Source organism: Lissotriton vulgaris, chromosome 5, assembly GCF_964263255.1.
Source record: "Lissotriton vulgaris chromosome 5, aLisVul1.2, whole genome shotgun sequence".
Lineage (NCBI taxonomy): Eukaryota > Metazoa > Chordata > Amphibia > Caudata > Salamandridae > Lissotriton > Lissotriton vulgaris.
Window position 1 is genome coordinate 863,185,168 of NC_141693.1, and position 144,179 is coordinate 863,329,346.

Consider the following 144,179-nt stretch of genomic DNA (forward strand, 5'->3'; position numbering starts at 1 on the left):
TTAAGAACTATTTACAAAAAATTATATGTACAAAAGTGAAAAGAGTGCTCAAATGTATTCACAGTGTAAATAAACCACCTAAAAAGATTTTTTTAACCAATGATTATTTAAAAGACTGCATTGTTCAAAAACATAAACAACCAATCTAAAAACAGTAGTAGGACTGCAGATCACCAAAATTGAGTGCATTATTGTATATTTCATAATGTTCAAATCATATGTACTTCAATATCCTGTACACTATGAAATGATAGCTGGAACCTCCATTAATGAGTTTGAATGACCTGACTGCAGTGTGTGTGTGATTGATCAACAATTCTACAACAAATTGTGCAGATCCTCTGTCGCATTCAACCCGTTGGGTTGTTTGCTGTCGAGCTTAATGATGTAACGCGTTTCCATTCGGCGTAGTAGTTTGTTGCGGTCGCCACCGCGTCTGAGTGGGGCAACAGCGTCAATTACATAATATGTAAGACAAGACAGATCCCTGTTATGTCTGATGTTAAAATGACGCACCACTGGGTAAATCCCATCGTGGTTAACAATGGCACGAAGGTGCTGCAGTATCCTGACATGCACCTGAGCACCGGTACTGCCCACATAGCGCAGACCGCAGGTGCATGTCAGGACGTAAACCGCAAATTCCGTTCGGCAGTTGTAGTTGCCACGAATAGGTGTTTCTGTATTGGAGAATGGAGTGCTGTAATGGATGATGTTCTGCCCAAATTTACATGCTCGACATGAGAAAGATTTGTGGAAGCCTTTACCTCCAAACCATTCATTAGCTCTGGGTAGTTCAGGGCTGGTTTTGACCAGCTTGCTGTGCATACTGAATGCACGCCTGAATGTAACCACTGGTCTGTCTGAAGTCATTTTTTTTTTGTTAAACAATTTTTATTGCAGAGTCAATCACAGTGTACTGACTGAGTGCAGGATCCCTGAGTGCAGAGTCGTACCCCCATCACATCCCAGTTGCCACTTACACAGCCATTCAGCCCACATCCCGGAGGTCGGGCGGCGCCACTCTTTTACAGTTTACACTCTTGACTGGGTTGTCTGCTGCAGTCGAAATATGGGGCCCTCTGCCCTCTGCTTTTGTATTTTCGCCCCGCTCCCGCTATTGTTCGTCAGAGTTCGTACATGTCACGCTACAGGATCCCAGGATGTTTCCCTTCCCCTCCCTCCCCCCTCCCCCCCTAGTGTCTAGATCTGTGCCTGGCGCCAGGATACGTGCCTATGCTGTGGGCCTAAGGATCTTTGTGTTTCTGTAATGCGTGTGTGTCCGGTGTTGGTGCCGGGGTCACAACTACCCCCACTGGAGTCTCCTGCCCCTCCGCTTCCTCGTCTCCTTCTTCATCCACTGCACCATCCCTCAACGCCTGCACTAGTATTTCCCATGCCATTGCTGTGTCCTGTGCTTTCTCGTCTGAGCTGCGGCGGGCCAGTTGATATCTGATCGTACTCTCCGCCGTTGCCCACTTCAAGAATTCATTCAGCCACCTCCGGTGTGTTGGCCCTACCTTCGACTTCCAACCTCTGGTCAGCTCTCTCTTTGCGATAATTAGACCCATGTCGATGAATTTGCTAGATAGTTTGTTCTTACGCGTGTGAGGGAACCAGTGTAAGATAGTGACCGCAATATCATACTGCAGTTCCCTGTCTGCCACTTCATTCAGGTTGTCACCTATGTCCCTCCAATATTCTTGTAAGCGGGGGCAGCCCCTCAGCATATGTACTAGGTCTGCTCCTAACTGGTTACATCTGGGGCATGCTGCGTCCTCTGCGCCAAAGTACGCTGCTATTTTACTCGGGGTGAGGTAGGGCCTGTGGAGGATATAGAGGTGTATTAGTTGGAAACACGCGTTTCTGGTGCTCTTCCTAGCTCTCAGCACTAGTTGGGACCACGTCGTGTCTGGGATGTCTAACTGTAGGTCTGCTTCCCATTTATGTTTCAGCGATGTAAGTGGTTGTAGGGTGTCTGTGTGCATTCTGGAATAAAGGCATGTGACTGCCTTAAACGTTCCTGCCGCCATCATGGTGTATTGACATGCCAGTGTCGTTGTGGGTTCCATCAGTCCCTCCCCCAAGTGCGCCTGTATGGCCCTCACCACCGCCGCATGCATTAAGTAATCTCCCCTCGGAAGGTCGTATCTTTCCTGCAGTGTCTGGAACGGGGCCAATACCCCGTCATCATAAAGATCCCCCACCACCTGTAGCCCTGCATCTTCCCATAGACTTAGCCTCGACCAGTCTCCGCCGTGTGGGAGAGCTGTCACCATGCCCAGCGGGATCTCAGGTGCATACGGGTGCCCGGGTCCAATTCGCTTTTGCGTGCGATTCCAACACAATTGCATTGTTCATTCTTCTAGGGACAGCCCTCCGAGCCTCCATTTTTGCTGCATGGTAATATATGCCAGTATGTGGCGGGGGTGCCGTCTTCCCTCTCCTGTTCTGGACCGTGGTAGACCCTCGCAACTTCCTGTGTAAAGAACTGTAATTGGGCCGCCAGGTAGTAGAGCTCGAAGTCTGGGACCGCCAGGCCGCCCTCATCCTTCGGGCGGGTCAGCGTCGTCAAAGCAATTCTACGCCTGCCTGTCCCCCATAAAAAGGACACAATCATTGATCTCAACCGTCTGAAGATCGCTCCAGGTATCCACACAGGGAGGGTCCGGAAAAAGTACAATAGTCGCGGTAGGGCTATCATTTTTAGGAGTGAGACCCGGCCCGCCAGTGAGAGGGGCAGGGTGGCCCAGAAGGTCATACTGCCCTGCAACGCGTGGATACAGCGACCTATATTACCGTCAAGTAGGTCCGCGGGCTTGTGATACATGTACACTCCTAGGTAGCTCAGACAGCTAGGCTCCCATCTAATCTCTGGGTTGGTTAAGGGGCGCTCCTCCTCCTTCCTCAGCGGGAAGAGACAGGTTTTCCTCCAATTAACCCGCAGTCCTGATATTTTGCCGAAGCGCTCTAACAGCCTCTTTGCGCCGTCCACAGCTCCCTCAGCATCTTCTAAGAAGAGGAGTAGGTCGTCTGCGTACAGGGAGATGAAGTGGTGGGTCCCTCTGATTCCCAACCCGTTGCAATGCGTCCTCCGCCTAGCTATCGTCGCCAGAGGCTCCACTGCGAGCGCAAACAGCAGGGGAGAAAGTGCACATCCCTGCCTTGTTCCCCGATGCACCTCATAATGGTCCGACACTAAGGGTCCGACCTTCACCCTAGCTTTCGCCGAAGCGTAAAGCACCTTCGTCCACCTGATATATCCCTCACCCAGGCCAAAGCCCTGCATCACTCTATATAGGTATTCCCATTCCAGGGTGTCGAAGGCCTTTTCTATGTCAACCGCCAATACCATGGGGGCTCTCGCTCCCGGCGGTGGGTCATCCACTAGTCTGAGCATCCTCCGGATATTGTGGGTCGTGTTCCTAGTGGGTATGAAACCTGATTGATCTTTATGAATCAGGTCTTGCATATGGGGTAGTAGCCTGGCGGCCAGCACTGTGCTCAACATTTTGTAGTCTGTCGTCAACATTGACAACGGCCTATAGGATGCGGGGTCTGTGCTTTCCCTTCGTGGTTTTAATAAAGGTATCATAATGGCTTCGCGCATTGACTGGGGAAGTCTGCCCTTTTCCTTGGCTTCATTATATATCACTTGTAACTTCTGGGTCAGCTGATCTATTTATTTCCCGCAAAATTCTATGGGTAATCCATCGATCCCCGGCGTTTTGCTACGCGCCATTCGCTTTATTGCCCCTCTTATTTCTGCCAAGTCTATCGGGCCACCTAGTAAAGTAGCCTGTTCTGGTTCTAACTGTGGTATCTGCAGGTCGCTCAGGAAAGCCTCTATTGCCTCACCCTGGTCCCCCAATTAGCTCCTATATAACCTCTCGTAATATGTACGAAAGCAGGCCAAAATTGCAGGTTGTGTTTGAAGCGTGTTGCCTCCGCTTGCCTTTAGGGTCAGTATCGGTTGAGTGCTCCTATTGGGGTTCGCTAGCCAGGCCAAGAGTGTTCCAGTTTTGTCCCCCTCAGCAAGGGTCTTTGATAGGTATGCTTTGTAGTCGAAGCTACGAAGGCGCTCTACTTCCGCAGCCACTGCTTCACGCGCCTCACTCACTCTCCCCTGCAACTCAGGGCGGCCAGGGCGTTCCTGTTCTGCCTCTCTCAATTTACGCTCAGCCTGGTCTAAGTCCTCTACCAATGATCTGCGCGCCCCTGCAAATTTCCCTATGCAGTGCCCGCGCACTACCACTTTAAACGCATCCCATTCCACTGCCCTGGATGAAGCGGTACCCTAGTTCTCTGTGAAGTAATTAGCGATCCGATTTTCTAGGTCTTCGCGGAAGGGTGGGTCATCCAGCGTGTCTGGGCGAAGCCGCCACGTCGGAATCTTTGACGGTGTGTTCATCCAATCCAGGGTTAGGAGGATAGGGTTGTGGTCAGATATTGTGCGTGTCAAGTATTCAGTTCGGTCCACTGCCGGGAGCATTGTTTGGGAACAAAGGAAGGTATCAAGACAGACATGGAGGTTGTGTATGCTAGAGTAGAACGAGTAGTCTCGCTCCATCGGATTTTGTGTGCGCCAGCTGTCTGCTAGGTCCCATTTCCCCTGCCATTCTGTTCTGCACCTCGCCAACCTGTGTACTGGGGAGGTATGTAGCGGAGGGTGTGATCTGTCTAGTGTTGTATCTTCTATGGAGTTGAAGTCCCCCCCCATCAGCATATTACCTGTAAAGTAGGTGGCCAGTACTCTGGAGAGCCTCGCAAAATAGGCTGCCTGATCTACATTTGGCACGTAGATGCTACTAAGCACAATGTGTCGACCTCTAAGTAGCCCTTTAACCGCTACAAATCTCCCCTCAGGGTCTTCCGTATGCCTAGTGACCTGAAAAGGGACTCCCGCTCTCACCCAGATCAACACTCCCCTAGCAAAAGCAGAGTACGTGGTGTAAAACAGGTGGACCCTCCATCTACGCTGTAGCGCCACACCCTCCTTTCTCGTTAAGTGGGTCTCTTGTAGGAATGCTATTTGCACTCCTCTACGGACAAAGTAAGAGTGGATTTTGTGTCTCCTCGCCATTGTGGTTAGACCCTGCACGTTCCAGGACACACATTTTATTGAGCCCGCATTAGCCATTGTCCCAACTTGTGCGGTGTAAGTCAATAACAGGTTGCAGCCAGACACCAGATATCACACCGTCCCCGCCCATCCCCAACATTCCCCAACCTACACCTCGAGTTGCCCCAACTTCTCCAGGTCCCCCCTCCCCCAGAACAGGACCCAACAGCAGAAGAGTCGCTCCCATCCAAACCATTGAGCGAACGCGCTCTCAACTGTCCCTAGTCCGTAGTCTGTACCACGGAGGCCTTATGGGCCCTGGGGTGCGTGTGCTAGCTACTAAAACCCTTCCAGTGTTGTCCCCATATCCCGCCCCACAGTACTCATTATGACTCACGGTATGCCAGTCTTACAGTGGCCTGCTCGAACAGTCCGTGAAGGCTACACCATTAGTTTCCAACCTTGTCAGGTACTGTGGTCAGGATTCAGCATTCGACGATTTCTCCTGAGGTTTGTGGCGTGACCTTCGGGCCCCTGGCGCCGCCCAGCTCCGATAGCTCAGTGTCCGAGCTCGTTCTTTGGCCCTCCGAGCCCGATTCCCTCGCCGATTGGACCAGCACCGATCCCGACACTTCCTTTACTGCCTGCAGCGCTGCTCTTCGTTCACCCTCTGTTTGGGAGGTCAACGGTTTTCTGGACCCCTGTCTGCGCCCGCGGAGCCTCCGTGAGTGCCTGACTGTATGTTTCTGGCGTTCCTCCTCGGCCCTGTATCGAGCTCCATCCGTGCCCGCTTTGTAAGTGTCCCACCAGGCCCATGCCTCCGCCGAAGTTGTGAAGAACAGCGCCTTTTCGTCTACCACTACTCGGAGTTTGGCCGGGAACAGCAGCGAGTACTGTAAGCCTTCTGTGCGCAGTTCTTTTTTGATAGAGAGGAATGAGGCACGCAGTTTTTGGGTCTCGAACGTGTAGTCCGGGAATAGCGTAACCTTGCTATTGTCCACTTGGAATGGGCCTGTGTCCCTGGCCCGCTGCAAAAGCCAATCCCTGTCTTTGTAGTGAAGCAATTTGATGACCACTGGGCGAGGTGGTAGGCCCGGTTTCGGGGGTCGGGACGGAACTCGGTGCGCCCGCTCTAGAGTGAAGACGGGGGAAAGGAAAGACCCTCCGGGGCCACCACAGTCTTTAGCCAGCCGTGCAGGTAGCCCACCATGTCTGTGCCCTCTTTTTTTTCGGGAAGACCCACCAGGCGCACGTTGTTCCTCCGACTGCGGTTTTCAGCATCCTCCGCCCTCCTTTCCAGGGCTTGTATCCGCTCTATCGCTTCCGTGAGCTTCCCATCCATTGACTTATGCTCTGGTACGATGTCTTTTAGGGCGTCTTCCGCATCCTTGACCCTATCCGTTAACTTTGCGTGGTCAGCCCGCAGGAGCCCCAGTCCGGTCGATACCTGCACAATGTCTTGGTGTAGGGCATCCTTTGTGGCCGCAATAGCTGCTAGGATCCGGTCCTGCATCTGTTGCAGATCCGTGGTGGTCTGTGAAGCATTGTCCGGCGGTTCTGTGGTTGGGCTCCCATCCCCTTTTACGCTCCTGGGCTTTTCCATCTCGCTCCCGCGATGTAGATCCAGGCCCCCAGAAATGGTCGATCGTTGTCGTGCTCCCTGCAGCAAGCAATCCGGCATGCACGAATTTGGGGGAGGTCAGGTCAAGTCCTCTTCCCGGGTACTCCACTCCGCGTGGTCAATCAGTCCTCCCCGTCTCCATAGGCCCCGGTGTCATGAGGGTTGGTCTCGCCACTCGGTACTCTCCGCTTTCCACTCCGGCGGCACCCGCCAAAGGAATGTTGTCTGCAGCCGACTCACGGCTCCCGGCGCACAGCCAGCGCAGTGTCGCACGTTCACCTATCCGGGCTCAATTCCGTCCCGGCCTCAGCTCGCGGGGGGAGTCTACGATCAATCTTGTGGAGGCTGCTGGGCTTCCTCAGCCGCTCCACCCCCTCAGGCCCCAATCCGGCCGCTGCAAAGGTCCAGCTACCTTCTCCACGCCCCTCGCAGCGGGCCGGGCCCTCAGGGCTCCAGGATTGCACAATTGCACGTGCCCTTTCCACCCCCCCCCCCAGGGGCCAGTCACTGCAGAGCCTCACCGTCCGGGGCCGGCAGGCGAACCCTCCGGTTGCCCCACGATGCGTGCAGGGGTGATGGAGTCCAGTGCCGAGGCGACGATATTCCGCCCACCAACAGAGCGGGCCCTTCCCTGGTTCGCCTGTGCCCCGGGCCCCACGCCAGTCACTCCGGGCTCGGGGGTCAGTAATGTAGGTGTTGGTCCCCGTTACCCTCTGCTAGCTCCTCACAGGCCCACCTCCTCCGTGCAGTAATATGGCAGGGGCAGAGCAGCATCCACCGAAACACCAGGCCCCGGAGCCGGGGCGTAAATTTAACGTCCCCTAGGGCTTGTGGGGACTCATTCAGCCTCCCGTTTGGCTCACATAAAGGTCCAGGCCAGTGGAGCGGCAGTCGGGCCCAGCACTCTCCCGAGGCCCCCTCCGAACTGTTTCCCTCTTCCAACCGGGCCTCGGGGAAGGGCTGCGCCCGCAGGGATAGCAGGCCGCCAAGCCGGGGTATAAATTATCCTTCTCCCGGGCGGGGCGGAGCTTCGTCGGAGCCGCTCCCGAGTTCCCCGCTGGTCTCACCGAGATCGGGCCCTGCCGGTGTGCCAGACGGTCTTAGCTGCCCCCCGGCCACCAGGTACCTCAGTTCTCCGCTCTGCTGGGCGCCGGGGGTGGGTCCGCCGCTACTCTCCGGCAGCCGCTGTGTAGGGTGCCGCCATCTTGCGCACTGGAGTCTCGGGAACCTGACGGCAAGGTGCGCTCGCTGCGGGAGATTCCTTGGTTCGCCACCCGAACCGGAGCAGGCCTGGGTGTCGTAATCGGGATCGACCCGATTTCACGGGGATCCCGGGTCGTAGACAGGATTCTTCGGCGGATCTTAGGGCAGAGGGTCGGGAGCCTCGCTAGGCTGCGACCGTCCGCATCGGCTGCTAGCCACGCCCCCGGTCTGTCTGAAGTCATGTCGCGTAAAACACCATCAGTCTTAAGTACTGCTCAGTGTTTGCTGACAATAGACTTGATTTGGCGGTGTTGCCTACTGTATGTTGTTATTAGTCTGGTCGTGTCTGCACTGGCATTGACGTCGAGGTTTGGGTGCTAGCAAAGAGACTCTTGACCTTTCTCTGCTCTTTTCTAGTGCGTTGGATAGGCAGCTTTTACTATACCCCCTTGCCTGGAGTCTAGCCTTCATCACAACTGCACCTTCCTCAAACTTGTCCTGTGTGTTGCAAATTCTTTTTAAACGCAACAATTCGCCCAGAGGAATACTAGTTATGACGTGTTTGGGGAGACCACTACTGGCATGTAAAATACTATTACCAGCAGTGGGTTTCCTGTGTAGGGATGTACCAATCATAGCACCATTGATGTTGATGCAAACATCAAGAAATTCAGCAGATGTAGTGCTGATGTTGGATGTGAAAAATAAATTAGAATGGTTGGTATTAAGCGCATTGACAAATAGTTGTGCACTGTTTGTATCACCCTCCCATACACAAAAAACATCGTCAATAAAACGCATCCAGTGCTTGATGTGCTCAAAACCAGGGACGCCAATCAGGTCCTGCTCCTCCCACAGCCCCACGTGCAAGCACGCGTAGCTGGGGGAGAAGCAGGATCCCATGGCAACACCGCGTATCTGTCTCCAAATGTCTTTACCAAACAAAAAATTATTGTTATTGAGGCACCATTGCACCAAGTCACATATCATTTTGTTATGACTATAATATGCACAGGATTTACGTCCCAAGAAATGTCTGATCGCCTCTATACCTTGCGTATGCTCAATGCAGGTGTACAGTGACTCAATATCTAAAGTGATGATACACCAGTTTTCTTGCCACTGTATGTACTATATTCCAATCCAATATTTCTTTATTTCAGTCGTATAGACCATAAAAGATACAATACAAGACACAGTAAACATACATTTTAAAAACATAATTCATACAGTTCTTTGATTTAATTTCCCACCTAATCAAGGCGAAGGAGGTTAAAACCAGATCATAGCAGTGTCCACACATTAGAGGTTTTTTTTCTTCCTAATCAGCCAAACTGCCCTTAGAAATTTGGCTATTGCAAACACAATATGACCAAGAGTGCTGGTTTTCATGACTCTATATGCCTGTGAGTAATTTCTAAACCCCAAATTTCTGCAGAGAGGCGCTATCCAATATTTTCTAGATCTGTGGTAGGCAGGGCAGACAAACATAATATGGAGTTTGTCTTCCTCATGTGTGTTGCAGCATGGACACATTTTGTCACCACCCTTGATCCATTTATGAGTGAATTTTCTAGTGGGCAGTGTACCTAACCTCCATTGTACAAACAGTTTCCTCGCGAGGATGGGAAAAATAAAATCCATAAAACTTTCAAATACATAGGAATTTTTGGATTCCAGGAACCGATCTGTAAGAGTGCCGCTGTTTTGTGCATTCAGCAAGAGTAATAGTCTATTGTCTTTATACATTCGGACCAGGCTTTTACGTGAAACCCTTCGGCAGCCCTGTTCGGGGTCCTCCCATAGCTCGGATAAGTTCATGGAGTGCAGTTCTTTTTTTTACAAAAGCGAGCCAAGGGATTTTGTTGCTTTGGTTCAGGTTCATGACATGGATAAGGTCCTACCTGTAATGATGCAGTTCATTAGTAGACCATAGCCTATGCCAGAACCTCACCGGCCCATGTCTAATCTCAGTGGCAGGAGTGGTGTGCCTCGAGGGAGAGCCAGAAGGCGTCTAAGAAAGTTATTTTCCCACTCTTGCCAGTTCTTGGCCTGCTTTGTGCCCCCATAATTCACTCCCATATGTAGCGGCTGCCTTAGCTTTGGTTTGGTACATTTCAAGTGCCGGACTGATGGGCTTATAAGTTGAAGTATTTGCCACCTTCAGGATTGCACCCGATAACTGAGACAATTTGAGCTGTGATCTTACTATCTGGGGGTCCCATGATAGATTTTCCTGCAGTGTTACACCCAGATACATAAAGGTGGTTACCCTCTCAAGACTGGCAGTACCCAAGGTGGGATTAGGTCTGGCTTTTTTTGGTGGATTAAATATCATGAATTTGGTCTTTTCTGTGTTTATCTCTAGACCATGTTGTCTGCAGAAAAGACCAAATCCATCCAGAATCCTCTGGATCCCCATCGGGGATTTGGAGAGCAGGAGGGTGTCGTCGGCAAACATGATTGCCGGAACCCGCCTGCCAGCCAGACGTGGGGCGTCATTGTCCTTAACGTTTTCTAGGTGGGATATAACATTATTAATAAAGAGACAAAACAGGGTCGGTGCCAGGACGCAACCCTGCCTCACCCCTCTATGGACAGGGAACCTTGATGACAGGCTACCATCCCTCCCACACCTAACCTGCGCATAGTTGTTATCGTGTAGCCTAATTATAATGCTGAGTATCTGAGCGGGTACCCCTAACTTTTTCAAGACCTCCCACAGTTTCTTACGTGGGACTAGGTCAAATGCTGACTTCAGGTCCACGAACACCATGTACAGCCTCCCCCCCCTCTATCCTTACCGTCTTCCAGTAAAGCAGGACGAGGCGGAAAATCTGATCCATGGTGGACGTATTTTTCCTGAAGCCAGCCTGGAGGGGACTCAGGATATCATTGGCCTCCACCCAGTCTAACAAGTGGTTCAGGATGAGGCGCGCGAATAGCTTTTGGGGGACATCTATAAGGCTGATCGGCCTGTAGTTGGCCGGGAGCAGAGGAGAACCCTTCTTGTATATGGGTACAATCTCTGCCCCCAGCCAAGAACAGGGGATCGCCATACCTCCTAGGATGGCATTAAAAAGAATAAGGAGGTACGGGCCCCAGATTTCAGGATGGTGTCTGAAGAGATCCCCCGGTAGTCTATCTAATCCAGGGGCCTTTCCCGCCGCTAATCGCTCCATTACGATCACCACCTCACCTAGGGTGAATTCCAGGCCCGTTTCCGAGGAAGCAGAGACCTCAAGCGCCACACCATCGGACAGTAAGGTAGTATCTTGATAGAGTGTCCCGAAGTGGGCCTCCCAGACAGAGGAGGCAATATTAGGCTCCACTGCTGATTTGAGTTCCCCTGTCCCAGTATTCACCAGGGCCCAGAATTTCCTAGAGTCTTTGGCGTCTAAGGCGCCAGATAAATCATGCCAACGGTCCCAATCCCACTCAACCCTTGCATTATTCATTGCCACTTTGTAATCCCTCCTGAGTTCTGCAACCTTACCCTTATTGGAACCATCTTTTATGGTAGCAATTGACTCAGACTTGATCTTCCTACAGGAAGAGTTATACCAGGTCGGGGTTCGTGTTTTTTTCCTACGTAGCGGTACCACTGGATAGAAAACCTCGGCGAGACCACTCACAAGTTCCGCGTGAATTTGAGCTAGTTTCTTATTGTAATCAATGGGTCTCGGTTGATCTATAAGATCATCCACTTCCTTGAACCTGGGGAGTGCTATTTCGTATAACTTATTTAAGCCATCTTCTGTATTTAGCAACTTTCCCCATTTTACACGACGCCTATTTGTGGTGAGAACCAGGTTCCCGGGGTCGTCACCAGTAGAAGAAGTAGAAGACCCGTCTACAGGTGCGGGGTGTTGCATCTCCAGTAGGAGGGCATTGTGGTCGCTATCTATTCTGGGTACCACCCTGAAATCCTGGACTTTGGGCCACATGCTAATATCTATAAAAATATAGTCTAGCCTTGACTCATGGTCTTTTCTGTTAAAAGTGCACAGTGAGGGGGCATCGGACGGGGTACGCCCATTGCATGCCCTTATTGCGAAATTCAAAGTGAGGGACATAATCTGTACTGCCAACGGGGACCAGGTTTTGGGGTGGGGGGGATGAAGATGGTGGAACTCCCCAGTAATCGTCCTCGGTGGTGAGAGCGCCCTCCTTTAATCCTTCTAGGGGTTCAAAATGGCAATTGAAGTCCCCACCCATCACTATCTTGTAGTCGCCTGGCAGTTGTCCCAAAAAGGATGATAAGTCATCTAGAGTGGATGATTCCTTGGCCACAGCAACTGGGCGCGAGTAAACGTTGATAATTGCCCATGTTGTTGTGCCGGGCCATCTGAGCAGCACACACTGGACGTCCTGCGAAAACGTAGCCATATTTTCCGCCTGACACCCAATATGACTTGCTACCCAGATCGCCAAGCCACCCGAGGGCCTCCCCATGCCATTCCACTTAGCCGGAATTTCAAAGATTTCATACCCCGTTCTGCTCTGGGGTTCCCTCGCCCATGTCTCCTGAAAGAGGCAGACATCACTGCCATCTATCAGGAGATCCCAATCTGCTGTATCCATCTTATTTGTAATCCCCGCCACATTCCAAGAGAGGACCCTCATACCTAGACTGCGTGGTGGTCCTGCCCCGTCAGATGTAGTTGATGCAGTGGACTATGGAAGGGTCAGGATTTTCCGGGACAATTAGGGCAACTGGTGTGGGGGGTGGGACACACACGGCTACCGATGTCAAATTGTTGCCCGTCAAACCTTTAGGTGAATTCTGTACTTGGCCCCTAGTACTTCCAGGTGATACCCTTCTCCCCTTGGGGGAATCCTGCAACCAGGTGGTAATCTTGCAAGCCGCTCTCGCCTCCCCCCTACCTGCATACCCGTTGACAGTTTTTTCCGGGACCTGTTGGGTAGCACCCTTTTGTGGTCAGTCTACCTGGTCAAGGCAGGAAAATTAATTCGGGTGGATGAAATTACCATGAATGGGGAATGCATTGTGCTTAGGCCTATATCGTGAGCCATCCACTGCAAAGCCGACTCTAGTCCAGCCCTCTTCCCTCCTCATAGCTGAGTTGCATGCATTTGGATAAAAATGTGAAAGAGACACCAGTTCAATAGAGGTATTACCAGCACTGCCAAGCCAGTTGCAAATATATGGGGCAACCTGCAGACTTTTAAAACTGACGATTATACAATCCCCCACACTATTCTTAGAGGTAAACCCAATCCATGGGACCCTTCTAACCATCAGAACGTCTCCTTTTAAATTGGGTGGGAGTGGTTTATGGATGTTTAGCCAACTGATTACCTTGTTGCGCAGGGAGTCCTGCGGTTCCATTGCGCCACCGGTAAGCTCTGGTACTCCCACCATGATCGCAGTATAAGCTACTGCCTCAGGGGGCAAATTAACTGTCCTGCGCCTGGTGTTAGGGCTAGTAGGACGGCCAGTTTGCCCATTGACTGGTCTCTCCTGTCTCGGTTGCTGAGACGGGGCAGGTTGTTTTGACCTTCTGGGAGCAGGTACCGGGGGCCTCATCGTTTGGGATGTTGATGGGACCGGTTGGGGGACAGATGCAGTGTTGTTACTAGAGGCTTCCCCCGACTGAGCTAGTGGAGCATTTGGGACCTGGGTAGTTTTTACGGGGGCCAGAAGACTGATCCTAGCACTATCCCTAGGGGCCCTATGTGCATTTGCGCCCAACCCAGGGTCAGCACCATTGTTCGTGTAGATGTTTTCTATGGTCATCAATCTGGCCTCTATGGAGTCCAATTTAACAGACAAAGGATTCAGAAGATTTCTAAAAATGTCCGTAAGTGAGCTAATGAGCAAATCTGTGGTGTTAGAGGGGGCCCCACCGAAAATAAATGGTCCAGTACACACCGGTAGGGATGAGGCTAGTGGGGGGCTGGGAAGTTCCGTCCTATTCCTCGGGGATGTAGCCCCAGGCGAGGCCACAATATCTATGTTATCTTGAGTGGGCGTTATTAAATCAACTTTAGCCCTTTTGGCGCCTTTTGGCTTCCTTGACCTCTTCCTTTTGGACGGATGGTCCCCTCTACTGCTTACATGTTCTGTTGGAGCTACATCCGGTGCCCCCTCCTGCGTCTCTATTTCTACACAATCAGCGTTAGGGGAGGGTTCTACAACCCCAGAGAGGCGTAATGAGTCTCAATCCCTATGTGAAGTTGAGGGTGTCCTCAGTTGTTGTAGGACTGACTCAATAGTCTGATCAATGCTGTCCATAAGCGACAGATGGGTGGCATCAAGCAATAATGGTGTACTAGCATTAATTGAGGAACCCGGAGAAGCCAGCGACAGGTTATCTATACCCTCCTCAGATTGACTTTCTAGCAGTTAGTCCTTTATTGACCACAGCGTTAACCTTGGTGAGAAATGTTTCCATAGTGCCAGTAAACTGTTGGGCAGCCTTGCTTCTGGATACTCTGGTGGCCATGTTATATGGGGCGACTGGAGGACGAGAACCACAACCAAGAGGAGAAGAGTGGTGAGAGAGGCAGGGCGTCAGAGGGATGGCCCGGTCCGGTCTATTCCTGCCTCTAACGGCCTAAAACGGCCCACCCTTTGCCCGGCGCCCGCCCGCGCGCGTCCCGCGATGCGCGTCTGTGGGCGTGATGATATAGATGCTCAGGGTAAGGGGGCGTGGCCAGCCGGGGAGTCTCCAGGTGCGGCGTCTCAGGCAGCCGCTTGGAAACCTGGGACTCGCAGTCCCGCTCGGCCGCTGCTGACAAAGTCTCTGCCCTTCAAAGCCCCTCCGCAGCCTTCCTCCGTAAAGGGACACACAATCCTGGATCCTGCTGCCTCGAGCGGCACCCGTGAGCCGCGGTTTTGACCGCCCAGGGCAAGGGGGCGTGGCCAGCCGGGAAGAGTCTCCAGGTGCGGCGTCTCAGGCAGCCGCTTGGAAACCTGGGACTCGCAGTCCCGCTCAGCCGCTGCTGACAAAGTCTCTGCCCTTCAATGCCCCTCCGCAGCCTTCCTCCGTAAAGGGACACACAATCCTGGATCCTGCTGCCTCGAGCGGCACCCGCGAGTCGCGGTTTTGACTGCCCAGGGCAAGGGGGCGTGGCCAGCCGGGAAGAGTCTCCAGGTGCGGAGTCTCAGGCAGCCGCTTGGAAACCTGGGACTCGCAGTCCCGCTCGGCCGCTGCTGACAAAGTCTCTGCCCTTCAAAGCCCCTCCGCAGCCTTCCTCCGTAAAGGGACACACAATCCTGGATCCTGCTGCCTCGAGCGGCTCCCGCAAAGCGGGGGCCGCGAGTCGGGGTTTTGACCGCCCAGGGCAAGGGGGCATGGCCAGCCGGGAAGAGTCTCCAGGTGCGGCGTCTCAGGCAGCCGCTTGGAAACCTGGGACTCGCAGTCCCGCCCGGCCACTGCTGACAAGGTCTCTGCCCTTCAAAGCCCCTCCACAGCCTTCCTCCGTAAAGGGACACACAATCCCAGATCCTGCTGCCTCGAGCAACACCCGCGGGACTATATTCATATATAGGGTGTGTTGGATCATTAGGTTCTCCAGGCTAGCGCATGTATAGCACACTCATCTGCATGCATTCCATTGCTTATTTCAGCCTGAAGGATCTGCAAAATATCTTTCTGGGGTGCGTCTATTGTCCCACACCCATAAAGGCAGGAAACTTGGTCACTTAATACCAGCAGCCAATTTGTGCCAGTAGCTGCAGGTGGTAGGCCACACCACTCATTTGAGGCACACGTCTTTTTTTTTCACCAGTTTGATCCAGAGCAAGGTAGAAAAAAAGCAGAAAATGAAAAAAAGTAAAAAGATAAGAAAACAGTAACACAGGGATAAAAAAGAACTTTGAAGAGTGAGGTAGACAGAAGTGTAGGGAGGTGGAAGTAGTAGGCGTGATTCCTAGAGTAAAAGTTTGGACTCCTGCACTTTCAAATTCGACCTGAGGAATTGCTTAATAGTCGGTCCTACATGCACTTCTCACCTTATCTATAGGCAGAGCGAGACCGGCTTCAACTTCATATATCCTATAAAAAATCATTTGTTCACAGCAATAAGGCTCAATGTATTCCCTTATCTATAGGTAGAACGAGGCACCAGCTTCTGTTTCATACGTCTTTATTAAAATACTTTGTTCAGGGCAGTAAAGCTCGGTGTATTACCGCTATTCCTTTTTAGTTACGTAGCGAAAAAGCTCCACGTCTCGAAGGGCGCCCATAAGGTGAAAAGTGCATGTAGGACCGACTATTAAGCAGTTCCTCAGGTCGCGCTCACAGTGTACCTCCCTCACGTCTCATTGGCTGGAGCTGGGCTAAGAATATTATTAATGAAAAACATCGAACATAAGGACCGACTGCCGAGCGATACCCGTTTGTTTTTAATATGATGTCACTCACACATCGGAAATAAGAGCTGGGCAAGATCAAAAGACAATCTGGGTGCATCCCCCATCCCCCGGGCACTGAAACTGAAGTCCTTGCAATGAAGGTTTCCTTATTCAATCAAATATTTTGACATAGAAAAAGTTCTTTGTCCATCAAAAAAATTTTTTATTAGAATTGTTGCATCACAATTCAGTTGAATCCATTTCCAAATGTACTGTACTTCAATTCCCGGAATACATTAGATCATTCATATGGCTCTTATTCATCCTGTGCGATCAACTCAAATCTTGAGTTCAAGATCAAAAGACACCAGATAAGAGTGGTCCTATTGACAAGGATATACAGAAAGAACGGTTCACCTAAGGGAATATCACCTTAATAATATAGGCTATGAATTTGAGAGATAGAATATATGTTGTCCTGAAGAAGCTGGTCTTATGCAGGTTGGGTACCACAGAAACGAGTCAATGCTGGTTTTTAAGAGGTTACATCCAATGAACGAATAGCATCGATTATAAAGAAATTAAACATTGTCAATACTGTTAATGATTCAGATGGAATACCCTTAGACAACGAATAATTTTTATATCTGTTCCTATTTCTCTCTGATGTTTTTAATAATATTTTGTAATTGTCTGGTATAAGTTTAAAAAAAATAAAGTAATGTACATTCTGATGTTTTCATTCAATACAAAAATGATATAGATAAATACATCCCCTTGGTGTTTCTTTTCAGTACTGGTGACATTTTATGGTTTGATTTGATTCGCAAAAAGCAGTGGATATTGAAATGCCAAGACTGTTTTTTTTTTTTTATTGATGATTGTACCTAGCTCTTGGCTAGAAAGTGGTCACACTCGTATTTGTACACTTCGTCTCCCAGTCCAACACACGTTTCCAAGCTTTGTACCACAAATTCCACCAGAAGAGATCATTTCTGCACTACCCTAATCTGGTCTTATATTTCTGCACGTTAGAGGTCCAAGCCCACAAATACCTGTAAAGCGGGAGTTCTGAGAGAGCATTAAATGATCCGTGTGCAAGGGTTCACTCTTGCATTGACCAGCCAGGCCCAGGGATACTTAAATTAAGATTATATATAAAAAAATGGAATTTAGAATATTTTACACCTTGTCAAAATCAGTAGTTTTCAGCTATATTTTTCCGCAACCTGGAATTTCGAGGACATAAACAAAGATGAAAGCACGTCAGGAGAGGACCAGGTTCGCAATGAAGACAAGTGAGGAGTTACTAACAAAATATTGTTTATTATTGAAAATAAGCACCAGACAACACGTGTTATTAAGTCACTTTGAAGGTTAAAGGTCTCCTTGTGCATCCGTGTACAGTAAAACATGGATAAAAATGTGCACTCTGTAAAATGGTGATACAGCAGTATTCTTACACCTCATGCTGCCCAAACAAAATTAAACCTATTTACTTCATAGAATCATTAATTGGTCTCATACAAATACGTAATTAGCAGACATGAGACTGAAACTGGTATACTGCAATGGTCTTATCTCCTGCTGCCGAGAGGAGGGAATGTGGGAGGCGTTGCTCTGAATTTGCAAAAACATACTTCAATGAACATACAGATTTATATTTTACAATCCACTCAAACTTTGAAAATGCAGCACGAATAGAATGCCCACTTGCACCATCAATAATGGTGAACACTAATTTTAAGATAACCTAAATCATTACTTTTTATCCCTGAGGAGTAGGTCTGTTATCGAATATGCAAATCAACTAAAATAGCTTATCAAATCAGCCGCTTTGGAAAACAGGCCGTGATGAAAGTCAACATGGTGGAAGGGCTGTTTTTTAGGTACAGATCGTCTGTGTATTAGGACCAACAGGCAAAACACAGCAGCCAAGCGGTCATAAGCATGTGTAGCATACGAGTACATGTAGCAAGAGAGGGGCCCATTTGACATTGCTTTAAGCTCCATCTTAAATCAGGTTTATTATCACAAGAAGCCCATAAAATATCCATGCAGGATATCAGATTTAAAATATACTTAATCTCCTAATCTGCCAATGCCAACCAGAGCACGCCACCTGTATGAACCTTTACATTACAGGTATGCAGTTATTTACAAGCATGGCTCCATGTCATGTATGGGCATACGTTGTCAACGCCTACATTACAAAGTTCCAAAAACATTTCTTGCGAAGTTAATATGCTCGGTTCTAAAACGTATATTTTAATGCACAGAGTTCTCAGATTAATTTTAAATTAGCTTCACAGTAATATCAGGATTTTCTTTGTTCAAGTCTGCCCAACTCGAGAGGGATTCACAATGTTTTCAGAAAAAGAGACGTTCTCCAAAAAGAACTCAAAATAGAAGTAATCAGCAGGCGTACATGCTTCTTCTACAATCTGACAGCATGGTAGGAGGTAAAATTGGTTTTACCCGGAGAATAAATACGTATGTATGGTTAAATATATCTTGTCTATCCAGGTAATCATTAATGGCCACAGGTTATATAAAAACAACTACACATTACCACCTCTGTAAAATTTACAAGAAATTCACTGAAAGAAAGAAAAAAACTGAAGTCCCACACGCAGGCACAAGGTGAACATTCTGTGGCAAAGCAGTAGTAGATCCTACGAGAAGGCAAATGGCTCCCAAAACATCTTCACCTTCACAGGAGAGAGGCACATATAATGGGCAAAACTGTGTAAACATTGCAGCATGCTTTCCCTTTCCCACAGAATAATACGATGACCAGTCACCAGAGTGGCATAATAAAGACAGTTCACATCTCACACCTGGCCCACCGACAACCGTACCCCATTCTTCACAGCTTCTAATGTTCTATAAATTACAAGTCCCAAACATCTACAGTCCAGATTCCCTCCAATCACATGGACCGGTCTTGCGACTCTGGCAACTGCCCGCAATCTGCTACGACAATCCTTTTGGAGGTCCTGCCGTTCTTGCTGCCTAAGTTCTCCATTTTCTTTACTACGTTCATGCCATCTTTGACATACCCGAACACAACATGTTTATTGTCCAACCTGTGAGGAAAGAGACAAATGGAAACAGATGAGTCAGGTTAGCGCTCCTTGGATGGCCAGTCTGCTGTGGTAGCACATGAACTACATCTGATGAGACATGCCTTCACTTTAAAAAAAAAAAAAAAATTATGCTAATGCATACACAATCCATATTCATAAACAATTATGACCATTTGTAGAGGTTGCCAATTTACTTGCTATCAACAGCCTCTACACTGAAGGCAATTTCTTTAGGTTGACATTACTGGTGCTTGAACAGGGCCCTCTGAAAAGGGATGGATTGCTGCATTCCCTGTATTGACTGGCAGTGGGCTGTTCGGTCCTTGTTCTGCCATGTGGTGATGTACAGTTTAAAGAGATGGGTATTTTATGCCGGGGAGAAACCCTTCTTCAATAAAGCCGGGTGGCTTTGCAAAGAGCCTTCAGCCTCCATGCCCTCACAAAACAGTGACGACAGCTCAGATTCCTACGCGATACACGCGTAAGGCTGCAAAATGCAGGTCTACTAATGGTAAAGGAATAGAGTGGACAGCTACACAGTTTTTGGGCGATTCAAGACTTACAATGCGACCAACCTACGTACTATCTCCAATTCAGGAGTACTTACCACTCAGTCTCGACTGTGCAGATGAAAAACTGAGACCCGTTGGTGTTTGGGCCAGCATTGGCCATCGAAAGGACACCTACAACAAAAGAAACACCCGTCATACTTATGTGAGCCCCATCACAATTCCTGCAATCTTCGGAGTCAAAATACTGGCAGAAAACATTGTAGAGCATGGTTAAGTGTCTAGGCCCTTACAAACGTTGGCCTCCAGGTAATGTAGACTCGGATGCAAACGAATGTATTAACGGTGGTGGTAACCGTTAGTAGTCAAGAGTTTCCGAAGCAGAATACACACCATAAGTGCCATAAAGCAAGTCAGATAGCCATGTACAACAGTGCCAACTTATTTTAATACAAGAAATCAGTTGTACAGGCCAAATAAATGTGTTTATTTTTAAAAGTGAGCAGCATTTAATTTAGGACAACACACAAATCAGAGAAAGAGGCTAGTAACCGGGGGTCAAGTATGCAGAGATTTGTTTGGGGTGGTGCTTATTTTAGTCGACACCAAACAACTGCCATGTTGGCCTATCAGTGCAGATTCAAAAAGGCACAAAGCAATCACCATGCAGGTCTAATCACTACAGATTGCAAAGAAGCCACTTAAAAGTGCCAACATAATCCTGATCACTGTAGATTTAAAATGAGACTCAAGCTGTCCTCACTAAAGAAAAAATATAAGAGACACACAAAGCAAGAGGTAGGCGAGGCGCCTCCATATACTTACCAGAGCCAGTGTGTTTTAGGATGAAGTTCTCATCTGGAAATCTGCTGCCATAGATGGATTTTCCGCCAGTACCATTGTGGTTGGTGAAGTCCCCACCCTAAAATATACGAAAGGTTTTAATGATAGGATGCATTTCCTTTTCTGTACCTGAGGTGGCAGGTAAAGCCAACAGAATGAGTGTTTTTTTTAACACCTCTGTGAGGCGATTCACTGCAGAAACACATCGTATCTGTCATAGGTGGCTAAAAGCAGGTGCCTATCATTTTTTGGTATTACTCAAGCCTACCACAAATTAAATCTAATCACAGAGATGCACACACCCCAATGTCTAGTTCAGTCTTGCGGATAAATGGTGCATGGGAGCCAGCAAAAGGGAGGATCCAACTAAAAATATTGACCGGAAAAACCCTTCAATAAAACCCATCAGGAATCTAATTCTTTAAAAAATGACAACACTAATAAGGTAAAAAAATGCTAGGCCAATAACAAATGGCACTTGATCCAAACTGTGATAACACATTAAGCACCTCTTTGGATGCCACATCCAGAGAGTTGCTGGATGCCACATCCATAGATTTTTACTACTTGACAATGAAAGGAGGGACCAATATGTTGTAGTCTAACTGAAGCTTTGTGAATGTAATTACCTCTCCTCTGGTTTCGGTCCTCACTGCAACACGTGCTCAGTGTGGATACCATACATTAGAATTGTTGGCACAGATCAGTACTCAAAACACCTCTTTTTGACAAGTGGTTGAAAGGAAAGTTGGCGCGGACATTAAGGAAACCAGTATTTGCAATGCAATAGGTCTCGCATTTGAGAGACCTGGGGATTGGCATTGTGAATGACAATGCCTTTTGTTAACGTGTTTTGCGGTGATGGCAAATTAAAAAAAGCGGCCTCCATTTTTATTTTTATTTATTAAAACATTGGCGCCAGGCCCACCCTCAGATGGGGCACTGGGAGGGCCACGTTTGAGGATTTATAAAAAATACAATTATGAGCAAATGGGCACTGTGCTTCAACATCATGCGCAGTGCCCGTGCATAGTAAATTAAGCGGACGCCATGATCAAGCATGGCGTCTGTGCATATTTAATATTACACTAAATTAACCAAGTGATCAAGCAGGCACCCTTGCAAGAAAACACATTATGCCTGCAATAGGAGAAAATCATTAAAGATTATAGTGCTCACAGACTGTAGATAAAATAGACCCTGTAACACGAAAAGTAAAAAGTTCAGTCCTCATCGGAGATTTCAAATGCAGACATGGCGTACTAAGGTGGGCGGGGGGCTACTAAGCCTATTCATGAATCAAAAGCAGCCACTTAGAAAGGACAGTAACAGGAACCAATTGAAAAAAATGGGCGGAGCTTCAAGTCCATACATGAATACAGCCTGCCTCGCAGAGCAGCTCATGCGCTGCCCAGGCTCGATCTAAAAAGGAGGCCATATAAATTGATTTTCAGATATACTCAGCATAAGTACCACCCCTAAAAATTTACATTTTCTTGCAAATAAGCATGGCAACAATTAAGGTTTTCAATCATAACAGAGTCAGTTTGCTTGTCGAGCACAAAAAAAATGTAAATGCTCAGAGTGATGGTGTTGGGGCATGGATTATTGCGATTGCACTAAAGCGATCACAGCTGTCTAGAGTTTGTCCAAGGAACACCGGAAAACATGGGCCAATGAAGGGAACATCGCAATGGAACTATATGTCCTACACTTTATTGTTGGTGTTTACAACAAATGTGACACTTTCGTGTGTAGGTAAGACTGAGCGTGTTTGTATTGTAGTGACGTAGAGTCAGCATTCTAGTGTTACAGTATGGTGTAACCCACACTGAACACCCACCCACCACAGGCGTCATCAGTCAGATGACCCTGCTAATAAAAGGGGCTGACCGCACGTGCTTATGACCAGTTGTACCACCCCACTACTGTGTCCTGTGTGTCCATTCTTAGCGATGCTGGCCCAGGGCCCTCACATCACCACATGTATAATGCACATTGCATTTATGTCATAAGGGTTAACATTTAAAATAACAAACAAAATGTTATATATTTGCAAAATGAAACTCAATGCAGAATTTCTGAAACATTGTGTTGGTCGGTAGCGCTTCCGACCCACACATTAACCTATCAGGCTACCTAAGAAGGGCATCTCTTGATACTTTGAGATTTCCAGACTATTATTTTAGCGTTTGATGCGACTAGATTAATCGCAGTGCGGTACTCTTTAAATGGCCTTTTGGGGTGAAAAATCTGCTCAGATCTCTTGCAGACCACAGGATTGGTCGAAAAGGGCTGGCGAGTTACTGTATGTACATCAATGACCATGTTCAGCTCACAAGTAAAAATGAGAGCAACTGTGGATGTTTCGATACCCTACTCAAATACTTCTGCGGCACAAACTGCAAATTGCAGCACACTACGCGAGTAGAACGTGCTAACAAAGAACATCTACTACAGACAAGGGGCGAGAGCACAAATTAGCGAAGTCAGGAAAACGAGCGCCATATTTAGTTTTATTGCCTGGGTTTCTATGAAGCTCGCATTCCCAAGGGCAGGTGGCGGACGGATATAGTGCTCTGCGTGCTGTGGTTTACTGTTCCAGCCTAGACACAGTCAATCACCCCCAGCCCAAGTTCTGGTGACGAATTGGGACTAATGAAAGCAATGTAAAGTGAAATCTCTTTTTGACGCTTTTTGCGAAAGTAAAGATTTTGAATACAAGCTTCACTGTTTGAACGAAAATAGGTCTGCCCAAAATGTCAGAGTATGTAGCAGATGAACAATGGTTTAAAGAGCAGTAAGAAGAGTTATTGTTTGATTCCCCTGTGCCGTGCAACTATCAGTTCCTTTTTTTCTCCCGGCATTTGTCGTCCCGAGTGTATTATATAATAAACAGGACTAAAAGGAATGCACGGAAAAAAGGGGCTCTATGCGCTATTCAGGGAACGTCATTGCTTCATCTTACATTCAAATGTTGTACTGTGAAATACTGTACACGGCCATTGACGTACAAGTACTAATTAACTTCAATTATGAATGAGGAGTCGGCCACGTCAATGCCTCGTGCTCTTGGAATGCTCAAGTGTCTCCTCTCTCGCTCCCATAAATGGAGTAGCTGTTTCACCAAAATGACAGGTCTTACAGTTTTAAGTGTGAACTGCAGAACAGGCCTCGCCAATAGATGCTAGTTTGTAGGAGATTAGTGGGAGGCAACAAATATTATCAGGAAACAATTTATACGAATTCTGGCAGAGAGGTGGAATAAATCCTCCCCCCCCCCCCCCCTCCCAGAAAAAGACTAATTTCAACATGCCATCAGGCGTGTTTATACAGGGAGAGGGTTTCAGGGCACGGACAACCTTTCCTGATCAGTTGTTACTATTAAGCAACAAGAGTATGGTGGTTTCGGTCACTGAAAATTAGTACATCAAATGACGTCACATTCTTATTCATAGGCACAGCAATTTGGGGCAAGTACAGATAGAAGAGCCAATCACTGCTCAAACCTTGCAGAGGAACTTTCTGGCTGCATGCGTTCAAAGATTACCCTTTACTGATAATACACTCGAGCCCTGCAACGTTGGTGTATGCAAGCCTTCGTGTGACGTGCATAACAGGGACCCGGTGACACCACATTCCTGCACTATGTGGATATAAATAATGTACTAAAACAGGAGTTCAGACTTTATATGAACCGCTCATTCACCACACAGACTGTCAACCATATAGATGGCAGAGGCCTTGGGTTACATCTAGATCCTTATGGAGTTTCCCTGGACCTACCACACTGGTCGATGCTATACCCAACATGGGAATGGAGCAAAACGCTCTATTGCCATTTTGGGTATAGCATCGACCAAAGATTCCAGTGAGAATGGGGTGGAAGTGTTCTCCAGTGCGGTGCTGGTTCCTCTGGCATTCACTAATTTCTATTTACTACTCCTCCTAGTTCGTTGGTGCGTGATTTTAGCCCGTTGAAGAAAGATACATTAAGATTGCGCTGTTCAGCAATACGGGTAGCTGTAACCAGAGTTCCTTTAATTTGAGCCACAGTCTAAGAGCCACACTACAATAGTGGCGAAAACTTGCCTACAGGATGGCAATTTCCGATGAGCACCCTATGAATACTGTCAGTCACACTGGCTAGCCACTCTTCTGGATAGCATATTGGTTGTTCTTAAACCGACGTCGTCAAGTGGCCTGAGTAACTAGGACTGGATGTTACTACTGGAACAACATCTGATTGTTCCCCAAACACAAGACTGGTGGCTGCGTAATTGATATATTTCTATGATGCGTATTCCTGTAAGTGCACAAAAAGTTGTGGATAACCCACTCAATTTTCATTTTATTCTACTTAGTTGATCTGCAGAACCTTTGGAGTTCTCATGAACGGATACTTTCCCTAGAACATCGAGGTGCTATGTTGCAATAACATATCTCCAGGCTTTTCAGATCAATCTGGATTTCGCAGCCTTGAAAGGTGGCAAATTGACTGTTTTAATCACTTGCAGTAGGCAGTGGAATTCAGGATTTGCACTAGTTTATGGTTTCACATGGTGGAAGAAAGTGTACATACAGATTCAGCTACTAGGGATTCATTATGTTGCTCCATCAGGACTAATAGGTAAGTCAATTGGCCAAAATGCTGACATCCACACCAACAGATGACCATTGGGTGTTATGTCATCTTCCATCAATTCGAGATCAGACTTATATTCTACACCAGTCACATTACACAGCTCGCAACTATTGACAGGTCTCCATGAACATGGTAGCCATACCTGGGAGCCATAGTTTTTGTTATGCTCTAGTGAACTTGGTGTGCCAATTGGACCACTTTGGTCCATAGCACTACAATGTTGTTTCATTTCAGTACATTCAATCCACTGTGACACTTAACTCTGGGCGCCCCCGACAGAGAGCGAACAATACTGCTCGACTGGCTGCATCTTTGGACTGGAGATTGGCTAAAAATGTCTTCCACTGGTTTTCTTTAATAGCTGAGAGGGCTCTCTGTAGAATTCGGGTTCCTTGACCACTACCAAAATAACTACCCAGTCGATCGCATTAGAGCAGGGGACTTGAATACTAGAAACACAGGTTCCTCTGTGTTGCACATAAAAGAGTGGGCTTCATGCATTCAAGCTGAAGATGTTCCAGAAATAAGCAGGTTGTTGATGTCTGGTCTGTAGAGAATTGTGAAGAGGTATTTTTGGATCTACAGTGCCCATTTTTCAAATGTTTACATGGTTGAGATGAGGGACCATAAATGCTCATTCTAGCGTTCAAGTCCTGTCACTAGTTTGAACTCCATTTCCATAAGTACATAAATGAAAATGGACAGAGCCCAATCAGAATACCTAGGTTTCCGTTCAATTCTTGAATAGATTGCTTGCATACACTTCAGTCATCCTAATTGCGTTTTTTGTTGCTGCAACACAGCTTTATTTCCACAAAGCTGGCATCCACCACTAAGTCAGTCCTTATCTTTGAATCAAAGTACTTCCTTACAGCTTCCTTCAGCACTCTTAGTTTCATGGAATACCTAATCAAGCAATAACCATACCCTGGGAACAATTGATGTTAGCTGGTGCAACAGTAGTTACGGGCGCAATGCCAGGATTTATATACCTGCAGTACGTTGCCATGTCCAGAAAACGTTTAAGTTCTGTCACATTCTCCATTTGAGTAGGTCACTGGCCTTCTCCAGGTCTATGCTAACACCACCACTCAAAAAAGTGCATTTTGTCTAAGAAATTCACACTTTACCAGGTCAAGGATCATGCAAAATCCTTGGGTGAGTTGAAGTGTAGCTCTTAGCAGAGACCGATTGTCAACAATTCATGTTTGCACTGATAAGACTATCACACCATCATTCAGAACCAATACTAATATGGAAATTGCTGCTGATATTGGGTTCTAAAAACTTCACCTGTTAATGAAACACACAAACATAGCGATAGACCGGCTTCTCATCTTACAATTCAGCTGGTGATATCCTGCATTCAAATTGCATTTTCAAAATCAGCGCACACCATTTAGGTCAGAGAGTAGATTAATTGCTGTCATGATGGAACCTTACCTCTTAATACTCTGAGGGGGCAAACACAGGTTAATGCAAATTCTTACTGCACATCATTACTTTGGCTTTGTTGTCACCAACATGGCGGATACCCAGGGTATTGGCCAGATAATTTTCTATGACTTCCTGTTTCAACTTGATCAGTTTAGATTATTCTGGGGGCCTCACGTGGAAGCTTATTTGTCTATACTGAGGTCAAATTGGTTTTATTATTGGATCAATAGGAAGTGCTATATTCTTTTGCTATAGACAGCCGAGTACCTCAACGCAGTTGTAGAATTCTTTCAGTGGTTCGATATCCCAGGTGTGTTTACAGATCGGTCAAAAAAGATCAGTTCCAAAACTCAGCAAGGCGTCGGGCCGCCTTCGGTCACAAAGAATCTGACTTGCTCAGATTGGTTATTATGATGCCGTTTGATCACAAATGTTTCTGAAAATTTCAACAGGAGTGCCCTCCTTAAGCATATAGTCTTGCCTTGGTGAAAGTTAAGTGTGGTCTCAGTGTTGTTTATATTGCCTCCTCTCCATGACTTTAATAGACACCGCAAAAATGATCAAAGCAGTTACCTTTAAGCCGCGTGTTGTCACATGAGAGATAATCAGAAAACGAGTGTCCTCTGCTCACCTATCTACAAACCACTGGATCTGCTTGAGATTCTGGACTTCAGGAGGAGCATGTCCACTGCTGATCCTATTAAAGCATCCCAAGGGTTCAATTCATGTCATTTCTTCCCAACATGGCTCTTACTCTTCTGTTTCCATTTCACACATTAGCAAAGTAATTTGAATGTATGCCATTGGAGCAGTCTTTACCATATGCAGAACATGCACTTGCAGCAAGCAGGACCACTACAGGACCACTACAGCCTATTGTAGCCACTTGTCTGTCACTTCTTCGAGTCATATATATTCCAGCTTCACACCCTTCATCTTGGATTTTCTCCTTAATAAATCAACTGCCTGTTTTGATAGGCCGTTGTTGATCACGTTCTTTGATGGCCATATGAGCCAAGGCTCAGTCCATCACTTAAATTCACATGTTTAATGGAATGTCCCAGCATGCCGATTGCTCATGCATCATTCAGGACCCTCTGTCGCAGTACTGACAATGGGTGGCCATGCATCAGTTGCTCCCCTACTTCCTTTACCTTGTTATCTGTACAGTTCGTGCAGGTGGGCACCAAAGCGATCTACTGAATTGCCCTCGTTCTGTTGCCCCTGTGAGAGGACATAACGGTCAGTCAGGATTTATTTGTGGAATAAAGTAGGCTTCTAACCCTGCTACTTCAGCCTCAAAGCTTATGTAATCACCTGTATTTGGTATGCCAAATAATAGCTTGAATATCTTCACAAGCATAATGCAGTAAGAAGGAGCTTTTGATCACAATATGTGTCTCACATGGAGCCTTGAATTAGTTGTTCAACTTCCACATTTTCCATCCGGCGGCAGCAGTGCTCTAAAAATGAAGGGGCTGGTAGTCTGCCCAGAAATGATTATTTGCCCAGGGGCCAATGCTTCAGCTTTGCCTGTGAATTGCTCATATTTAGTACAGCTGTGTTCCACTCACTGGCTTGATCACGGTCACCTACAGTCGGAACTGCAGACGGTGACTGATGAATATTACAGGAGATTTTTTTGGAAAGGATAGGGAGGGATAACCTTTCAGACTGGATGGGAGCCCTGCAGCATATTTCCCATGCAACCTCCCAAAAATGAGATTTCAAACATTTCCTTAAACTAACCTGATCTGGGGAGGCATCCCTGGGTCAGCAGTTTATGGTGCATGTCCCCATGAGAAGAGTAGGTCACTGCAGCAGCAGTCTATCCTGCTCTACTGGAATGTGAGTGTGCCATAGAACGATTCCAGCCAAGTCACTTGGCAGGCCTGTGATATTCCTGTTGGTGGCATGTTGGGGCTGCTGCAGACAGACAGCTTATGTGAGGGAACAGAAAATCTGTCAGCGAAACAGAACATCCATGGAATAGTCCCCTTGGTCTGTGGAGGTTTGCAAATGCTCAGCATGACGGAGAGTCATGCAGCAGGAAAATAACTGCATTCTTGCTGAAGACAGCGAGTGGAATACTAGTGCAGTAATCTCTAAGGCAGCCACGTAAATCACATGTAGACAAGGGTTCAGGATCTGTGCAAGGGTGTAGGAGGATGTGATACCACTGACTCACATAAGACAGACCGGTATTTTTTTGGGAAGGCTAGAACGTCCTGCACACTAAAATTAGGAGGTAAAGAGGACCAGTTTTGCAGTCCATGATACCGGACAAGAAGTAAAGCATATGTTAGGAGTGGAGAGATTAAGAAATTAGTTCACAATGTTTATATAGCGAGGGAAACCGCTACGGGGGAACTGCTTCCGCAAAAAAAGAGGAAGCAGAGAACTGGTTATAGAAAAGGAAGAAGGCTCTCTATTAGAGAAAGAATCAATACAAAGTTTGAGGAAGAGCAGTGGACAAAACAGTGATAGTACAAGAGCAATTGCTAAACAAGTTACCAAAAATACACCATCCGCCCTCAAGATATTACTCCATGGCTATAGCAGGTTTAGGAGATGGCAGTATTTTTCATATGTGTTTTAATTAAGCATTTCTCGAACTTACCCTTTGCATTCATAATGAATAATGTATGCTCAACCACATAGTTCCATCCAGCGAAACTATTTAGAGAACATCAATTTGAAGCATGAAGTGTCACTAGACAGTAATTTGACAAATAAACAACTTTAGACTGATTACATTTATTTACAAATAGGTGATAGACCTAAGAATACGGTAGGCAACATCTAGACTTTAGGTACAGTTGAAGCTTCACAATATTGCCTGTTGAGAGATCATCTACGCTTTCAGTATCCCCAACAAGCGTTGTTGCAATTCCCACCGCAAATTTTTACCTCTAGCTAAGCTGCACTAAAGTGAGACATTTGGAAAGGGAATAGACGTGGATTGAGCAGGACGTAGAAAATTAAGATACCTAATAGACCCAAAATGTTAGAGAGTTCATGCAGTTTTTGAAAAAAATATTTCTGCAAAAAACATAAATAAGCTTTGAAATGATTTGAGATTTTAGAGGGAAACAGAAAATGAATCCTAACAGCAGGTTCCTCTCTCATGACATACATAAAGATCCCTATTAGTTGAAACATAAGAGAAAGAATCAGGTGACGATCCAGTTATTTTTTTTCTTCTTCATTAAAAAGTAGGTCCTAGAGGTTGCCTTACAAGCCTTTTTAGGTGCTTTATTTTTACATTTCCCTCCCTGGCGGAGGTTCAGTAGTAGGAGTTAGAGAAAAGAAAGGACAAACTGAAAAGTTTGGTGTCAAAGGTCCATATGACATTTCTAGCAGTGCATCTCATATTTAGAAAAACATGCATAATCAAAGACATATGGAGGAAGTAGAAGAGCGGATTCAGACCATAAGGAGGGGGAACGGAGCATACTGTTGATAAATAGGAAGGAATCATACCATGTAGTATTATGTGACATCTGGAGGGAGCGGGCACTTGGTACAAAGATGTTATAGTGCCATTCAAAAGAAATGTGGCCATTCAAATGAAATTTGACCAGTTTTCCTGGATAGACTGGTTTGTAATAGCCAGCTCAGCATTAGTTGAATTTGAGGTGGAATCCGTTTTAGATCGTTGGGTAGTCGGTCTCTTGTTCCATACAAAATAACATACCATGGGCAGCAAGCTCAGCTCCTATTGGATCCTGAAGTGGTACACGAAATTAAGACAAATATTTCTTAAATTCAATGTACTCTCAGCTATATGTGGATTTATACAAGGCTTTTGCTGGGAATTTTGATACAAATAACTAAATGTAGATTGTTGGACGAGTAATGTGTTTCATATTTACACGGGGAAGTGAACAACATCTTGAATAGGAGTAAACTATTGAAACCCTCTAGGTCTAGTATGGACAGGACTGAAAAGCATAAGGAGGTATTTGATCCAAAAGCATTGTATTTGGCAGGTAAACAAGGAGGCTACTTTGTGTTTTTGTCCGAGCTTTATAAAAGAAATAGGCATTTTCTAATTGGAATTGGTTCACCGGTCTGTAGTTACCCGAATTCAGCAACTGGCTGAGCTTAATTCATATGTTGCAGCAGAAGTTTATGACGCCATCTTCTGTTAGATAGGAATGGCTTTGGGCCTGGATGCGTTATGAGCCATAGTATATCAAACTATTTGTGAGAAGACTATTCCAATTTGGCAAGATCGGTTGTATTCAACACGTAAAGGGATGTCAGAACTCCAGACTCTTGGGATGAGGCCATAAGCTCATGGATTTTTAAGATCCGAAGAAGTGTGTTATATAGATGAAACTCCTGCTGAACTGCCACTATAAGATTTTTCTGGAATGTTAGGAGATTCAGGAAGGTAGCGGGAAAACTGTTCGAGGTTCAGAAAGGCTTCATGCCACAGTGATGCCTGCATTAGCAACCTCTGCATTTAGGTTTCAGTGACTTTCCAGAGGCCTGTGAGATACTATTAGTGATTTATACCCTGGACATTGCTTATGCATTTGATTTGTTAAACTGGGCCTTCTTATGAATGGTTCTCCAGAATAAGGGTGACCAGACGTCCCGGTTTTCCCCGGACGGTCCCGTTTTTTGAACCGGTGTCATGACACTTTGCAAAAAACAGGACATTTCTTTAATTTGCAGCATAATGCCCGGGTTAAACAGATAAATGTCCCGTTTTTAGGTCTCGACCTCTGCCAATGCGCTTGCGCATTGCAGATGTCGAGACTTATAGAGTTGGATCCACGAAAGCTAAACCAGGCGGATTGCGCCGAGTGCATGTGCCCGCGCACGCGCTATCCATTTGCTCTCCTAGCCGCCTGTCTCGCATCATTGCATCAGACCCACCACAGCAATGCCGAGAGCTTCACTTCAAAGGGATCTGCTCCCCCGCACCCTGCTTCACACTTCAAAGGAATGCGCTCCCGCAATGCCGAGAGCATTTCCCGGCCGCTTTTAATTTAATTTCGCGGCCGCTTTTCATTTAATTTCACAGCCGCTTTTCAGTACCCTGCGTGTCTTTTGCGCTGGTTTATTTAACCCTAGTGTTTTTTTGGCCTCCCATTCAAACAGTCACCACTCCTTAAGTAAAATCTGTTGATCTCTCATGAGGTGTACATTACCCGCTTCAACGTTTTTCCTAACCTTAGCTGTCTGTAAACACGGATGGGCCTCTGCTTTGCAGTGGTGAGCTTCCTTCACCTTACAAGGCCTTCCGTCTAGTTCTTGGTCTATGTACCCCTCCCCTCCTAGCCACAATTTTCCAATTCATTAGTAGAGTTGATTAGGAACCTCCTGAGCATTTAGGATTTTGGTTACTCTATGATGTGGTGTCTCCTTTATTTTTATTGAATGATCTTTTCAAACACTCCTCTGACTTGATGCCCCGCCCCCATTAAAGAAGATGCTTCTATGCTTGCCTTGAAGCTACAACAGTATAAGTCACTCAGCACCACCACAGCACCACTCAGCACCACCCCAGCATCACTAAGGGCCACCCCAGCATCACTAAGGGCCACCCCAGCATCACTCAGCGCCACCCCAGCATCACTCAGCGCCACCCCACCATCACTCAGCGCCACCCCAGCATCACTCAGCGCCACCCCAGCATCACTCAGCGCCACCCCAGCATCACCATATCATCACTCAGCACCACGACATTATCAATCAGCACCACGACATTATCAATCAGCACCAGCAAATTATCCCTCAGCACCACCACAGCACCACTTTGTCTCAATAAAAATACAATAAAATACACTGAACAAAAATCTTCACAAAAGTTTAAGCTATTGCCATTATAAATCATTTATTTAAGTATTAATTATTTAAAAAAATTAAAAGCCATTGTTATTTGTAATCAATACATCTAAGTCACGTAAATACAAAACATGTTGCATTACAATTGCTATAGGTGTCAATTTGCGAAAGTTATAACTATTGGCTTTGTAAATGACAAAGCTATTAATTTAGCTATTTTCAAAACCAACACATAAATATTAAAAAAAATTCATTTACAAGACCAATAGCTCAAACTTTCCCAATACGAGACCTATTGCATTGCAAATGCTTGTTTAAATAGTCTCTTGCTCAGTGCGCCTGCTTTACTTCTCACAGGTGCCGAGACGGGTCTCTATTGGGCTCTCCATTTTTGCCCTCACTGAGAAAAGAAAAAAAAGCTTATTGCTGCAGCACCACCCTTCACTGCTTTTAAAGAGACCTATTATAGTTCTTTCACAGTCTGCCTCTTCATTCCAGAACTGAGGCATTTTCAATGTTATGTACAGCGAAGCCAAAGTTGTTGCTTATTTCTCTCATGCAGCTAACAACCGTTGACAAAGTCAATGGTCCAGGCTTGTTCTAGGTGTGATGTTACTCGTTATATTATTTATCTGGATACAAACACAGAAGCAGCACTTTTTTGGGGCGGGAAGCTATGCTAGTACAGATGTTTTTAGCTTGTATTTTAAGCCACATCTTCAATTACATCGTCCAAGCCCCTTGAGAGACCAGCCCCCCCCCCCCCGTTTTTCATCCCACTTAAAGCCATAGCTACTTCTGTCAGTCCTACTTCTATGACACCAGTCCCGATTTTTTGTTTTGAGAATCTTGTCACCCTATCCAGAATGCCAATGTGGAAAACGACTTTAAGAGTAGTGAATGAGCTTTATAGGTCTCGGTCTCAGTACTCAGAAGAAAAGCGAAGCTGGCCTTGACGGGATTCCAGTCTGGCGCTGGCACAACACTGAATTTCTCCTGCAGGTACTCAACCTACTTAGTTAGCATAATAGTTTGTGAAAAGTTGCCAAACAGGAGCCACTTGGGCAATATCCAATTCATATTCTGGGTGAACCAGGGTGCATAAGCATTATTGCTGAGTCACCATATAAGCTATTTATAAAAACAAGCAACCGCTGTGGGAAGGTGATAATTAACCACAACCTAACCTAACCAGTTTTGTTTTGGCAATGTCATGACTTCACTGTGCATATACTTGCCAGAAAGTGTGTTTACATTATGGTTACGTAGAAACGAGCATACAATGTGATCAACAAACGGACCTTTAGTATCACCCACAAGTTAAGTTTCTTAGCCTGTTTTGCTCGACGCATATCGTATTTGGTCTCCATATTTTCTTGATGACTCAGGTGGAATCAAGTTTTGAATCATTCAGCTACTCTTTGCAACAACTACATCTACTGCGAGGCTTAAAGCAGACCATCACTGTAAAGCCACTGTTGTGGTGTAGAATCAAATAATAAGGGGAACACAAGAAAAAAAAGATGTCTAAAAACGAATACCAACCAACGATATATATATATATATATAAAAATAACGAAAATGTTGCTAGACCCTCCACAATTTGAAAACTACAACAAAAAGAAACCAAAACAAGAAAAGGTGTCAATTTTAGCGGGGGAAATGATCAGGGAATGCTTACATTGGCAAAAAATTAAATCACACATTTCTGGTCACAGAGGCTGGCCACTAGCTTTAGACAATTGGAATCTCGAAATCCCCAGTCCTGAACAACAACCACTTCTTATGCTTCACCTCATGTTTAAATTTTACCTTATCTGATGATGATGCTGGAGTTCTCGGACAAACCACATTACATGCCCGACTGACCATTATAACCACTTAACCGTGGCGCGAATTCCGCTGCGGTTTAAAAGAGTGGGCGGGGCCGCATCAGCCAACGGACAAGCACAGCACTACCGAGGTAGTGCTTGCGGCGGCCGTTTAAGCTGGCCTCTAATATGATTCAATCCGGTGCTGGAGTGGAAGTAAAATAAAATCAAACTTCCTAGCCCGGGCAATCAGCCTGGCTGGGGTATGTAGCGCTGCCTTTGAAGAGTGAGAGATCTTAGCTGGCCCGTCACCAAACTGCATCACCAGAGTCTTGCTAGGAGGGGGCTAAAGCATGTACCACCATCCTAAGCTCACCCGCCAGGAGAAAGCCATGGTCCTTTAGTGTGGAGAAAAACTTTCAATAATCTGAAGGCTTTGTTAAAAAGGTGCTGGGTGTACTAAATCAGTGACAAAAATAAATAGAATTAAAGTCTATCATTATACAAATGAATACAGTGTCCCAGTTAATTCATTAGTGCTGCAGGGGCAATGTAAATGGCGTGGAGGCCAAGATGGATTTCCTGGGGCAAACAAAGGGGGAGGGGGGGTTCCCACAAGGCCAGATTTATATTTCCACCTCTCACAATTTCTGAAAGCAATTTCTAAAAGAGGAGGGGAATCAGCGGAGGATCCAGCTACCTAAATCTGTTCAGATCTGGTACCATGATCAATAGTATCAAAATGCTACAGAGCAATCCAGAGGAACTAACAAACAGGCACCTCTCAACAAGCATGCAGCGGTATCGTACCGCACTCAGAGGATAACAGTTTTTATGCCACTAGTTAGAGAATGTTCTCAGAATATAATTTCTTATATTAGTCCTTATCACTCACTCCCCAACTAATCATGTATCAGGACCTATAAGTTAGGAATTACTCTTCCAATAATATTTCCTACAGATCATGGTCTTTAAGAGTCTCTTTGCAAGTTATGATGAAACCAACAAAGTACAGGGCGAACAATGTTACATCACAATCCAATCAGTTTATTAACAATAATTCATTACCTTCTCCTAATTAATTTCCTGTTCATTTACCGGCTTTTTCTTCCACGTAAAGCCTTGATTTTTTTAGCATCCATTTCGTGGGATGCTCGGTTTAAAACAGTCATCATTTTGGTTGCCAGTGTGCCATCTTTTTTATACCCCCAGTATTTATCTTTGCTGGTGCAGTGCCTCCAACTCCACTTTCACCTAAACTGGAAGCAATGCCACATGTGGATTCAAGAATTCGGTATAAAGTCCCAGATGAAGCCTCTGGCGCTTAATACCGTGCTCCTGATTACATCTGTGAAACGGGTCGCAAGCACATATGTGGTGGCTTTCAGAAACAAACACAATACTTCAGATAAGGGCAAGCAGTGAGGCAAAGAGTGGTAGACATGGGAGCAATTTAGCAATCATGAAATGGTGCTAAAAGAAGATGCTTTGCGTTTTCAGGGCTGCTAGCAGCAGCAATAGCCCCTTTTTGTGCTACTTGTGCACCTTCCCTCTGTGCATTGCTGATGCCGGGAAGACCATTAAGACGACTTTGAACCCATGTGGCGGTCACTCGGGAACCATGGAGAAGACACGTAGACACACACTTCCCTCCTCAATGAAGCAGGTGTTTATTCTGAAATCCTTGGCAAGACAAAAACAAGACTGAGGTGAAGAGGCAAACTTCACAAAACACTGTGTTACTTTTTATAGACATATGTTCTATTACTGCACAGAACAACCTGTGCTGCAGAATTGTTATTAGGAACGTTCATACCCCTAGAATATTTTTTATCTACGGCTCATAAACCATATATTATAAATCAACAAAACTCGAGACTGGTGCACACTATTTGGTAACACAGATCTGATGCCACTGAGCTTCATGTTGTGATGTCATCGTGCCTGCCTTTGTCAAGGAATTCCAAAGAAATACTACTGAGCCCCGATGGGTCAGAAAATTCTGCTAGTGTCACTGACCTACTTTGTGACATCTGCGCTGAGCTGTCAAAGAATTCTGCTATGATGTCACAGAGCCCAGTGTTGTGGTGTTTGAACCCTACATCACTTAATCCTGCTAGGGCACCACAGAGTCCTCAACTGTGACATCACTCAGCTATTTTGTCCTGTAAAGAAGCTCAATCTTGAGACGTTACCCAGTCCTGTTGAGTCACTGACTACCTCTACAGCCACTGAATTCTGCTGTGATGTCACAGATTCCTGCCAGGTCACTGAATCCTAATGAGATGTAACTGAGATGTAGGTTTTAATACCACTGACATGTTCAGTGTGGTGTGACCAAGCCCCGTTGTTCAGCTGAACCCTGCTGTGACATCACAGAGGCCTGTATTGCGGTGTCATTAAGACTATACAGTGGTGTCAGTACACCCTACTGTGTCACTGAATTGTACGTGGATGTCACAAAGCAGAATACATTAAGGCCCTATGCTGTACGTTGTGCGGTCACTGTGCCTTATGTTGTCATTTGACTGTCCCCCACCCCTACATTATGAGGTCTTTGAGCCCCATCGTGTCACTGAGGACCACACAGACATCTTTGATATCTATGAGCCGTCCCAGGTCACTTAGTTCTGGCATGATATCAAGAGGCTTGAGGCAAGAGGCTCCGAATCATGACGTCCCTGAGTTCCGTGGCACTGAAGTGGCATGAGATGGCATGGGCCGCGTACCTCCATTTGGGGTGGCCTGAAAACTAGAGTCCATAAAGGAGTTGCAGCAAGCATTTGCTTGGACCTCTCAGAGGTATTAAACATTGGACACCATCAAATGTTAGTGGGCAGATTAAAGGACACGGGTGTCAAAGGAAGTGTGGTGGACTGGATCAACCCCTCCCTTAAAGGCATGTCAAGCATCATCCCTACCTTGGGCCCTTCTCCGAACCATACGGCATCGAGAGTAGCTCCACAAAGGGCAATGATTTTATTCCTATTCACTCCCAGCAAGCCTTTAGGATACGGATGTCACCCTGGGAAACTAGAAGGGCCACATACTCCTGACCAGGACCTGAAAGTCACAGTGTTCCAGAACATCACATCCAAGATGGCGGACCAGGCTACGCCTGGAAAGGAGGATGCGGTCCCTCCTCCAATAATGTTGTCGTCACAGGGAGCGTGCACAAGGGATGCGACAATGCTCCAGGCGGCTGGGCCTGTCCAGAGCGCACATGCATGGTCTACATGTAAATACACTGGTGCGTCATGAAACTGCATACACCAAAGTAACTGAAATAAAAGCCTGGTCCTCAATTATTCACAAGCAAAGGGCGGCAGCTCCGAGAAGGAAGGGCAGAAAAGAGGGAAAGCGTGAGCTAAAGGGGGCAAGGGTAGTGCATACATGTGACCAGATGGGGGAGAAGGGGGGGGGGGGGAAATGTAAAGTGGCGGTAGTACCACGGGAACCCCTGCTCATAACATGAGCCAGTGGTGAAGAAAGGCAGAAGCCCTGGTCCGGGGGCGGCCAGCTCTGCAGGAATGTTTTTCGATGCAATTCTGCATTCCACAGCCGAAGGCTGCGTGCTCAAAGATGACACAAACTATCGCCAGAGAGAACAACAAGGACAAGCAGATCTCAACCAAACACGGCCTGTTATAAGAAGCATGAGACATACAAACGGAACTGGTCAAAAAATGATATCGGCTTGAAGGAAAAAAGCGTGGTGTTGGAAAGGGGTCAGTGTTTGTTGCAACTTGAGTGCAGTGGCAAAGCTGAATACGGAGGGCGTGAGAGTGTATACAGAAACTAAATTTAACCTGCTACATAGAAACAAAGTAAAGAAACCTGGGAAATGGAAGAGTGGAGGCAAAGCGAGGGGGCAAGGACGGAGAAGGGAGGGAGAGTAGTGAAGAGCAGAGGGAATTGGTAGCCGTGCTGTAGACACCCAGACCTAACAAGAGCGGCCGGGAAACTGAAAGTACGGCCGGCCACCGGCCAGCCATGAATAATTAGGGGAGGAGAAGCCGCAGAGCACACGCTGGGAGAAGCCCTTTGATGTGGTGACGGCCATTAAAAAAATGCAATTAGGAGGGAGGTTGATGCGCATGCTTGTTTGGTCACGTGAACTCAAAGAAAACCGCACGAAAAAACCCTTGGTTTCACGAGTATTTTGAGCACTTGAATTCTCGCCATTTCCCATTCCTTCGGAATGGAAAAGGCGAGACCTAAAAACCTGAAAGGATGGAGAAATGAGTGTGGAAGGCAGAGTTGCCTTGCCTCCAGAGGCACACGAATATCTGCACAAACAGCACCTCTGACCGATCCTGGAAAGGTCTACACTCCATTGCACAGGCATATGGAGTGACCAGGAGCACCCAGAGCCTTTCCAAAAGATAAATAAAGTCTCTGTTCAAAGCTATACGGACTCTGAAGCTGCACCCTCAGGGGATAATGCCCTTCGAGAAACTGAGACTGGGATGGGACCTTTAAGCAATCATCATCAACTTTTAACTATCCTAATGAGAGGAGGGGGGGGGGAATTCGCGCGCATCCAAGATGGGCGCGTGAGCTGAGAGCTCACGAAACCCTCGCCGCCTCCTACATCTATCCTGCCACGGATCCTGTTTTTAACAACGGGTTATTGTAGCTGTAACTCTCCTGATCCACATGGCATTTTTCAAAATTTGGCTCGGACACCGGACACCTGAAATACTCCGTCCTGAAGCCTGAAGGCCTACACCGTGAGAAAACCAGGGACTCGAGCATCCGCAATACCCCGTGGGTAGTTGAACAACAACGGCGGAAAAAAGGAGATCGCTACCCCTGGTCTAATTTCTGTTTCGATTTGCCTGCTCACGTCCGCTGAAAGACGGTTGTCCTTTGATCTTGCCGGTTCATGAGCCAACTTGCTCAATTGCTCCTCGCCGGCGCCCTGCATTTTGATTTTTTGCTGTTTCTCTCCGTGGGGAGCCATTCACACCAGGTCCCAAAAGCCCGTTCGGGGCGCACAGCTCAACATGGCAGGCAAACTTGACAGCGACAAACCGACGACCAAGAACACGTCTCGGGGTGGCATCACTCAATCCACCATTATGGATCGATTTACGCGCCCCAAGGGTTCTCCCAGCGGAACTCGCAAGACTCCGGAGGACCTCGGAGGTGGCCCCCCAGAAACGGAAGAGTTGACGCTGCGAGATGTAATGGGCGGCATAGCGAGCATGAAGTCATCCATGGGCCAACAGTATGAAACCTTGGCTGCCAAGATCGACACAGTGGCTGTTGATGTCAGTTTGCTTAGAGCGGACTTGGCCAAAACCAACGAGAGAGTCAAGTCGCTGGATATCAAAACTGCCAGTCTCACCACCGACGTGTCTGACCTCCAGACCGAGGTCCGGACCTTACGAACCTCGAGTGAACAGTTTGCCCGCCGGCTCGAAGATTTTGAAAGCCGCGCAAGGCGCAACAACGTTCGCATCGTCGGAGTTCCGGAGACTTCAGCTGATCAATCGACGGATCTCCTTGTGGAAGATCGGATTCTAAACCATCTCGCTCCTAAGGGCCTTAGTAACTTTTTTGCGGTGAAGCGTGCCCATAGAGTTCCGGGTGGAAGACGCAAGCAGGGTGCCACACCTAGGCCCATAATTGCTAGGATCTTCAACTTCAGGGACAGGGACGCCATCTTACAGGCCTCGAGGACCAACGGGCCCACTAAATTTGATAATGCATCCATCAGCTTTTACCCCGACTTTACCCAATAGGTGCAGAAACAGAGACTAGGATTTACCGGGGTGAAGCGTAGACTGAGAGACCTGGGCCTGAAGTATGCCATGCTCTTTCCGGCCCGACTACGGATTGAACAGAATGAACGTGTGCTATTTTTTGATATGCCGGAGGTGGTTAGTGACTGGTTGGACACTTTGTCATCGCAACGGGACAGTACGGAGCAATCCAGAGGCGCGGAGGGAGGCCAGAAGGACCAGGAGGAGTGAGGAGACCGGCGTGAGCAACTACCATACCGCGTTGCGGTGGTTCGTCTTATCTTTGGGTCAATTACACTTTCACGATGTAAACCCTGAGGCGGCGGGGGGATGGGACTTTTCCTCCTCCTGGGGGTGTTCCTTTTTCTTCTTGTAGATTAGTTTTCTAGGGTAGGGCGACAGGCACACTGCAAATTGGGGTGGTTTTCTGTACTATCGCAGGGGTGCAGGGAGGTGGGATGTGTGTGTGGGGCTTTTTGGGGGAGGGGGGGTTTCCTTCTTCTGTTTGAATCGTTTTAGAGGCTACGCATTGTTGTACATCTTGATCTGTGTTTCCTTCTCGGGGGTTTGGGGGACCCCGCCAGTGTTTATAGGATGGGGGATAGGGGGTTGAGAGTTTTGAGTTGGAATGTTAATGGCTTGGGGACAGGATAAAGTGGGGGATAGTACTTAAATACTTGAAACGCCACTCCCCTGATATTGTATTATTGCAAGAAACACACTTGGTGGGGAACACGTTTCACGCTATGAATCGGAGGGGCTATCGGTTGGTTGCACATTCGGGGTTCACCTCTGGATCCAGAGGGACTGGTGTTCTGGTTCGAAATTCCCTCCCCTTGAAAGTTGAGGATACTGTCCTGGATGATAGGGGACGGTATGCGGCCATTATTGGTAGGTGGGAGGGGAAGGCGATCTCCATCCTCTCAGTATACGTTCCCCCGGGTTTACAAACCACCACTTTTGCCAACCTGGGAAAACTGGTGTTGGAGCTCCCCGAGGGGGATCTTGGTGGTGGGAGGAGATTTTTAACTCAGTTGTTAGTGGCATGGAAGATCGTAACCCTCCCAGAGCTCTCACGCGATCGCAGTCCTATCTGGGTGGCTTCTTGGACACATTTGGTCTGGTCGATTGCTGGCGGATGTTTCACCCTGGGCAAGCTCAATACACCTTCCACTCTGGGGCACATGGGAGCCTTGCCAGGCTTGATTACATCCTCATGCCTGCGGCACAGGCCGTATCGGTTACAGAGGTCCGACATTTGGCCAGAGGCATCTCGGATCACTCCCCGCTATGGCTACTTATAGATCTCCATCTGGGAGCCGGGGGTCGGATCGCCCCGATCAATCCTTGGCATCTCCGTCTCCCGGAAACCAGGGCTGGTGTGGTTAAGGCTATCGACAATTACTTTGCCGAAAATGTGGGATCGGTGTCCTCGTCTGTGTCCTTGTGGGAGGCTTTCAAAACTGTTATTCGGGCCAGACACTGTCGCTGATTGCCGGTTCTAGGAAACGCCATAATGAGGAGGTTGTGCAACTCTAATCTGAAATCACTGCTTTAGAGGCCGATCTTGAATCCGGGATCACGCAAGATAAGGTGCATGTTTTGAATTTGCAACAGTCTGACTATAAAGCCTTGGTGACGAATGCTGCTAAAGCCATGAGTCGTGAGCAACAGGGTCGTTTGTATGATGTGGGCGACAAGGCAGGGAAATTGATTGCATGGTTGGACAAGAGAGAAAGACTGAATCGAGTGGTGCCGGTTATTGAACGTGTGGATGGTGTGCGTGTGGTAGATCCACTGGAGATCGAGGATGAGTTCGCCTGTCATTTCCGAACGGTGTATGCGCCAGTCTCCGATAGGCCGGAGGACTCCTCGCATCTTTTGCTCAGAGATATCGCATTGCCTAGCTTGTCTGACTCTGATAGAGAGCTTATGGAGGCGGAATTTTCCATCGATGAAGTAGCGCTCGCTATTCGCTCCATTCGCTCGGGGAAAGCTACAGGCCCGAATGGTATACCCATTGAGTTGTACAAGTTGTGTCCGAACTTTATGGCGCCTTATATTTGTTCGATGTTCTTGGAGTCCAGGGAGAGTGGCTCGCTTCCCCGAGATCAGAGATTGGAGTCTATCGTCATAATTCATAAAGAGGGGAAGCCCCGTGAGTGGTGTACCTCTTATAGACCCATCTCGCTTCTTAATGCCGAACCTAAGATCCTGGCGAAATTGATAGCGAATCGATGGATTAAAGTGATTGGGGACCTGATACATCCAGATCAATCTGGCTTTATTCCACCCAGCCAACAATGCGTTGAACCTACGCCGTCTGCACGGCGTTCTTGCGAGGGCGGAGACGTTGCGTGAGCCGGCCATTTTGGTTTCTCTAGACGCCACTATGGCCTTTGATACAGTGGAATGGCCATACTTGTGGGCGGCCCTTGCGAAGTTTGGCTTCGGGCCGGTGTTCATTAGCTGGGTCAGGCTACTCTACGGGGAGCCTCTGGCTCAGGTTGTCGTTAATGGTAGGGTCTCGGCTCCCTTTGTTCTTGGGAGAGGCACGCGACAAGGGTGCCCCCTGTCTCCGCTGCTTTTTGCTTTGGAACCTCTGGCCGCATGGTTGCGGTGGGAACCATCACTTAAGGGTATCAGGTGGGCCCCCCGACTTTGAAGACCGCATATTATTATATACGGACGACATTCTCCTTTATTTTAATTCCCCTCAGAAATCACTGGGGATGCCATTTGATGTCCTCAGCTCTTTTAGTAAGAACTCGGGTCTGGTGATCAACTGGAGTAAATCCAGTGTCTACTCGCTCACTGATGATACACCTCTTGTGCCGCGTAATTGCCAGATACAGATCTTGCACTCCGGCTTCAAGTATTTGGGTATATATATCTCGCGAGACCCTGTCATTAGGTACCAGCGTAATTTGCTCCCCCGCTTCTCCGGTTGAAAGCCAATGTGAAAGCTTGGTGTAGGCTGCCGCTGTGTCTTGTGGGCAGGGCAGCGCTCTTCAAAATGATGTCCCTGCCTAGATTTTTGTATGCACTCCAAAACACTCTTGACCTTGTGCCCTCCAGCTATTTCCATGAGATCGAATGCCTTCAGAGGAAGTTACTGTGGATCGGACGACCCCGAATCGCCCTGGCTCGGCTCACACTGCCTTGGTACGATGGAGGTATAGCGCTGCCTGACATCAGGCGTTACCATTGGGCCTCCCAATTAAGCGCGGTCAATCACGCACTGTTTGGCTCGGTGTCCAACCCGGCCTTCACCATGGATAAATGGTTGCTCCCAGGTGGGAACTTCTACAGGGCACTCTATTCCAGGCGGTCGGATAGGACGTTAACGGGACCCACCAAGGTGGCGGTGCGGATCGGATATAGTGCGAACGCAGCTATGGGCTGGTCAGACTCGAGCGGCTCCACTATATGTCTGAGAGGTTAGGCAATTTATGGACCACCAAAGGCTTTGAGAAATGGGACCTCATCGGTATTAGCAAGGTGGGGGACCTTTGGATTAAGGATAGGGTAAAGACCTTTGATGAGTTGAAAATTGAATATGCACTCAGCGATAGGGAATACTCCGGTACTTACAGGTCCGGCACGCTATTGGTTCGGTCTTCCCGACCGGCACCCTCACCCCTGGAAGACAGAGTGCTTGACGGTCACGTCCCGGATAGTACCATCTCTCTCATATATAAGAAACTGATAAACGACCGGACAGACCTTCTACAACTGCGGGAGGCCTGGACCAGCGATGGACTGAAATTAGATGATGAGGATTGGCAGGCGGCGATATCCTCTCCGTAGGAGGTGGCAATCCCGGCCCGTCTGCGAATGGTGCAACTAAAAATTCTACACCGCGTGTATGTGATAGGCCCCCGATTGTTACATATGGGATGCTCTGTGGATGGACTGTGTAAGCGTGGGTGTGGAATGATGGGTGCCTTCCTCCATATTCTGTGGGAATGCCCCGAGGGAGTATCCTTTTGGAGCCGTGTGCATGACGTCATGAAAGAGGTAACGGGAGTTTCGATTTTGCCTGAGGCCTGTAGGTGTCTGCTGAATGTGTGGGAATCCAACGACTACAATGTGGCTCAGACACAATGGGCCACTTTAGGGAATATGGTCGCCAAAAGTGACATTGCACAACTGTGGGGATCCCCGAGGGCACCCAGTCTGTCCGCCTGGTCAAAGAACATGGATTGGTGCATGTTTCGAGAAAAAACTGTGTACGTCGCACGAGGTAGACCCAAAAAGTGGGGGAGGATATGGAACCAGTGGAATCAGTATCGGAGAGATCTGTACTCCCCCCCCCTTTGTGAATCCACCGGAGGTGCTGCATTCCCCTTAGCCAGATATTCCTTCTCGTCTAGATTTTCGTTAGTGCACTGATTGCTTGCTCATTCCCCCTTCTCCCCCCCCCTTCTTTATAGCTTTCAAGCTTCATCTACTGATACACAAGATCCTTTTAGATGCGGTGCTCCCCCTCCTGGAGGGATCACTCGTGTGTATAATTCCTGTTTTGCCTCGCAGTTAATTGCATTTTTCTTTCCTTTTTACTTTGTTTCCTTTTATAAAACATAAAAAGCAAAAACCTTCTTTCTCCTGTGACCAAAATGCATAGATGTGACATGTTTGCTCAATCGCCGCAGGACCCTCGGGTTGCCGGCTGAAGCGCTGTGTAACTGAATTATCCTATGCACTTGTCAATATTGGTGACAGCCGGCCCTGGCGGTTGTACGCTTGCTACTGTATAATCATAACTGTCAATAAAGGTTTTTTTTTTAAAAACAAACAAAAAAAACTATCCTAATGAGGGCACAAAGCAACAGGAACGGAGTGAAATGATGGAGGTGTTAGTTGGGGTGGGCTCTAGGTCTCTACACTGCGATGGTAATTGCATTTATATAGGGCTTACTACCCCTTGAGAGGCATTGAAGCGATTTACGCTGGGCAGCAGACTGCTCCAGAACCCAAGGGTACTGGTTATTTTCAGTTCTTAGTTTTACATGCTCAGTAAACCACCCTTTGCATGTACTTGTTTCTTTGTGATTGATTACATTAACAGGAGTTAGGTGGGATCCGTGGTATGTCAGTTCGTGCAGATGGTCATAAGATTAGTAGAGGAGTTTGAGAATTTCAGCTATTTTTAGTGTGCAGGGGTATGATGCTGAAAGAAGAAGAGGTTGTGATCTTTGATATGAGTTGTGGGCAGTTTTCAGAGATATAATCATAGAGATTAAGCCAAACATGCAGGTGACTAAAAAGTTGGCAATGTTTCTGAGTAGAATAGGAACCAAGTACAAACGCAGTTGGAATGTAAACAAGCATTGGCAATATATCAGTTTAGCCTATGTCATGAATGAGCTGTTGTCGTCAATCAATGCCCAGAAGGAAAGAGCTCGCCGACAGATAACACAGGAGTATAGATTATCTGGCGCAGTGGCCAGAGCTGCTAATTTGAGAGCTGGGGATCCCAGTTAGAGTCTCGGTGGATCCACACAACATCCTGTGATTCTATGCAAATCACTTAATCGTTCCGGGTGATAAATTGTTATAGAAATATCATGCAATAGTAAACGGCAAAACTTTATAAAAATATTGTTCCACCAAAGCGGATGTTAACAGTATTTCGGCAGCGCGAAACGGATAAGAGAAGTAGACAAGGAACAAGCATTGGTAAATGCAGGAAGATATGCTACGACCAATAGAAATGGAGGAATGGCAAGTGGCATGCACGGGAACCAATGAGAAGCCAGGAAAGAGAGGAGGCAGGATGCAAGTCCCTTTTAAGTTTTGATTAACAATAGACTTCGAGCACAGCGCAAACACTCTACAGGCAAAACCTAAAAAGAGTCTGCTTCTGCTCTCATCATTTTAATTGTGGCAAAGCAATATTGGAGTCCTTGAAATATATGTACCAGATTGAATTTTCCAAGTGACAGAAGTGAGGGACAACTGTATTTAGTCAAACATTTGTCCTCTGCAAATGAAGTAATTCTATTGTTTCTTATAAAGAAAAGCGCTACTGAAGAGAGGTGCAGGTGCTGTCCATTTTGCAGGACAATCTCACAGAGAAACACTGCAACTCTCCAACTTAAAGAATGACACCCCTGACAAGGCATGTCGCACTGTCCAAATAAAAAAAATATAATCACCCTGCTTAGAAGTGCTGGTACGGTCATTCACAGGTAAAGCAACATCTCTGAAATTGGTCGACAACACAGCATGTGCTAGTTACAAAGGCTGCGACGACATAGTGGGTTTTGGAAATGCAGCCTTTACCATGATCCACTAACTCCACCTTATACCCTTGCCCACATCATGTGCTGTTCCTATGGTGATTCTTTCCAGTTTCAGTACAGTACCCCGTAAAGCAGAGGCGAATAATTACGTTAAATAACGCGCATCGATGCACCAATGTTATCGCCTGTGCTCTAAACCGAAAGTAAAGCACCAAAAGAAACAGAATATAGGAAAAATAAATTGACTGGTAGTACAGTTAGCATAATGGGCTCTGACACCCAATAAGCAATGAGCATAATAATCAGAGTCCCAGCAGCCAGCACATGCTCACCTGACACATGAACTGAGGGATAACTCGGTGGAACGTGGACCCTTTGTAGCCAAAGCCTTTCTCGCCCGTGCAAAGTGCCCTAAAGTTCTCTAAAATGAAAAAATAAAGGGATTAATGAGTCTGGAAAGAACACTTATCAAGCATTGCAGAAAATCTAAAGCACGCGCATCAAATTGTAGGAACACCCAAAAAGCATCTCAAGAAAACCTGGGCAGAACTGAAGCACGCTGGTGCACGACTTTACGGTTCAATATAAGCAATCTGTCATATCTTAGCAACAGCAAACATGAGAATCTATAGCAATTCACTTTACAGTGTGTGCCATCAAAAATTAACACTACAGCGAAAAGTGGTCTCCATAATTATTGATTTAATAGCCTCGTGGTTGGCACTGGAGGTCACCACATCATTGCAGGGGGCCGCTTGCTAAAAGAAAAACCTTGGACAGCATCCCAGAGCAAAATAGACATGCACTAAGCACTGTGGCTCTCCCTTACCACAGTTGCCCCCACCTTGTTGGTGTTTGATAAAAAGAATACATCTTAAATATACATTTGAGTCCTGTTCAAAATAGAGGATACACGAATATAAAACACAGTTTGCGTGAGATTTCAGCCTGACAGATCAAAGAATGTGGATAACAGCACTCATTCCACACCTAGGGTGTCAAATTTAATCAGGACTACCGGAGAAGAAGCAGTATATGACCATTTCTCCAGGTTTTAGAGAAGGGTGCATGCTTATCCCAATCTCACTAATCCTTAGTAGACAGGTTTCCAGTTCTAGCCGGCTTTACTTTCCACTTTTTCATCTCCTTCCCAGTCTTGGCCCATCCCACTGCCTTTTTAGGTCTCGCTTTTTGAAGGCATATTGAGGACAATACCAATACTTGGTGTGCTGTTAGTCAGCCCACTGCTTATTGGTTGGCTCGGTCATTCATTTGCTTGCATCTAATTCTAGGATTTTTCTGCTCTACTTAGGCTTGCCCCTATCCTGGAGCATAGCCTCGTTACCATCATTTTAATTGGAGGACTTGTACTGCTCACATTCAGGGAATTACTTTTTTCTTTTGCCTTTAAACAACCCATGAGAGTGCATCTGTTTTCTAACTTTCACCCTCATGTGCTGCTCCCACCCCCCCTTAAACCCCCGCCCTCTGTGGGTTGCTCCACTCCAATTATCCCTGTCCAGCTTTTTTTTTTATTCTACTTTCAATTCATCACCTCCCTCCCATTGTTATGCTCCATTCCCAGCTGATTTTTCCACCCATCTGCTTCTCCATTGCTCCCTCACCCATCATTTTGTTTTTTAAATACAGGACGTTTCTATCTTAAATTACACAAATATTTTTTTTACCACTTTAAGATGGTAGTCCTGCTTCTAATGGTATATAAAAACAAAGAATGACTGCCATGCACTATGCATGTGCACGAGTCAAGGGGACCGCTGTAGAATCATGATAGTTTTCATCAGGCTTTTTTACTGTTGAAGTTCGGCATTAGGAGACAAGTATTTTTTGTTTTTTTGCCAATGTGGAACAGAATCATTAAAAAGCATGGCCAAAGCAAATAGGTGTGCATCGGCAAGGAGAAATGGCAAGACCAAGTGACTGTCCATGCAGGTTATATCTTCCTTCCATTTCAAATTGTTTTTTCCACTCTGTAACAGCAGTTCCTACCTCAAGTTCTGTAGCAGATCTCAGCTGCTCGCATTTGGTACAGGTGTCATGTGGTGGTTTTCCGCCGTCCCGGACGCCACAGGATGCATGCAGGCATCGGGAGACTCACTTCCGGCCGGAAGTGGTGTCCCGGTCTAGTCCTCCACATTCACGTCATCAACAGGCACTTCCGGGGGAACACGCTAAAAATGCGTGAAGCCCGCCGGATTAGTGCTTCTGATACTTCCCTGTAGCTGCGCTTCCGCCTAACAGACGCCGGAGGGGATTTTGAAGACACGGTAACGCTGCCTTTCCAAAAGCGTTACGAGACTGCTTGCCGTTCTAACTATCGGAAGTCAGCCGCGCAGGAGCGCTGCTGATAACTCTACGACGTAGCAGCTGCGAAGGCTAGCAGCTGCTTTCCTGCCTTTTTTGCTTTGGTTCGCAGTGGCGCAGGAGCGCTACTGCCTGTTTGTAATTTGAAGCGCAGGTGCGCTTAACCTTTTCTACACCCTGGTTCCTCAGTTGTTTGGCCCGTAGCGCAGGAGCGCTTTCTTTTTTCATTGAAATTACTCTGCTTTGGTGGTGGCGCAGAGACGCTACTGCTTGGTTCCTACACGCATATAGCGTAGGAGCAACGTACAATTGGGCTGCGCTATAGCGCTTACCCTGGAGTTCTGGTTCATGACTTCTTAGTGCAGAAGCGCCCTTCTTTGAGTTCTTTTTGGTTCTTTGGTGGTCCTGGCGTTTTCCTTGTCACGGATGGAAGGCTCCTGGACGACATTTCACAGACCTCTTCCTTGGGTCAACCTGCACAACAACCAGGGGTGAGTGTCAGAGACAGGGACTCCTGTCTGCATGTGTCTTGTGGGGTGTATTTCAGCACAAACGTAGTCTCAAGTCCTAATCAGACATTCTTGTTCCCTCAGCTGTACCAAGACCCATCTTTACGTCTCTACCACCAAAGCCACTCCCTGTTTCCTTTGGCCCCCTTCCCTGGATCCATCTCATCCTTGTCGGGTATCACTTCCCGCGGGGGTTTGTTGGGGCCAGGGGCGGTGGTTAGTGTCGTCTCTGCGGGATTGCTTCACAAGCCCAGGTGAGTCTTGTGGGGTACCTGACACAGGCGTGCATTACATCCTTTAACGCCCCTCCCTTACATTACTTACTTTGCTCCCTGTTCATTACTTCTGGCCTTTTCCTGCGAGTCGTGAGGATGTCTACAGAGCTCCCTCCCCAATTCAAAATCTAGCTCTGGCTAACCAACCCCATGTCCTCCCACTGGCTCTACTGCAAACTTTACGCCTCTGACGATATTGTGCTAAATCCACCAAAGGGTGCCTATGATGTAAAAAAAATAATAAACTACAAATACGTGAACCAGTTTCCTATCATCTGCCGAGTGCAAAATCTTCAACCAGCCTGCTATTATTAAACACTATGACCTTTTCAAAGAATTACTTCCCTCGAAGCCTGGCTCTTATCAAACGACCTTGTGGAAAGTCTAAGTGCCCATCCACTTTAGTTTGAATTCCTCGACTGGATGCCAACAGAAGTGTGCCAGCCAGCTGCAACCACTTTCCTTGCCTGCAGGAGTATGCAACATCAATCTAAGCCAACTCCAGCCTGCATACATGCCACCAGGCTCACACATGTGGCCCAAGACCTTTCTGCGGACTCTAGCTCTTTCTAAACTTTGCACTCCTTACTGCTCCACTGAGGTGCACCAAAAAAGACTGCTTATCATGAAGACTAGAGTCATGGGATGGTACTAGCTCATCCAGTCTTGTAGCCTGGCCTGCTTGGCCATTCTGCTGGCAGGGGCATCTGACACCGATCTTTAGCTGCTGACTGAAGAATGCCCTCGCCAGTCCTTCAGTGCCTGGGCTGAAATAAGGACACACTCCTTGCATCAACATGGTTCTCATTACAAGTATTGCGAATAGGAGAGATACTAACACGACCTGAAAAACGACATTGCCTCAAAGTGACATACTTGCTGGATGTGGTAAATACCTCCTATTCAGAGTTTACCCTTGAACTGAGTTAACGTGCAGAATCGGTATTTAACCACCGCGAATTCCGCACGTATTGCCTTCGTTTTCTTAGCCCGGGTAGAATGTTAATTACGCTGATGTAATCAGCGCCATTTTTAGAATTTCATGTTAGGCTGGTTATGCAAAATTCCTGAAATTACACCACATTGTGTAATTACGCCACGTAATTAGGGCACAGTTCGCTGCAAAATTGTAGAGTTGAAACACGGGAACAACCAGACCATGAGCAGCTGATGTCTGCTACTGTTTTTTGGTGCAAGATGCGTCTTCGAATCAAAAATGAGGGAAAAGTTGTAGTCCTTGCTAAATCAAGGATTTACAGGTTTGCCTAATTATGTGTAACTGGCGAAATTTCACATAATATTTAAAAAACAAATACTAAATTACACACACCCCAACTTCTTTCAAGGTCTTTTTTCTCAAATTCTTGGTGGTCTGACCTGCCGGACTATATCGGTGGAAAACCACAAGGCTGTGACATTTATCACAGAACTCCTATTTCCAATTCCTATGCAAACTCCAGATGCTCAGAGCTTGTAAACTAGTCCTGCACTTGCAACGAGGGATTAAGACAGCATGCCTACCCCAGAGTTCTCCATTGCCATTATACGGAGTTAAATGCAGGATCATAGGAGAGGACCGCTCTGTACGTTGACTCGGGTCAGATCATGCCCTCCACTTCTTATCACAGTTGCCCTCTTTCCTTGGGCGATGGAGACCCAGGGTTAGTGGTCGCCAGATGCAGAGCTACAACTCTACTACCGAAGTCAAATAAACGTTTTCAACACGATATGCTAACTGCAATGTGCACAAACTAGTAACCTGTATGTGTTCTGGTGCAGCTTTATTAGAGGACATAACATTTTTGCTACTGGACTCCGGTTGGAAATGGAGGAGTGATTCCTTTACTATGCATGGGTGTGCTTGAAATGTCCATGTTCCTGTCACTAGCCCAGTCAGTCAGTATACATGTATATAAAGGTGAGGGATGAGGTGAAGGAAACAAGGAGCTCATGAAATAACTAGAGGATCACCTCGCCCCAGGATTGTCTTTCAAAATCCCTTATCTGGTATTGGTTACACCATTCACTATGCACCTATGCACCTCGGTAGAAATCGATACCCAACCAGGTATGAAACTCACTGTAAATATACTCAGAATTTGGCAGAAATTGACATTGCCCAGAAAATGGCAGTTCACTCAGATGGAGCTACAATGGGTTGGGGGAGGGGGGCATAACTGTTACCCAAGGCAAAGGATTTATTTTCACCCAAAAGTGTATGAGAAAAGTTTCAGTTCTTCTGCTCTTTCCAAATGTCACTAGTAGAACGTTGTTGGCCCTTTTGAAAGCAGGACACCGTGAGGTTTGTTGGCCAGCCAATGTTTAGGGACATAAACGTCCAAAGTTAAGGTGAAAATAATCACTCTTGAAACTAATCGTAATCAGACTCAATAAGTGCACGATTACAGATGGAAAGCAGGCATTTTAGACGCATTATATTTATCACAGTTTAAAAAAGAAAACTATACAGTAACAATCCGGTAACATACACTGTCACAGGAAAACAATTTAATAGTACCAGCAATCCAGACATTTTCTTTATTTACAATGTTAAAAATGAACCCCGCTAATTTCACTACTATGGAAAAACAGAGTGGATTTGGGTTGGTGTGTATACACACACACACACACTGAAAAGCTAGTAGTATCTATTTTTTCCTAGTTAAACTGGTGAAAATCCAGCTAACTGGCTTAATCAGATAAAGTCAATGGCAGAAAGAAATCTAGAGGACACATCTTAAAGTCCCCATCAGAGATCACGCTCAAACAGCTTCCATCTAACACACTGCCTCTTCAGTTACCAAACAATCCTGTTCAAACCGGTTTATATACAAATCTGACCGTTTACAAAGTGTGTCACATCTCAACCTAAAATGAATTTCGAGTCAGTGCAGTATATTGTGCAATGAAATACTTTCATACATTGTGAAAAGATGAACCCTCACGGCCGAAAACTGCGATGTAAAAGTCCTTTAAACTATCTTCAGTGCACATCTAAATTACTGTCCCATGGATATCACTAGAAAAAAATAGAATATCGTCTAAACTTTGTCTCTGCTTTAACTGCAGAATTAAACAGTTATGGGGGATATATACCCATTTCTGAAATCTCCATACAAAATTGCATTGGGTTCCAGAATCAGATAGCTTAAGTGTAAAGGAGGCTTCCAGGATCACCAGGAACGAACAGATGATCACAGATGAGGAGGTTACACGGTACAAGAAAGTGTCCCGGCCATACAACGTCTCCTGCTCCTTTCAAGAAAGCGCATACTCTAGCTACAGCTATAGCTATAGCTTACCACGCTAAATACCAGCCCTAAGAAATCACAACTGCTTGACCCTATGTAACAAAATACCACTTTGATTACACCATAACACACTAGGACTGTACATGGTGCATGACTTTCTAGCAGTTATGTTTCAGTCCGCCTGATGACCACACATTTAAAACAAGACCTGAAACAGTCCATGTTGAAGGAATTTGGACTCCACTGACAGTCTTTTCCTTTCCCTTCAGTGAATTGTTTCTCTTACAACTTATGTGCATTATTTCCATGTGTTTTTCTTTGGATTTTAACACAAATCACTTGTGTTCCGAGTCGTATTGTTTAATGCGTTTGTTTACATGTTGAATAATCTCTTACTACATTAACCTGAACTCAAAATAAAAAAAAAGTGGTGCATAACAATTCTAATCCTGCCCTGGAGCACCCTTCAATCACGTTTATATTCATGGTGGTTTCACACTTGGATAAACATGAGAAATTTGTTTCAATGACTGAATCAAAACCTTTGTTTTAGAGTATTGGGTGCCTCTCCTATTATTGCACACAGACGGTTTGAGATTTAAGGTGTAGTATCGAATGAAGACATGAAAATGACATTGATAAAAGTTACATGAAGCAGAAAGAGGCAACAGACGAATCAATCTTTCAATTTCGGCATCTACTCTGTGTAAAACTCTACAAATATAATGACCACCTCTTACCTGCCGTCTTGGGAACCACATCGGATTTCAGCTGAAAAAGTTAAAAAAAAAAAAAATCTGAATGAGTCTTTTTTTAAACTACTACTGATTCATGAAATCCAAATCGACAGTACCTATACCTCAAACATCTTAAATGAGGGATTCCTTTCAATGATATTCAACCAGCGGGAGGAGGCAGTCTTGTGTATAAATGTTTGGCCAGTTACTTTGAATACGCACCCCGTAGACCTTAAAACATGCTTAAATAAATTGAGAAACCAGACAAGTTTGGACCGGTCAAGGCTGTAGTTTTAATTATTAACCATTAAATAATATAACATTTATAGAGTGCACACCAGAAACTCAATTGTCTTTAGCAGCAGGAAGGGGATATATACCACCCTTCTTGAAATTTAGCTACACAAGGAGAACCATATCTGGGGCACCCTGTTTCGCTCACGTCCGCTAACACCCCCTTCCCGGCACCTTGGTCTCCTATGCTTATGCTGTTATGTAACCTCAGTCCTACCCCACATTCACTGTTCCACCGGTACCCATACTCCAGTACAACGTTACTAGAGCAGCATTCTCCTCCTAACACTCAGCACAAACTGCCCAGTAAGCGCAAGTTCTACCCAACCACTGTGTTTGGAATGACTAATTCTGGCCCCCAATCCAAACCTACCCCGCACTCCGCTGCAAGCTTGCCCCAAGACCGACACGTCCATGCTGACATGTAACAATTGTGATTTTTAGGTTATGATGATTGTCATGCTTTATTAAAACGGAAAAACACCTCAATAAAAAGAGTTGAAAAAAAAATACCAGGACCCAATTCTTGGCATATTTTATTACTTCACAGTTTAAGCTATTTTTGAGGCGCTTACATATGAACCTTCCCCTTTGGGGTTGTCCACTCCTTCCCTGTTGACTTCTCGCATATATGAAGAAGGATAATCACCACCACAGCTTTGAATTACATGCGCTGAATCCGGCTGAATTTGCCTGTGCAGTGCGACACTTGCCTCTAAAGGACTCCTGGGCTCCAAAGGTTCATGAATTCATGAGATTGCTTAAATTTAATCTGGCGATGGTATACCTTGAAGTTTGAGACTGTTGAATTGGCCTACATTTTTATTTGTACTAACAGCAAAGTAAATATTTTTCCAATCCTGTATGGTGAGCAGGTGGTTCAAAAAAAGATCTGTTTTTCCCCCCACAAAAGTTCTGAATAAAGTTATAATGATATTTAAAAATGTAAAAAGATTGATGAAGAGAATGCAGAACAATGTCATACATTTACCCCAGTACAGAGATCTGGGCTTAAATCCATTCTTTTTTGCTCCCCATGCCATTCCAGTTTGAACACAGCCATATGCAAATTAGTCTTGACCCTGTGCCCCATGGGAACAGTCCAGCCCGAACTGCCAAGCCAGGCCCTCCTTGGACTGGAAACAAGCATCCTAGGACCGGTTTCGGGCTTTCACCCCTCATCAGCAAAGATAGCTGGATTCCAGTGGCATGGAGAGCACAGGTCTCAAGTCTGAGCATACCCGTCCCACCCGGGGTGACAAATGCAAAAAGAAAAGTTGATGGACAGAATGCAGAACAAGATCATACATTCACCCCCATACATTTGGGCCTAAATCCATCATTTTTTTGCTCACCATGCCATTCCAGGTTGAACCCAGCCATATGCAAATCACGCTTGAACCTGCGCCCAATGGGAACAGTCAAGCCCAAATAGCAAGGACACAGCAATCCCAAGCAGGTTTCTTTTGGCGAATAGTGGTAATACCCTCCTGAACCCCACAGTTTCAGTCCATACCTTGATCCTATTTGACCCATCAAGCAGTATTACCCTTCCATGTACTTCTCAGGCCAAGATTTGGCCTCTGGAATGGCTATTTTCTAGATGGACCCTTCACTGTACTCTGCTTAGGGGAAAATCTGAATACGTTATCTGCAATTCTGTGGTGCTCAGCTGGCACTTATGGATTCATGGTGCTAAGGTAGCCAAGGCATGCCAATGGAGTTTGCGTCTCTGGATTGCCGTAATCACTGTAGCAAAGTATCATTTTGCCTGGTGTGTACAAAATGGAAAATGTTGTCCAATAAATTCCTTAAGGATCATGTCAAATGGAAGAACTTCTAGTTTGGAGTTTTGAAGGAAACGTTTGAGGGAGAGTGAGAAGAACGTTCTTGCTGACTATCACGACGGTGAGGGGTTGTCATGGTCTGTTTGTTTTGTGAGGTGCATTCAGGTTAGCATCTCCTGGTCACTTAAATGGCTTTGGTACTGTGTTGCGCCCAAGGGGATGTGGGAGCACAGTACAATGTGTTAGTATGAAGGTCTGCAGGTGAGAGGAGCATTCTACCAATGGCGAACAGCGAGGTCAATTAATGATGTGGTGTACAGAATATTTTACAGTGTACATGGTTTGGAATGAAGGATTAGCTGGTTGCTTATTGTACGATTAGAGGGGTGAGAAGTGTTGTTAGGGTGGAATTTATTTTCTTACTAAATCTGTTGCCCTGTTTTGCATGTGGGAGGACCAGTGGGCTGTCTCATGTATTGGGTTTTTACTGTGGCAGATAGTATTTTCAGGCAATGCATATTCCTGTTGTGGTAGTATCACTTTGGCAAGTATGAGTCAGGCTTTCCACACGAGGACGTGCACAGGACTGTAAAGTGTTTTGTTATTGTAGGCACAGGTATGTGAGGTAACACGGTTATACTGTTGTGGTGGCATCACTGTGCAAACTAGAATACTTTGTTGTGCACAAGAACTTTAAAGTGGGCTACATAATGCGTTCCAACATTGCGTGCATGAGTGAGCGAGGAGCATTTTGTATTGTTGGGGTGGGGGTCATCTGGTTGTAATTTGTGTGAATACAGTGCCGCATTAAGGCGTTAAGAAACATGTGCTTAGTTAGTTTGGTGCCTCTGTATTAGGAGGCAGGAGAGGTGCTTTTTGAAAGACATTGATTTATTACATTGATGGCTCTAGTGCGATATGAAGCTGCAGCGTCTAATGTGTGTTTGTGTGTGGGTCTTTTACCAAGCATCTTTATGTGTGTTATGTTCGAGGACAGCACCAAGTTCCCAAGATGCTGCTCGAGTAAATTCCAGGCGGGGGAGAGTCGGATTTAGAATCGTACTTGGACTATATTCTGCTGTATTTAACGAAAATCGAGGCAGCTTTGGCTCAACTAGCCAGGCATCTGTCGGGGGATGTCCACACACCCATATGGCAAAGATCCACCTGCACCAAATTTCTTCACTAGAAGGCTTTCATAAATGACTGAACATATGAATGTGAATTCAGAAACTATTTTTGACTGAGACCATTAATAAGCCAGTTTCCAGCTGACCAAGACTGGAAGGTCAAAAAGACCTAAAGCGACTATCTAGTCTTTAATCTAGCGTACTAACAAAATCCGAACATCTATCTCACCGTTGGACTGCCAACGCTCTCACCAGTTCATTACACGGTTCTGGGCTTTTGACAGCTGGCTTTAGATTTCCATTCCTCCAACCTGGTCGTCATTACCCAATTTCAGAAACCTGTGCTTTACTCCAACTTTTCCTCCAATAAGAGGGGTAGGTAGCAGTATTCAAGAAAAAGATAGGCATCAGCCTTGATACGGACACAGTAATCCTGGTGTAATAGTAAAAGCCATGCTAGAGCTAAACAGGGATGACAGTCTAACAGTGGCCAGAAACAAGCATTGATCTGGCAATGCTACAATATTATCCACCGAGTTCCACCCTTTGCATTTTGAACAAAGCATCATAGCGATAATATGGAATAGGATAATGTAGGAGAGTTGATTTTAATTACATAGCTTAATTAAAAAAAAAAAAACGAACGACAAAAATAAAAAACGGTTGCAAGGTGGGTTCTTCTAGGCATGACATGCCAATGTGTACATGTTTTTTTCAATACTTACGGGTACAATGCAGTGGCAGGTAAATGCACAGTGAATAAACTCTCTGATCACTCCGTCCTCCTCCTGGGACCAACTGGCATGGTTCCCACAGCCCAATTTCAGAAGCGATTACACCTGAGCTAGCGCAGAATGCTGGTGAACTGGAATGATAGTCCACAACAGGCTCGTGGGTTGGGCTGGAGGTTGTTTGGGGTGCTATAAATATGGGTGAACAGCAGTGGTTTTGAAGAGTTATAAACATAGAGTGGTTTGCTCAACAAGATGGGACGCGCCCTGCGTGGATTGGCTCTAATGTGCAACTGCAAGTTTGAATCCAGAATGGGTCTATCAAACTTCGGAGGTCAATAAAATTAACCACCACTGAAGAGTAAAACACATTTAAAGGCTAACACAGAGACACACACTCTACCATGTCACGCCACTCTAGATGGGAGAAGGTTGTGGTGCACAGCCAGCTGCTTCAGTCCATAACCAGCATTAAGACGGTTTTTAACTATGCAAAAACCGATTTCAAACACAGGCAGAAACCATTCCCTCTGTATACACTTGTATTACTCCCTTTCATGCAATGAGAAGAAAAATCTCACGAGCCTTCGTTATAGCGCGGGGATGCCCTCGGGTCACCAGGCGCTCTATAAATCTCAAAATAAATAAATAAAATGCAGGGTTATGCAGCAGTGAATGAGGGTCCCAGAGCGGTTTAATAAAGCAATAAGCAAATTTCTTGCCTGGTAAACTTTAAAGAATTTTCAAAATTACAAACTTATTTGAAACCGAGGCATAGAAAAGTGAAAAAAATCCTGTGCTAGTGGATATGCTGACACAAATGTGACGTTTATGAAAAATGCCTAGCGATCAGACAGTATGTGTCACATCCCTCGAAACCACAAAGCACACGGGTATGATATTTTATAGCTTCTTTATTCTTGCTTCTCCGTGTCTAGCTGGTCCCCTGCACATCTGCTTCCTATCCCTTCTGTCCTGGGATGCCAGTCTCCACACCCTCCTGACCGGATGTGGTGTCCGGTTCCCACAACCCTTTTTGTCCGTTTGCAGGGTCCTAGTGCCCTTCCCCAGGTCACTACATCTCCCCCTTTCGTCACAACAAATGATGTACCAAACAAACCCAGAGATGTAACTAGGTGCATATCTGTCTGGGCACATGCCGGTGTTATTCTGACCATTACATCCCCTCTATTAGTCTTTTGGGCTGTCGACAGACTCTTCTGGGGCCGGCCCCCATCTGTTGTTCTCCTGCTGGTCCCCCACTCTTGTGTGTTTCCAATCAGTCACTCTCCGACCCTTTTTGTTCTGCTGTTTCCTCACCATGGTATTCTTCATACCTCTCCTTCATTTCTTTGAAGTGTGAGCTGTTCCATGTTATCCTCTGATGTTCTGACTCTGCCGTGATCATTGGGCCTTTTACTTTCGTTACTGTCAAATTGGTAGGGTTGCTGTTGCTGATGTTGATGTTGATGACACCTGTCATACTATAGGAAATCGCGAGTACTCATCCACGACTACGAACAGATAAGTGCCGGTGTCTAGCGGCCCGAAGAAATCAGCTGCTAATGTTGTCCACACCGCTCGGCAGTTAGGACATCTGCAATGGTTCATGCCTGGCTGGTGACCCGGTCACTTAGCAGAGGTGGCAAGTTGCAATGGTGCTTTCCACCATGCGGTCCAGGCCAGGGAACCATACTTTTTCCCATAGATGTTTCTTCCTTGCTACTATGCTTCAGTGTGATTCATGAGCCAACCTGACCAGGTGCCGCCTGAGTGAACTTGGTATCACTATTCTTGTCCCTCGTATCAGTATTCCTTTATCCGTTCAGACAGTTCTTCATGTATCTTTTTTAGAGCCAATACTTCTTCCTTGTATACTCTTTAGCCCCACGTGCAGTTATTGTTGACGTGTCTCCATCTCTGCCTCCTCATTGTCTCCACGGCCAGTGGCATCTTCCTTGGTTTCCTTTGCCATCTGTCAGTATTATTGGTGATGGGGTGTCTGCTTCAGTATGAAATGTAGGTATTCTTCCGCCATTGATGTGGTCTCTTGCGCCTGAGGCAACGGGTGTCTCGATATGTAGTCAGCGGGGTTGTGCTCTTTCCCTGGCTTGAGTACAATCGTGAAGTCATAGTCCATCAGCCTTATGCCCCAGCGCTCAATCCGTGGTGGCATTTTGGCTGCCGGGCTGCCATAGAGAGTTACCAGGGCCTTGTGGTCAGTTATGATGGTGAATGCTTTCCCGTAGATGAACATGTGATAGTGTTCACACACCCATACCACTGCCAGGCTTTGTTTCTGGTTGCCAGTATGCCTTCTCAATATCTGTTAAACTTTTACTTGCATATGCGACAACTCTCCTTGGTGAGTCTCTTCCTGGCAGGTGTTGCGCTAGTATTGCCCCTAACCCTACTAGACTGGCGTCTACTGACAGTTCAGTGCACAGCTGTGGGTCAAAGTAAGCGAGATGTTCCACCGTCATCACTGCTCTTCCGATTCCTCGAATGACTCGCTGCATTCCTGAGACCAGATGAATTTCTGTCGTTGTTTGGTCAGCTCTCTTAGCGGTGTACTTACCTTGGCGAAATCCTGTATATATCGAGGACAGTAGCTGGCAGGACCTAGAAATGATCTCACTTCTGCAACATCCGGAGGTTTTGCGCTCTTCAGCGTTTCTACTTTGCTGGGGTCTGGCCGCATACCTTTCTTGGAGAAAATGTGTCCGAAAAACACCAATTCCTTTTCCCCAGCTCGCATTTGTCTCCATTCAATGTTAGACCTGCTTGCTCCAGCAGGGAGCACACTTGACACAGAGCGGTGTCATGTTCTTTATCTGTTTGTCCCAACACCAAAATGTCATCGCTGTAGTTTAGGCTGTTCTGTACCGGCCTTATCACCTGCCTTATTGTCTCCTGGAATATCTCCGAAGCTGATGATATTCCGAAACTCAACCGCTTGTATCTGAACAGACCCAGATGTGTGGAGAATGTTGTGATGTACCGGGACTGGTGATCTAGTTCCAATTGATGGTACCCTTTGCACAGAGCCAGATTTGAAAAATCGGCAGGCCCCAGTGAGACAGCTGATCATGTAATTTAGGTGTGGCCCTGGGTGACGTTCCCTTGCGATTGCAGTGTTTGGGATTTTCATATCCACACAGATGTGGATCTTTGAGGTGGTCTTCTTCGGAACTGCCACAATCGGAGACACCCAAGGCGTTGGCCCTTCAGCAGGTTCAATGATGTCTTGTGCGAGTAAGTTTGTTATATCTTCTTCCACCTGTTGTTGTAGGTGGATCAGCACTAGTCTATGATGTTGGGCCACTGGCTTAATTGATTCATCTATGTGTAGAGTTATCTGTTTTCCTTTTAGCCTCCCGAGACCCTTTATTATGGCTGGGTATTCTTGTAGAATGTTCTCAGTTTGACATGTGGTACGTCATTGCTAGTAGCCCCATCACCTATGCCGTCACATTGCTCAGCAGAAATGGTGCTGGGATGTCGCCTTGGAGTACATTTATTTCTTCTTGGTGCGACTTACCTTTGTATGACAATTTCTCAGTGAATTTTCCAAAGTTTTCCACTGGCCTCTTGGAGCCCCAAGTGAACACCTCCACAGTCGATGGCGATAGCTTTTGTTTAACTTTCATTTTCTATTATTCTGACATGCACATGATATTGCATGTGGCTCCACTGTCAAGAACGAACTTAGCTTGGTGACTCCCCACCTCAGTGTCCACAGTGGCGGTTTTCTTTATTTGCTGCTTCTCCACGAGATGAATGTGCTCGGTCCTTTTTTTCTTCTTAGGGTGCGTCTGTCATCAGATAGTCTCTTCTCCCGCCGGTGCTGCCGTCTCTTCGGACAGAGGAGCTGTGATTTGCTGTTTCTATGTAACGTGCATACCTGTTGCTGGTCATCCGTGGTCTCATTGTCCTGCCTCTCTCACTTCTAAACTGTCTGGTCATGCACGTAATGGAGAAGTGATTGTCCCTGTTGCATTTCCTACACTTCTGGCCCATTGCTGGGTAGGCACCAATGTGTGGGAACTCGAGGCCACATCTGTAACATGTTTGTTCACCCTTTTATGGTGGGACCTGCACCTGGAATTCTTTTTTTAAAATGTATTCCCAGTGACGCGATGTGCTACAGCTGCTCTCTTTTCTTTTCCTATCTCCGTCAGTTTAGCATGTGCTGTGGCTCCTGCTTCGGTGCGGGTCATAGTCAATATCTTTTCCAACGTCGTTGGTTCCTTCAGGATGCGTCTGCGGAACTCCACTGATTGACAACCTTCAATGATGCACAGCCTTATTGCCTGCTCATTGTCAAATCTTTCAAACTCACAGTATGCGACCAGTTCTCAGTCTCGCCGCGAAGCCGTCTAGGTTCTCTTCTCCTTGTTGGCATGCCGTGTTGAATGTGTACCTCCCAAATCAACATCGCGTTGAGGGTCGAATTTCTGTGTAAGACACTTGATCACTCCCTTGTAATCCGCTGTTTGATCGGCGGGGAAGGTTAACAATAGATCTTCTATTTCATCCCCTGCGAGATTTAGAAGCAGGTGCAAATGCTTGCTGTCAGGGACATCCGTCGCACTCATGTAGCGTTCAAATTCTTATCCACCTTTCGCACCGGATGCCAGCTTGTGGCTCTGATAGGCTGAATGTTAGTGGCCTGTGCCAGATTGCTTGCGTGCTTTGCTTCTCATCTAGTCGCTCATCTTCTCCCTTGGCACTCTTTTTCCTTCTACCTCATATTTATTTTGTTTCTTCAATTCTTACTTTTGTTCTCCTTCTGGTGCATTTTTTCCTTATTTCATGCTTTGTTTTTTTTTCTCTTTCACTGCCTCAGTGTATTTCAATGGGTGCCTGACTTTAAAATGGCCCCCGCTCTCTTGATTCTCATTGGCTCAATTGCCTGACCCAAAGATGGCCGCCGTAGTCTCACGATGTTTCTGTATTCTATGTGCCTGACCCTTTAAAATGGCCGTCGCTCCTTCCTAGCTCCTGATTGGTCCAATCTGCCTGTTTCAAAGATGGCTGCCATGCTCTCACAAGAGTTCCTTTGTGCGTCTTTTGTATTAGGGCTGCAGGTCAGAACGCTTGTAGGCGCTTGTCCTCACTTTGATCTCTGTTTGGTGCTATCTTCAGGCACTTTTACTGCTCGGTCACCACGTTTGGCCTCATATCTTACAGCTTTCCCGGCGGATCGGATGGGTTTCCACGTCAGACCAGGGTGGGCTCCTGGCTCCGTTTTCCAGTGCCGGTCGGCTAGTTTTCCACTTCTTTCTCCTCTGGCCAGCGGACCAGGGTGGGCTCCTGGCTCTGTCGTTTGGCGTTTCTGGATTCCGGTGCACACGATCTCGTCACTCGGTGGTACTCGCCAAATGAGGACCCTGCCTCGTCGCCAGTTGTCACATCCCTCGAAACCACAAAGGACACGGGACACCGGTATGATATTTTTTAGTTTCTTTATTCTTGCTTCTCTGTGTCTAGCTTGTCCCCTGCACATCTACTTCCTATCCCCTCTGTCCTGGAATGCCCGTCTCCACACCCTCCTGACCGGATGTGGTGTCCGGTTCCCCCTGCCCCTTTTGTCCGTGGCAGGGTCCTAGTGCCCTTCCCCAGGTAACTACAGTATGGTAGATGAAAAGTTAAACCATAACACGGTGCAGAGTAATTCAAGAGCACATGTTCTGAAGGGGTAACTACTGCGGCGTTCCCGCTCCAAGAAGTGCTTCAAGTGACTTACCAAAATGAGACCAAACGTTGAATACATTGAAAATATCACCAAACATGACATGATAAGAATGAAGTACTGGGCAGTATGAATACTTTGTGTTACATTACTTGTTATATACCAAGGATCTGAGTTTCATAGTACTTATATTTCAAGAAATGTTTCCTTCCGCTGTGATTTTTCCAACTGCATTTTGACAATATTTTAATTAAGTGACTGATTTTTCAAAAGATGAATTCATTTTAAAAACACATACATAAGAGAATTATCGCATCTGGTCATGTTGCATCGAGTAGCGACTTTTGCTTCCGTGTCAGTGAGCATGTTTGAGTGCATGGCTACTACTGAGATAGCTGTGCAAGAGCAACCCTGTTGTAGTTTAGGCCGTTCCTGGATGATCAAATTTAGCAGTTCTGACAGGGACCATTCATCGTCTCTGGTCTACATAGGATTACTGCGATTTAACTTTCAGCTTTGGTCGCTCATAAACATACTGAGGGGGCATAGGCTTGGCTTTCACTAATGTGCCTATAACATGCAGAGGTTTCTGCCCATCACAAGCATTTATTCCACAGTGTCCCAACAATTCCTGTATATGAGAGCGGGACTACGAGACATTTAGGTGTAACACCATTCTATAAGAGGCAATGCTGCTTTGTCCCAGTCCTCTGCAGACAGTCCTCACTGATCACATAAAAAGCTGAAAAAATCTGTTGTCCGAAGGGACCCCATGCCCTCCTTTTCAATTTCCAACTTTCATCAGAAGAGCTTTAATACATTCAAATATTGACAATTGAAATATCCTACATGCCAAGTTGCCATCATGTCAGCTGCAATGTTTGCAGTTCAAGATGCAGCAAGCTTAGCTTGTGTTTGACTTGAAGGAAAAAAGTTCTGGTCTCAGGTTAAGACGGCACTGGTTAATGGTGCATTCAAACTAGTGTGTTTGCAATCTGGCATCTTAGGGAGGGAATCTTACTATATACTCATATGCAATTCTTAGATCAGCAGCTTAGTAAATGCTGGACATGCAAACCTGAAAGTTCAAACATAAACAAATGTTTGCGCGTTAGATTACTAAACTGTTAATCTACTACTGCTGGACAGCGGGTGTCGACCAACTAGAGTAGTTCAATTTTCAGTGTTGCGCTGCTGGCTCGGTCTAGTTGTTCCTATATTTATGTCAATTAGCGTACAAACAAATCATAAGGTTATAATCATAGTTTATGAATGTATCACTTAGTAGACCAGCCAACAGAATATAGGGCCTCGTTATAATGTCGGGCGGAAAGTTTCCGCCCAACACAGTCTTGGAATTGGGGGTGACCGACTCGTGGTCGCCGGTTCCGCCTAACAAATTATGATGCAATTGAACACTGTTTGGTCGGACTCCCATTGACTTCTATGGGAGCCCGTGTTATGCCTGTCACAGGCTCCTAAGGGGAAACGGGGTGTGTGTGTGTGTGTGGAAAACCTTGCACCCTGTTGCAGGCACCCAATAGTGCCTGCCACACAGTGCAGGGTTTTACAGAGGGGTCCCTTAGGTATCCCTTGGGGCCATACCGGAGGCCACAGGATAAAGGGGGGGGGGAGGGGCCTGCCAGGGGCCCCAAAGTCAGTTTCCGACAGTCTTTTAGCTCGGACAGGCCGACTCGGAAAGACTGTTGGAAATCGGCATCGTAATCGCTCGGTTGAAAAACGCTGTCCGATGCGGTTCTGACCGACAAAAATTCTCTGAGAGTCAGTCGGAACAGGTTCGGAAAAACCATGTGGGTTACAATCCGAACATCGTAATCTGTCGGGCGGATTATACACCGACTCGGTTTCCGACACAGTCAAGGAGATTCTGACTGTCGGGAGGAGGCTTTCCACCCGACATCGTAATGAGGCCCTAAATGTGTTCTAATCATGTGGGAACACCTCACTGAGAATCACAGAACAAAAAGCAAAAGTATTTATTTTTCTTTAAGTATCAGAGAGATGCATGTCCCCTTTTGAGTACCTAAAGCACTGTCTGTACAGGAAAATTTGTTGTAAGCAAGCATGGTCCGATGGGTGAAGTGGTTGCCTAGATGTTCTTTACTACAATCCATTTTCATTAATGATTTTAAGTTCAAGTAAGCTTAGAATGTTTAGTCTTCAGAAATGTTTCCTGAAAAGATCACTCTTTGATTTGGATCTTGGTTTTAGGTACAGAAAGTTGTAACCCCAGGGTCCTTGACTACCAAGCATTTCACTCTGGGTCTCAGACATTTGAAGGGGCTTAGGTTCCTCATGGACTTAGGTTCCCGCTTTGGACACTGACTGACCAATGAATGCAAGTAGTAAGTGATCTTTTTTTCTGTGGATCTTCTGCATGATGCCAAAGGATCCTAAACATAACCCTCCCTTCAGGTAACAGAGAACACTGCCTTCTTGAAGCTGTATTTTGTGGCTTCATGAGGCTATATTTTGGGAGCTGCGGACAGATCTGAGCTGCCAGATTTTACGCTGTTGTAGCCTATCGAGCAGTATCAAGGGAGAATTTTGTTTATGATGTTGTAATAGCCTAAGTTGCACACAGAGGTCAGCTTGGAGAAGTGGAAGTTTTTGGGGGTTTTTGGTAATGAAGGAAAGAGCTGCAAACGGTCTACCTTGACCACAGCATTACTTTGTAGCTTTAGAGTTGGCATGCGAGAGAATGAAAGATTCATTACTTTTGGTGGCACTGGCAGAGGTGTTATAACCACTGTGACTCAGATGAGTGATTGTATCATGATAGCCGACATCAGAACTTCGCTTTTTTCTCCATCCATGCAAGAATAAGATTTTCTTCATCCTTTGGAACACGGATTTTGGAGCAAACAAAGATGCATTCTTTTGGCTCTTCAATGGGAACGCCAGGTGCATCACTAGAGTTAGGTCATGAACTTGCTACTGTTCCAAAATGGAAATAAATGCGTTTGTACAGAGCACAGATATTCCACAAGTGCACCAAACAGGCAGTTTGCCATACGTACAATTCAGCAGAAGCACTCGGTTTGCAGAGCAAGACTGCTTATGGATCCATCTACTTCCTCTATACAGATAAACTTATTTTGTCACAGAGGAACAAAAGTACGTACTAGGCCAAATCATACCAATGATTTCCACCTGTAAATATCCACATTCAGCATTTATGAGAAACAGGAGCTCAGATCACAAGGGTTCCTGGTTCATCATTCCATAAGAACTGAAAAGGAATCAGTTGAGTGGCTGGGTTTTTCAATTTTGAACCATAAAAACTGGACCAAGATTTGTTCTTCTAAGATGCTGTCATTACTCTACCCACTTACATTTCAAAATCAATGAACGCAAAAACATGGTTGATGTTTTTTAAAGGCGAGTCTGACATCGCAAACTAGACTGGTTACTCCTACATTAGAAGTGATCAACCAGAATGTTGTGGGACTAACGAGTTTGAGTTTAAAGTCCTTCCCACAACAACCTGAACTGGCGAGTTCAATCCTTGGCAGTCACATGAAAAGATCCATGGATCTTGGACCTCCGTGTTTACCTAACCAGTTGGCTTACACGGGTCACCAGCAATGTTTGTCACATATTGGTACATGAAAATGCTGGCACATGATACCTTTCAGATGAACTTCAGTCAGTGTCACAGCCGAGTTACACAAGAGGGCTTGTCCTAACGCACAGATTAGGTGGAAAGAACGAGGGTGCTTTTTCACAAATATTTTCTGGTTTTCCTCAGCCATAATCTGTTGCCATTAACTGGCAGGCCTTGACCATAACAAAGGTTCACTGTGTATTCAAAGCCTGTCTACAAATAAACTAGGAATGGCCTGCCTTGAATAATAGTTCACTTTAACCGAACGCAGCCTGCCCATGTTAAGAATGAGGCCACAATCGGATATGGCCAACGAGTCACACAACGGCAAAAGTGCCCCAGCCTGTTATAATCTATAATCACCCAAATACTGCAAGCAGCGAAAAGAAAAAGCGAGTATTGGGTGCACAGACGTATGCATTAACATGAAGCTATAGTGCCCTGTTGACACGTCCATGTCTGTGGCCTGCTACACAAAGAAAGGCACGTTTATATCGTTTCCCTGTCAGAAGACCATCTTTGAATGAGAATTTCTATTTCATTTTTATGATTTTTCATCTACAATGAAATGATGCAGTGCAGCAGCAAGAGAACATGGAAAGTTTCAAATTACATTTATTTTCCACCTCCCATTTCAAAAGTACTTAACACGGATTTAAACATCTGTTTTTAACTCTAGTAGAAATCAATTTACTCTCATTTGCCAAAGGCAAGTGGCAATACTCCTCACTTCCAAACTTTATCTGAAGCCCTGGGGCAGCCTAAACAAAAGCTTGCATGCATTTCCGCAGCACGGCCTGTAAGCAGGTGCACTAGAAGACAACTTTGACAATTATAACACAAAGATCATATCCATTCGCCCAGCAGGCCTCAGTACCATGGGCACGCTGGCCTTGGTACACGCTGGCCTTGGTACTAGCATATCCCATACATTGGGTATAGAATGCTTCGAAACAAGTCGTCCTGGAGCCCAGGCAAGCTGGACTCATAGTTGTGCCTCTAAAGATACTCATGCAGTCTTCTAGAACCTTCTATGTTGAGAACTGAAAAGAAGTCATGCAAGCTCTGACTCTAGACCTCTTCTGAGGCAGAGAACTGCTCAGGAATGCTTGCAGGAGCTGGGATTCGTGCTGCAGAGCTCAAAGTATTCTCTGTTACAGGCCTGGTAACTAGGCATGGCCAGTACCTGAGATGGATGAATCCGGCGGGAATTGGTATCTCACCACCCAATTGCTATCAGACTTGGAACAGAACCCGAGAAGCCAGTCTCCTGCGTTATTTGCCTGGTCTGTGTAAATAAATCAATCTTAAATAAAGGGGAGACATATTACAAGCCCGGCTGGCAGCCCTGCTATCTGCAATCCGTTGATAATGTTGACATGATGCCGCACGTGGACTTCAACGGTCTAGTAAAAGTCCCACTGTCTGTCTGCAGGATCAGGCACCAAGGTGAGTCAGGGAGGCAGTCTGTTACAGTGCTCTAAAGGAAGGGAACATGGTGTCCTTACAGTGTAACTGCAGAGGGGTCAGACGCTGGGTCTGAGATTCAAGTGTGGATGACAATCACACCGACAGCACAGGAAGGTGCAGACATTCCTCAAGGAAGCCACAAGTTTGCTGGAGACTTTTGCCCCCTCTGCGATCTGCCTTGCAGAACAGTCATTAACAGAGGGATGGAGGGTGTAAGAAAGCATACTGATTGCGAATAGCTGATTCTCAGACAAATTGAAAGGCCATTCAAACCTTTTGAAGATTCAGTTTAGGAGGCCACCTGGGATTGGAGGCAGCTTGTGAGGGAGTGGCTTTTCCAGCGACTCTTGACATCCAGATGTACATGGAGTGTTCCATTTTTTTTTTGAGTTTTTCACTTGAAATGTTCGTATTTTTGCCAGTCTTGTGATTTTAAGCCACTTTCCCAGTAATCTTTTTAAGGGTATTCCACTACTGTTGAGAACTTGGATCCCCTAGCATGTGGCTTTAGGGCATCTTTTAGGCATGATGCAGCTTTCTGTACCATCGCGTACCCTGCCATAAGCCCTGGCTCCACATCACTCAGGTGCTTGGGCACTTTTATCCATCACTGCTGGTCGTTTCCACTGGAGCAGATGACTGGCTGGAGACAGCCAGCCCCACTGCCTGGCCTTTTGTGATGTAGCAGTCACCACCCTCGCCTCACCTTTGCTGTACTAACATTTTCCTAATTTTATATCCTAGAAAATGGTCTTTCAGTCCTAATCTGGTACACAGCAAGACCAAGCGCGCCAAGCGGCCTCCTGTTTTCAGATTTTCCGGAGAAATAACCAGTGGTCTTACCTGCCACATTGCTCTAGGGATACAAGGTTGTTGACAGTTTTCTTCTGTTCACCTCTTTAGTCAAACCCAGCTGAAAGATACCCTACCATTATGTTACGAGTATTCAGTTAACAAGGGCCTCTTACACAAATTTGTGAGTGGCTGAGCATATCTCGGCTGGGACCAAATTGAGATGGCAGCTATGAAACATGCAAAACATGTACATGCTGTTACATAGAGGTGATTGAACACAAGTTCTACTAAGTGAATGTAAAGCTGCGGGGAGGGTGCATACCTCTGGCTAGGAGGCCTATAAATGTTTTACGGGCAACATGTCGCCAACTGGTTGGCCTTTAGCACTGTGATGTGCCTGCCATGAGTCAAGCAGCGTTATTGAAAGTGTTAACTGTGTGGCCACCTTTGCCGCAGCAGTAGATGTGAAAAAAAAGGCATGCCGGTGAGGTGAGCAGTGTGCATTTTGGGTACTTGCGGAAGCAGCATAATTAAACTTTAATATTTCTGAGAATCAAGCCTCTGTGATTGAACCTGCAAAACACTTCTTAGGCCCTCAGAAGCTTGTTTCCGGTCCAGGGAAGGCATGGCTTAGCAGTTCGGGCTGGACTGTTCCCATGAGGAATTTGCAAACAAAACAGGTGATGGACCGAATGTGAGGAACAGGGTCAGACTAATTTGCATATAGCCATGTCTGAACTGGGGTGGCAGAGTGGGCTAAAGAACGGTGATGGATCAAACCCAGATCTTTTGCCTGGGTGTGAGTGTTTGATTGGTTCAGATGCTCCGTCCATCACCAACCCCTTTTGTACAACTGGTTGGCCTTTAGCTCTGTGATGTGCCTACCATGAGTCAAGCAGCGTTATTGAAAGTGTTAACTGTGTGGCTACCTTTGCCGCAGCAGTAGATGTGAAAAAAAAGGCATGCCGGTGAGGTGAGCAGTGTGCATTTTGGGTACTTGCTGAAGCAGCATAATTAAACTTTAATATTTCTGAGAATCAAGCCTCTGTGATTGAACCTGCAATACACTTCTTATGTAGCTATTTTGGACAGTTCCAAATCCAAGCATGAAAGAGGGCCCTATTGGTGTTTCCACTTGTTTTAAATGCATTGTTTTCACATGGCAGCAGCTACAAATCTCTGCACACTAGTTGATCTTCGGTTTATCCTCTATTTTGACTTTTCCTGGAATTTACCTACTGCATAATTTCCCATACAAGGTACCAAAATTCTGTTAGCTTGGGGCAGTGTTAAAGAAGGTGCACAAGAGGAGTGTTTCCGTTCAGCTCTGGCAGTCGCAATCTGTAACTGGTATTGCCAGGTTACATTGTATGGGTATCCGGCACCACTTGTGGAAGTATCAGGCATTGTGTGAATGAGAGAGGTGCTTCTCCATCGCATAGTTCGGCTCCTCAGCAGTATCATCTATTGCTTGCCTGAATGATTACGTCAGCAGGCACTTCCAGAAGTCCACTGTTAAGCAATTGCTGGTTTGCACTGTATTTAGTTTCGTGTCATTGCATACATTTTTGAAGAGCTGGTCTAAATCGTTACCGTTACCCACCACACAGGATTAGTGCAATTGGGAAAATATTTATTGTGAGTGTTTAATTTTCGAGTACGAACGTGTTTAAAATCTGAAAAATTTCCATTATTCAATATTTAGGGATAAGGCTTATTTTAGGGTTTCAAAGACAAATACCTTTTTATACATTATTTCACCTAGCTTGTTCATGTAAAGGCCGCCCCTATCCTGAGAGCTGAATGACATACCTTTCATTCTAGACTGTTGGGATTACTCTGAACAACGTAAAGTCAACTCAAATTTCCAAACAAAATAATCTGCTTTTTCCTAGGTTACCCAATAGAGCAGCAACTCATGAGCCTGGGCATCTCTTTCCATCCTTTATTGCCTCTTTCACAGTGCTCAGGCCAACAGCAAGCTCCAAAAAGTTAGTCCGTCAATGAATCCACCAGTATTGACTCAAGCAGTGCTAATCAAAAACACAGCCCCTTTCAATAAAGCTAGGCTGTTTAACAGTGAAGTGAGACACTCACAATTCGGAAGTTAGATCACGGTCAATGCTAGATAATGGATGGGTAGAAGAGTGTAAGTTGCTTCAAGCACATACAAAAACAGTATTAGTATCATGACAGTGGGATAAACTAGGTTTGACATGTCAGGGTGAGGGGCTCTGGGTATGTGAAGTGGCCAGGGTATGGGGTTGACAGACAGTTTGAGGATTCGTATACGGAGGACATAACTCAATCATCCTGAGCCCCTCAACAGAACACAGCTTTGAAGCTGAAGCATTGTAGGGCATTTGTGCTTGAGGAATATACTTTGTTACTGGTACTCTCTTGCTGTACAGCACAAACTACTCTGCACACTTGCATGCTAGCTCTTCGACTGCTCTGTCATAGTCACTTACATGTCCTGAAAGTAACTAATCCAGCATAACAGATCAATTACTGTCAAAAGTGATGTTTGTCTATTCCCCAAAGCAACATTTAAAAAGTGGTAGTTAATAAATATCACAGAAAAAAAAAGTCTATAATGGAGGTGAGTCACTTAAGTATCTACTTATCAATTGGCCAAAGATAGGGTCTCAACATTCAACCTTCAAGAAAAGATATAGAAATACTCAATTGTAATCAATTGTGCGTGCCACCCCCAGTATAAAGCAACAGGGGTTGCATGATGGCAGTAATATTTTGTTAAAAACAGAGCGTGCTAGGAGCGCAATGCAAAGCTCCTATGGTGCAATGTGTCACACATCCCATAAAATAAGGTGAGTGACTATACATTAAAAATGATGATACATAGTAAAAACCAGGTACACACATGTACAAGACAAAGCAGTGGACCAGAAATGAGGGCAAAGATATGTCCTTACCCTCAAAATAGTAATAATGTGCACCTCGGGTCCAGGCAGAGGACCCAGAAAGTGCTGCAGCAAAAAGTTGCAGGTATATTATTCCGGGTGAAAACCTTAAGTCACAATATCACCCCCTTTTTTGATGCACACCTTCGAGCAAGTGCACACACACACTTTAAAGGCCATTTGCTGGCCGCCACTTTTGGTCCTGAAGAAAGTCATTCAAATTAATTAAATTGGCTGAAACATGTAGACCTAGCCAGCAGAATTTTAATAGCGGGTTGCTGTGGCAGGATTGCATACGAAATGTGGATGTGAAGGAGATAAAAAATGGTCTTGCACAAGACCATTGTGCAAGACCATTTTTTATCTCCTTCACATCCACATTTCGTATGTCATCCTGCCACAGCAACCCGCTATTAAAATTCTCCTGGCCAGAAGGGTTATCCTGAAGACAGTTTTAACTCACCTATTTCACAAATTGACACAAAAAGAAAATCCAGCTCTGCTGTAATCAGGAGTTGTAGCACACCTAGGATACATTGTGCACCCTAGGTGGGAACCCAATTAGGAAGCATGCCACCAACTACGTTGGTGGGTGAGGGTTCTTTTTAAAAAACGAATGGCTTTCTCACAGAATTACTGAATGGATTCTTGATGCAGTTTGATTTCTAACTTGTTCTTGATGTTTATTATCCAATTTGCACTCTGCATCAACTATTCCACTTTCCCGGGATCCCTGGCTCAAGCTCCCCCACACAGCTGCAGGGACCATCACATTCCCGGGGCTAATTATATAAAATACAGGAGATCCGCCACCTCCTCGGGCTATGTTTACCTTCCCTTGACATAGGATCAAGGGAAGGGGGACACACAGCCCCCCTTCGTAAAAAGAAAACGAAGCTGGCAATTAGCAGAGGCCTTCCCCCTTCTCCAGTGCACCAGGAGGGGCGTTTGCAGAGGTGTGGCAAAAGGGGGCGTGGGCTCTGACCACCTCTCAGCAATCCAGCTGTTTGGGGATTACTGGAGATAATACTCACCTATACTGCCCTTCACATACACAATTATCACCCATACTGACACAAGCACTCAATCACCGACACAGCCATACAGATACTCACTCACCTATACAGCTTCTCACATATGCACTCACCACCCCATATATGCACTGACTCACGCATCCAAACAGGCAGTCACACACCTCCTCACACACACAGACAAACATAGAGATAGTTAACTAATCACACATATAGCCATTCACGTACCCACTAACACACTCATACACCCAGTTAGACATCAGCAGATACATTCACACAGCCAGTCACTCATCCATACAGACATTTAATCACTCACTTATACAGTCAGTGTGGCAGCCACTCAGTCATCCAAACAGTCACTCATACACCAACCGATTCACAAATACACCCTGGTGTATATATATTTAACACTCAAACTTTTTAAAAACACTCAGTCACTGGATGATGTCATGAGTGATGTAATTTCAGATGTTATGAGTGATGTAACTGGTGACGTCACTGACCATGTCATGAGTGATGCAATATGTGGTCATAAGGAGTGAATTGCTGGGCGCGAGTAATAGTTAACTCAGGTAACTAACAACTGAATTTCTCTGGTTTTGAACGAGTGAAATGTCAGCCTAAATATAACGTCCCTGTAACCTTTGTGAAAATATATATTTTCTTAAGTTTACTGTTTAAAGTATGTTATGATAAGGGGGAAAAATACAACATTTAAGTAACAGATATATCACTTAAATGTGATATTTCCCCCCTTATCATAACATACTTTAAACAGTAAACATACAAATAAAGCACTTCAAAAAGTACTATTGAGGAGTCAATGATTCCTGACTAATAATTAAAGTAAACAAAGACAGAAAGGCCATGTTAAAAATGAAAACAGACAATTTTCTATAAAGTTCTATTTAGGTGTCATATCCGGTACTTTGCAGAATCTGAAACACAAGCAAATGGCCGGTATTTCTCTGACAAAGGTGACAGCCATAGTTCTGAGTGACACAGGCAACCTGAGCTTCGTTCTTGTTGTCTACTGGCTATCATTCAGAACAATTGAATTAAAAACATTTGTTATTCAGTAACCCACCTAGAATTCTGTCTTTGTGGCCATATGCCGGGTCACACTTGCCTACAGAGCAACGTGGCAGTTCCAGAAGTGTGTTTTTTGGGACATTTGTGGGCCTGCTTGATGGTACGGTGGGCTTGGTTTTTATTATTATTTTCCCAAATATTAACACAAACAGTGCCTGCAGCAAGGACAAATGCATAGTTTCCGATACCTTCCAAAATACCTATACAAGTTCAAACCTGCCCTAATGTTGGAAAACTTGAAGACCTTTGCACAAAACCGAAGCCCAACTGGTAGCCAGGACACCCATCCTTACTTGCTCTCCGCCTGTAAGAGTTCCCCGAAGCCGACCCAAACTTCATACAAATAAATTCTGAAAAGCTGTGAGGTGGTTATTTTTCAATAAAGCGATAACCGGACGCAACAAATTCATTAACAGTAAAAAGAAGGAAATGTGAATTTAGGGAACAAAAAAACTTGCCTCAATTGCGATTCAGTAGCCTTCTGAGGTACTTTGAACGTCCTAACATTATTAGATTGGATCAAAATGTTGAACTTCACTGCCGCAGATGCATTTTGTTTATTCTGAATAAAGGGTCAGCCCCTACCACTGAAGGCTTTCTTTTCGATTTTAGCAATATTCTGTCATCTCCCTAAAATAGTTAAACTTGAGTGACGCTGGCATGCCTAGAACACCTGCTTTTTCAACCGTTATCAGAAAAAACAATGCACGTCGTGGGCGCTGGGAAGGGGACATAATGGAATTAAAAGAAAAGAAATAACGCAGAGTTAAACTATTTAGAACCAGAAAAATAATAAGGAAGTCATCTTAAACTAAAAGTGACATTTCTTTCGCAAAAACTCATGATTGTCGGAAGAAACACACCTCCCTGGCGTTAATCCAATAGTTTTTAAATATTAATTTTATATGAAGTGTTGCTCTGCGCCAGTACATTACATATTACTTTGGCATGGTACATCACTTATTGACTATCTAGATACGTTGACCGCGCTCTACTGTGTACATATTTTATGTTTACAGTTTTATATGTCGCAAATTCAGCCCAAGGGCATCGAAGCACTTTGCATTAACACAAACTCTACAAGGCCAGGTTCATATTTTTAGGCTTGGGAAAATTATGAAATCGGCAGCTCTGGCCGCAACACCACATCCTCTCCCGGTGGTGTGAGATGCGAGTTAGTTTCACCACCGCTGCGAATGTCATAATTTAAGGCTGCAGTAACTAACCCCAACTCACAAATACTGTCTGACTTCAAGGACTACCTGTTATGCACACAGTTAGATGAGAAAGGTTGCGAGGGGGGAACCCGCGACAGCGGAGGGGCTTCTGGGAGACAGCGCCCCCCGCCTCCAGGGCCCGCCATGAGCTCTTCTAAAGGTCGCACAGGAGAGGGTGCGCGTGACAGCTGGATGGGTGCGCGTGACAGGCGCTGCTCTCCGCGCCGCTCTCGCCGCTGCAGGTTCAATATTTACCTCGAAGGTGATCCGCCCCAGCGGCTGCTGGTCTGCCTCCACGTCCATGAACACCACGGGGTTTCTGCGTCGCTCGTTTCCGTGCTCGCCGTCGCTGTCCGCGCCGTTGTTTCCCTCCTTGTACTGGCTGCAGCCGCGACTCCGGGGCGCAGAGACGACGGCCCGGCAGGGCAGCAGCAGCACGCGAGCCAGGCTGAGCGGGACCATGACGAGCGTCGGTCGACTTATGTTATGTTCGCAACGACCGGGCGCCTTTTATATCAGGCCGGCACAGTGACATCTACAGGCAGCTGTGGGCCAATCAGACAGGGCACGCTAGCAGCACACGTCCCAGTGATAAACACACTTCCGGATCTAAAGAAAAGAGGCCCGTGCACACTGGAGCACATGGCTGGACACGTTCGAATCGGAGGCTCCTCCCTGTCACGGGATTCCTCTCAAAGCACCGGTGATAGCTTAAATTTGGTAACTGTTTTTTAAGGCGAATTGTTTAGTTGTAGACTGGAAATTATCCAAATATAGCACCCAAATCCAGTCCGAAGCACATACAGATGGCCATACTGTTTTAAAATTAACAAGGAATATATATTGTGTCCGTTTAATATCTAATAATATACGTTACAAAAATAATGTTATTTTGCTTTTTTTGTGCGGAGGTACCCACAATCATAGAGCTGTTAAGTTTGAAGGTTGGCATCAAATGCAGCGCAACACAAAATATTGCGACGAGACATTATGAAATGTGCGCTGATTTACAAATACTGCGCAACACAAAACATTGCAGTGTGAGGTTATGCCATGGGGTGCATGGTTTTCTTAAAATAGACTTGTTCACGAAATGTTGCTTTAGAATGTAAAGTAGTTTTGCATAATGGTGCATTACGTACAGTCGTGGTATAGCTGTAAATTGGCAGTAGTCTGAGTCGGGAGTGGCATAACTTTCAAAACAGGCGTCGTGCTGCGGGGAATGAGATTTTAATATCTTTTTATGATCAATTTAATAACTTATCTCATTCGTCAATTTTGGATCGCTTGTTTTCTGTCATTGAGTAAAAGACAAACCCCGCATAGGTTAGATAAAACCCATAAACTGACGCAACTCTGAAGAACCACTTACAACTGATAAAGTTTAAAAGTTTTAATATAAAATTAAGAAAAGTTGCAAATACAATCCTCTCAGGATAAGATTCTTTAAATATACAGGAACTAGAAGGAACATATATTCCCTAAAGAACCTCAGTCTACAAACGAATACAATTAAAGTCAGCTCGAGAATCAACAAATTAAAAAGCATAGATATGATGTGGTTCCGTTGCGTCATCTAAAGAAAGAGAAAAATAATCAAGTTAATCTGTCCCTACTCTATACTAAGTGACATCCCTACTTCGCAAGTTCCTAACCTAAAAAGGTGTCAGCAGTTTGACTTCCAAAGAAGTACAAACTCTCTTAGCCTCTAAAGGTAATTTCTATCAAGAAGCAGTACCCTCTCTGCCTACCCATCCGCTCTCTAAGGGTCCTCGGCCTACTGCTCTCTTGCGCTCTGATCTCTCTCAGCGCATCTGCTCAAGTCATCTACTCTGAGCTCTTCGCCTTCGCCTTCGCTCTCGCAATTCGCTTCGCCTTTCGCTCTCTTCTCTATCTTCTCCCCGGGGGTGCTGTCCCTAAAATACACAATCACAGTATGGGTGGAACGCCCCTTCGACGCCCACCACAGACTTTCCCCATGATCTCATTCTTTGCTCTTTTCCATGGCTTCATCTCTTTCCGTCGTCCGTTAAGTTGACCCTTCTCCTTAGGCGCCATCTTCGTCTTCTTGCTGGTGACTTCATTGACATATCAGTTGTCCTTTCGGAGCAAAAGTCTATCACCTCAGCGGAACTTTACTCTTTACAACTATATGCATAACCTTTCTTGGTCCTGTGAATGGTCATTTCAAAACAAGACTCAAATTCCAAGCGCCCCTTATCACGTTTAGGCCATAAACTTCGTCCGGCATTGTCACCTTAAATCTAGCAAGAACTAGACTCCTTGGCTCGCACGTTCACATCAAGGCTATTCACGACTCCTGTGAGCCCACTAAATTACAAACAGCGGACTACACTCCTGCGAACCCTTGGTCAGCTAGGTTAAAATCACACATGACCTAAACCCTTCTAACATTCTTACAAGAAGCTTTCTACACAGTATAACCTTTAACACACATTTATATATAATCGCATTTAGTAAATCGTTTGCTTAAATGAATACATTCTACATAGAATATAAATTACATAGGATACAAATTACATAGAATATAACTTTATATTCTCATTCGTTACATCGTTATGTATGTTCTCTGCACATCTCTCCATGTTACATTTCTCGCCGTTTCTCCATTTAAAGTTACACATGTACATGAATTCTACTTTGCACGTTCTTCAGTTCGTAAGCATTTCTACACATTTCTACATTAGCCCACTATGAATACGGGCCTTCTAAATCTAATGCATGTTCAAGAGTAAATACAGTTACATTTCCTATATTACTTTGGTAACATCGGTTGATTATATGCTATAGGTGTTAACTTCACGTTACAGTATACATTTCATTCTTCCGTTATACGATATGCTTGTAAATATGGCTCGGATATACGTTTTATTCAAATTGCGCTCTCTCAGTTCCCCCCTTTGATGACTTCTGGGAGTCATCACTAAAAGCAATTTGAATAGCACCCTTACACAGAACTAGTTACAATATTCCCCCTTTTTATCGTTTCGAGAGCTCTTAAACTTTTGTACTGTTGATCTTGTAAAGCAGCTAATCTCCTTTCTTGCTCTCTCATGGATCTTTGTAACCGGTTCGACCTATACCATTTATACAATTTCACTAACCCTAATATTGTGATTATGCAAATCAATACTATCAATACAGGTTTTAATATATCCCATATTATGCTTTTACCAAGGTTGGCAAACCAACTTCCAACCTTTCCTACTCCATGACCTACTTTTTCCCAAACATTTATTTTTGATAAATCTTCAATTTCTTTATGTATCTGTGTAATGTTCTGTATGACTTTCTCAAGTGGTTTTGAATTGTCAGGAATGTAAGTACAACATTCTTGGACCTTCAAAGCCTTGCAAACTCCGCCCTCTTTTGCTAGCAGTACATCTAAAGCAAGTCGGTTCTGAAGAACCATTGCCCTAATCGACTGCATCTCTCCTTCTACTAGCATTAATGACCTTGCAGTACTTGCAGATAATCTATCTACGACTGTAGCTAGTCTCCTGATCTTAACATCGTTAAGTATCAAACCTAACATAGGAAACATTGCTCCAAATATGTCTCCAACTACTTCTGCATCTCTTACTTCCCTTTTTGTTCTTGTCGAAGCCTTTCCTTCTATGATCGCTAAATCCTTTGCATGATATATTTTGGGGAAGACAATTGCCAAGTAACATGAACCATACCAATTGTCAGGCAGTTTTACATAGGCATTTCTTCCACATACAAAATATACATTTGGAATCGCTTGCATCCCTTTCATAAAATCTTTCGTGTAGTACTCTAACCTAAAAGCATGTTCGCAATTTACTTCACCTACAAATACACTCTCATAATACGTCTTGCTTCGAGTTAAACATAACTTCCCTTTCTGCGTTCTATCCAAAGCTATTGGACCATTGCTACCTTTCTTCTTGTGTGCCTTTTCTTCTTCAGTCCTATCTGTTTTCCACTGTCCTGACATTTTCAGAATCTTCTGCCTTCTGTATCTGTCGTCTACTTGTCCTATGAACTTTTTCTCTACTTCTGACACTTTGCAAGTCAGATTATTTCTGCGTGCGTATGATGTATCTAATGTATCCCAAGGAAGAAAGAATTTAGCTAGTCTATCCTCCTTTTTATAATAGTCCCACTTATTCATTTGTTTATAATTCGGAACTTCAGGCAGTACCGAATCATAATTTGAAAAGTAGTACTCAAATCCTTCCCTACCATAAAATATACTAAGCAGTAAACTACATGTTATCCCATAAGTCAGTGGGAGATGATGATATCGGATGCCTTCGTCTACGGAAGCCGGCAATTGCATACAAACGTAACATTCTTTGGCCTCCATGGCATCGATATACTCGTACAACAATTTGGCATATGCATTTGACCTAAAGTTTCCCTGTGACTCGTCTACGTGTAACCTACGAGCTTCCTTCGCCAGTAACGCCTTTTCACGGATGACATTGCTCTCCTCCCTCTTCCCAACAAGAGCAGGTTTCAAAGTCGTTACAGGCTTTACATCTTCTGTTTCTTTATCACTTTCATGTCCTACCATGTATGATATGGTCACTACCGTAATTATGAGAAAAATTACTACTGCTATTAGTGTACCTACTATGCATCTAGCTTTTCGGTTTGGGTTGCCGTTCTCCATGTTATCAAAACAGCGTAACTCCTTCCTTTGCGAGGAAAGTTTTTCTTTTCAGTCTTTGCTTTAATTGCCTTATTCGATCTCTCAGTTTATAAAGTGCTCTTTATCAACAAAAGTCTCTTTTCACAACAATGTCTTTTTCTCTTTAGCAACAGACAACCCTAACCCTTCTCCGTCCTCTAAATGTAATCCCTAAATGTATTCTTCTTTCCACTCGGCTCTAGGTTATCTTCTTCTTTATAGCTTATATACAAAAGTCTTTATGCATCAACAATTATTCTCGTACCTGCAGCTTTAACAACAAGTTCCAATAGTTCAAAACGAACAACTTTTTCTTCTTCTTCTGGAATTTGATGACCAAAAGTTGGAAACTGTAATCGATTTAGCACTAGATCTTTGATCCGACTTAGGTATGGGGGTATGGGAAGTGTGAACGTCAGTAACCCCTCAGTCTCGAGTCCAGGCGTCAACATCCATATCTCCACTGCCACAAATGGATCGAGATCGATTACCTTCACTTCTTTCACTCTCCCAGATTTCTGTCCCCAAGACATCTGCTAGATAGGTCCACTCTGGGGTGGCGTACCTTCTGCAGGGCACACGTACCCTTCTTGATCTCCTTGGACTCTCAGTGCCTGAGTCTGTAGTTTCTTCTTCTTGGTCCGACTCTTCAGCGATCGGGACAAGGGTTCTTTCTTGGTCTGCTTTTAAGCTTGGCCTTCTCCTTCTCTCCGGCCAACTAGCTTCGTCACTCCTTGTCCTCCTACTCCTTGTTCTTGGACTTATCTCTTGGTCACTCTCAGCTTGTTCGGTATCTGATTCGGACTCCCAATTACTTTCTTCTCCTGAGGCGACTTCGGTCCCACTGGTGTCCTGACCGTCGTCAACCTGTTCCGACACCGGCTCAACCTCTTCGATCACCTCTACAGCTTGGCTTTCCCCCTCTGTGGCTTCTCCGCTTTCCGCTGGATTCTCATTCGAGAGAGGAGCTGTTTCTTCCAGAGGTGTTGGTACTCTTCGGGTGTGTGAAGCATGTATCCAGTTGGGCAAACCTCCACACTTTACTGCAGTGTTCGTAACTAGTATGACTTGGAACGGTCCTCGCCAGCGCACGTCTAGACAGTTCTTTCTAACGTGCTTCTTCACCAGGACCCAGTCCCCCGGACACAGGTCATGGCACAAGTCTTGTGCTGATGGAACCTCTGCAGCCTGGACCTGGAGGGACACAGAATTAATGGCATCAGATAGTCCCTTGCAGTAGTCCAAGATCAAATCGTCTGTGATGTTCAACAACGCTGCAGTCGGAACCGATGGCAATCTCATAGCTCTCCCCATTAGCACTTCATGTGGAGAGAGGCCTGTTTTCCTATCGGGTATGCTACGTATGCTCATAAGAACCAATGGAAGTGCGTCTGGCCAACTCAGAGATGTTGATGAACAAACTTTGGCGAGTCTGGACTTTATCGTGCTGTTGATTTGTTCTACAATCCCTGAAGCTTCTGGTCGATAACTGCAATGGAGCTTCTGATCGATACCCAAAGCTGAGCACAACATCTTCACTATTTCGCTGTTAAAATGAGTTCCTCTGTCCGATTCCAAAGAGGATGGCACCCCAAACCTCGGTATCAACTCTCTAAGTAACAATTTCGCTACTGTGAGTGTATCGCACCTACGTGTCGGGTAAGCTTCAACCCATCTAGAAAATATACAGACAATCACTAACACATATCTGAGTCGATTGCACTTGGGCATTTCAATAAAGTCCAGCTGCATTCTATTGAAAGGCCCCCCAGACCTCCCAATGTGACTCAATGTGACTGGTGTTCTCTTTCCTACGTTTAGTTGCTGACAGATCGCACATCGCTGACATACTGCTTCTGCTGCTACTCTAAACTTCGGGTTAAACCACGTTTGTCTGAATACTCTCACCATAGCATCTCTACCTATGTGTGCTGATCCATGCAATTTCCTTGCCATTGGACTAACAAGTTCGTTCGGTAAAACTGCTCTCCCATCTGCAGAGATCCAAAAATTCATTTCACTTCTAGTACATCCAGCTGTCTCCCAACCCTTTTTCTCATCCTCTGGTGCATTTTCCTGAACACTCTTTAGCTCATCCCACGTATCTACAGTGTCTAACAACATTGTCAATTCAGTTCTTTCCTGTATTCCCCCCACTTCTACATTGGTGTGAGAATAACCTTGTTCTGCGCAATAACGCGCTACCTCGTCAGCATAACGGTTGCCTTGCGACACAAAGTCTACGTTCTTCGTGTGCGCGGCACATTTGACAACTGCTATGGCTGACGGACCTTGCAATGCCTCTAACAATAATCTCACGAATTCTCCATTCCTAATTGGGGAACCCGAGGAGGTCATGTAACCTCTTTGAGACCATAACTGCCCGTAATCGTGAACTACCCCGAAACCATACTGGCTATCGGTGTATATGGTGACTCGAATTTTGTTACCTGCTAAACAGGCACGGGTCAAAGCAATAATTTCAGCCACCTGAGCGGAATGTACTCCTTCCAGGCAGGCGGCTTCCACAACTCTGGTAATAGTACAAACTGCATATGCTGCTCTCAGCTGACCAATATCGTCTCTTACACATGAACCATCAACGAAGAATATTTCATCGGGGTCAGTCAATGGCTCATCTACGATATCTGGTCTCGGTTTGGTGCATAGTTCAGTCACATCAAGGCAGTCATGATCTGTACAAATTTCATCATCAATCTCATTTGGAAGTGGCATCAAAGTTGCAGGATTCAAGACGGAGCATCTCTTTAGGGTCACATTCTCGGCAGCCAGTATGACTTGCTCGTAGCGTGTGAGCCTGCTATTTGTCAGATGCTAAGTCTTAGTCCTGGTCATTAACAATTCTACAGAATGCGGTACGTACACCACTAACTGATGTCCCATTACCACACTTTCACAACGTTCAATGCTGACACCCGTTGCAGCAACGGATTTGAGACATCCGGGCAACGCTGCGGCTACTGGGTCTAAGGTAGCCGAAAAATACGCCACTGGCCTACGCGCATCTCCGTGTATCTGGGCCAAAACTGCTAAGGCGCATCCCTCTCTTTCGCAGCAGTAAAGCAAGAATGGTTTTGTGTAATCAGGCATTCCTAAAGCCGGGGCACGACATAAGTCCTCCCTCAGCTGCAAAAACGCCATCAAACAATCTTTGTCCCATGGTACCGGATCACTTACTCCCTTGTGCGTCAGTTGTAATAACGGTTTTGCCTTCAGTGAGAAGTTGGCTATCCACTGCCGACAATAACCGACCATGCCTAGAAACATCCTGACTTCTCTTTGTGTTGTAGGCGCGTTCATTTTCATGATCGCCTCTATTCTGTCTGGAGACACCTTCCGCTTTCCCTTTTCAATCCTGTGGCCCAAGTATTGCACTTCAGTCTTACAATACTGCAATTTACTTGGAGACACCTTGTGTCCGTTCTCGGCCAAGTGATTTAGTAAGGTAATGGTGTCTACTTTGCAAGCTTCCTCAGTTTCTGACGCAACTAGGAGGTCGTCTATGTACTGGACTAGAACCGAATTCTTGGGCAGTACTAGACTTTCAAGATTCTTCTTCAGTAGCTGGTTAAAAATCGATGGGCTTTCTGTATACCCCTGAGGGATACGACACCATGTTAAAACGCGATCTTCCAGCTTAAAAGCGAAAAGATACTGGCTCTCTTCATCTAAAGGAATCGAAAAGAAAGCCTGGCACAAATCTATTACGGTGAACCATTCAGCTTGGAACGGTATCTGAAATAATATCACTGATGGATTCGGTACCACTGGACAACATGAGACAACAATATTATTAATCTTTCGAAGATCCTGCACTATTCTGTATTTTCCACTAGGCTTCTGTAAACCCATAATCGGGGAGTTACATGGACTTCCCACGATCTCCTTCAGTATTCCCTGCTTAATCATGGACTCGATCACAGGCTTTATTCCTGCAATCGTCTCCGGTGTCAACTTATATTGTGGTATTCTCGGATACTCGGCGTTGGGTCTTACCATGATCTTTACTGGTTCTACCCCTTTGATCAATCCTATTTCTTCTCCAGTAAAATCCCACACCTCAGCTGACACTTTCTCCCTCAAATCCCGTGGAAGCTCCTCCACTGTCAAGGTAGGATATAGTTCCACACATTCCTGCGAGTTTACAACTTTAAAATCGGCATCCTCGTCGTTGGTCTGCACTTCTACTCCTTCAGGTGTGCAATGTATTGTGCAATTCAATTTACACAACAGATCTCTTCCTAGCAAACACACAGGGCTAGAATCACAGATTACAAACTGATGTTCATCACTGTAATTCCCTATTTTTACTGACACTGGTTCTGTCAGGGGATTCGTCATCCTCCTGTTTGCGACTCCTACCACCTGTATCGTCTCTCCCGACATTGGCAAACCTGGGACTACCGCTGATCTCAACGTGGATCGAGTGGCCCCCGTGTCCACCAAAAAGGTCGTAGGACATCCAGCTACTTCAGCTTCTACGTATGGCCCTCTCTGATCTACTTCCAGGGCTGCACCTAGAGTACAGTCTTCTTCCCTATTCACTCGTTGCCCTGTAAGAGGATCAACGTAGTAGCATTCTTCTCCTCCTACGAACAATGGCATTTGTCTATAGGTTTTTCCTCCATTTGTAATGCGAGGCGGTTGAGGAAACGGGGCTCGGGGAGTCTGATTCCCCCCTTTGATAAACTTTCCCTTCGGGACTGCTGTTCCCTTTACCATGCTGGGTTGAACCTCATCCTCCTCCTGTTCTAATTCCCCCGTCTCGACATTATATGGACACTCGCGTCTCCAATGTCCCACCTCGTTACACTGATGACACCTCGTTGTCTTTTTCAGTGTCGCGATATCCATTCTCGGTCTCGGTCTTTCTTCCTCATCTCTGCTCTGATTATTCTGTTTCTTTACTGGTGTTCCTGTTCCCTGTTGCCGCTGTCCACCCTTTCCAGCTGATTGCATCTGCACCAACATCAGCTTTTCTTTAAGTTTCTTTGCTTTTGAGTCTATTTCGTCGCTACAGTACCTTGCATATCTCAGAATCTCATCTAACGGTTTGTTCTGCCAACAAATCAAATGCTGTTGTATCATTAGGCTTATGTCTGGTCTTAATCCTAGAACAAACTTCGACACAAACTGTCCTATGTCTTTAGGATCCATGACATCCAACCCGCTATACTGTTTAAATGCTTTCAGCAATCTCTCGTAGAATTCGTGAACTGTCTCTTTAGGTTCCTGAGTTGTTCGATCTATCTTAACCCAGTCTATGTCTTGCACCGGTACTTTCTCTTTTAACCATGCAATTACTCTTTCGTACTTTTCCATGACTCTATCGGATGGGCCGTTTGTCTGGGCATCTCTCGGAGGCTCACAAGTGGGCCATTCGATACTAAGTTTGCATGCCGTCCACAAATCTCCGGGTACTACGATATCAAACAGAGTGTTCAAATCGATCCATAGCACCTTAGAGATCTTCACGAACCTCTCTACCTGCTTGTACCACTCTACGGGGTTCTCTCTAAGCTTGGGGAAAGAATTAGTGAATGCCGCTAAATCCCCCCTACTCCAAGGTACATGAACGTAGTTTCCGTTCTCGATTTCTCGCAAAGGGAAAGCTTCCATTCGCATTAGGTCTCCATCCTGGGACTTCACAAGTGCCCTCCTTCTGACAGATCCCCTCTTGGACCATTTTTCCTCCCATCTATCCAGATCTCTCCATATCCTGATACACATGATCAGTTCCCTTATGTGTACTCTTAGCCCAATCGTCCTACGCTCATCTAGATCCCGATCCGTGCAATTCAGCCTATGGTTGGCCTGTAAGGCTTTAGTCCGTGACATGTCTATCATATACTTGTCTGCCAATTCGGATAATTTTTCATGAGCTGCCCTTGCTTTCCGAGTAACATCCTTAGATAAAAACAGTATTTCATCTGGGTCGTACAGCTCTAATCTTTCTATTGCCACCGTGCCATCAATTATCTCATCCAAGTCTGATTTTAGACTCATTACATCAATCCGTCTTGCTTTTATTTCAGCTCTCAGTACATCAGTCCTAGGTTGTTCTCTTACATCCCTCTCACCTCCACTATGCGCCCTACGCCTAAGCACAGGTGAGTTATGAGGAGTTTTTCTTCCATCTCTTTGTTCCCACCTCTCTAGATCCCAAGCCTTTCCATCTTCCCTTGGGGTGTGGTGGAACATTGCTCCATTCCCCATCACTACATTCCGTCTTTCTGGCTCGGTGTCTCCAGATACGATATAGGATCTACCGTGCTGTTCTAAACCATTGTAACTCGCTTGCTGTCTGGTGTCGCTCAACAACCGATAAGATCCTTCATGGCCCTCCATGCTCCCGCGATCTCGTTCGTGATCACCGGATGCATGGCGAGACGTTTCGCGACTCCCTATATTCTCATGACTTCGTTCGTGTTCACCGGATGCATGGCGAGACCCTTCGCGGCTCTCCATGTTCCCGTGATTCCAATGTCGCGCATTTTCATCTGGGGCATGGTGAGTGCATCTGAAACTATTTCGATACTCCTGCATCCTTCGTTCTCCCTCACTAAAGGTGACGCGAGGCACTTCCCCACACCCTGCACTCCTGTCGTCGTACATTTGCCTATTGCCACTGGTAGTAGGGCAAGTATCTCCTCTGCTTCCTTGACTCCCTCTCTCCCACTCTGGGCTGCTTTCGCCAGCTCCACAATGAGAGAGGATCCTGTTATCCTGATCACTCCATTCTGCTCCTGTTTCTAATTTCTTATTCTCAGTTTCTTCGGCAGTATCCCATTCTCTCAAATATTCCCTTAATTCCTTATAGGATTTCGGTTTCGGTCCCCTTAAATCCATCTGTCCTCTTTGGCCCCCTTGTTCTACCCAGGGACCCGTTGCAGAATCTAGTGGGGTACTCCGACTCATTGGTCCTGACAACTGCCTTTGGGAATTGGTCGTGTTATTCCTTCCCCCTGTCTCTGCCCTTTCTCTGTCCCATCGTGCCTGTTCCTCCTGCTGGACCCCTTCTGGGTTGTAGATTGACACTATAGGCCCTATGGTAACAGGTACTTGTAGAGCATCTGGCATTTGATACGACCTTGCATACTGCGTTTCTGGCACCTTCTGGACCACGAATCTTCCTACTACTCTCTGTTCGGAACTAGATTGAGGTACTTCCTCACCCTTCTTGGCATCCCACTCTGTTACTGGAAGCGATTTATATTCCCCCCATCTAGCTCCGTCCCCTTGTTGTAGTACAGGATTTTTGGCTTCTCCACTGTACGGAGGTGGTCTATCTGTTAATAGTCTTTCTATTAGATCCTCATCTGGCTCGCTATCCTCATCTTCTTCTAGAGGTTTCTTTTCTCCCGTAGCTTCTAGCATTGTGAACAGTTTGTCTGCCTCTATCTTTTGTATCCTCCACTTTTTGGCTTCATCGTCCCATTTAGCATCCTGCACTGCTTTTACCGATCGCCTCACTCTTTCCTGGCGCCTCTTTAAGCTCTTTTCATGTGCTGCTCTAAACCACGCACTAAGGGCTTCGAACTGTGTTGGCCTCGGTAGAGGTCTTGTTGCAAGCATTACCGCTTTCAGTTGGTTCAATACTTCTAGCTTAAACGTCCCGTATCTCGGAAACGTCAGTTCCTTATTCTCTTCTGTTAGCTTATTCCACTCGGAGATCCATAATATCGAGTGTAAGCCTACATTCACTGCCATATGATAAGCTGGTGTGCCTTCTGGTGGAGCTTCTTCTCCGGCATACAAGTTTCCTCTATCTCTCTTAAAGATCGCCCTTAAACGTTTAAAGCACCTCATTTTTGATAATCTACAAATTTCCTTTACTCTCTTCCTTGTTTACGTCCCGATGACAAACCAACCAATCCCTACGCGGCTCTTGCTAATCGGCCTATCCCAGCGCGATTCTACGCTGACCGACCAATCTCAGCGCGGCTCTACGTTGACGTCACTCGTTCTCTTTGCAGCAATTCCCTTCCGTTCTCAATTCGTCTCACGATCTTGCATGCGTTTCATTCATACACCGAAAAATGACTACTTCCGTCCAAGCGATCACTTTTCTCTGACTGTACGGCCACAGTCTAACTGTAATTGTCACCTCTACTGGCGAAACGTCTTCCCTCTTACGGTCAGACGCTTGCCTCACTGATAGGTTACTTACACACAGTAAACGTACGACCAGCGTCCGTTACTCATACACTCACTCTTACGCTCCCCCTATCATCGGTCCGTCGGGCGATCAATGGTACCTCATGACCCCCTTTCAATGGTAGACAAATTACTCTGGGTGTTCGATACACCCGAACCACTTAAGCTCTCTTTGAACTTAAGATTTATCCGGTTGCGCGCGCTCACAACCTTCCCTCAATCACACTACAGGCATTCAACTCCGCTTGACATTACAACACAGGTACAACATAAAATACCGCAATCTTACAACGCATGACACTTATACTCACTCTCGACCGACTCTGCTGCTTTTCTCTCGACGCACCGTCAGCACCGTCTTCGGCAGGGATTCTTCTTCTGGTCGTCGATGACTAGGGACCTTGGGGTAATCTAGACCTGACCTAGGTTGTCTTCCTCAAGAAGAAAACCATCTTTCTCTGCTACCAACTGCGGGGAATGAGATTTTAATATCTTTTTATGATCAATTTAATAACTTATCTCATTCGTCAATTTTGGATCGCTTGTTTTCTGTCATTGAGTAAAAGACAAACCCCGCATAGGTTAGATAAAACCCATAAACTGACGCAACTCTGAAGAACCACTTACAACTGATAAAGTTTAAAAGTTTTAATATAAAATTAAGAAAAGTTGCAAATACAATCCTCTCAGGATAAGATTCTTTAAATATACAGGAACTAGAAGGAACATATATTCCCTAAAGAACCTCAGTCTACAAACGAATACAATTAAAGTCAGCTCGAGAATCAACAAATTAAAAAGCATAGATATGATGTGGTTCCGTTGCGTCATCTAAAGAAAGAGAAAAATAATCAAGTTAATCTGTCCCTACTCTATACTAAGTGACATCCCTACTTCGCAAGTTCCTAACCTAAAAAGGTGTCAGCAGTTTGACTTCCAAAGAAGTACAAACTCTCTTAGCCTCTAAAGGTAATTTCTATCGAGAAGCAGTACCCTCTCTGCCTACCCATCCGCTCTCTAAGGGTCCTCGGCCTACTGCTCTCTTGCGCTCTGATCTCTCTCAGCGCATCTGCTCAAGTCATCTACTCTGAGCTCTTCGCCTTCGCCTTCGCTCTCGCAATTCGCTTCGCCTTTCGCTCTCTTCTCTATCTTCTCCCTGGGGTGCTGTCCCTAAAATACACAATCACAGTATGGGTGGAACGCCCCTTCGACGCCCACCACGGACTTTCCCCATGATCTCATTCTTTGCTCTTTTCCATGGCTTCATCTCTTTCCGTCGTCCGTTAAGTTGACCCTTCTCCTTAGGCGCCATCTTCGTCTTCTTGCTGGTGACTTCATTGACATATCAGTTGTCCTTTCGGAGCAAAAGTCTATCACCTCAGCGGAACTTTACTCTTTACAACTATATGCATAACCTTTCTTGGTCCTGTGAATTGTCATTTCAAAACAAGACTCAAATTCCAAGCGCCCCTTATCACGTTTAGGCCATAAACTTCGTCCGGCATTGTCACCTTAAATCTAGCAAGAACTAGACTCCTTGGCTCGCACGTTCACATCAAGGCTATTCACGACTCCTGTGAGCCCACTAAATTACAAACAGCGGACTACACTCCTGCGAACCCTTGGTCAGCTAGGTTAAAATCACACATGACCTAAACCCTTCTAACATTCTTACAAGAAGCTTTCTACACAGTATAACCTTTAACACACATTTATATATAATCGCATTTAGTAAATCGTTTGCTTAAATGAATACATTCTACATAGAATATAAATTACATAGGATACAAATTACATAGAATATAACTTTATATTCTCATTCGTTACATCGTTATGTATGTTCTCTGCACATCTCTCCATGTTACATTTCTCGCCGTTTCTCCATTTAAAGTTACACATGTACATGAATTCTACTTTGCACGTTCTTCAGTTCGTAAGCATTTCTACACATTTCTACATTAGCCCACTATGTATACGGGCCTTCTAAATCTAATGCATGTTCAAGAGTAAATACAGTTACATTTCCTATATTACTTTGGTAACATCGGTTGATTATATGCTATAGGTGTTAACTTCACGTTACAGTATACATTTCATTCTTCCGTTATACGATATGCTTGTAAATATGGCTCGGATATACGTTTTATTCAAATTGCGCTCTCTCAGTGCCAAAAGCGCAGACAGCTTGAAAATGACCCCTGATCATGTCTGATTGAAGGCTACCTATGCATGAAGCAAACTCCGGGTGACATGATAGTGACCCCCTCACTTTGTAACACGTTTTATTTGTCAAAAGTAGTAGACGTATCCCCTCATTTGTTCCTGTCCGATTTAGCAAAGACCTACATTCATGTATAAATTAGGACCTAGTTTCCATAGAAAAAGCGTTTTTTGTTTTGATAATTAATTTTGTGTCGTTTGACAAATCGTCACTAAATTTTCAAACCCAGTTTGTCACTCACTTCAGCTGCTGGTCCCTTAAGTTTTTTTCCATTACAATTTCTCACAGGGATTTTAGACACAGCTACAGCTTGAACCGCTGAACGGATTTACACCAAATTTTGCAGAAAGATAGATCTTGGTCCAGAAATATCTCTTTTTGTAAGTTGGTGTAAATCCATTCACGATTTTGAGTTATTAAAGAAAAAATATATATAGCTTTGTTGGCCGGATCCCAGGGGAAGGGGTCCCCAGGGTTGAAATCCGTCCAGGGCGCATGCCCCCTCCTCCTTTTACTATTTTGCTGGGCCTTGGGGGAGATATCGGCCTGGTTAGGGGGGCTGTGTGCCTCCTTCCCTTATTGACTTTGTCCAGGCACCGGGGGATGGGGTTCCCAGACCCAAAATCGGAGAAGGGAGAGGAGCCATGTGGCCCATCCCACATTTTAATAAGGTCATTACTGATGTTACTGAGCATGTCATGAGTGATGTAATAAGTGAGGTCATAAGCAGTGCATTGTGGGAACATAAGTTATAGTTACCTCAGGTAACTATAACTGCTGAATTTAACTGTTTTGTACGAGGGAATCTGAGCCAAACTATAACGTCCCTGTAGCGTTTTCTTGTGTGTGTATATATATATATATATATATATATATATATATATATATATATATTTAAATATATATGTAGTGTGTATGTGTGTGTGTATATATAAACTCAATTGTCACAGTTTTCAGCCACTGGCTAACTGATCTGTGAGTGATGACATTTAGCAGTCTAACATGACCACATCCACACTCAGCTACCATCCCCAAATATTTAATCTTTGCAGTGAAATCAGCAGCGCCAAGATGCTCCATGGAGTGTATGTGCGCTATACAAAAACCAACAAACATCAACATCAAACAAAATAGTTCCCTACAGTGCTAGGGACTAATGTGATGACAATGTATGATCAAAAAATATTTGTAGTTTTAGCCATGTATGTATGTATATATTGGTGAGGTCTTGCCAGCATTCCAAAAATGAAGTTAAAAACATTAAGATAAAACAAAACAGGTGTTGACAAACAGAAAAGGTTAGTAACAAATGTCAGAAGTACTGTCTTTTCCAATCCTTACTACTTGTGTTTATACAAGCCTCTCATTCCAACAGTTGTGTGGCAATCATTAATCAATTTTTTATTTACCTGCCTTACTAGGACTTGTTTTGTCACCACACAAGAATGTATGTCTTAGTTGACCACACAAACATTAAAATGTGTAACTTTCAGGATGTCCTCAGTTTACCATAGTAAGATCACTGAAGGTCTGTCTTACTTTCGACACCTGCTGTCCAAGTGTATCTACTGGTAAAATTGTGAAGAAGGTTAACAAGCATGTTACAGAAATGAAGACTCCAATAACACTAGGAACAACTTCCACAACTGCATGACCAGCATCACAGACTGGATGAGAACTGCCTGAAGCACAAGCACTGACTAGGTAGTGGTGCTAGTATCTAGCATTTAAGGGTTTTAGTATAGAGGAGGTGGTGGCACTCAGCAAGAGTTCCGGTAGTCAGTCCGACACAGTTCTAAATTCTAATGGTGCAAACAGGAAAGGGGTGACCCTATAAACCCCTTAATTGTGATTAGCACTTACCACACATAACAATTTACAATAGACCTGTACACACATATAATCAAAATTATACAGTATGAAATCTTATTTGAGACAATGAAAACATAATCTGGTTGTGAATTCCTCTGTTCTTTTAATGTGTGTTGGCAAAGAAAACAGCCAGCCGACACGTGTTTCGTCTGAGACAGATAATCTCCGACTCTTCAGGGCTCAAGTCTCAATAGACTGTAAATATAATCCTTTAACCAGTGATAATTCCAACCCGGTTGGGTTCCAAAATCCAAATTCAAAAGCCAGTAATGCAAAAATCAAGAGGCAAAAAACAATAGCAAATATCAGTCTGAAATTCAAAGAAGGCCAATAGGGGGTCATATGAGTGTGTTCGACAGGATAAGACGTTAAAAAGACCAAAAAGTAAGACGGTCCGGTGTTAGGAGACACGTGTGTGTGTGCCAATAGGCCCGGTGCTATCATGGATCCCCCGCGTCTTGGCCAGAATCTACTCATCAGGAAGTGTAAGGCAAATACGATTACATACAGTATAATTTTGATTATATGTGTGCACAGGTCTATTGTAAAAGGTAGTGGTGCTGATCTTCGGATGCAAGTGCTCCCCATGGGACTCTTCATTGTGGCCCTCAGAGCTCGATTCAGCACTGACCCCCCGACTGAGCGTGCCAAAAACCTAAGAGTCATTCTCAACAGCTAACTCTCTGTGGTATCACAAATCAGTGCCATCATGCCCTCCTGCTTCTTCATCCTGCACCTGCTGCACAAGAATTTCAAGTAGTTCTCCCCAGGACTCAAGGAGCATCGTCACCCAGATCATCATCATGAGTGTCTGGATTACGGTAACACACTCTGTAGGAACCAGACCACCTTCTTCAAAGACTCAAGACCATCCAGAATGCTTCCACCAGACTCATCCTTAAACTTCCTCTTTGCACCCTCTTTGCACCCTCATCACACCTCACCTCAGGCACCTGTCCTGGCTCTCAGTTTGGAAACTATTCCAGTTAAAGATCCTCACACACTCATTCAAGACACTGCCTAACCCCCGAACCGTCATAGCTCAACCACGTCTCCATTTCCACCAACCCTCCAGGCACCTTCGCTTTGCGTCTCTCTCACTCGCTGACGTACCCCACGTGTGCAGAAGCAGGGCTGGGGGCCGATCCTTCTCACTCCTTGCAGCGCAGTCCTAGAATGACTTCCCACTCCACATCAGGACCTCTTCATCACTGATGGAATTCCAAAAAAGGAAGACCTGACTCTTTGACTAGTACACTTGTCACTCCATCGTCCTCAGCCAGATTCAGACAACACCCTCCTAGTGCCCGAATACCCTGAAGGGTGACAAGCCACGCTCTACAAATCCTCTAACATCACAGAAACCGGCGTGCAAACGCTACCTAGCGCATCGAACAAACGATAGGCCACGCCCCCCTTGGAGGCCACGCCCACCGCCCACAGCTTAAAAGGGACGCTGATCACTAGCGTCTCCACCTGTCACCACGCTGCTCCTGAGGCGGAAAGCCGGGAGAGTGCTTTTTAAAATTTTTTTACTTGTGCTGTGCTTTTAAAAACCTTCACTCACCCCAGTCTTTTGTGTTGGCAAGCGGACCCTCCGCTAAGCAGAAACCGGCGTGCAAACGCTACCTAGCGCATCAAACAAACGATAGGCCACGCCCCCCTTGGAGGCCACGCCCACCGCCCATCCACCAACCTTTCCATAAGAATGTGCCTCCCCAGGAAGCGCAGCGGACGAGCGCAGCGGGCGCGCCGATTGCGCGCCCAAGGCGCGCCTAAGGAAAGCCTGTCTGCGCCCGTCCGCGACCGACCGAGGCCAGAGGCCAGAGGCCAGAGGCCACCCATTCTGCCTCTCCCAAGCAATATTCCCGGTTGCAACTCATCGATCTGCAAGGCAAGTGGTCTCTACCTGCTACCACCATAGCCCGAATCTCCAATCTTGGACTCTTGTCTTCTCATAATCAAGTCCACACCTACACCACGTCCTCGTCTCCGACTAACCACTCCCCAACCGTGTCTCCAGCCGGCTCTTCCCCCACAGTAGTAACTGCAATGTACCTCAATACTAGATCGGCAGTCAAACACCAGCTTGACCTCTTCACGTTACTCGAATCCCAGAAACCCGACGTATTATTCCTCACCGAGACTTGGTTCTCGGACAGTTCTCTCCCCTCCCTGCTGGCTATACTTCCTCCACCCTACTACGCCATTCGAGCCGACCGCTCCTCCGGCAGGCCAGGGGGAGGGGTCACTCTGATCGCCCGTAAAGAACTCACGTTCCATCCCTTAGTCTCCCCTTCCATGGGAACATCAGACTGTTTAGTTGTGCGTTCAACTTCTCTTACCCCCCCTACTCACGTGCGTTCTTATTTATCGACCTCCATCACCCCCTCAGACGTTTCTCCCCAGCTTCCAAGACATCAGACTGTTTAGTTGTGCGTTCAACTTCTCTTACCCCCCCACTCATGTGCGTTCTTATTTATCGACCTCCATCACCCCCTCAGACGTTTCTCCCCAGCTTCCAAGACCTAATGGCGACTCTGGTAGTCAACCATTCTTCCATTATAGTCTTGGGAGACTTTAACTTCTGGCCCTCTGACCCAGCAGAATGTGCTACTTCCAAAGAGTTTTCAGACTCGCTTCAGTCGCTCAACTTCACCTCAGTCGTTAATGCCCCCACGCATAGGTTGGGACACATCCTTGCCCAAATTTGGCACCGTGATTGCCCGGTCACCTCACTATCCATTTCCCCTTGCCTTTGGTCAGATCATTCTCTGATCGCCTTCTCCCTATCCCCCTTTTCATTACCTAAACCCACCCCTGCGAGAAATGTCTGGGCACGATCATGGAACCGCGTTGATATTGAGGCCCTATCTGCCACCCTCTCCTCTTCCAGCCCTGACCTTATTGGACTGCCCTCCTCTGGACAAGCAAAGCTATCAGCAGCTGGCTGAGAGCGGGCTGCGACACCATCGCCCCTTTAAGGCGCATTTCGTCCAAACGCCCCAAAGATGCTAACCGTTGGTTTTCGGACGATCTGAAGACCCAGAAACTTAATCTCCGCCGAGCGGAACGACAGTGGAGACGGAACTATTGTCCTGTTTCCAAAACCCGCTACACTGATCTTCTTGTACAATACAAGAAATCCATTCTGGAAACCAAAAAAGCCTACTTTTCATCCAAAATCCAGTTCGCGGAGAACCGGCCAAGAGAAATATTCTCCATCGTCCAAAATCTCGCATACTCTGACAGAGCCTCACTCAAACCTTCCCCTTCACAACCACTATGCGATTCTCTCAATTCCTTCTTCCTAGACAAAATCAGTAAGATTAAAGCCAAAATCCCCCCGCCTTCCCCGGCCTTCACCGATCCCTGCTGCCCACCAGCTACAGCACTTCTCGACTCAATTCCGCCCCTCACCACCGATTCACTCTCCTCCATCCTTCCACTGGTTAAATCCGGCTCCCCGCTGGACCTTTTCCCTGCTCATATCTTGAGGCAGATCTACTCTCACTGCCCCTGACCACCCCTAACCCTTCTCAATAGTTCGCTGTCCCAGGGTATTGTCACCCCAGCATTAAAGTCGGCAGTGATCGTTCCGATCCTAAAAAAATCAGGGGCGGATCCTTTGGATCCAGCCAATTACCGCCCCATCTCTCTTCTGCCTTTCTTGGCAAAGGTATTGGAACGGCATGTAGTAAAAACTCTGAGTGAGTTTGTGGAAAGACATGGTGTCTTGGCCCCGAGACAGGCCGGTTTCCGCCCGGCTCATTCAACTGAGTCCGTAATAATATTCGTTCTGGACAACCTGCGACAAGGAATGGACACCAATCAACCTCAGGCCCTGATCCTTTTGGATCTTTCCGCCGCATTCGACACAGTGGACCATACCATCTTACTTTCACGTGTCGAGGCGGCGGGAATCGGAGGGTCAGCCCTGCTATGGCTATCCTCCTTCTTGAGCGGTCGGACTCAGGCAGTTCGCCTGGGAGAGTACTCAGCTGAATTTCGACCCATCCAGTGTGGGGTTCCCCAAGGATCCTCTTTGTCCCCCCTTTTATTTAACCTTTACATTGCCCCCCTTATTTTTGCTTTACAGCAACTGGAGGTCTCTGTGTATAATTACGCAGACGATCTCCAGCTCATTTTTTCCCTCTCTTCTTCCCCCGACTCAATAACTAATTTTCAGTTCATCATGACCTTCATCCAGGACTGGATGAATTTCAACCACCTGAAACTCAATCCCAATAAAACGGAGTTGGTGTTGACAGGTGGTTGCTCCAGTCCCTGGTCCCCTTCTTTTTGGCCCCCTTCCCTAGGCTCCCCACCTACTCCTGTATCTTCCTTTAAAGCTCTTGGGTTCAAAATTAACAACCAACTTTCCCTACACTCTCAAGTCTCCGCCGTGGTATCTTCAGCCTTCCACTCCCTCAGGACAATACGCAGAGTCTCACGATTCTTCTCCTCCGAGGCGCTCAAGCTAATACTTCTGGCCATGGTAACATCTCGCCTAGATTACGGCAATGCCCTCTATCATGGCATGCCTGACTACCTCAAGAGGCGTCTGCAATTGGTCCAAAACCAAGCCGCCCGGCTGGTTTTCAACTTACCAAAATCACATCACGTCACACCTCTCCTCCTTTCCCTGCATTGGCTCCCTGTCCGGCAACGTGCCTTATTCAAGCTGGGCTGTACCATCTTTAAAGCCCGGACAGGCTCTGCCCCTTCTTTCATCAACTCAGCCATTCAAAACTACACTCCTTCGAGAGATCTCCGATCTTCTTCCCACCACCTTCTAGTGGTCCCCCGCTTCAAACGGAAGAAGTGGGGGGGCTCCAAGTTTTCGACCACTGGCCCAGCTTTTTGGAATTCCCTCCCAACCTTCTTGAGAACGTGCACCCAGTACCCTTTGTTCCGTAAAGGCCTCAAGACCTTTCTCTTCACCCAATCCTTCCCATCTTAAATGGTCAGACTCCCCTACCTTCCTGCCCCCTGAGTAGCAGTAGCCAGGTAGCGCCAAGAAACCGCTAGGTGTATGAGCGCTCTACAAAACTTTTTAAACTCAAACTCTTTTTTTAAACTCATAACAGAAATATATTTGTATTCAGTCAGTCAGTCAGTTCATCTTTATTCGGATACAGCAGTACCCATAAAAGCACTGAAAACAACAATACATTTTAAAATAGACCGTTCAAGTAATCTAAAAATATACATTATACAAGTCAAAAAAGTGGCTTAGTGCAAAGTTTAACATCGCCACAGTGCAGATAAATTCTTAAACTACAAAAGCAATAAAAAGACAGTACAGGACTATTTATATTAATGTCAGACTTCAAACATAGATCTGCGTGCTCTTCCTGCCGATTTTAGAAAAGTGCAAGTGCGAAAAATAAGGTCCACATCATCTAAAGCTAATATGGAATCAAATGCTGCCTCTAAGCTAATTGGTCTTCTCTTAGTAAAATAGGGACATAAAAACTGTTTAAAATATTTTGTATAAAATTTACAGGAGAAAATAAAGTGCTTAATAGTTTACTCACTCCTCCCATCGCAAGGGCACAAAGACGGATTTAAGTTGGGACTGTAACCAAGTGGAAAAGAGAATGCAAAGCGAATCGTGCCAGCTTTTAAACGGAACAGTAAGCTTGCCTCCCATCGGGTCATTGGTAGTAACAAGTAGAGGTGGAGTGGATAGCTAAAACGTTCAATGGTCATGTAATTGAGCACAGTATTTTTTCTGGCCTCTGCTGCCACCCGCTCGATCTTATGTAAGGGGTACAGAGCATTCTGCATTAAAAAACGCGGTGATTCAGGCTGCGGGTGTGTGCTCGTCTCGCTGCTGATTTTATCGATTACCTCATTAAGCTGATTTACTAGCTGTGTTTTAAAATTAACTTTACTAGCGCAAAGTGTTTATTTGTTATGTGTTTCTGGGCACCGGGCTTGGCAACTTTCCTACCTGCTTCCTCACGCTCTTGACCCCGTTCCGCCCCGGCATTGTGCCGTTTGTGCGGAGGGTCTTTCAACCGAGCGCCACTTCCTGCCCCTAACACCACTTCTGCCCTGCCTCTCCACCTTGCAGGTTAGCGGTCTAGTGGCTGCAGTACCTTCTCTATTTCTAGCGCGACAACTGCACCTTCATTTAGACAAACGCGGCGATTCAGGCTGCGGGTGAGTGCTCGTCTCGCTGCTGATTTTATCGACTACCTCATTAAGCTGATTTACTAGCTGTGTTTTAAAATTAACTGTACTAGCACAAAGTGTTTATTTGTTATGTGTTTCTGGGCACCAGACTTGGCAACTTTCCTACCTGCTTCCTCATGCTCTTGACCCCGTTCCGCCCCGGCATTGTGCCGTTTGTGCGGAGGGTCGTTCAACCAAGCGCCTCTTCCTGCCCCTAACACCACTTCCGCCCTGCCTCTCCACCTTGCAGGTTAGCGGTCTAGTGGCTCACTTCACTGCCTGTATAATATGGCGGCCTGGCGGAAGCGCAGCGGACGAGCGCAGCGGGAGCGCCGACTTCGTGCCGAAGTTGCGCCTAAGTTAAGCCCGTCGTTATTATATACGGGGTAACCCAAAGAAGGTCCTAGGACCTGGGTATCAAGTGTTACAGATATGGTGGTCCTAGACACAAATTTCACACACAATGTTTGATATTATTCCTAAGAAACTTTCTCAATTCTTATTCCATGTTGCAAAATCAATCCTGTATTGAAGAATTTTGGAAACAAAAAGAAAAACACAATAGCCCAAAAATAAACAGGTGTCCAGTAAACACACAGAAGGATTGTTCACTCGTTTTAAAAGTAGAGGAGAGAAGACTCTACTGTTTATTTTCAATAAAATTCCTCCTCAACATTACAATACAAAAATATGCAGTTATTTCAAACCAAAAAGGGGTTTACCAAGAAAAAGTGAGGTGCATAGAGTGAGAGGTTTTGTGCTCGTGTGAAAGAGAGAAAGGACCAAGAGGTCGGGGGATAGCGAGTTTCACAATTGTCTTTGAGTCCAAGGCTAAGGTAGTCCTTGGTTTTGTTCAGCAAGAGCCTGCCCTCAGTGGTTTTTGCAAAGAAAATATCAATCTTTTTTGTCTTTGCGGCGGTCAATTCGCTCGGAGCTTTGTATCTTCAGAGGGGGTTAGTGGGCAGGGGCATAGGAGATGCAGGCTCAATGTAGGGGAGATTGTCGACGTTTCGTCCCAAGGATACGAAGGGCAGTTTATATCCTCATAGACGGGTCTTCATCAGGACGGGAAGGTGAAGGGAAAGAGCTAAGTTACATTACAATCATGTAACCCCAGTAGTGTGGGCTGACACCCTTTAATGGTGTGCCATTATGCGAAAGGATCAATTCGGTTTATGAAAGCCGTCCAAAACGTGCTCTCGAGTACCTAGCTGTGTTGGGCGACGGATGGTGATTGATTAATCGGTCGAACAGTATACACGCTGTGTCTCCTCAGTAGAACTGCGCGGCCTATCAGTGGGGCTCTGTCCAGCAGTCACCAACAGACAGAGCCCCACTGATAGGCCGCGCAGTTCTACTGAGGAGACACAGCGTGTATACTGTTCGACCGATTAATCAATCACCATCCGTCGCCCAACACAGCGAGGTACTCAAGAGCACGTTTTGGACGGCTTTCATAAACCGAATTGATCCTTTCGCATAATGGCACACCATTAAAGGGTGTCAGCCCACACTACTGGGGTTACATGATTGTAATTTAACTTAGCTCTTTCCCTTCACCTTCCCGTCCTGATGAAGACCCTGCTGCTTTTACGAATTCCCCCCCCCTCATTTCCCAGTCTGAGTTCACTTCCCTATTACATGCGGTCAGCTCAGGCTCCCCTAATGACTGTTGTCCCCCTCAAATCTTAAAAGCCGCCTTCTTGGCCTGTCCGGGCCCCCCGTTAGCACTCCTTAACAACTCACATGCTACAGGCCTTGTCCCCGACGCTTTCAAACAGGCAGTTGTTGTACCCATACTCAAAAAACTTGGTGCTGACCCATCTGTCCTGAGTAATTATCGGCCGATCTCCCTCCTCCCCTACTTGGGGAAGGTTCTGGAGACCTATGTCACCCGCTGCCTCAGCGCTTTCATTGAAAAATCTTCCTTTTTAGATGACCAGCAAGCCGGGTTTAGACCGGCCCACTCCACGGAAGCTGTCACCGTGGCCGTAATGGATGTGCTGAGACAAGGTGCCGATAAAAACCAGGCCCAGGCCCTTGTTCTATTAGATCTGTCGGCTGCTTTTGACACTGTCGATCACGCTATCCTTATCGACCGTGTCAGAAACGCGGGCATTATGGGCTTGGCCTTAACATGGATCAGTTCCTTCCTGCACCAACATTCCCAATCGGTTCATCTATCCACCTTCTCTGCCCCCTATTCCTCACTTTCCTGTGGTGTCCCTCAAGGTTCTGCTCTTTCGCCCCTCTTATTTAATCTCTACATGCAACCCCTTTTAGCTTCTCTCCGTCACACCCCCGTCACCATTTTCAATTACGCGGATGACTTACAGTTAATCTTCCCCATCGACTCCTCCCCTTATTCCTGTACCAATTTCCAATCCACTATGCTTGCCAGCTCTGAGTGGATGCATTTCAGCAAGCTGAAGCTCAATCCCAGCAAGACGGAGTTGGTACTGACAGGAGGGTCCTCCAACCCCTGGAGCTCCAGTTTCTGGCCCCACTCTCTTGGCCCCCCTCCCTGTTCTGTCAATACTGTGAAGAGCCTTGGCGTTATCATCTCTAGTGATTTATCAATGAGACCTCAAATCAATGCCGTTACTTCTGCCTGCTTCTACCATCTGCGCAGGATTTGCAAAATTCGAAGGTTTCTCACTACCGAGGCTCTCACACTTGTCATCATGGCCCTTGTCACCTCCCGTATTGACTATGCCAACTCCCTGTATGTGGGGATCCCTGCCTACCACCTTCATCAGCTTCAGCTGGTGCAAAACCAGGCAGCCAGACTGGTCTTTTAACAGCCTAAGCACCAACACGTCTCGCCCCTGCTGAGGAGACTGCTTTGGCTCCCAGTAGCCTCTCGATGCATTTTTAAACTGGGCTGCACTGTTTTTAAGTCACTCTTTGCCCTTGCCCCAGCCTTCACCTCCCTCAGCCTCAAGCGTCACATTCCTCCGAGGAATCTTCGGTCTTCTACACACAGCCTTCTAACCGTCCCCAGGTTCAAGCGGAAATAAAATGGTGGCTCCTGCTTCTCATTTCTCACCCCCTCAACCTGGAACTCCCTCCCCACAACTATACGACTTTGCCCCGATTACACCTGCTTTCGTAAACTTCTTAAAACGTATCTCTTCCAGCTAGCTTACGAATAATCCTCGCCTCCTATCCTCCCTGCTTTTGTCTATGAGCGCCATGAAACCGACTGGTGACCGTGCGCGGTAGAAATCTTTTTAACATAACATAACATAACATAACATAACATAACATAACATAACGTAACATAACATAACATAACATGTCCTTTTTTGCGACTGTGGCAACAAGTGTAGGGTCCCAGAAAATACTTTCCATGTTTATACTGCGCAAACTACTCAGCACTCTACCCAACCATGGGATATCTAGCCCCTTAGCACAGCCTAGACAATCCTTAATGATTGACTGAGTCAAGGAGGCTGCTTCGTTCTTCCACACTGCAATCCACATAAGTGCCGGGCGCGCCTTAATAAAATCAGTAATAAAATTGATATTGAGCTCCTTGTGGGATATGTAATGGGAGGTTGAGATAGGAACATTTAGTAGTTTTCTGCAAAACCTATTCTCCTCCTGCTGTATACCAGAACAGTTGGCCGACCCCATATCTCGGCGCCATAAATTGCTACCGGGATACACTGGAATTTGTAAATCCTTTGTACAGCTAATACTGCGCCCGTCGTCTTAGGGCGAGGGATGCTTAACATTGAATTGTTGGCCTTTGAGAACTTGCTCCTGGCGTGAGCTAAGTGCTCACTCCAGGAGCTGTTCGCAGCAAAGGCCAAACCCAAGTATACAAATGATTTTACCGAGGTCATTTTATGACCATCTATTACAATCGGCGTATATCCTGTTTACCTTGGCCACTGCTCATTAGAAAAGATTTTTTTAAATTAACTGGCAGGTCTAAGTTTTTCATAAACATATTAAAATCTTGGACAAGGAGGCCCAATGAGTTAGGTGTACGACCTATTAAAACCGCATCATCGGCATAGAGCAATGCAGGGATGGGTACTTTGTTATTATGTGGGACATCTTGGGTAGCCAATTCAGGTCATTAATATATATGTTAAAAAGAAGGGGGGCCAAGACTCAACCTTGTCTGACCCCCTGCCAATGTCAATGTGTCCTGAGACCTCGCCTCCCACCCCTGTTCTTACTTGGGCCTTGAGGTCTCTATGCAGGTAGGACAGAAAATTGACCAGGGTTTCATCCAGACCCTTGGATAAAAGAATAGCTGACAGCTTTGACCTATTGACTAGGTCAAAAGCTGTGGACAAATCCATGAAGGCCATGTAAACCGGGGATTTCTTGGCAATGACATATTTACTAATAATTAAATTCAGATTGAGGCATTGCTCCCTTATTCCCACCTTACTCCTGAAACCCAGCTGGCAAGGGTCTAAGATGTTAGTTGCCTCTGTCCAATCTACAATTTTGTTGTAAAGAACTCTCCCTAGAATTTTGAGGGTGTTATCTATTAGGGAGATGGGGCGATAGTTACATGGAAGTGACCTATCGCCTTTTTGAAGATCGGTACTATAATACTTTTGGCCCAAGTATCTGGAATTTTTGCCAGGGTCAGATTATTAAAAATATATACAGAAGCAAGGGGGCCCAAAAAGCCGGATTCCATTTAATTAGGTCTATTTAAGACGCTGGCAAAAATTAATATGCCCCTGATTGAGTCCTGCCTCTCCCTTGATTCAACACTAGATCAGATAATTGAGGACTTTGGCATGATATGTCAGACTGTCAAAAGCCTGATATACAAACCTCCTAAAAAGGCGGCACCCGTCCCTAGCTGGTTTAACCAAGATTGCTCTAAAGCAAATAGGAATCTTCGTAGGGCTTTAGCTTCTATTCCGAGATGCCCCACAACGGTTAGACAGGCAAGAAACGATTATAAGGTGGCAACCAATAATAGGAGAAATGAAGTTTTGAAGGAACGTTGGGACAAGTTGTCTGATGCCGCTAACTTATACAATGCTATTTGTATTCAATATCTCTTAATCTCCCTTTTAGAGATTGTCAGGGAATTCAAAGTAAGGCAAATTTTCTGCTAATTGTGTTAGCGCAACCAAAAAAGTGCACGTTTACTACAAGTTTAGAACCCAATTAAGAATAGCTTTCCAGAACAACATTTCCACGTTTTCTGCATTTACCAGTGTGAAAAGAACACCAGATTTGGTCTGGCTCTTATTGTCACAGTGAAGTGCTATTACCACATTTTTTCATTCGTTAATACTGCTTTTTAAAAACCGCGAAATCATCTTCAATGCACAGACAACTCCGTCCCTCACAATAAGTATGTTTTTGTCCACCTCTTGAAGATCTCTAAATGAGGACGTCAGGATATAATGCAGCCAATGTAGCTCAGATGGCTAATGCACTTGCTGCACAGTACAGCACATCTGATGTACTATGCTTAGAATAATTATACCTTATCTTGAAGGTTTATTGTGCCTTTTGCAAAGCACAGGATGTAACCTGCAGGTTACATGTTTGTGTCCTAAACAGAACGTACAGCTTTCTGAGAACTTCTAAATGTGATATAGTGAAATTTGAGGAGGCACATGGTACATACTATTTGTAAAGCCTTTCGGGCGAAACACAAAGCAATCGCTTCATGATGGTACCTTCATGTTTCGCACCCATCAGTGTAGCTTCCCTCCTCCTCCCAGAGGACAGGATAGAAACCATAGTCTTCGAGACACAGGAATGTTTGGCTTCATTTTCTGTGCATCATACTCCTCGGATCCCTCTGCAGAATATGGTGTGGTTGTGACCAGTTGTTTCCCGATGCCTGTTGTGTTTTTAGGTCTCACCTAGCGACGCAGCACATGTGCTGCACGCCTTGGCGAGATCTGTTGTCGATTTTTTTGGCGGAAGGGGAACAGGAGACGTGCACCCGCCTGGGCAGCAAATGTTCACATGCACAGCGTCTCTTCTCAGCTGCTGGTTTTTGACAGAGTGGTGAGACCATGTGATAGCTGGACTGCTTAAAAACTCTCCTTTTACTGAGAGAGCAGTACATTGGTGAGAGCAATGTGTATAAACATTTTAGAGACAATTATTAACATAATATCAGAGTTTAACATGCTAGTGCCAAATTGAGATACAAGTGAAATAAAACTGTGTCAGCTTGGGAATATCTGTAATTGTGGGAGAAGCTCTGGTTGAAATAAAAAACAAAAACCTTGCGTTGTGAAGTAGCACTCGTTACAATGTTTACTAATACAAAGTGTACCATTACAACACGGGTATAAGTATGCGTTGTCAATTGCAATGAGATACCATTACAACACAAACTTTTACAACAACAATGCCTTTGCCATGCATGCCATTACAACGCAAAAATTTATTTATTTTATTTTTTTAAAATTTATTTTATATGCTTATAAAGCGCCAGACTAGACCCCCGAAGGGGTATCTCCGCGCTATAACTGCAGATGGAGGTGAGAGTAAAATTGTGTCCAAAGATAAAATGACATTAATAGCTGGGAAACAGGTAGGTTTTTAAGTTTTTTCTAAACATCATATGGTTGGTGATTGACCTCAGTTCAAGCGGCAGTGAATTCCATAGAGTAGGTCCTGTGTGGGCTAGTGCACGGCCACCTTGTCTGGTTTTCTTAATTCTGGGTATTTTCAGTAATTGCTAGTTACTGGAACGCAAAGAGCGTCCTGGGATGTAGGGCTGAAAGATGTCTATGAAATACTTAGGGCCCATCCCCATTAGGCTCTTGTGTATAATACACAGGATCTTGAACTGAACTCGCTTCTTCACTGGAAGCCAGTGAAGCTGAGACAGTAGGGGGCAGGATGGTGTCCTGGGTGGAACATTCATGACGATCCTTGCGGCAGTGTTTTGAATGACCTGCAGTTTCTTAAGTTGCTCCTCATTGGCTCCGTGGAGCAATCCGTTACAGTAGTCAACCCTACTGATAACAAGGGCCTGCACCAGAGTTTTTCTATGGTGATCCGGGAGATAGGGGAAAACACGTCTTAGCATCCCTATAGCCCGGAAACAGGTGCCAGCTACTTGATTGACGTGGTCCTTGAAAGTAAGTTGTTGGTCAAATAATACTCCCAAGTTCTTGACCTTACTTTTGGGGGTGGGAACATGACCCAGTTCTTGAGGCCACCAGTCTGATGACCAGTGTGTCATCGCTTGACCGAACAACATAACTTCGGTTTTCCCGACGTTACACTGCAGACAGTTTGATGACATCCAGTCTGCAATGGCTCTCATGCCATCTGCAAAAGATCTTTTTATTGCAGGTGTAAAATTTTTAAAGGGAAAAAGGAGTTGGGTGTCGTCAGCGTACGATACGGGGGTGAACCCGAAAGATCTTGCTAGGTTGGCAAGGGGGGCCACATATATGTTGAAAAGTGTAGGGCTCAGACAGGAGCCCTGTGGCACCCCCTTGTTGAGCTCCCTGTGGGTGGATTTATGGGAGCCCAGCCTAACCTCTTGGGAGCGCCCGGACAGGAAACTCTCCAACCATGCCAAAGCCTCTCCCTCTATTCCCACCTCCTTTAGACGATGGAGAAGCACCTTGTGAGACACCGTATCAAAAGCGGCGGAGAGGTCCAACAGCACCAGAATCATAGAGCACTCATCATCCAGTGCCATTTTGATGTTATTGGTCACTGTTTGAAGTGCTGATTCTGTGCTGTGGTTCGGCCTGAACCCAGATTGAGAATGGTCCAGGCCTTCCGTCGCTTCAAGATGTTGGGAGAGATAGGTGTTCACGTGCTTCTCCGTGATCTTGCCCAAGTAAGGTAGGAGAGAGATAGGACGTAGGTTGGATAGGTCTGTCCAGGGAGATGATGCCTTCTTTCTTATCGGGTTCACCACTGCCTTTTTCCAATCTGCCGGGACCTGGCCTGTTCTAAGGGAGATGTTTACCATTTCAAGTATATGGGGACCTAATAAAGGGATCAAAGGACCAACCATTTTAGCTGGTACAAGGTCATTAGGGGATCCTGTTTTATATGGTTACATAGAGTGAGAAGCTCTGTGTGAGTAATGGAGGGGAAAGACGTCAAAGATGGTTTGTTGTCTAAGGTGGGAATTATGGTAGGGCAGATTTTAATTTTATTTTTGCTGGAGTTGTTGGCAGCTACTATTTTTTCATAGATGATGTTAATTTTGTCCTCGAAAAACAGCGAGACTTTGTCGCACAAGTCCTGTGAGAAGTCATCTGAACTTTCACAAGCCGTGGGCTTTATAAAGTTTTGCAGAATATTAAAGAGTTCTTTGGGGCTGTTGCCTGCTTCTGCTATTTGTTGTGTCAATTGTTGTTTTCTCGCTAACTTTATATTTTTGTAGTATTCTGATTGAGCTTTTAGAAAGATCAATCGGCTGTTTTCAGTTTTAGTTTTTCTCCAGGCTTTCTCCGTACGTCTACATTTTTGTTTCTCTGCTCTCAATTCTTTTGTATACCATTTTTCTTGTTTTGACACTGGATGTTGTTTATGTCTTTTTAGGGGAGCAATAGTGTCGATGGCTTTTTTGATAGATTCATTCAGCTTGGCTAAAGCAGTGTCTGCTGTATCAGATTCCAAAAAGTTTGGATCTGTCCATGCCTCTTGAGCTGTATTGGCATTAACTTTGTGCCATTGCCGTCTCCAGGAAGGGAGGGAAGGGGCATTCTTTATGGGTCTCGCAGGGATTGGTAGTGTGAATTCCAACAAAGAGTGGTCAGTCCACGATATGCTTGTAGCCGGGGAGCAGTTTATTTTGGTAGAATTAGAGAAAATGAGGTCAAGCATGTGTCCTCCTATATGAGTAGGTCCATGATTTTTTAATTCCAAGCCCAGATTCAATAGATCTGTGATTAGGGCCGTGGATTCGGTCAACATTGGCTGGTCTACGTGTATATTAAAATCACCTAGAAGCAGAAAATCTTCTTTGGATTTTATATGTGGGGCTAAAAGTTCTTGAAGAGTGAGTGCAAAATTAAGATCTGCTCCCGGGGGTCGATAAACCAAGGCACCTTTCCAGGTGAAGTGATTAGTTAAGTGAATTTTAAAAAGCAGAGTTTCTAGTTGTGCGTTTGAGTGTTGTTCAATAATAGTACATTGTATATGGTCCCTATATATAATTGCCAATCCGCCTCCGGTTTTAATATCTCTGTCTAGATGTTTAATCTTATACCCAGAGGGAATCCCCATTGCAATGGCTGTGATTGTATGGGGTTTTAGCCAGGTTTCCACAAGGAAACATATGTCCGGTTGGATGGAGTATATTAAGTCCCAGACCTGATGTTGGTGTTTAGGTAAGGAACGTACATTTAGGAGAAAGCTTTTCAAACCCTTGACAGAAGTATGAGAGTCTGGGGGGGACGCGTTGTTGTTAGATAGGCGTCTGCATTGAGGACAGGAGTAGGCAACCTCAATGCGATGCCAAGGTATGACTGTACTACAACATATAGATGGTCTAAGACTGCGTAAAGTGAGGGATGAATAACAGAGGGATTGGGTACCCTTACCGGTGAAGGTTTGTGGAGAAGGACCAGGGTCCATCGCCTCTCGCCCCGTCCTGTCGCGGACGGGCGCAGACGGGCTTTTCTTCGGCGCTTCTTAGGAGCGCTCGAAGGCGCCCCCTGCGCGCAACCGCTGCGCGCTTATGGGAAGGGCGTGGCTAAATAGCCTGGAGTGAGGCAGCCACTAGAGCGCTGACCTCAACTCCGGGAAACCGGAAGTGCTGTCTGCCTGGCTCTTGCCTGTCCGCCCTCCGCACAACGGCACTATTGCCGGGTCGGACCGAGACGGGCAGGCGGTAAGATCGAGCCCAGGTGATTTAGAGGGAGAGATACTATTTTTCTATGGACCACACTAGTCTGTCCAGGTTAAAAATACATTAATACACATTAAAAATGGTACTGACTGTAGAACCGGTCCGCTCGTTTTAGCGCTCGTTTTAGCGCTTCTCGCAGCCCCCTATGTTTGCCAGATCTTATTAGGACTGAAGGACACTCTCAAGCACAGCAGCGGGTCTGGGAGATGCTGCCACCGTCTCCCTACCGCGATGGCCCGGGGGTCAGGACGGCCTAAATAGCCCGGAGTGAGGCAGCCACTAGAGCGCTGACCTCAACTCCGGGAAACCGGAAGTGCTGTCTGCCTGGCTCTTGCCTGTCCGCCCTCCGCACAACGGCACTATTGAAACAAGGGTGGTAAAGGTATAGTCGTGGTAAAAGTTTCTAAGGTAAGTGACAGTCCTCTCACTACATTTACACTACCCAGCACGACCCCCTACACTATTCTAAACCTTAAAACACTACCCTACACAAACAACCACTGCACTACCCTAAACCCTAAAACACTACCACCAGCATGACTGACTATACTACCCAAACACTACTGCACTACCCTAAACCCTAAAAACTACCCCAGCCCAACCACCTACACTACACAAACACAACTGCACTACCCTAAACCCTAAATCTGCCCCCAGAACGACCCCCTACACTACACAAACATCACTGCATTGCCCTAAACCCTAAAACACTACCCCCAGCTAGGACCCCCCTACACTACAAAAACACCACTGCACTGTGCTAAAGCCTAAAACAATACCCCCAGCTCGGCCCCCTACACTACACAAATACCACTGCACTACCCTAAATCCTAAAACACTACCCCCAGCACGACCCCCTACACTACCCAAACACCACTATCCTACCCTAAACCCTAATAGACTACCCCCAGCACGACCCCCTACACTACCCAAACACCACCGCACTACCCTAAATCCTAAAACACTACCCCCAGTACAACCCCCTACACTACAAAACACAACTACAACGCAAAAACATGCGTGGTAAAGGTATAGTCGTGGTAAAAGTTTCTAAGGTAAGTGACAGTCCTCTCACTACATTTACACTACCCAGCACTACCCCTACACTATTCTAAACCTTAAAACACTACCCTACACTACACAAACACAACTGCACTACCCTAAACCCTTAAACACTACCCCCAGCACGACCCCCTACACTACACAAACACCACTGCACTGCCCTAAACCCTAAAACACTACCCCCAGCACGACCCCATACACTACACAAACACCACTGCACTGCCCTAAACCCTACAACTTTACCCCCAGTACAACCCCCTAAACTACACAAACACCACTGCACTACCCTAAACCCTAAAACACTACCCCCTACACTACCCAAACACCACTGCACTACCCTAAACCCTAACTCTACCCCAGCACGATCTCCTACACTACACAAACTCCACTGCACTACCCTAAACCCTAATACACTACCCCCAGCACGACCCCCTAAACTACCCAAACACCACTGCACTACCCTAAATCCTAAAACACTACCCCCAGAATGACCCCTATACTACCCAAACAGTACTGCACTTCCCTAAACCCTAAAACACTACCACAGCACAACCCCTACACTACCCAAACACCACTGCACTACCCTAAACCCTAGAAAAGTAAACCCGCCCCATGCCCAATCCCTCTTACCTCTCACTCCTCTTGGTTCCTCTCTCCTCGTGGCTCCGGCTTCACGTCATTCCTGAGGGGCGGTACACGCCGTTGTGAGGAAACGGAACAGCCTCTATTTCCTCACAACAACGTGGATCGTCTACATTTTTTTAGAACACATGGTCAATTTTCCATACATACCTTTACAACGAAATTTGTTGTAAAGGCATGCGTGGTAAATGACTATGCATTCTAAAAAAATGCATATTAATGACTTCACGATGTACAACGCATGCGTGGTAATGCATGCACTGTAATGGTATTGCAAAGTAAAAAAGTCGTTGTAACGGCTGCTCACCGATTGAAGCTGGCCCCTGTTCTTTAGTGAGTCTTTTATTTGATAAATTAGGAGGAAGTAATGTGGTTTTTTTTTACCGAAAAGTGCATTCCCGGCTGTTGTATTGTGAAAGTGTCCGTGCGGCCTGGTTTCACTTCCTGTGAGACAGTGGAAGAGTCTGTTTGGATCTAAAGGAGTTTTGTTGTTGGACGGCGCTGGCACGACACGCTATTAGAAAACATGGCTAATGGGAAGCGTTTTCCACGAAGTGTGGAGCAGTACCATGAGAGTTCAACGAGTGTGCGTCCCACCGGAGTATGACTGTACCGTGCTTCACTATCTACAGGAGGTAATTTACTGCTGCTGCGTGACCCATGTGCCGCCTCCAGGGTGCAGGAGGCAGAAGCGGCATCCATCGCAGGTCCTCTTGAAGACCGTTGTAGCACTAATTCGACATTTTGGAACTAGGGCATTTTAACTTTGTTGTTCCTGCCAGATAAAAAAAGAAGATCCTGTGTTATTCAGTGCCCTTGTTACCATTTTTGTGGGTAGTGGTGCTTGTCACTTCGCTGCCACGCCGGTGCACACGACTGGGCTCCCCCACCTCTTGTGCCATCTGAAGGGCCTCTGCCCTCGGGTCACTGGTTTTGGTTTCTGGAGTGGCAACATAAACAGTTGCTTCCAAAGGACTAGCCTGAACACTTAGGTGACAAAAATATTTGAGTGAATCTGTAAGAGGGAGGTGAAGCAAAATTAGACCTCACTCTAACAATCGATGCAGAATTAATCCAAAGTCCTTTTTTAATAAATCAATGTATGGCTTATATGTATATGTTATAAAAAGTTAATGTAATTATCAGTTATGGCCTGATATAAAAGATACACCATTGCCAGAATCAGATTGTGTGATGTTTGTAGATGGTTCTTGTTTGAGGGACGAAAGAGGTACTTTGCATGCTTCTTATGCTGTGTGTACAGTGGCCATAGGTTCTTGAAGCATCTTGTTTAAGAGGGCTAAATTCAGCACAAATTTCGGGAATGACCATGAGTAACCATATTTACGGATAGTCAATATGGTTTTGGGGTGGTGCATGATTTTGGACAATTGTGGAGGCAACGTGGGTTCCTGACTTCTTCAGGATTTCTGATTAGAAACAGCAAAGACGGTAAAGATTTGCTGAATGCATACCAGTTGCCTAAAGAAAATGCAGTGTTCAAATGTCTGTCACATAAATTAGGACATGATTATGTGTCCAATGTGAACAGATACGCATACCAAGTGGCTCGTTTCTGTGCACAAAAGTACATTTCAATCAACAAAGGGACAGAGAAAAAGAATACAAATTGTCACTTGTTGTTCTCTTCTGTAGAGACTTGGGAGGAAATTAGACAGTTGCAGGAAGAAGCCAGTGAGGAAGAAAAATAAATTTGGATTAAATCATGTTGTATACGAAGAGCTGAAGATGTGTACAGATGGAAGGCCAATATCGCCAGACTGTCTACTTTCTCAGATGGCTAGGATATACCATGGATTGACACATGTGGGAAGAGATGCCATGATTAAACTCCTCAAGCAGTCATGGTATAACCCTAAGTTCAGGGTTTTTGCAGAGAGTCTTTGCCAGAGACGCATAGTTGGCCAGCAGCAGAATCCAGGGAAAAAGACTGTTATTAGTTGGGGACGAATTGGAAAAGCAGCAGAACCATTTATGTGGTTACAGGCTGACTTCATAGATCTCTTTCCTTGTAATGTACTGAAATATGTATTTGTTGTGGTTTGTCTTTATTCTCGTTGGGTGGAAGCATACCCAACAAGAAGAAATGATAGTTTAACAGTTGATAAATTGTTTTTGAGAGAGATAATTCCTAGATTTGGATTTGCAGTCTCTTTAAAAATGAATAGAGGTACACATTTTAATATTTAAATAATTTGAATGATTTGCGCAGCATTACAAATTGAGCAAAAGCTGCATTGTGCCTATCGACCAGAAGCCTCAGGTGTGGTCGAGCAAATTAATAGCGCTAGTAAATCCAGAGTATCAAAGGTGTGTTCATCCTCAGCACTGAAATGTCCTGATACTTTACCCCTGGTATTAATGAGTCTGAGAAGCATTCCTGATAAAAAAGACTGGATTATCCCCCCACAAAGTCATAATGGGGAAAGCAATGAAACAGACGATTTTCCCAGCAAATCAACTGATGATATTACTGATGATCTAGTGCTCGATTATTGCACAGGATTGGCTGATGTGGTGCATTCTGTGTCTCATCACGTTGTAGAAATTGCAACCACAACACAGCAAGAGCAAGCACATGATCTAAGTCCAGGAGAGTGGATCCTGGTGAAGAAGCATGTAAGAAAGTAATGTCTGGAGCCTCGTTGGCATGGGCCAAACCAGGTGATACTGGTAACAACGACAGCAGTGAAGAGTGATGGTTTGCCAAACTAGATACACACAAGCCATACAAGAAGAGTCGCAAGTCCACTTGAAAGACTGGACGAGGAAGAACAGCAACTGGCAGAGAGTCAAGTAGAGCCAGAAGCTGCAGAGCCTGAGGCCACAGAGGCTGAAGCGGCATATCCTGAAGCTGTTGAATATGTGGATGAACCTGAACAAAGTTGAATAAAGTGGGCACCAGCTACTGGGTCTGGTAAGACTGCTGTTGAAGTCCATGATGGAGAAGTGTTGAACGAAAATGAAGAGCAAGCGCAACAGAGAAAAGAAACGACTAAAAGGACTTGCAGACTTGACACTGAAATAGAGGAAACTGTGCAAGTTAAGTAAGTAAGAAAAGGTGATGTGTGGCAAAAAGGAGTGAAAAGACTGAAATATACTCTGAAGAAGAAAACATCAGTTACAATAGTAGAAGTATCAAGTCAGACTGAACAGAGTGAGTCGAAGAGGATACAGTTCGGAAAACAAAAAGAGCAAGTGTTCTGAACAAGAAATACACAGCACCAGAATGGACATATGTCGTGTTGGAAGAAATTGAGCACACAGATCAGAGTAAAGAAAAGACTAGTACAGAACTGAGTGACACGCGGTTACACGCCACCGTAAAAGAACTGTGTAAATTAGAGTACAGAAATTTGAAAGTTCATTCGAAGAAGGGCAGAGAACTGAAGCAGAAATGTAATTAAAGGATTGTGAAGACAAAAAAAAGAAGAGGGGGTGAAGAAAGAGGGCTTAAAGTTTATGGATACACTACTTTGGATAGTTTAATAGCTTTTTCTTCGTTTTTTTGAATTGATACAAAAAAATTCTAGAAATGGCAGATACAACAGAGACTGGATATCAACATCGTAGTTTTAAACATAGATGTATTAATGCTTGCTTCTTTAGTATTCTATTACTAATGTTGGTGTGGTTAACACAAATTGTTATTGTACCTGTATTCATGTTAACCAATGGAAATAATAATACTACATGTGATGAGTGAGAAAGTAGTTTCTAATGGTCTTAAAGAAGTCTCACACACTAATATAGAGAGGATGGTGGATAAATCAATTAATGACTTTGCGTTAAATGTTTTTAGTAAGTTGTATGAATATGTGGACACGATGGATGCGAGAGACTGCTATGTGTGCATGCAATTACCATTGTCTGTCTCAGAGGAGTTGACTTGCCATCACCTACCTTTAACAAATGGAGTGTCTTGTAGTATTCTAACCAGGCTTTTCTATGAGAAGGGTAGTTTACAATGTTATTATTCTAACATGGATTTAGGATTTTCAGACATTCCAATTAGAAAGCACATGAATAGGGTAAGTAGTGCTAAAGATGCAGAGTTTATGGGGAAATTCTTTCATTCAACAAAGTCAATAGAAACAGTATACACCTACAGGAATAACCTAACTTATTGTTTGCGGTTTGAAGAAAAAGAATTCATTGACATGGTAAAGGATAGAAGGCACATTTTAAGAAAAATCTGCTGAGCAAATTTCTCATGTACCTCCATGGGCTTACAGAGAAGGAAATTATAACAAACATTGGCAAAGCCAATCGGTCTCGCCAATGAGAAATATTGTCTTCGCCAATGTTGAGTTGCCGTGTTGTACACCAGTGTGGCTGTTGTTCCTCATGGTTAAAAGTTAGTGATATGGATTATCCTTGAGTGGATTGGTAGGAGTAGAGTGTCAGGCTGGATTTGTTGCAGTAGTCGTCGTAGAGTGGAATAGGGAGTGTAGAGTGTCATACAGTTGAGTAGAGGGGAGTATAGTTCAGTGGTTTAGTGGCAGAGAGTGTCATAGAGTGCAGTGTTATCAAGTGCAGAGTCGTAGAGTGGAGTGTCGTAGATTGGAGTGGGGTGGAATCAGGTGGAGTGGGTTGGGTGGACTGAGGTAGTGGGTGGATTAGATTGGAGTAGATTGGGGTGGATTGGGTTGAATTGCGATAGAAAGAATTAAGTGAGTGGATTGAGGTGGAGTGGGTGGGTGAAGTGGATTGGATTGGAGTGGGATGGATTGAAATGGAGTTAGGTGGATTGGAGTAAGGTGTATTAGATTGATTTGGATGGGTAGATTGGAGTGTGGTGGGCTGGAGGGATTTGACTGAGTGGTGTGGTCTGAACTGAGGCGGATTATATTGGGGTAGAGTTGGGTAGATTGGAGTAAAATGGGGTGGATTGAACTGCAGTGAAGTGGGGTGGATTGGAGTGGGGTGGACTGAATGTGGTGGATTATGCCAGTCTGAGCTGGATGCTCCATCCTCCCCTCATCAATCTCTCCTTACCTGTTAATGACCGGCTCATCATGAAAACAAAAGAGCGGTCTGTCGCCTGAAAACGGAATACACAAAGGGAAGACAAGTACTTCATCACAGGTTTTTAACATAGGTGCTTCCCCGTCCTTGTCCCTGACAGCCAACATAATTGCTGACTTTTCTGCTCTCACATACTCTACCCCTTGTTTACCCTCCCTCTATCTTTCACACCCAGAAACGCCACCATGCCCTGACCAGGGAGGTCAAGCACCTCGCTTATAAATACATTAGCAATGTGATCGGGTTGGGGGGTAGGTGGGCTGACTGTGAAAGCGGGGTCCCATTTTATTGAGCTGAGCGCTGGGCCCTGGGCAGCCTCCCACACTGTCCATGCCTAGCGCCAGCCCTGGGTGCCAGATGGAATGCACTTCACGCTGTTGCTCTCATCAAAATGCAACATTAATTGATTCATTTGTGGCATTACTCATGGGTAAAATCTGACCAGCCTTGCCCTGCTGAATCAATCTGTCTTTATTATTGCTCAAGTGTGGTGACCGCAGACCCCATGGCATCTCAACACTTCGCTCTTTAATACAGTACAAATGGACAGGTGCTCGGTAACATAATAAATGCCCTTTAACAAAACCTGCACAGACCAAGTGTGCTCCGCTAGAACAGATGCTTCCGAGAATGGGCGGGTTCGTGCTCCTTTGTGTCATGTTACGATCACTCATGAAGCGCCTTTCTGCTGTTTCCTCTGGCTTGCAGCGCTGCAGCACTCCGACTGCAGACCTGGCGGTGGGGGATCACGGAGTATATACGTGTGTGGAGCGATGTTTTCAATGAAGTGCGGAGTGGCAACTCATTGCTTTGAATGAACACCCATGTCTAAGCGGAGTTAGAGGCGTGTGTTTGCGCCAGGGCGAGTGAGTCATCGGACACTAAAGGGCATCTCGATTCGCACCAGGGGGGGGGGGTTGGCCCAATGCCCACCCGACCCGTTTGGTATGGGTTGTGTAGCTGAAAAAAAAATGTATAGACATCGGAAGACGCAAAGGCTCTGCTGTGAGGCAAACGTGTCACACCTACAGCGCACACATTCCAGATAACTTTAGCAGCAAGCGCGTTAACCTACTGTGCTTAATCAGCAACAAGTGAGCCACTGATCTCACAACTGTGTGAATGGGGGCCGGTTTCAGTTGTAACCCTGAACCCCAACCTTGTGTGAATTTAGACCACCTATGATCTCCCACCTCTCCAGTTCCCTAATCTTCCCCAAATTAACTGGATGTGCTTAGAAGCGGGCTCAACGCAACATTGCGCTTTATATTGGAAAATACATAGACACTCACCCACAAGACTCTGCCTCGGCCTCGCACTGAGCACATGTAGTTAATCACTTTAGAAGCAGCGACTGTCAAGGACTATATTAACGGGCCGATACGAGCACTGCTGCGCGCCTTCATGGGATGAAATTAAGTGCTCCAGACAAGAGCCACAAATTAAGAAAGAGAGGCTAAAAATCCTTGAATCGAGTACACACCTCTGTAACTGTAAACGCACTGCACAACTCACTTTCACACTATTAGCACCACCCAAAGAAGTGACAATCAGAGGCTGAAAAACTGCATAAAGGGAACGCAGTCGAGCGCTGAAAAGATGGAATCTGGACCCCGACTAGGGTTACGATCTTTGCTCTCTCTCATTGTGTGATATTGGGCAAACCGTTCATCTCCCCGCGCCAATGGCTCCTTAGGTGGCAGCACTGGAATGGTTCAGTAGTGTATTTAACGACCTACTAATCACCTCATTAAAACGAAAACTGAGTTTTACCTAACATTTATACACAGAATAATATGCGGAGAGCAGTGCTAAACGGTAAAAGTGACATATTGAAACAAGCACACAACAAGCGCGGCAGCGAAAATGAAAGCGACTGCGCTATGTTAAATTATTAACCTGAACCACGACCAGCTGCCAGCCTAAGCGCCGCGGCTCGCTCCTGAGACCCAAAGGCCTTGGGAGTGAACGTTTAACGGACAGCCGGGACATGTCCGTTTTTGCCCATTTGCGTGCTTTCATTACTGAAAGTGCTACACAAACAAATGATGGAAGGAATGCTGAATGAATCATACATTCACCCCCAGCCAAGAGATCTAGGTTAATCCATCATTTTTTTGCTGACCATGCCACCCCAGTTTAGACCCAACCATATGCAAATCAGTCTTGACCCTGTGCCTCATGGGTACAGTCCAGACCGAACTGCCAATCCAGGTCCTCCCTGGACCGGAAACAAGCATCCTGGGACCTGTTTCAGGGTATTTCACCCTTCTTCAGCCAGGCTAGCTTGATTTTAGTGGCACAGTGAGCAACAGAACCAACTTCTGGGCATACCTAGCCCACGTAGGGCGATAAGTGCTACGCAAACAAATGATGAACGGAATGCTGAATGAATCATACATTCACCCCCAGTCAAGAGATCTGGGTTAAATCCATCAATTGTATCTTTTTGCATTTGTCACCCGAGTGGGACGGGTATGCCCAGACAAGGGTCCCGTGCTCTCCATGCCACTGGAGTCAAGCTATCCTGGCTGATGAAGGCTGAAAGCCCGAAACCAGTCCTAGGATGCTTCTTTCCAGTTCAGGGATGACCTGGCCTGGCAGTTCATACTGGACTGTTGCCATTGGGCACAGGGTCAAGACTGATTTGCATATGGCTGGGTCCAAACTGGAATGGCAAGGTGAGGAAAAAAACAATGGGTTTTGGCCCAGATCTCTGTATTGGGGTGAATGTAGGACATTGTTCTGCATTCTGTCCATCAATTTTTCTTTTTGCATTCATTATTTAAAGCCACACGCAAAGGCCAATGGAGTGTGTGGGAGGAGTCCAACCCACAGGGAGAAGTCTCTGGGAAGTTTGGAGTGCTTACAAGAAGCCTCCCCGCTAGGCCCAACCTAAAAAGGGTGAGACATACGCTGCCATGACTCTGGATTCGCATCATAGAGGGAAGCTTTGCTTGCTTAGCTTAAAAACTGAATTTAACAACTATTTCATTGGTTTTAGTGAGTGTAATCATGTTTTCCTAATTACGAGAGGATGGGGAATAAGCAGAGGAACTCATCCTGTCTTTCCAGTAATCTATTATGTGTGTGGTAAGAATGCCTACTATAGTTTTCCTGCAGATTGGTATGGATGTGGTATGGGAATTGTTTTCCCTAAAGTGTATCACCTGAACAAGAATGATGGAATCAATGAAGTAAAGAATGGATTACCACGTGATAAAAGGGGAGCAAGTTTTTCAGAAATTGTGGGAGATATTTTTGGAGCATTGATACCTTCAGTTGGAGTTATTCTAAGTTCACATAAAACTAGAAAATTGTCCACTGTGATTGATCGTTTATCAACAGACACTGCTGGTGCGTTTTTGATGATTGATATTGAAATGTTTGCAATTAGGTCTATGGTTTTACAAAATCGACTTGCCCTTTATTGGCTAAAGAGGGTAGAGTGTGCAAAACGTTGAAAATACAACATTATTGCACAAATATCCCTGACAAGAGTAAGAGTCTAGGGGGTTATATCAAAAATATTACAAGAGAATATTTGGCTGAACTGAAGGTTGATGGTGCTTGGGAGAAACTTGGTAAGGGTTTCTCCTCTATGGGTAATTGGTTTGCTACCTTTGGGAATAGTGTATTGGGGAGAATACTAACAGCAATCATTGCAGTGGCTACAGTGATACTAATGATTTTTCTGATGTATAAGTGTTGTAGGTGCTAGAAGGAGTCACCTGATGTTAAACGAAGAGCAAGAAAGAGAAAGAGAAAGAGAGAAGAGATAGAGTTTGAGGACAAGAAAGGAAGTTATTAACCGCATCATTGCTACAGCAATTCCCGTGCTGTGCTGCAATTTTAAAAATCCCTTGTTATGTGACAAGGTCAACTCGTCAAACGCGCAGGTAACACCCATGACGAGTTGACCTTGTCACAAGCATCGAAGGGGTTATGAAATGATTAAGGATTTAGATGGAATTATGAGGAAACAACAGAGAACAACTGCTTTCTAAAAGTGATAATTCGTATTGGTGAGTATTTTGGTGATGGCTCAAAGACGCCATCAAAGGAGGGATTGATGAAGCAGGGTTTTTGCAAAATGAAACCTACTCGAATTGAACCCTCAGCAACACTTATTAACTGTGTGCAGTGAGCGAGAAGGGGAAGGAGGAAAACAATTGTCCTTCACGAGTCCTATGTGCCTGCCAAGAGTTTGCATGAAGAAACAAAATAATCTTCGAGAGAAGGAACACTTCCTTCAAAAGCGGCACAAATGGCCAAACGTGATACAGAGTTTGTTACATGACCGAGATGGAGGAAATGTGTACTAGACAGCGGCTTGAATTTATTTGAATTTCCTGGGCTGGAAGTTGATAAGATGAATGAAAGAACAATGAAGTCCCTGAGCTAAAGTCACATGACAAGAGTGGTGGGACAGTACACCCCCTTCCTTAACCAATCGAATGAGGAGAAATTGTCTGTTCTGACACAATTGTGGGTTGTTTTTTTGGGTTTTAGGGTATAATTGAGGCTCCTGGTGGGAGGGTTTAGGCGTTGTTGTTTTTGGCGTTGCTGGAGGAGAGTTGCGTGATTCATACTTGCGTGAGGAGAGGCCTGTGTTGCTGTCTCCTATTTTTGAGCTGGCTGTCCCTGTCTGCTGATTCCTGACTTAGTCTTTGCCTCTTCAAACCTTCTTGAGGGGCTTTTTACTGCTCTCATGGCCAGAGAGTAGGTTTCCAAATTTCTACTGGGTTAATATAGACAGAAAACTGAATTTGCATAACCATTTACAAAAGTATTTTGTCTCTGAACCTTTTGTCTCTTTGCCTTTCCACTCCTGTATGTACAGTTATTGTTATATCTCTATTATTGTTTCTCTTGATGGTCTATGATTCATACTGTATTTGGTATTGATGAGCATTTCACATTATTTAGATAACGCATTATAAATATAAAAATGAGTTTGTCTTTATTAGAGGTGCTTATTCTAGATTTATAAGAATAATATAGTCAGGTATTAATTTGCTAAACCATGTCAACGTAAATAAAGATTGTATCGCCACAAATTGCATGCTGAGACAATGCTACAAATTGGATATCGGTAAGTATGGTATTTCACTCACCCAGCGTGAAGGGACTTGTTGGGTAATGAATTTGGGCCTTGTCTGTGAAAATGTATTAGTCCCGGATCACTGTATCACTCTGATACAATGAGTACCATCAAGGTACGTAGTCATTAATACCTAATATTTCATGCTAACAGTAATGCTCTTTTACTGTGCTATATATATGACCATCGTTCATTTCCTTCAATTCAAACACCAACATAGGTATGACATACTGGGGCTTATTTACATGAAACTGACGGACAGCGGTGCTATGACAAAATTGGTAATGCCATGCTTCGACAGTAACAAAAAGTTGGAATGCGCCGTATTCACAACAATGTGGCGCACCCCTGCGTTACCCCTAGCACTGGCACTAAAAAAAGTTAGCTCAGGCACCTTAGCGCCATTTTGCTAGGGTGCCTGCGTTGCAGGGGCAATTGTTTAAGTGCAGGAAGGAACAACCTCCTGCACATAAGCAATCTTTACAGGTGATTTGGGTCATCTATGTGTACTGAAGAATGCAGCACAAGTGTAAAGAGCAAGATTCAAGAAGATCTAAAACATTTCTCCACATATAGCCTGCTTAAGACTTTCCTGCATTCCCTGGCAATATTTTTGGTGCTGCCCCATACCGTGTAAATATAGGGCAGCTTAAAAAAGCAATTGGTGTTGGGGCGGAATGCCCACTGCCACACCCATTGCACGCCCCTTTCACGCTAAGTGCTGTGTGAATAGGAGCACTATTTAGCCCTAAAGTGGCTAACCTATTTTCTGAAGAATAGAAGTCAGGAAGTTTGGACCCCTCCCTATACTGCCTCTATTTGGAATCTGAATGTGGGCTTCTCCCAGGGCTCAGCTTTGCGCACTACACTCTTTAATTTGTACTTGACCCCATTGGCAGTTTTGGACGCATCTTGTGCGACTAAAATAATTTCACAGGATGACACCCGGCGTCTCTTCACTTGAGAAAAAGGTGCAGACTTTGAGGGGGAGAAGATCACAATATGCCTCTCAAAGGTGTTTAATTGGCTGACAATTAACCAATTTAAATGTAATCCTGATAAATCAGAGATTATCTTTTTTGGCACTCCACCTTCGAGGACTGGAGATCCTGGGGCCCCAAGACACACCTCCACCTACTCTTCCCAAAACACAGTAAAAAATCTGGGCATCCATATTGATAACTCTTTATCTATGAAACATCAGATCCAAGTGGTGGTAGGCACCTGTTTCATGCTATTACGACTTCTGAGGACATTTCTACCTCTTCTGTCTACTTGCACTAGGAAAACAGTGGTCCAGTCCTTAATTACCTCTAGGCTGGACTACAGGAATGTACTATACTTGGGTTTACCTGAGTATCTTTTGAACCGCCTGAAGGTGGTTCAAAATACAGCAGCAAGATTAGTCCTTAATTTGAACCCCAGGACTCATTTGTCCCCACATCTCCGAGCTCAGCACTGGTTGCCAGTGAGAAACAGGATCACATTCAAGCCTCTGGTCCTAACACATTAAGCCCTACGGGCACTGGTGCCAGTTACATCAGGAAGAGAATACTTCATTACACCCCCCTCTAGAACTCTGACGTCTTCATTTAATCATCTGGCTACCATATCTAGAATCCGCCGGGTCGGAACTGAAGGTAGATCCTTCATGTTTCTGGAAGCCCAATCTTGGAACCTACTTCTGGTTGCCCTGAGAGCCACAGTGGAACTTTCCATCTACAGAAGCTACTAAAAGCATAGCTATTTTGCCACTAAGCCTGTTCTGGGTGATAGTGGAGAGTTACAGGACTGCAACGGGACACTCTTTTGAGTAGCCGGGCGCGTTATAAATGCCTGTTCATTCATTCATTCAGTTACAAGGCGGTGTTAAACCATGTTAAGTGGCATAACGCCACCTTGTAAATAAGGCGAAGGAGTTGACACCACCAGAAAGTCAGAAAAAGTGACATTCTGGTGGCGTTTACTCCTTGTAAATATGCCCCATTGTATAAACCAAACAGAGCTTTGAATGAGCATGTTATTTTCCTTGTTCATAAATGATATATAAGGTTTGAATGCCCTGGGACCCTCGCTTACATCACTGCATGTTCCAAAGGTGTTGTAGATCATAGATGTGAAATACAAGAAGGTAATCATGGAGGCACTAAGACAAAGAATTCTGTTTATGCAAAAAAACAATTGGAAATTTAGAAGGTATCATTAAAAAATACTTTATTAAATTCTATTAGTATGGAGGATTCGATAACTTGTTTAAGTCTTAAGCTATGAAATCAGTATGGCTGTTTAAATTTAAGGAACATTAATTAACAGAGAGATACTGCAAGCAAATGAGACAGGATGTATAACTGATTGAAGCTTTTTTGCAGGCATAATGGAAACAACTGAAAGGTGTATTTCCTCCTGGAAAGCAATCAAATAATTGGTAAATCAGTATGAGAAATTTATTGAGTAAGACAAGTAAAAGAAAGAGCTGTGCATAAAGCAGATAGCATAGAGATTTGAGAGCATGGCCATTTGTTTTGTGTTACGTGTGTTTATAAATTTATCCACGTTTGAGAGGCAGGTATTTATGCCAGCTTACGTTGAAAATGGAATATAAATGTTTTGATCAATTGGTTTGTTTATGGAATACTTATATGAGCAAAGGATTGTTTTAAAGATTTTAACGGGACTATATTTAAAAAGAAAAGGTTTTTTTTTTTTTTTTAAGAAGATATGGTGGTCCCATGGACTACTGCCTCCTCTTAAACTTTTCTTTTACATTCACATTTTGCTTCGCATTACATTTGCGAAGGGGTTCCCACTACAAGTTTGTAGTCAATAACAGATTAATGTTTGCAGTTGGGATTTAGTTGCGAAACATTAACAAACCTAATCCCGATTCGGTATGTGGAGAGGATGCCCGTTCCAGATACCCAATTGGTATTTGGTAGCAAACACAAATTGCAGTTCAGGAACGTGTTCTCAAATCGCATATCATGTTTGTGCATAAAGAAAAGCTCTTTTGCAGTCGCAAATGGCCCGATTCTGGGAATCAGGCCATTTGTGACCTCAATAAAGCTTTGTACATTTGGCCCTTGGTGTTTTATATCACTGTTTAAGTATTAAATGAAAATTGATTCATGGTTCTAATTGAAACAGATCAGGTTGTAGATTTGGATATTTAGGTGGATTTCAAAGTTTTAAGGCTGATACACTTCCCTAATTTTTGGATCCTTCCTTGATTGGGAAAGTAAGATTGGGCAATGGATGTTTCATAACAAAAAAGTGAAGTAGGTTTTGGACAGACCAGGGAATATTGTCCAGTCTAAAATCTAGATTGGTGCCTGGGAACAAATAACTGGAAGCTCTTCAGAAAAAAGGACCGTGAGCCCTCACTCACACAAGTTGGCATGTTAATCATGGGGTCCTGCTCCTCACCAAGTATAGATGTCCAAGGTGGACTCACTATGAGCCTTTTAGGTCTCTTCGCCAAATGGTTTTAGCTGCCTATTGTGTAGAAAAACCAATACTTAGGGTGGGCTTTGAGTCAGCCAATTCATTTATTATTTGGTGGCTTTCTTTCTATTAGATGACTTTCCATCCTCTTCTTGTGTTTGTCCCTACCCTGGCCTTCTAAGCCATCCTTTTATTTGGATGGCTTGTATCCGTCTATGACTTATTTGTAAAAAGATTTTTTATTATTACCAACTCCCCTCAGAACCTCTGAAATGATAGCCATATACAAAGCCATTATACAAGTAACACATCCAATACTCTCATTGCAATCAAGGTTACTCAATTATCCCCCCACTCTCCAACAATCCTAATACCCCCTCCCCTCTACCCCCACCCATTGTCAGTATGCCCATCCTATTCAGCTCTCAGTTTTGGAACCACCCAACTGTCTGTCCTCCAGCTGAACGATCAGCACAAAACTTCCTAGAAAAGAACTGAGGTAAAAAAACTTTGTTGGTAAGAGATACGTTCCCTGGTGTCACCACTATAGTTCACTAGTGTTGCCATGCCCGGAATATGCAAGGTGGCCCTCCCTCATGCTACAACTTGGTACATCAACTCATGCCTTCCACCCTACTAATTCGACAATATTGCCCTCTCAACCTGATCCACATCTTCCTCCTCCTCTTCAGCATCCACAGCAGGAGTTTGGAGTTCAGCCACCAAAGCCCCCACGCCCTGGCCACCTCTAGTGTGTTATCATTAGCAGTGCGCCTAGCCAGCTGTAATCGAAGTGTCCCCTCCCTACTTGCCCAACTTAAATAATTTGCTCTCCACCCCAGATAATTAGGCCCTATCTTCGACTTCCAGTGCATGGTAAGCTCCCTTTTCGCCATAATTAATCCCAAGTCATAAAATTTACTAGTAATTTTCATGTGGGGGTATGTGGGAACCAAAGTAACAAGCAAGTCCCCATCTCTGCCTCTATCGTGCGACCCGTCGCCTGATTCAAACATGCTATCACCTCTTCTCAGTAGCACCCCAACCCCGTACAAGACCAGAACATGTGACGGAAATCGGTCCGATCTGCAATACATCTCGGACACTGTGATAGGGAGCCACCAAAATACTGTAGGATTTTAACCAGCATCAAATAGGCCCTATGTAATGTGAAGAACTGAACCAATTGGAACCTGGCGTTTCGTGTACCCTTCCAGGCACGTCGCACCAGTTGAGGCCATGTCGTCTCGGGTATGAGCTTCCCAATATCCGCTTCCCACTTGCCTTTCAAAGCATCTAGGGGTGGCAATTGCTCGGTCGACAAGCGCCCGTATAGGCACGTGGTAGCCTTGAACGTACTGCCGCCATGACAACATACTGGCAACTCAGTGAGGTCGGAGGTTCCAATAGTCCCATCCTCCATTGCCGTTAAATCCCCGTTATTAGGGCAGCATGCAGTAAATGATCTCCCAGCGGTATCCCAAAAGTATTCTGCTAAGTCCTGAAAGGATAGCAGAACCCTGTCTCTGTATAAATCTGCCAACATATGTACCCCGAGCTCCTCCCAAATAGCCAACGCGGACCAGTTCCCACCATGTGGAAGGGCTGTGCACATGCCCAAAGGGATCTCTGGAGCATATGGGCGAGGAAACCCCGCACGCCTTTGGCTCCGATTCCAGCATAAGCGGAGTGTGCGTTCCTCAAGGGTGAGCTGATCGAAACTGATCCTCTGCTGGAGAACTATAAATGATAACACATGCCGGGGAATCACTCTACCTTGCGGTCCTTCCAGGCCTGTAAACTCCCGAGCCACCGCCTGAGTGTGCCACTGTAATTGCGCCGCCAGGTTGTACCACTCAAAGTCAGGGACCGCCAGTCCCCCCACTGCCCTAGGCCGCATCAGCGTGGTTAACGCAACCCGCCTTCTACCCGATCCCCAGATGAACCCTGTAGTCAAGGTCCTAAGCCTCCGAAAGACTGACGCCGGGACACATACAGGCAGAGTTCGAAAAAAGTAAAGCAGACGTGGGAGTGCCACCATTTTCAACAGTGCCACCCTCCCTGCCACTGATAGTGGCAGGGTTCGCCAGAACCCCATGCTGCTCTGAAGTCCCCTCACCGCCCTGCCCATATTACCCTCTAGTAGGTCGGGTTGAGTGTGATAGATGTTAGTGCCCAGGTAGGGCAGACAATGAGGTTCCCTTCGCAAATCTCCCACAGATAGAGGCGCACAGTCACCAGGGGTCAACGGGAACAAACAAGTCTTACCCCAGTTCACTTTTAACCCAGAAAAACAACCAAACTCCCAAAGCAGGGATTTGGCTCCTTGCAGAGAGTCATCTACATCAGCCAAAAACAGCAATAAATCATCTGAATATAAAGAAATATAGTGGATCAGCACCCCTCAGTGACAGACCTTCATAGGATTGTCCCAACCGAGCATGCAACGCCAGCGGTTCAATGACCAAGGCAAACAGTAAGGGGGACAAGGAACAGCCCTGGCGAGTACCTCTCCCCACCTGATACGCCGCTGATATGGTAGGCCCCGTTCGAACCCTAGCTGTAGCAGAGTCGTATAATAGTTCAGTCCACCGCACAAACTGGTCCCCAAGGCCAAATTCCTTCAATACTTGAAACAAATACAGCCACACCACGCTATCGAAGGCCTTTTCAATGTCGACCGAGAGCACCACTGCGCCCGGCGCCCTATCGTGTCCTTCCCCCATAATCCTAATAAGCTGACGTACACACGTCGCCGTACTCCTGTTGGGAATGAAGCCCGCCTGATCTGGGTGTATCAGAGTGCCCATATGCTCCAAGAGTCGAGTTGCAAGAATCTTACTCAGACTTTTGAAATACACTGTAAGCATTGAGAGCGGCCGATAAGCTGATTTAGAATAAGCATCCCCCCTCTCTTCAACAAGGGTATTATGATCGCTTCTCTGGCAGTTGAGGGCAACCTACCCAGTTCCCACGCCTCCCTGTATAGAGACTGTAAGTGCGGTGCAAGTAGGTCTACATACGCCACATAAAACTCAACAGGGAGACAGTCTGCTCCTGGTGTTTTCCATCGAGCCATGTGCTTAATCGCCATTCGAATCTCTCCTAGTGAGATTTCCCCCCCCCCCCCCCAGCTTGTCCCATCCTTCTATGGCTTGTATCATGACATTACATTTTTCTACTTTTTTCGAGCACTCATGGGAGTGCATATGTTCTACTGCTCTCTCTGCAATGGTGCTGCTTCCCTCCACTCAAATCCATAACCTGCACTCTTCGTGTTGCGCCCCACACCTATCATCTCATCTGTAAAAGAACAGCAAAAGGTATATTTTACCAGGTCTCAGTAAAAAGCAGCCTTTGTGTTGGTTTTCTTTTATCCCCTGACTTCCAAATGTTGCATGAAACCCCAGGAAGCATTTATGGAGGAGTAGGATGATGCACACACATAGACATAGACGGTAACTTATAGTGACTGGAAAGATGCCTCCTCTCCCGGTGGGTCATGAGTTTCCTCTACGGGTTACTACAGAGCATCAAGTGACTAGAGTATTTAGTTCTGGGTCTTGTGGAAAGTAAATGACAAGCATTTTCCCTTAAATTCGGACACTTTATCAGACAGCTGTTATGTTCTTTTTAGTTGCTGTAACTATTCCACTATATAATCTGTATGCTGGAAAATGTGCCATAGGCTTTTGGAGTTAAGAGTTTCCTGAGTGAAAATTGAAATACAAACCATGATGTATTTTAGTGGTGTAATACAAGCAACAGTCGTTCTTTCGGGGTGATAGCAATAATAGTTTCAGCAGTTAGGGCAACATAAAGTGTGTCCCTTAAGAGTTATTCACTAGAGTTATTATATGCCCCCCTACACAGTTACTTGTTCCTTCACTCTCTAAGTAGAGTATCATATGTACTTTATCCAATTGGGGTGTGTGGTAAATGACCATGTTTTGTATGGTGTACCCCCCAGATTTTACTGTTTTTACTGGTTGTAGAACTCTGTGTACTTTACCCCTGCCAACCATTGGTGTGCTTCTCCTTTCAACATGATTACATTGGTATACTCCTTATTGGCCTATTTAGCTGACCTACAAATACCAGTATGTGGTACAGAATGTATCCAGGACCTGGGACTGCAGCACCTCTTGTGCCACACACTTCAGTGGTAGTGTAAACATGGCTGAAAGTCTGCCTGTGTAGCATGACTCTAGTAGTGTAAAAACTGCAATTGGACCTGTCAAAATAAACCCACTTAACTGGTTTAAACCTCCATTTTAAATAGTAAGTCACTCCCATGCCGGCCATTGAGGCCAGTAGGCAAATAGCATTGCATTTAAAAAGTATGGCATGTAGAAATGTAATATTAACGTGTCCTTGCATGACTAGCACCCAAAAGCAATTTAATTCACTGTGGTAGACCTAGCTGTCCAATATAAAAGTACAGATTAAAATCATAATATTATATCTTGAAAATGGGAGTAGCTAGAAAAAAATAATAAACAACTATTTTAAATTGTTATTAAAGATTCAGTTGAATTGTCAAATAGGATTTTTAATAAATATAAAAGAAAAGTTACTTTTCAAAAATTACCTTTTCCCTGCCTGCTTTACCTGGTAGCTAATTTTCATTTGCTTTCCAACTCCTCCAAACCAGTGATTAGCATTTGAATAGGTGTGAAAAAGTATAGAATACCTCCAAGTAGAAAAGAAAAGGCTGTCCCAAATGGGTAGCGATGATTCAGCAGAACCTCACTGAATATTCAGGGTGGAGGCTGTGGGCGTCCTTTTAGACATTACAATGTTAAATCCGGCTGGTGAGTCACATCCTGCTTTACAGGTCTGCTGGGGGTTACAAACGTCTCTTGGGTTGCTCTTGTAAGGAAAAAAACAGAATGTCAATACAATTCTTGTGGATCCACTCTGGTTGCTAGAAGCCCCTGCTTTTGTCCCACCAAACCTCTGTCTGCATGTACATATAACACTTGAGGCACACTTTAAAGGAAGGCAACAGGATGCCTAGACCATTCGTGTATATTCACTGTCTGGTTTGCTAGAAAACCCTGCTGTTGGCATACCAGATATTTATCTCTGGTATCATTGAGGGTAGTGTGGGTGCCTCAAATTAGATTTTAGTGTTCAATGTGGGAGAACACTAGGATTAATGTAGTACACTCAACCCCCCATCCACACACAGCCTTCAAAGTCAACGTTTAGTGTGACAGAAGACTTTTGCCATCTTGAAACTGCCCAACATGGGTATGGTTTGCCCCAGGAACCTTAACCTCATTAGTTAGGACGTGCCCAGGAGTGACCCAATAATGTGTGCCAGGAATAACTGGCACCTTCCGGCATGAACAGCAGAGGACTGGACCTGCTGTCTGTGGTCTGAGAGGACCCTTGAAGGATTGAACTTGTACCCAGGACAAGAAAGGGGCACCAATGGTCAGTTGACTGACCTCCTATTTGAGATGCAGCAAAACAACAAACTGCAAGAGGCTTATCCTGCAATTGGACCTGCATTGTTCCTAGAGGTCCTGAGGGGCATTTGATTTTTTTTTTAAAACATATTTTTATTGTTTTTTTCCACAATCAACATACAGGTATCCTAACAAATAGTACTAATTCTTCCCCCTCCCCCGTATTGATCTTCCAATTACATGCATCAGCTGCATTTTACTGAATCAAGTTCCCCTTCTGTTGCTGCAGTTTCAAACAGCAGTACATCACGGTCCGTTCTGATTCATCCAGTATGATACTTAATCACAGCATTACATAGTATTCCTAAACCATTCAACTAAACCCCCCCCCCTCCTCCGCCCTCCCTCTCACCGGTGTGTTCTACAATCAGTTCCTCCTAGCAAATAAAGTGCATGTGTCCTTCCAATTAGAGCGTCTATACTTGGTGATAGTCCCTCCTCTGATCATTTATTCTGTGTCCTCTGCATTCTCCCGGTTAATCAGCTCCTGCACCAACTCCTCCCACGCTCTCGCTGACTCAATCAATCAATCAATCAATCACGGCATTTGTAAAGCGCGCTACTCACCCGGGAGGGTCTCAAGGCGCTGGGGGAAAGGGAAATGTTACTGCTCGAACAGCCAGGTCTTGAGCTGCTTCCTGAAGGAGAGATGGTCTTGGGTTCTCCGAAGGTGGGTGGGGAGGGAGTTCCAAGTCTTGGCTGCCAGGTTGGAGAAGGATCTTCCTCCGGCGGTGGCTCTGCAGATGCGTGGTACGGTGGCGAGGGCGTGGCTGGTCGATCGTAGCTGGCGGGTGGGCGTGTAGAAGGTCATGCGGTCGTTGAGGTACTTGGGGCCCAGGTCGTGGAGAGCCTTGTGTGCGTGGGTGAGGAGTCTGAACGTGATTCTCTTGCTGACGGGGAGCCAGTGCAGGTCTCTCAGGTGTCCGGTGATGTGGCTGTGTCGGGGGATGTCCAGGATGAGTCGTGCGGAGGCGTTCTGGATGCGTTGGAGTTTTTTTTGAAGTTTGGCTGTGGTTCCGGCGTAGAGGGTGTTCCTGTAGTCCAGTCGGCTGGTGACGAGTGCTTGGGTGACGGTCTTCCTGGTTTCGGTGGGGATCCATCTGAAGATCTTACGGAGCATGCGCAGGGTGTTGAAGCACGAAGATGTGACGGCATTGACTTGTCTGGTCATCGGCAGGGAGGAGTCTAGGATGAAGCCCAGGTTGCGTGCGTATTACGTTGGTTTGGGAGCGGTGCCCAGGGCCGGGGGCCACCAGGAGTCGTCCCAGGCGGAGGGTGATGATCCCAGGATGAGGACTTCCGTCTTGTCTGAGTTCAGTTTGAGGCGGCTGTTCCTCATCCAGTCGGCGACGTCTTACATCCCTTCCTGTAGGTTGGCTCTGGCGGTGGTGGGGTCGTTGGTGAGGGAGAGGATCAGATGGGTGTCGTCGGCGTAGGAGATGATGTTGAGGTTGTGTTGGCGTGCAATGGCTGCGAGGGGGCTCATGTAGACGTTGAAGAGGGTTGGACTGAGTGAAGATCCTTGTGGTACGCAGCAGATGACTTCGGTGGCCTCGGATCTGAAGGGGGGGAGGTGGACTCTCTGGGTTCTTCCGGCGAGGAACGAGATGATCCACTCCAGTGCTTTCTCTCGGATTCCGATGTTGCTGAGGCGCTTCACTAGGGTGCGGTGGCAGACAGTGTCGAACGCCGCAGAGAGGTCCAGGAGGATGAGGGCCGCTGTTTCCCCGTTGTTGATCAGGGTTCTGATGTCGTCGGTGGCTACGATTAGGGCGGTCTTGGTGCTGTGGTTGGCCCGAAACCCGGACTGCGAGGGGTCAAGGGAACCGTTTGTCTCGAGGAAGGTGGCAAGCTGTCTGTTGACGGTCTTCTCAATGACTTTGGCTGGAAAAGGAAGGAGCGAGATGGGACGGTAGTTATTGAGGTCGGTGGGGTCTGCCGTTGGTTTCTTCAGGAGGGCGGTCAGCTCGGCGTGCTTCCAGCTCTCCGGGAAGGTGGTGGTGTGGAAGGAGGAGTTGATGTACCGGAGATGGGGTGCGATGATGGCGTCGGCTTTGTTGAAGATGTGGTGTGGGCTGGGGTCGGTTGGAGATCCGTAGTGGATGGCGTTCATCGTGCGGGTGGTGTCTTCGGTGCTGATCGGGGTCCAGTTGCAGAGGGTGGTGGTGGCGGGCGTTGGTTCCGTGATAGGGTGCGTTGTCTGTGCGTCGAAGCTGTTTTGTATGTCGGCGATCTTGAGGTGGAAGAACCAGGCGAGTGAGTTGCAGAGGTCTTGCGAGGGAGTGATGTTGTTGTTTCCGGCCCTGGGGTTGGAGAACTCTTTGACGATGCTGAAGAGTTCCTTGCTGTCGTGGGCGTTGTTGTCTAGTTGTTCTTTGAGTGCCGACTTCTTGGTGGCGCGGATCAGCTGATGGTGTTTTCGGGTGGCGTGCTTGAGGGCGGTCCTGTTGTCTGTGGTCTGGTCATGCCGCCAGGCTTTCTCGAGGGTGTGGCAGTTGTTCTTGGATTCCTTGAGTTCGTCGGTGAACCAGGGGGTTTTCTTGCTGCCGGGTCTGCTGGGAGGGTTCTTTAGTGGTGCGAGGTCATCGGCGCAGGCGGTCAGCCACTTGGTGAGGTTGCTGGCTGCTTCGTTGGGGTCCGTTGTGCTGGTGGGAGTGTTCTGGCTGAGGGAGGCGGTGAGCTGCTCGGCGGTGATCTTGCTCCAGCTCCGGCGGGGGGCATGTTGCGGGTGGTGGTGGGTCGTAGTTTTTCTGAAGCTGAAGTGGACGCAGCTGTGGTCAGTCCAGTGGATTTGGATTTGGATGTAGATTTATAAAGCGCGAATTGCTGCCCGGAGGCGTCCAAGTGCTAAAAAGTAACCAGAACCAACGAGAGAGCCTGTAAGGGAGGCTAGGTTGAAGTTAATAGGGTAGGTTAAAAAGTAAGGTTTTTAGCTGTTTGCAAAGGCAGAAAGATTGGAGTTGGCTCTGAGATGCAGTGGGAGGGTGTTCCAAGTCCTAGATGCATTATGGGAGAACGTCCTGCCACCAGATCTGGTCCTTTTTATTCTAGGGACTACTGCTAGGAAGGTCTGACTGGAGCGGAGGCTTCTGCTGGGAGTGTAATGGGTGATTAGGTCACGGGTAATCCTAGGGCCTGTGTCCCAGAAGGCCTGATGGGCTATACACATTGCCTTGAACAGAACTCTCTGGCGCACCGGTAGCCAATGAAGGCTGACCAGCCCGGCCCTCACTGATTGTCTGCGAGGGAGATCGAGCATTATGCGGGCTGCGCAGTTCTGCACAGTCTGGAGCCTGCGCAGAGTGTACTCTGGGGCGCCGAGGTAGAGCACATTGTTGAAATCAAGGCGTGACTGTATTAACCCCTGTATAGCCACCTGTTTGGCTTCCATGGGGAGGAGGGGGAAGATTTTCTTTAACATCCTCAAGATGCCGAAACAGGTGGCTGAAAGTTTTGTGGCCTGAACGTTGAAAGACAGGGATCTGTCCAACCAAAATCCAAGGCTCTTGATATTGTTTTTGGGGGTTGGAGGGAGACCCAGACAGGGCGGCCACAGAGAGGTGGGAAGGCAGAGATCTGGGGGGCCTAGGAGCATCAGCTCCGTTTTGTCCCCGTTCAGTTTGAGGGATGATAAGGACATCCAGATCTTCACCTCTTCAAGCATTCTCTAAGCCCACCTGGCGCAAGCAGGTTGGCTTCCTGCGCCAGTGAGACCACCAGCTGCGTGTCGTCCGCATAAGAGATGATCTTAACCCCAAATGGACGGACGACCTCAGCCAGTGGCCTCATGTACAAGTTAAAAAGTGCGGGGCTTAGAGAGGAGCCCTGGGGGACTCCGCACTTCAGAGGTCTGCTGGTGGGCACGGACTCACCCTCGAAGACTCAAAAGGATCTGTCCTCTAGAAAGGACTTAAACCACGACCGGGCTTTGTCCTTGATCCCGGCCCTGGACATACGGTGTAGCAAGGTGTCGTGGCTGACCGTGTCAGATGCCACGCTGAGGTCAAGGAGGATCACTGCCACTGATCCTCCTTGATCCAGGATTTTTCTGGCTTCCTCGGTGACCATGAGGAGGGCGGTCTCAGTCCCGTGTTTTGGTCTAAAGCCCGTCTGGGTGGGGTCTAGTAAGTGGTGGTCTTCTAAGAAGTTTACCAGCTGTTGATTTATATATTTTTCCAGGATCTTGCTCACCCATGGGAGCAGGGAGATGGGTTGGTAGTTACCCAGGTCAGTCGGGTCTAAATTAGGTTTTTTCAATAATGATCTGACCATGGCCTGCTTCCAGACGGTCGGGACAATGCTGGAGGTGATGGATGCATTTAATACCTCCCTAATTATAGGCAGAGTAAACTGAGAGGCTGCCATTATTATATCTGGCGGGGCTGGGTCGTCAGGGGATCCGGATTTGAGTTTTCGCGCTAAGGATTCAAGAGTTGCAAGGTCTAGAGGGGGAAAGTGAGTCAAAGTGGATTGATGTTGAAAAGGGGGGGAGCTGTGGGTTTATTGAATTGGGCTGAGGGAGTGATATTTCTGGGGGGGAAGGCTGAGTAAATAGTGTTTACTTTCTGGTGAAAGAACTCAGCAACGCTATTACAGTGGGTGGTGGATTTTTCGGCCTGCAGGCTGGGGGAGGGTTTCATTAATTTTTTCACGATTTGAAAAATGTCCTTAGGCTTTGACTTTGCAAGCAGTATTCTATTGGAAAAATATGTAGCCTGGGCCGCTTTTACTTGAGCTTTATATTCGCTGATGGATTCTCGGTAACAGGTTTTATTGTCTACCGAGTAATCTGAACGCCATCGTCTTTCCGATTTCCTGCATAGGCTTTTCTTATCCCTGAGAGCCTCCGTGTACCAGGGGGCAGTTTTGTGGGGGCGCTTCAGCATGATTTTTCTTTTTGGAAGTGTAGCATCTAGGGTTTGTGTAATCCAGTTAACGTATGCCTGGTTGGCTAGGCCAGGATCCTCGTTATCAAGGGGTAGATTGCTGGCAAGTTTGATAGACCAGTTGTCAACTGCGAGGCGGGACCAGGCTCGCATAAACCTCGTGGTAGGTACAGTCGGTGAAGGCTTAAGCGATGTCCAGCTGATGGGAACCAGGAAGTGGTCCGTCCAAGGCAGTGGGATTGGTGGACCGGCTAGAAGATCAGAGCAGTTGCAGAAAACAGGGTCCAGCAAATGGCCCTTGACGTGGGTGGAAGTTGTAACACGTTGGGTGAGTTGCAGTGCTGCTAGATCGTCTGCCAAAGTGGAGGCTGTGTGGTCTGAAAAAGAATCGAAGTGAAGATTAAAATCGCCTAGCAAGATAAAATTGGATGTGGTGCTGACTCGTTCGGCTACCCTTGAGGGTAGGCTTTCGTGGAACTGCTTCGGGGGGCCAGGGGGGCGGTAGATAAGAGTGCCTGAGAGGCAACTGTTAGGTGAGAGTTCAATGTTAAAGGCAAGGCTCTCACAGTCCGGGATGGTTTCAGGGGCAGCTCGGCAGTAAAACTGTTCCTTATGAATAATTGCCAGGCCTCCCCCTCTCCCTTTAGGTCGGTCTTGCCGAATGATTTGGAAGCCTGACGGAAGTGCGTCTAGAACAGCGGGGTCGGACTCAGAGGTAAGCCAGGTTTCCGTTAGAAACAATATGTCTGACGTGTGTTCCTCTATTAAGAGAGCAATTTCGGCCCTGTGTTTCGGCAGGGAGCGACAGTTCAATAAGAACATGCGAAAGTCGTGCGTGAGTTCAGCGGTTAGTTTGGGTTTAAGGGGGCGATAGCATTTGGGGCAGACTTGTGGCATGCCGTAGGCTTGATAAATATGCCGAATGCAGATACTGGCAGGTGGCCTAAGGCTGTGGAGGGTTTCAGCGCTGTAATATCTGGGTTCTGATGACCGAATTGCAGGGGGGCTGGCCCTAGGCCCGGACTCGGCGCGGAAGAGCGCAGACAAGCTTGCCTTATGCGCGCCTTCGGCGAGCAATCGTCGCGCCCGCTGCGCTCGTCCGCTGCGCTTCCGGTAGATGCACATGTTTATGGAACAGGGAGGGGGCGTGGCCTCAAGGTGGGCGTGTCCCTCGTTTCAGCGTGGGTGATGGCGGCTGGAAGCTGGCCCACGAGATCTCCCTCTCAGCGCTAGATCCGCTGGGTAGGAGTGCTTGCAGGCAGAATCAAGTGCAAGGAGTGCTAGGTAAATGGTCTTAATTTTTACAAACAACAGCAAGTTTAAAAAGAACAATGTGCAAATACGCAATCTAAGCTACTCCCGGCTGAGCCTCAGGAGGGTTCGAGTTATCTGACGCGCTAGCAGATCAGCACGCTTTTAACTCGACTGGAGGGGGCGTGGCCTCAAGGTGGGCGTGTCCCTCGTTTCAGCGTGGGTGATGGCGGCTGGAAGCTGGCCCACAAGATCTCCCGCTCAGCGCTAGATCCGCTGGGTAGGAGTGCTTGCAGGCAGAATCGAGTGCAAGGTGTGCTAGGTAAATGGTCTTAATTTTTACAAACAACAGCAAGTTTTAAAGAACAATGTGCAAATACGCAATCTAAGCTACTCCCGGCTGAGCCTCAGGAGGGTTTGAGTTATCTGACGCGCTAGCAGATCAGCGCGCTTTTAACTCGACTGGAGGGGGCGTGGCCTCAAGGTGGGTGTGTCCCTCCTTTTCAGCGTGGGTGATGGCGGCTGGAAGCTGGTTCACAAGATCTCCCTCTCAGCGCTAGATCCGCTGGGTAGGAGTGCTTGCAGGCAGAATCGAGTGCAAGGAGTGCTAGGTAAATGGTCTTAATTTTTACAAACAACAGCAAGTTTTTAAAGAACAATGTGCAAATACGCAACCTAAGCTACTCCCGGCAGAGCCTCAGGAGGGTTCGAGTTATCTGACGGGCTAGCAGATCAGCGCGCTTTTAACTCGACTGGAGGGGGCGTGGCCTCAAGGTGGGTGTGTCCCTCCTTTTCAGCGTGGGTGATGGCGGCTGGAAGCTGGTTCACAAGATCTCCCTCTCAGCGCTAGATCCGCTGGGTAGGAGTGCTTGCAGGCAGAATCGAGTGCAAGGAGTGCTAGGTAAATGGTCTTAATTTTTACAAACAACAGCAAGTTTTTAAAGAACAATGTGCAAATACGCAACCTAAGCTACTCCCGGCAGAGCCTCAGGAGGGTTCGAGTTATCTGACGCGCTAGCAGATCAGCGCGCTTTTAACAGTGGAGTCCGGTGGCGTGGCTGAAGGAGATGTGCTTGCTGGATGAGAAGTCGGGGTCAAGCGTGTGGCCGGCGTAGTGGGTGGGGGTGTTCACCAGTTGCTTGAGTCCGAGGTTGGCGAGGTTGTCCAGCAGGGTGGTGGTGTTTCTGTCGTTGTTGTTCTCCAGGTGGAAGTTGAGGTCTCCTAGGAGGATGTAGTCAGCGGAGGGGAGGGCGTACGGGCTGATGAAGTCTGCGATGTCTTCGCTGAATTGTCTGCGTGGTCCCGGGGGTCTGTAGATGAGGGTGCCTCCGAGGGTGGTCTTGGGGTCAGTGTGCATCTGGAAGTGCAGGTGTTCGGCGGAGGTGAAGGTGAAGGTTTTGTCGGAGTTAGTCGAGATGCGGATGGTGTTCTTGTGTACGATGGCGATGCCTCCTCCCGTCTGGTTGATGCGGTCCTTCCGGGTGATCTTGTATCCGTCCGGGATGGCTATGGCGATGTCGGGCGCTGAGGAGGCGTTCATCCAGGTTTCGGTGAAGAAGGCGACGTCAGGTGCTGTCGCGTCGAGCAGGTCCCAGAGTTCCACGGCGTGCCTGTGGACGGAGCGGGTGTTGAGCAGGATGCACTTCAGGTGGTTGCTGCTGGTGCTCGACTTGGCGGTGCAGGTCCGGTAGCAGGTGAATCGGCAGGCTTGGCAGGCGAAGGGTCCGTGGGTGCGTCTCTGGGTGGCTCGGTAGCAGGCAGGGTTCTGGCCGGCATTGAGTGCGTAGATAGTGGCGGCGTCGTAGGTCCGTCGGGTAGTCTTGCATCGGCGGGGGCCAGGGGTTCCGGCACTGGGCGCAGTCCAGGCGCGGACGGGCGCAGATGGGCTTGCCGTTGGCGCGCCTTCGGCGCACAAACGGCGCGCCCGCTGCGCGTCTGCGCGGTCGCCATTTATGGCTAAGTGGGAGGGAGGAGCAGCTGGGAGGCGGGAGCGGGGAGGACACGAAAAAGGGGCGTGGCCGCGAGGACGACGGCGGAAAACGGAGAGCGGGGCAGACACAACAATCACCTAAAAGCACAACAATTATTCACAAAAACAAGTACAAAATGCAGAGATAACAGAAAAAGAAATATAACACAGCTGGGGGACAGTGCAGAGAGGCGGCAGCTAGGGAGGCAGGCAGAGGGCAAAACGAGGCTGCGAGCAGCAGCTAGGGCACACGAGGGGGCACACACAGCTGGGGGCCGTGTGGAGCGGGGGTGTCCTGAGAACAGGTCACACTCACCTGCGCCGCGCGGTTGCCATTTATGGACAAGTGGGAGGGAGGAGCAACTGGGAGGCGGGAGCGGGGAGGACACGAAAAAGGGGCGTGGCCGCGAGGATGACGGCGGAAAACGGAGAGCGGGCAGACACAACAATCACCTAAAAGCACAACAATTATTCACAAAAACAAGGCCAGCGCCTTTTCATTGTTCTGCCTACGCGCCTGTCGCAGTCGGACTGCCCCCTCACTGCTAGCCCACTTAAACAGTTCAGCTTTCCACCTCTTAACGCTAGGACCGTCTTACGTCTTCCAGCGCATCGTAATTTCCCTTTTGGCTAACACCAATCCCACATCTATGAACTTGCTTGTTATCTTCGTCTTAGAGGTGGAGGGAAACCAGTGCAGCACGCATACTGCCATATCGAACGTCAAATTGCGGTCTGTGATCGAGTTCAATAGATCTCCCACCTCCATCCAATAGGTTCCCATGCTCGGGCATCCCCATAACATATGCTCCAAATCAGCTCCCACAGCAGCACATCTAGGACACATCGCATTGCTGTTTTCGTAACATTCTATGATCTTACCAGGGGTCAAGTATGCTCTATGGAAAATAAAGAAGTGTACCAGTTGGAATCGCGCATTTCTAGTTCCCTTCCAGGCGCTGCGTAGGATGTGCCCCCATGTGGGTTCCGGTATGGTTTTCCCTATACTTCCCTCCCATTTCAAGCGCAGAGCATCTAGTGGAAGTAATCCTTCATTCAGCATCCTGGAGTATAAACATGTGACCACTTGAAATGTGCCGCTTGCCATCATCACATACTGGCATGAAATTGTCGTTTTAGGCTCTACTAATCCTTCCTTCCAATGCATCTGTATCGCTCTCACTAGGACTGCATGCACCAGAAAGCTTCCTCTGGGGAGATCAAACCTTTCCTGCAACACCTGGTACTCTAAGAGCACTCCATCTTCATATAAGTCTCCCAGGACTTGTATCCCTGCTTGTTCCCAGTCCCATAACGACGTCCAGTCCCCCCCATGTGGTAACGCAGTGAGCATCCCCAATGGTATTTCTGGTGCATAAGGATGTCGCACTCCTGCTCTCCTTTGGCTCCTGTTCCAAGCCTGCCGCAGTGTCTTCTCTTCCAGGGTGAAATCACCAAGAGTTATACGCTGTTGCATTACTGTAAAGGACAGAACATGTCTCGGGATCCCATTACCTTGCGCTGACTCAGGTCCTCTAAACTCCACTGCTACCGCCTGCGTGAGAACCTGTAACTGCGCAGCTATGTAATACAATTCCAAGTCCGGAATCGCTAACCCACCTTCCGCTCATTGTCTCATTAATGTCTTAAGAGCAACCCTGCATCTTCCTGATCCCCAAATGAACCCCACTATCATGGATCTCAAGGTCCCAAACACTGAACTTGGCACCCATACAGACAGTGTTCTGAAATAGTATAGTAGCCGAGGCAATGCCACCATCTTAAGTAAAGCGATCCTCCCCATCACTGACAGCTGGAGGGCGCTCCAGAAAGTCATACTCCCCTTCAAAGCCCGTATGCACCGTCCTACATTTCCTTCTAGGATGTCACTGACTCCATGATAGATGTGAACTTCAAGATATGCCAGGCATGCCGGTTCCCACCTCACCCTCTGAGGCAGCTCAGGCGCTGCCCTCCCCGGGAGCGCAGGGAATAAACATGTTTTAGACCAATAGACCCGCAAACCTGACACCTTCCCGAAGTCCGATAACAGTCGTTCGGCTCCTACCATTGCATCATCCGTGTTCGCCAGGATAATCAACAAGTTGTCCGCATACAGCGATATATATTGCTGTATCCCCTAAAGGGCAGCCCCTCGTACCACCACTCTAATCGAGCTCGCACCGCCAACGGTTCCACCGCCAAAGTGAACAGCAATGGGGAAAGTGAGCAACCCTGTCTCGTCCCCCTGGCCACCTCATAACGGGGGGAAACCAGTTGCCCGACCCTCACCCGCGCCCCCGCCGAGGAATACAGCACCGCCGTGCATCTCATAAACCCTTCACCCAACCCGAAGCCTCCCATGACATCATACAAATATTTCCATTCTAGGCTATCAAAGGCCTTTTCAATGTCTACTGACAGCACTGCTGCCTCGGGCGAGCACACAGGCGTGTCCTTCAGGACCCTCAACAGTCTCCTGATATTGGTGGCTGTGTTCCTGGTAGGGATGAATCCCGCCTGGTCCCCATGCACCAGTGCAGTCATATGCTGCATTAGGCGTGATGCCAGAATCCGAGTAAGAATTTTATAATCGGCAGTCAGCATTGATAGTGGGCGGTAAGCCGCCACATCCGTGGCATCGCGCCCGCCTTCAGCAGCGGGACAATGAGGGCCTCGCGCATCGTTCCCGGCAACTGGCCCAGTTCCCTTGCCTCATCATAGACCTCCAGCAGTCTTGGTGCCAGTATGTCAATAAATTGCGAATAAAATTCAACCGGCAAGCCATCTATGCCCAGAGTCTTGTTCCGTGCCATTTGTCTAATGGCACTTCGAATCTCCTCCAGTGTAATATTCCGGGCCAGATGTTGCGCCTGTTCCTCGTCCAGCTGCGGAAGCCTTAAATCTTCCAGATACAAGCCTGTATCATTCTCATCTATGGTCAAAGTGCTCTTATAAAGCTTCTCATAGTAGTTTCGGAACTCATTCAGGATTCCCCTCTGGGTGTAAATCAGGCCACCCCCCTCAGCCGCCAGGGCCAGTATCGGGGAGCCCCGAGGCGCAGGATTCGCTAACCACGCTAATAGTGTTCCCGACTTATCGCCCTCCTCGTGCGCCTTCTCGACATATTACCTATAGTCAAAACAAGGTAATCTCTCTACTTCAGTAGCCAAACTCTCCTTGGCTTCCAGTACCTCCTGCTGAAGCTCTGGATGTTCCGGTCTTGCCTTCTCTGCCTCCCTTAACTTTCCCTTCTCTGTCTCAACATCATGCAACAAGGTCTTCCAGACTCCTGCATATTTGCTAATACAAAGCTCCCACGTTACAACCTTGAAGGCGTCCCATTCTATTGCCCTTATAGTAGCAGTGCCCGCATTCTCCAAGAAGTAATGCATTATCCCTTCCTCCACTTCTCTCCGGAACGTGGGATCTTCCAACATTTCCGGTCTCAATCGCCACGCCGGAATGTCAACCCTTTCCTTCATCCAGTGCAAAGTGAGCAGCAGCGGGTTGTGATCGGACAGAGTCCTAGTGAGATACTCCGAATTAACTACAGCAGCTGCCACCCCCGGGGAGCACAATACAGTGTCCAGCCGAACATGTAGCTCATGTAGGGCCGAGAAATAGGAATAATCCCTATCCTGGTGGTGATGTGATCTCCATACATCCACCAGTTGCCACTTGTCCTGCAATGCAAGCCTATACTTGGATAACCTCTGCACTGGTGACTCTTGCAATGGAGGGTGTGGCCTGTCTAAAGTCGCATCTGCTATAGAGTTAAAATCTCCCCCCACCATTATTGCGCCCGCTAGGAACTGCGCCAGTGCCCCTGACATTCTATCCAGAAAGCACGCTTGCTCTACATTGGGCGCATAAACACTGCATAGGGTTAGTTCCCTACCGTACAGACGTCTCGTAACTGCCACAAATCTGCCCTCGCTAGCAATAGTGTGTTTAAGCATCTGAAAAGGAACCCCCGCTCCGATCCACACCAATGCACCCCTCGCAAACACTGAAAAAGCTGTGCTAAAAACCTTTCCCCTCCATCTACGTTGTAGTGCTAGTCCTTCTGACTTAGTGAGATGTGTCTCCTGTAGCAATGCTATGTGCACTCCCCTCCTGATTAAGTATGCGTGGACCTTGTGACGTCTATTCATAGTATGGAGCCCCCTCACATTTCAAGTTCTACATTTCAAATCATGGATCGTCCCCATTATCACAAGTCACCTGCTTCTCCATTCGACCATTAACGTTGAACACACTGGCGAACCCCGATACCCATCCCAAACCCCAACATCCCTAACTCCCCAACCCCCCAAGAACAGGACCTAAAACCAAACTGTTAGTCTCCATCCAAACAAGTCCCACACACACCACACTTCTAAGCCCCGCGGTAGTCACCGCAGGTTTGCCTTAAGGGCTAATGGGGGGGGGGGGTTCGGCACCGATGGCTGCTCTCCCGCTCCTGCTCGTGTACTCCGCTGAAGCCCCCTTGATCATCGCCACCTCTTATCCCCCCTTCACACCAGACTCATCCCTAGTAAGCCACCCTAGTCCATGTCCAGTCCCCCGCCCCAGGGTCGCCACCCGGTGTCAACCCCCCACCGGCAGTGTGATTGTTCTCGGTAACATCCCCTCCGCCGTCTATCATTCGTATGCATTTATGACCTCCCACCGCCATATACCGATTCCGGCTGTCCCGTACAAATATTGTCACTCATCTATGAGTCCATCAGCTGTAGCTGGGGTAATCTGCGGCATTCGAACACTCCCAGCTTCCGACACTTCTGTGTCCGATCGTGATTTATCCTCTTCATTGTCCGTGCCTTCTGGTGATTGTACAACTTGACTGGCAAACATTGCCGACACCGCCTCCAGCGCACCTTGCTTTCCCAAGTCCGTTTGAGCTCGAGACGGTTTCTTAATCTTCTGTTGCTTACATCGAAGGCGCTGGGACTTGCGCTGGGGCAGCCCCTCCTTGAGTTCCTGTAACTGCGCCTCCGGTCGATCCTTACCAGCTCTATATATTTCCAGCCATACCCATGCAACCTCCTGCGTATCATGAAACATAGTGTTACCATCCAGCATGATTTTCATTTTCGCAGGGAACATTAATGAGTACTGAATGCCTTCCCCCCGCAACCCCCTCTTCACTGATAAGAAGGACGTTCGACGACGCTGAATCTCCAAAGTGTAATCCGGAAATATATTTACCCTGCTATTGTCCACCTCGTAGGGACCTCCAGTCCGCGCCCTCTGGAGTAGCAGGTCTCTGTCCTTATAATGCAAGAGTCTAGCCACCACTGGGCGCGGTGGCCGCCCTGGCACTGAGGGGCTTTTGATGCGTACTTCTGTACAGCATATTATCCTGATGTTTCAACCTCGTTCCTGGATCTCATTGCGAGTGGCTTACAGGCTTCTGTGCCTCTTGGCAACCTGCTATCAACTGTGTCAGGTGGCATATGTGGGCACTGCAGTGAAATCTGAACTTTTAGTAGGCCCAGCACCAGGGGAACGAGTCAGATTCCATCCAGGTTTTGGAGGAGACTGCACAAGACCTGCAGTGGTTGCTAGGCCACAATGGACCAGTGGCAAACTTCCTATTCTTACCCCACCCTGAAGGTGGGGGTGGCAGATATGTCACTGGTAGGGAGGGGTGGCCATCCTGGAGAGGAGGAGATCAGAGGACTCTGGTGTCCATTAGAGACCCGTTTCACATCAATCTGTTGGAATTGTAGGCTATTCCCCCGGTGCTGAAAGCCTTCCTACCATCCATCAGGTTCAGGTTCTCACAGAAACCACCACCACCATGTAGTAGTGCAACAAGCAGGGCTGCATGTTGAATTTTGCACTGTGCCCCTGGATTTGACTGGAGCACCAACTAATTTCCCTGACTCTGACGTACCTGGCAGGATCTTTGAATGCCAAGGTGGAAGAGCTCAGGCTGTGGCACCTGGTGTATCACAAATAGCAGATACAGTCTGAGGTGGCACAGGGCAGCTCCAGCAATGAGGGGCACCGTGGCTAGATCTTTTTGCCACTACAGAGAACACGCAATGTAAAAACCTTTGCTTGCTGGAGCTTCCAAGAATGCTGTCTCTCAGATACATATTCCAGAAAGAGTGGAACTCAGGACTCCTGTACGCCTGTCCACTGCTACCTCTCATGCCCTGACTTCTGAAGATGATCTGAAATGACAGGGCCCAGCACATGTAGTGGCTTCAGATTGGGCAAGGTGAGTGTGGTACCCAGAACTTCTTGGCATGTGCATCTGTCCTCTGATCAGGCTACCACTTCAGGAGGACTTTCTGTCACAGCAGCAGGGCAGTGTCTTCCACCCAAACCTGCAAACTCTCCACTGCATGCAAGGATATTTATCAACAGCATTCCTTCTTCTCCCAGAAGCTGCTGAAGTTATCCTGGCTGGCAGGCATCCTTATACTAAGACTTTTTACACTGGGAACTGGGACAAGTTTGTAGCCTGATGTGGCACCTGCAATACCGATCCATTGCAGACCATACTTTTGGATGTCCTGTTGTCTGTTCTATCTCTGGCCCAGCAAGGACTTGCATTGGGCCCTGTTAACCGCATCCGCGCTCAGAGAATTCTGCTCCTGCGCTGAGATTTTCAAAATCCCATGCTTCATGACGAGCTGGGCTCGGCATCAGCGTGCGAGGAGGCTACGCCATGACGAGCCCAGCTCGTCATGAGCGTGGAGGGGTTAAAGGTTACCTTTGGGCCCTTTCAACCTTTTTACATTTACCGGACCAACCGTACCTGTTCAAATCACCCATTGTGATGAGATCTTTTTAAAGGTTTCACTCATGTATTTCCTCCAAAACCCTATGTGATACCACAGTGGGATTTTAATTTGGTCCTCACTTTCCTAATCTGCACACCATTCAAACCAATGCACACCTGTTCACTATGTCTCCTGATTCTGAGGATTGTGTGTCTGGTCGCAGTGACTTTGGCTTTTTGCAAGAGCGAACTCCATGCTCTCCTATTGCAGCCTCCTTTTACAACCTTTTTCTCAGACATACTGGTACTGCAAGCCAACACGCCCTTTTTACATAAGATAGTTATTGCT

The 144,179-nt window shown here is 46.2% G+C and overlaps 1 protein-coding gene across 1 annotated transcript; it reads right to left on the minus strand.

Annotated features, from left to right (window-relative positions):
* Window positions 1-17,515: 17,515 nt before the first annotated feature.
* PPIF (peptidylprolyl isomerase F) lies at window positions 17,516-75,819 on the minus strand. The gene is made up of 6 exons (XM_086922433.1): window positions 75,490-75,819; window positions 53,444-53,474; window positions 46,676-46,764; window positions 20,633-20,729; window positions 19,906-19,981; window positions 17,516-19,298 (listed from the first exon to the last, which is right to left on the minus strand). Exons 1-6 carry the CDS (start codon window positions 75,694-75,696, stop codon window positions 19,142-19,144), a joined length of 657 nt encoding a protein of 218 aa, XP_086778559.1. The 5' UTR covers window positions 75,697-75,819; the 3' UTR covers window positions 17,516-19,141.
* Between the last annotated feature and the right edge of the window lie 68,360 nt (window positions 75,820-144,179).

Coding starts and splice junctions, on each gene's coding strand:
- PPIF (XM_086922433.1), bottom strand. CDS start 75,696: ATGGTCCCGCTCAGCCTGGCTCGCGTGCTGCTGCTGCCCTGCCGGGCC. Junction 19,982..20,632: donor CCTAAAACACACTGGCTCTG/GTAAGTATATGG, acceptor CTTTTGTTGTAG/GTGTCCTTTCGATGGCCAAT. Junction 19,299..19,905: donor TGCACAGTCGAGACTGAGTG/GTAAGTACTCCT, acceptor CTTTCCTCACAG/GTTGGACAATAAACATGTTG.